Raw genomic sequence first — 143,725 nt, 5'->3', positions numbered from 1 at the left:
AACTTACTAATCGCTACTGATAAAGGTTGGCCAAATATAGTCAACCACACTCTCGGTAGTTGCCCCCTACACCCTGTTTTCTTCTCTGAGAGTGACCGGCCGAATTAAGTCTAAACTATGATGTGTATTGACAAATATCAGTAATATTTTATGCATCAATTTGAGTACTAACAAGGATTAGGTTCATACCCCATCACATCAAACAGACACAGTTCAATAAAAGCCCAAACAGATATATACGTGAATGACAATAATGCATAGACTCCCAAGTGAAATTATATTTGACCAAATCTTACATTATATCAGCAGTTCAACAAAACTCGTTGGTTTATACGCGTTTTATTAATAAAATATACCAATAGATAATTGAAATAAAAAAGTTGTTCTCATCTTTAATCCCTAATCATGAAGATATCTTTAATATGGCTTAGGCAAATTGAAGTGAATTTAATAGTTTGCATCTGGATTAATTGAATCTTATATTGTTAATAACATATTATTTGACTTTCCTCCAAATTAAAGGACATCAGGATGTTGGGGTTTTTATATTATACTTATTAAAGATCTGCTAGCCTATTACTCGTGTTAGGTTATGTACAGGAGCAGTTTAATTTAACCTTGTTTTGTGGGTCATTTGGAATGTTGTTGTTGGAGGCAACCTTGAAAAGGATAAGCAGTTGTGTCAGGTATTGTTTGACCTAAGCTGGTAATAGTAGATACATGTTCAATCTTGTTGCCCATTCTCAATTGTCCCTAATCTCACCATAACACAAGAAAGCATTGCGATACGATTTTCTTCTTTTTCATGATGAATTCATCAACTTGTATTTCAATTAGCTATTTGAGTTTTATTTTTCACGAGGTAACAAATCAAAAATGTGAACAAGCGATTATTTCATATAAGAAAATGAACGCAAGTGGGAAGAAGCGTATGGGGAAAAACTTGGTAGGGAAGAAGAGTAGGTCCAAACTATTTCATTTTACGGATGGTATGTAATATAATATGTTATAAACAAATTAGATAATATTATATTATTTTAAGAAAATCAAAATTTATTTTAAATTATATGATTTATACAATTTATTCAGTGTATAACTACGCATTTTAACAGTTAATTTACCATGTACTGTGTAGCTCCTTTGTCCATTGCTTTTGAAAGTCCTGTAATCCATTCGAACGAAATTGACTGTCAAAGTAACTGATAAGATAGCATTTTCTCTTCTGCTCTTAAAGGAAGCGACTGTGAAAATTAAAAGCTAGCACGGAAGGAAACAATAATCAAAGACATGCGTCAGCATAAGCTGACAAGGAATGACCCATGTTTCAATCAGTGTCCTAAAACTGTAATCTTCAAGAATAATGAAGGGGCTGTATTAACTGGGGGCCCCAAATGACTAAAATAATGTTTTGGGCAGTCATCCATGTCAACCCCACCAAATGGAAGACCAATGCTATTTTGTTTTTCTTTTTAAAAAAATGATGACATTTAATAAGTCAATAAAGACAATGATTATTAACCTGTGGTGGCTTTGGAATTTAGGAGTAGTTTGTGTGTGTGTGTGTGGGCAAAATGTACTATTTTAAAAATAAATTCCAACCCATAAATCAAAAGGGGTCAATGAAGACAAAGATGATCATGAAGGGAACATTCACCTAATCTGAAAACGAAGAATAATTTGTCACAATTGGACTATGATAATCAATAATATATAGTTTAATTTATAAAATTATTTTAAATTATGATATCTCAGCATTTTTAAAAAATATTTTCTTTATTGTTATTGTTCTCATGCGACAACTATTGATAGAAGGATTATAAGTAATGACTATCGGTATATGGTACAAAGTTATTATATGATCGGTTTAATTTGTTATATTTATTTGTTATTTGTTTGATGATGGGATGATCGAGTAGTTTAGATTTGTCAATTGTTATTTTATCTATTGATTGTGCATGCTGATAAATAATGGATGACGGAGTAGATGCTAGTTAGAGATGCGTCATATTTATAATTTTTATAAATTATAGTGTCGAAATAATATAACATAGAAAGTCTATGATATCATAAATATATGATGTTAGAAGTCAATACCGTGAGAAATCAATAATATCAAAATCATATTTTCAAATATACATAATAATGGAGACAACGTATATAACAAACATAAAATTCAATTTTTCAAAAATGGAACTTTTCCCATAGCTTTTAGTTAATATATATATGTACGTAATACAGATTTTAATCATTAAAGTCATGTAAAAACAATTATAAACAGGAGAGCATGGCTTAATTGTAATTTGCAACTTACTGATCCCACCGAAATCACGTTTAGCATAATTTGACGACTTATGAAATTATTTAACATTCACCGGTCCACGTTAAGCATATATGGTATACATAATGACAAACCTGAACCACTGAGATACTTTTGAATGAGGTAGGTAGGAGTCATAAGGCAGATATATATGAGCAAAGATAAATGATAATAAGAAACAAGATAAAGTTTATGAAGTATTATAGAGTTCAGTAATTTGTTAAAAGATGATGCTATTTTATGGTCTTCAATTAGTCTTCTAGTTATTTTAAGGGCTAAGCATGTACAAAAGTTGTAGAATAATGGAATTATCGTTATGGTTAAATGAAAGTAGTATTTTCATTAGAAGAACGAAAAGGGGCATCTCTTAATCTTAATTACTATACAATAATAGTATTTTCATTCGGTCGAGGTGTAGTGTTCAAGCTTAGGCTTCTTTTTAAGCTTATAAATAATGCAGTTATATACTTTTGTAGATAAGAAATTTAAAGAATGGGAATCTAAGGACCTGGCCATTATTAATGGGTAATTATCAAACACGTATGATATGTATATATGATTAATTATTTCTTCCGTGGAAACTTTTTAACTACACAAATAAAATCAATAAGATGAGAATATTTTTTTAACATGTATTATAAACTTAATTATAAAATAAAATATTCGTTTGTGAAATTAAATATATCTTAATGGCATAATAGTTTCTCTTTGAGCAAATTACAATGAATTTCGTGACCCATCAATCTAAGTATGGTGGTTTGGGCAAATAAAGCACATTGGAGATCCCTGAAAAACAATAGACGAATAATGGTAAAACCCAGAGCTGTTGAAGATAACTACCATTATTAATGGAATATCAACGTTGAACAAATTACGAGTGCTGAAAATAAAGAAGAAAGTCTCTTTCGTTGCATTTCTTGAGAAGATTAGATGTTATGGTTAATTAGCTTTTGATTCTTCACGTGTCGGCCGTTTTCGTCGTTTTCCTTTTCTTTTCCCCGTCAAGTCTTACATGAACAATATATTTTAATTAATTTATATGTTGATCTCATAAACTGTACGCAATCAATAAACTATTAAGGACACATTTGAGGAGTTACCGTATAACTAAAAATTAGATTTGTTTTGATAATGAAAGGTAACGTCATGAAAATGCTTAAAAGGTTTTGGTATTGACACAAATGTCGAACCACAAAAAAAATTCATGGTAAAGGAGATATATTCTATGCATTAATCGTATGATTTTTAATTTATTAAAAATACAATATAACATATATTTTTTCATATTTATATCAAAGATATATTTAAATATCAAAGTGTTACCGGTGGCAGATGCACTAAACCCCCATTAAGACCAAGTGCATCTCTATTATTTTGGAAAAGTGACTAAATTTAGCTTAATGTGTTAAGGAAAAAAGAAAAAAAATTATATTTTTTGTATACTCATTATTTTTAAGAAAATAAAATTAAAATTTTGGACCTCCATTCTTAAATTTCTGGATCAGTCACTGGTTATTACATCAAAATATGAGTGTAATTACATGTTTTTTTACATCTTAATTTCATATACAATATTTGGTCATACAAAATGTAATTATACACGTACATAAATTTAAATTATAAAATCAAATAGTATTTATGTAATTACATAAATTCCTATGTCTTTACGAAAAATTAAAGAGTGTAATTATACTCAATATAATAAGACTCGCAAATGATAATAGTCGATCATATTAAAGTTATATAACTACACATAGTTACATTCAAACCCAATCATCATGTAGATTTTTCAGACATTTTAAATTATACATTAAATTATCAATTTAACAAAACCTAACAATTACATGTTTTACGATGAATATAAACTTTCGTTGTTCCAGAAAAACCTCAATTTGTACAATAAGAATTGACTCACAAACACCTATACATTCAGACCCCACATTACGCAACAATAACTATTTAATTGGCCTAAATTACACTCTGTCATAGCAGTAACCTTCAAACGCACCATCTCCTTGAAACGATCCCAGAGTACATCCATCAACCTATGTTTTCCTTGAAAAATTCTGCAATTTCGTTCTTTCCAAGTCAAAGCAAGGAAGCAGTTTCAAGCCATGCAATAAACATAGGACAAAATTGACTTCCCCTTGGCATTACAGCTTGCCCAGCCGAGCTTCAGCCCCCGATTCATAACCACTCTCTTCATATTACATGCTAACAAAACTTTCCCTCAAACCTGCTTCGAATAAAAGCAGCTAAAAAATAAATGGTCACGAGATTCACATACATTATATTAATTTATTTACTTTTTTAGATACTATTAGTTTAAGGGAAATTGTTGAGTGACTTTAGTTGTTAAAGGGAGTGCTCTTTTTCTTTGATATTATAGATTCGATTAATTACGTCTATAAGATGTGTGTGCGTTATTAATAATTAAAAAAATATTATAAAAAAATATTATTTTATAATAATCTCTTATACTATTAAAAAAATATATTAGAGTGAGTGAAAAAAAATCTATTAGTTCGATTAATTTCACTATAATATTTGTAGGCGGTAGGTTTTTCTTTTTCCGACGGTCATATTTTAACAAAATATCAATGGTTCGATTAAACAAAGTCCAAAACACTTACGTGGTAGACAGATAAAACACATCATCATCATATATACCCACATTATTCAAAAGGAATAAAAATTATTTTAATACAAATAAAAGAAATCCATTACAATTTTTATTGGAAAAGTAGGAATAGAGAACAAAGTTAAATTTCTTTTTAAATTAATAAAAATTAAGGGAAAAAAAGAAGAAGAAGAAGAAGAAGAATTCGATTCAAAACACCTTCTCTCTCTCATTTGTCCAATCATCTGTCTCTTGAAATGTCAACCAAATTCTGGTAATTTGTTTAACTCTAAACCGTACTCTTTAACAGAGTTTTAATTTTTTCACATATAAATAACGATGACTCCCCAGGACTGAGAGCTCTCAGCCAAAGATAAGCGGGGGAAAAAACTTAGAATTTATTACTATGGCAGAAGAATTTCAAGCTGGAATTTGTGGAGAGACATGGTGGAATTCCTCGAAAACCATGTTTGCAGGGTGTTCTTATCCGTGTCCTACGGGGATTGCTGCTGACATGGGAAGCTTCGGATGGGGTGCTGATATGGCGGATATGAAGGCGAGGTGTTCCTATGAGGAGTCTGAAGATAGCTTAGCTTTCCAGGTGGGAGCTCAACAAGGTGATTCAGATAGTTGTGGCACCAGTATTTTACTTGATTCTACCTTACAAATGATGGGTTTCGGCTTTTCGTCATCGACAACCTCGGACTGGAACCAGTCTTTGATGTAAGTTTTCATGTTTTATAATTACTGATATAACTAGCATATAATCCACGATTAAATATGAGTTCTTGTGGTTGAAGTTCAAATACTAGGAGACCTTTGAGTCCAAAGCTTCAACCACAAGTTAGGAAAGAAGGATGACCTTTTAGTTTTACTCAGTAAAGGAAGTCAATATGACTTTATTAGATGAATATATATACTTTTGTCCTTGCCTGCAGTCGGAGTAATGAAAGAAGTGAAGGTTACAATTCAATTCTTCAGGAAGGTATGGATTCTTCTGAAACCCAAAAGGATCGGAGTCCAATGAGCTATGCAAGCCGCGGGGAAGATTCCTGCGTTACCGCTTTCAAGCCTATCAATCAAGATTTCTCGTTGGAGCAGCAGAGATTGAATTCAGTAACTAGCTCCGGTAACAGAAATGCCACCTGCCAGTTTCCGATGGATTATTGGTACACATCGACACTGTTACAAACTTTGTTTCAATCTGATCCTCAATCCCAACAACAATCACTTTTCAACAACAACCGGTCAATCAACTATATGTCGGCAGCAGCCACTTACGGGGCAAACAGCGCTACTGAATCATTACCTTCTTGGCCAAAACTAGCACCTTTATTAAGGTCATCATTGCCAAAACAGCTGCCCAAGAGTAACTTGCACTTCAACAACAACAACGAGTCCTTTTGGAACGCTTCCGCCACTGGTGTAAACGACGTCAAAGCCGGCTTTTTACCCTCCCGACTGCAATCCGAGTTTCTTTTACAAACATTTGAGGAAAAACCTTACTGTCCCGGCCTAACGAAAAAGGTAAATAAATAAGTATTTCTTTTAATCATGTTCATGCTTGGATCCAGGGCTAGGGTTTCTGGAACAATTTTGATTTATTTATTTCATGTTGTGGACTGGTTTCATAGACTAATACAGAAGAAGCTCGGAACTCGGCGTCAACGATGAAGAACGGATTAAGCAGTGAGACTCCATTATTGAAGAGGCCAAGGATTGAAACGCCATCGCCATTACCAGCTTTTAAGGTACTAAAATATAAATATTCGACCAAGTTTTTTTACAGGTGGAATCATAGTGATCAATTATTCAAAGAATTAGACATGAAAATTGATAGCAAATTTGATCAGGTTCGGAAAGAGAAGCTTGGGGACCGAATCACTGCGCTCCAGCAATTGGTTTCACCTTTCGGAAAGGTAAAATTTTGGATTTTTCTTATAACTCTACTTTTTACAATTTTCTTTTTCCTTTTGATAATATCGTTGAAAGCTTTGCCTTTATCTTTGCCTTTGGATTATTCTTTAGCTTACCCATTTTTTTTTTCATTTTTCCAGACCGATACTGCATCTGTTCTTCAAGAAGCTACGGAATACATCAAGTTCCTCCACGAACAAGTCAATGTATGTTCCTCTATCTTCTTTACATTTCTTGTAAGATCGCATCAGTAAACCCATTAATGATTAACCTACTTTTTAATATAACATGAAGAAGAGTGGATACCATTACCATCTAGAGTATTCTGAATATGAACTGAGAAAATAATATTTTTACGTAATTTCAGGTTCTAAGTACTCCATATACGAAACAAGCAGCAGCTTCCATAAAACAACAACAGGTATCTATAAAAATATACAAAAGAAAACTTTGATGATAAGGGATCATCATTTTCAGTGTGCCAATAATATCAAGCTTAATTACTATTTGAATAATGTACTTTTTCTTTCTTTCTTGCAGAGTACTGAAAGTCCGGAACGAGATCTAAGGAGCCTTGGGCTTTGTTTGGTGCCGATCTCCAGCACATTCCCGGTTGATAATGTTGATTTTTGGACGCCAACATTTGGTGGGACTTTCAGGTAGGGAATAGAAGACAATTAAATAAAAAGCTAAAAGGAGTTTGTACAACAACTATACTGCGGTAGATTAAGTACCAGACCCCAGTCCTGCCAATATCCATAAAGTGGAAAAAAGAAGAAAAGATAATGGGAAACTTAGAAGGCTGGCTGGCTACTGTATCAGATATCAGTCTTGATAAAAAGCTAAAGAAAACAAAGAAAAAAAGTGAGAAGAAAAGGAAGTGACTATTCATTATTCAAAGATGGACAAAGAGAGAACGGTGTGCTGAACTGCTGGCAAATGATTAGGAAGCAAACCCTTTGAAGGATTAAAAAAAGATTAGATAAGATAACCATTGTATAGTTTTTTGTGTGCAATAATCCAAGTATTAATTAAATATATAGTTGAAAGTAATGAAAGAACAGGTGGAAAATTCTGCGAAAATTTGTTGATGTTTAGGAACTGAATTTAGCAGATTGTGGGGCTTAAAGAGCCCTTTTGTTCCTTTTGAGTATGTGTATAGGGCAACCATCCCTTTTATCATCTTTCACTTATATAATGAGAGATAAATAATTAAAGAGGTTCCATAGAGTTGTATTTGAGTTTCTTCTTGTTGAAGACTGGGATTGAGTGGGCAACCATCCACACACACATATATATATATATATATATTTGCAGGTAGTGGAAGCCAGAGGGCGGCCCACTGTTCCTGATTTTAGGGTTTGCTTAATTATGATATAAAAAGATTAAAAAATAAAGAAGAAAAACACTCTTTTCAAATGATTCATTTGGGTTTGTTGGATCAAGATAAGCCAAAACTCCAGGTACCCTTCCATCTTTTGATTATCTAACTCGAAAGCAAAGGTTTTGGTTTTATTTATTCGGTTCTAATAATAGGCAAACACTATTCATTATGATCGTAGGATCCCATTTTAGCATTATATGTTTGCCAATGCTAATGCCAAGTAATTGACAGTTGCTAAAAGTTGTAATTAAGGGTCCTTTGATCACTGCAAAAACTTGCTCAACATGTAATTATGGATTTCTAATAATTATGTGGTAGCTCCATGTTCATTGGCATAACGTTTGGAATTTTCTGTAACATTATACTTGATGAATATTTAGCATATATCTTTATCAAGGATATAATATCCTTTGAGAATTTCAAAAGAAAATATTTCATTCATGTTTCTCTTAGATTCTTATTTGATTTAATGGTAAAGAGAAATTTCAAGATCTTTTTAATAATATCATTTCATTCATTGAAAAAAAATACAAATTGTTACGATACGACTCCAATTAACTCTAGCACCCTTAGCAGAAGTGTCCGAGACTTTATATTAAAAAAAACATCACTCAAGTAATTTTCTTCATAATCATTGACGGCAAGGAAGATCTCTACATCAAAAATTCTGGCTTGGTAATAGAAGCCTCAGTCCATCATAGAAAACTTGCTGGAAACCCCACAACCCTTGGAATCTGTAACAGGAAACTCTAATCAAGTGAGTAAACTGCTTTCTTTAAATCTATTTTAAGAGCACACCTAGATGACATATGCTTTCGGCCAAATCCACGAACAAGCTTCTGAAAGCATTACATTTTCAACAAGATCTCTGCCCTCTATGGATGCACATTGATAATTAGAAATGAAATAAGTCGGACACTTGTTCTTCCTATTTGCAATTGGCCTAATATATAATCTGAACTCTCAGTTGGTCTAGACATTAGGTTGAAATCTCCAGCCAAAATCCAGGGTGATGTCCCCAACTATAGATTGAACCTTCTTCAAGTTTCTCTATAACTCCCTTCTCAACAACCCACTATTACTGCCATATACTACAGAGTGGAAAAAATTTGACCCTCCAACACTGATATAACAAGTAATAATTACATAATACATATTGAAATTCGAAATCAAACTTGTTACGTATCATCTCGTAGAATAATTACATTGAAAAATTTAATTATATATCAATTGATTTCAATTTCATCTTTTAATTTTTTTCCCTTTGTGTTACAGAAAAGTACAAAGATGGAGACATAAAATGGAATACTAAAAAGGGAAAGCATCTGGGCATCATTGCTGATGTTAATAAAGTATATATGAGTTCCATCAATGTATGAGCTTCGATATGTCACTTTAGTAAAAGATGTTAATGAACTCAAGTAGTACTTTCTTCTCATCTTCCACTACAAGTCTTTTTTTTATTAGCTTGAAAACAGTCATTTCTTTTCAGTCCTTTGGATCCAATATAGCACGCCATTCTCGAATCAACACCCTATGGCTTATAATAGCCTTCCAAGGAAGTTCTCTCACACTATTGTTACAGATTCTCTCGAATTTTTTTGGGGTATTGATGGGAAAAATGATTTGTCGCCAACTTATTCTTTTCTTTGTTTTCTCATGCTATTTGACATGTCGGAAACGTTCCTTTTTCAAAGGAGATTTCATTTGTATTGTGTAAGAATTTTGACCCCAGATTGCATTATTATCATTATTCAAACATATCAAATAAGTTTGAACTAATTCTATCATAGGAGCATCTAGAACATGAGGCATTGCGAGAATCACTGTGTTGAAGGATCCACTGCCTTTGCTATGAGTTGTCATGGCTACGACCTGTCTCGATTCTGACCATGACAACTCAAAAATGTTTGTAACCCAGATGCTAAGATTATGAACATAATGTCAATTTAATTGCAAGCATTTAGAGTCGTAACTTTCTCGAATTAATAATACTACAAACAAAGATCTAAGATTTATTCAGTAACAGACCGGGGCCCTAGTGTGGAACCTTTAAAGAGCCGAAGCTTCTAGCGAGCATGAGGCATGGTTGCAACAAAATAAGCTGAAATGGTCTGAAGCCGAAGGCTTGGGTTCAAATTAAGCAGCCGTTTTTCACCAGCTTGTTACAAGAGAATTGAGAGGAGATGATAATTCAATATGTTGAAAAGGTATTCTCATTGGTTTGATGGTACAAAAATTAAAATGTCAGTGGATTGATTGCTAACGACCCTCCAATAAGGTAACAGTCATCTCATTCGAAATTAGATTCCCAATGGACGATGAATCCGTCTCGGAAAGACACCTCTCTGCATAGAACCCAGGTCTACCAGGTTGAGGCAATGTCATACTCTCGCTATCCAACATCAACACCACTGTTTGCATCACTGGCCTGTCTTCTGGCCTTTGTTGCACACAAAGGAGCCCCACCTGTACGCATCTTAGTGCTTCCTCTTCTGGAAAACCTTGTTCCATCAATTCATCCACTAATTCCAGGGCCTTCTCTTCATTCCACAACTTCCAGGCCTAAACATTCATTGTCGAGTTAGAGAAGTTTAAACAGAAAATTTAACAGATAACATTTGATTCCACTTCCACTGTGTATATACTTACATGCCCCAGAAGGTTGAGTTTGTGTGTGGAATGGAAAAACCCCCGGTTCTTCTTTCCACTCACCATCTCCAACAATATGACCCCAAAGCTGAACACATCAGATTTCAAAGAGAAGTGTCCGTCTATTGCATACTCTGGTGGCATATAACCACTGTGTTCATCACCAAAGCCAACAGTATCATTTTCAGCTCTAAAATTCAAATCTTAAAACACTTTGATACAGCTACACAACCTTGTACTTACTAGGTTCCAACTATCCTTTTCGTATTTGCTTCAGTTTGATCCCCGAGGAATGTTCTCGCCATTCCGAAGTCAGAAATTTTGGGATTCATATCGTTGTCCAACAGAACATTGCTGGCCTTTAGATCCCTATGGATAATTCTCAGCCTTGAGTCTCTATGAAGATAAAGAAGCCCACGAGATATCCCAACAATGATGTCATGTCTTCTTCTCCAGTCAAGTGAAGGCCGTCTTGTTTCATCTGCAGCCATTGTACATCATTTATGGTTTTGACAGTCTTAACCTTGAAATCGAAAGGGATCAATACCGGTCCAGCTTCTATTTGCAAAGGATACGTATCAGAAAAAATTAATAGAAAGTTGAGATCGATACCAAAGATAAAGGAGTCCAAGCTTCTATTCGGCATGTACTCATAGATTAACATTCTCTCTTCCCTTTCAATGCAACAACCTAGTAGCTTCACCAGATTTCTATGTTGAAGTTTGGAGATTAAAAGGACTTCATTTTTGAACTCTTGAAGGCCTTGTCCAGAATTCTCTGCAAGTCTCTTCACTGCCACTTCTTGTCCGGACTGCAGCTCACCCTATGAATTATTTCAAACATTATTTAGTAACATTAACGGGAAAAAAGGGAAGAAAGAACAATTTGAAAATTTATTTCTACCTTGTATACTGGTCCATATCCACCTTCTCCGATCTTGTTTGCAGCCGAAAAGTTGTTAGTAGCAGCTTGAACAGTTGCAAATTCAACTAAGGGAAGTTCAAGATCATCCTCACTTTCAACTTTGCTAATGGTCACTTGATTTTCTGGCTGATGAGCTGTTAATACGAACATTCATAAGTTAACAAAGATGAATTAAGAAAGTAAAACAGAGGTAATGCCAAGTTTCATGCAAAGCATACCTCTAATCATATTTTTCTTCCAATTCACAAACCAGCCAATGAAAACCAAGATGATCATTGCTGAAGCCACTGATATAGTTGTCGCAATTGTCACATTCTTCCTATTTTTGCTTGTATCAGCATGTCTTTCTACCAATAAAAATTGAAAGAAAAAAATAAAATTTCAGGAAGTATTTCTTTGAAAGAATGAAATTTTTATATGATAATTAAACCAAACAAGTAAAAGAACACCAATGTGGCAAGCAAGATATGCCCTGCGTCAGACAATGCAAAGCATCCTTTATTTGTTGAAATGGAATACTGTTAAGATTTAGATAAAGAAATCTCACCAAGTGCAGAGGATGCCATTTTTATATAAAGATCTTGTCCATATTGGGGAGCTTCTCTAATATCAATTAGGTCTTCATACCAGATTACGCAGCCATTCCCTGTGCCTTTAATGTCTAGTTTAGCATATGCAGTGCAAGAACAATTCTTCAGGCACTCTGCCTCGCAATCTTCGATTTTCATACTTACATTCACCCTAAACTGAGATGCATCTGGCAGTTTCAGCCCTGTAAATTTCAGAAACCCTTCTCCTTCATGGCATACACGTTGATCTTTTCGTACGCATCCGCCTGACCAGTCAAGGACATCCCAATCTTTGGACAATTTGGGCTCAAAGCCCTTCAAGCAGTCACAGTTGGGGGTCTTGTTAATGTTGCAAATACCGTAGCTACCACACAAGCCATAGTTATCACATCTATCTTGTTCAACTGTGAATATGAGGTACCAATCAGAGTGGCGAACATTCCAGGAAAGGTGCTGAACCGAGCCGGATTGACTCAACACAAACCTTGATGGGATATTGGCTGTTATGTTATATGAATAATAAACTTCATCGGCATTGGAGACGAATATTGGAGTGAAAACTGGGTTTACCTTCAAAACTGGGACACCACTAAATTGTGTTCCATACCATGGTCCACTTCGGAACTTCTTATCGGATCCCTTGCGAAGGACGAGTTGAGGAAGTCCACGATGATCTACGGAATAAGTATATTCTCCGGGAGAAGGATCGTCCGAACTTTTCCATGATGTCAGATGTATGTTCAGACTAGTTTTCTTGTTCCAACCAAGTTTCATGCCCGGTAGCAATGTGTCCGAAGGATAGTCGAAGCTTTGCCATATGTAGTTCCCCTCATTGTCATCCCCCGCATCTTTCACTACGAAATTCCCTGTATCTAACAGCACCGCAACGGGGTCTTTAGCCGCCAGGAATGAAATCGAAGACCAAATAATGTTCCTCGAATCATTGACTATGGACAGTGTTCCATCATCACCCAGTGTTAATAATCCAGAAGAATTTACAAGCGGAGATTCTCTGTTTGCGACCCAAACAACAGTCCGAACAGGAAGGTTCTTGTACCAGATTCCTAGATATCGATCATTAGAGTTCCCGACATTGAAGAAACCGAGTTCAAATTTGTGACCCGCTGAAACTATCGTCTGGTTGTCGTCAATGGAGCGTGCTGGAGTTATGGTATCAATGGCAGTCGAACTTTCCAAGAACAAAGATACTAGAGATAGAAAAAACAAGAGGTTCCCCTTCAATTTCCCCATATGTTTTGTTGATCTTCCATTCCTCTACATCAAATTAGGGTTCAATTATTTAACAGCTTTCACCCCTCGTGTTAAACAGTCAAGTTAGAGAATCTAGGCATGTAATTGACTAGTTGAACGCAGAAGGCTTGTTTTAGTGCGGAGTAGCTGGATAAGCAGCCCTACCACAATTCATAGTTAGAAAATTGTTTGTTAAATTTAGTCTTAAAAGTAGCAAAAAGAATTGACTGCGTTTGTGGAATCGAAGTCTTCTGTATGAATGCTCATTGGGATTTTGGTCTTTAGACGAATAAAAAAAATCAGATTTTTAATCAGAGATTTAAATTATAATTTATATTTGTGTTTTTAGTCGTATTACATTTATTGTTATTGTGGACATAACTGATGATATTGTGGTCCTGTAAGTATCATAGTTGTGAATTTTTAATAAAATATATTATCGTTGACATAATGACCTTAGATAATGTGATTTCAGACGATATCGTTATTTAAGTAATCGTTCATAATAAGAAGTGTTGAAATTTTTTTTTAAGGACAACTCCATAATAATAAGTATTAAAAAAATAGGTCCCTGATAACAAATATTAAATAAATTTTAAGAGTATGCTCATATTAGCAAATATTGAAAAAGAAATTGGACCTCTAATAAAATGTACTGAAAAATTGGAATCATAATAACAAATAAATATTAGAAAAGAAATTGAATCTTAAAAACATGTTCATAATAACAAATATTGAAAAAAATTGGCCCCTTGATAATAAGTATTGAAAAAATTGTGTCTTTAATAACAAATGTTAGAAAAAATATTGGGAAAAAATTAGCACTTATACAAATATTAAAAAAATTATAAGAGTAGGCCCTAATAATAAATATTAAAAAAAATTGAACCCATAATAATAAATATTAGAGGAAATTTGAACTCTTAATAATAATTATTAAAAATAATTGGACCATATTACTGTTATAATTTTTTTTTACAAATATAATACATTATAAAAATTATGGGTATGAGAGATGCCCCCTCCTGTCTAGATCCAGATACGACTATGAGTCCTCTGAGTTTGATACGTGTGTAACTTATAAGAGAGAACTCGAACTTAGATATTATTCCAAACTTATTTCAACTTTTTTTTCCTTTATTTGATGATGAATATGAGAGTCATCCATTGCGTAAAAATTTTGCTAAACTTTTTTGTGCAATTAATGTGTCATACTTTAAGACAAAAGTTTGAAAGATATGTTTTCGTCATTCGTGGATGATATGGGATCCAGAGCTGTTGGATCCATGATTACAACGACTGTATGAAAACTGACATCGTAAACCTTGTAGTACCAGAGATGATCCTCTCATCAAGCAAGTATATTAATAATTGGGTCTGGTTGTTGGATTATATAAATCTTTATCATTTGTTTGGTAGTGTGTCTTCATCCACTGTATGAGAAGATTGATCTTGTAACATCTAATAAAGAAAAGGTGTGGGGATTCATCTTCTTCGTACTTTGCTTTCCAGATGCCGTAAAATCATACGAAGGCTCGTTGAATTTTCGAAACTGCAGGGGCTCTTTAATGTCAGCTTCAACTTTATACAATGCAATTTCTTTTAAAAGTAAGGAGGAATCATAAGCTAAAGTGGAAACAGGAGGAGTTACTGTCTAGAAATTTCTTCACATTCTTTGATCGGTGCTTCTGTTCGAAAGACAGAACTTGAAGATAGTTGGAGTGGTTGAATATCAGGGCCTGCCTGCTCTTCAATTTGCTCCACAGCTATCAACAACTATAAAAAATTATTTTCTGATCCTTGGAAGATTCGTAAAAGACTTCAGATTAAGACTAATACGACCAATTTTAACTTTTAGACAGTACTGTGATGGGCCTACATGGGAAGAAAAATTCTTAGCCTGGTAACAAATCATTATCGATCAGAGTTATTGGTGAGCCAACATGAAATTTACCCTAATTAAAATAAATTCAAACTTCATAACGTTATTGGTCGGTTCTTACACTCATTGTCCTAAAGAGAGAAATGTCAATTCCATTGACATTGTTACTGACTTACTGTCATGTTTGTTGGCAACTGGTATAGCTACGCGCCAATAATGCAAAGGAATTTCTTTATATCTTACAAAATAAACACGGAGAGTAGCATAAATCAAAGTTGTTTCTCTGGGCTGATTGGTTTAAATCCTGATCCAATTCCATAGCCCAAAAGAAATGCCCAAGTACGCCTAATGATTAGGCTAATGCTATGACAGTTTTTAGAATCGGCCAAACCGCACTGCCCAAACTAATTCTGTCCCCTGTCAGAATCCAATACTACAAACCTTAATAAAAACGAATTTAATATTATTGATTAATTTTTAGAACGCAAGTGAATTCGCATCCAAAACGAGTCAATCAATCCCTTTCAGACAAATGCTTGCAAAACCAGTTCTAAAACCATCTCACGTGCAACTTCGAGGAAGGACAACCTCCTCGAACAACGTCATATGTTTTATCTTCACCTTTAATTTGTTCTCATTATAACACTCTTTCCTCGAACATTTCTTCCCTTTTCCCTCCTTAGCTTTATTCTCTTCCCATCACATATAAATACCCCCGGATCAACTCCACTTTCTTCACTACTTTCCATTTCGGAACGTACAAACTAAAAACCCTTAGCTTCTCTTTTGTACTTTTAAACGAAAACAACTAAGAAAAATGGAGTCAAAAAATGTAGTGTCGTTCGAAGATTTTTTTCCCAGCCATGGTTGAGAAACTGGGTGCTGAAGGTTTTATGAAGGAGCTGAGCAATGGGTTTCGGTTGCTGGCGGATGGGGACAAGGGAGTGATCACTTTCGACAGCTTGAAAAGGAACTCGGCATTTCTTGGGTTGAAGGAGATGAGCGATGAGGAGGCCATTTGCATGTTGAGGGAAGGTGATATGTGAAGATACTAATTTTTTATCCATATTATTATTATTAATATTATTATTATTATTATTATTATTACTATTATCATTATTATTATTATTATTATTATTATTATTATTATTATTATTATTATTACTATTATTATTAAATATATTAAATACATATAAATATTATTAAAAACAAACAAATAATAAAAAATATAATTACAGGCCCAATTACAATTGAACCGGCCCAGTTACAAACCAACCAGAGCCGGTCCAAATCCAACCAGAAACCCTAAATATTTGGGTTTCCAGTTAGGGTTTCCTGACCCTAATCTAGCCAGCTGCCATCTTCAATCTCAACCGTTGGATCTGGTTTGATCCAACGGTCCACCATTTGCCAGAGAAAACCCTAGGGTATCTATACCCTAGGGACACGTCCCAGCGCCGCCGCTGCTGCTTCCAGAAGCCCTCACCGCCTCCGCCGCTGCCACGTCCCGAATGATGCTTCCAGAGAATCAACGCCAGCCGTCCATGCAAGGCTACGGGGTGAGTCACCACTGGTAGTCCGGTGACTCACCGAGGCCCCCTCTTCGGACCGGTCTGAGACGAACACCGGTGGTGGCTATAAAAGCCACCACCCATCTGCAAGCAAAAAACACCAGAGAGGGACAGAGATATAGAACGAGACAGAGAGACAAAAAAAAAAGAATAGAGAGAGACAGAAAAAAAAAACAGAGAAAATACAAACTAATACCAACGATCTCAGCAGCAAGAAAACCAAGAAAAAAAAAAGAAAAAGGAAGAAGATACTTACCGAGGAAGCCTCGACCACGGATCTCGCCGGATACAACAAAAACCGAAGGTATATTTGTAGATCTGCTCCGATTGGGAGTCGTTTAACGGGAAAAAGTATCGGGACCGTCATTAGGACGGTCCGATCTACATTTAGATGTAAAAAAAATTTTTCCGGCCACCGTAGACGGTGGCCGGCGGCGGTGGTTGACGGCGGATGAACGCCGGCTAACGGCTGCCGGCCGGCTGAGATTCTCTCAGTCTAGAGAGAAGGCAGAGAGTTTTAAAACTCTCTCTGCTAGAGAGAGAAGAAAAAAAAAGAAATGAAATGGTTGGCCCTTCGGGCCAGCCGGTTTGGACCATTTATAGTCCTTCCCGAACGACGTCGTTTCGGGAAGGACTATGCGCGTAATTACAAAATAGTTAAATCCCGTCCGTAGTCCTCCCAACTTGTAAATTTTATATTTTAGTCACTAAATTAAATTTATAATATTTTTAATTCAGTCTTCGAATTTTAATTTCTTTTATTTTAGTCCTTCATATTAAAATAATATATTTAGGATAAATTACAGATTTAATCCCTTAATTTTAATAAATAATATTTTAATCCCTAGTTTATATGTTTAATTTATTTGATTCTAATATCCGAATTTTAGATAATTTTATTTTAGTCACCAAATAAATAAAATAAGGAACTAACATATTAAATCCCTATAATTTTGATTAATTATGAATTAGATTCTTAATTTTATTTTTATTATAATTTAGTCAGTTATTTTATATGTTTTCATTTACTTTATTGTTTTTAATATATTGTTTTAGTAGTATTTGTATTTTTATTTTATTATATTGTTAAATATTTTATATTCATAAATATATAATAAATAGTGATTTTTAAATATTTATTTTTAATATCGAAGAAAAGGACAGTCTTAATACAACTGGATGTTCTATTCTGATATTTTAAAATTAAAAAGTAAACAATATTATTAAATTAATATTTATCAATATCAAAGAAAGAGCTGTCTTAAGGCACCTAGAAGTTCTTTTCGGATATTTTTAAATAATAAATATTTTTTTATAATTTTGAAATAATAGAATTATAAATTAAATATATTTTTGAATTTTTAAAATTTTAATAATAGAGACAATTTATAATTAAAAAGTACCAATTTTGGGCGTTGTAGGGGTGCTAATCCTTCCCTAAACGTAACCGACCACGAATCCCTTTTTATTATTAAAAAGAATGAATTTTTGGTTATAAACGCAGATCAGTTATTTTTTTAATTGGTGTTTTATTAAACTCTTTTAAAAAATAATTTTTAGGTATTCGACCTACCTGACCCAAAAGGCCGATGGCGACTCCCAAATTATTTTCAAAATTATTTATTAACATTAATTTCCCCGCCAAAAAATTAATATTTCGTGCCCGGACGAAAACCGGTTACGACAGCTTGGCGACTCCACTGGGGACTGGTCAAACTTTTAAAAATCAATTATGAATTGTCTCTATAAATTAAAAATTAAAAATTCATATATTTAATTTTTAATTTTATTTTTTCAAAATTTTTATATTTACTTATTTTTCATAATATTTATCTGTTTTATTTTATTTGTAATTATTTTATTTCATTATTATTTTACTGTCAAAGGTTTGAGCATTTCTCCTCACACAACACTTGCATTGCATAACATAAGCTCTATAATTGAGTTGTCCTTTTAAGTGGGAGTGAAAGCGACGTCTTCGTGAGAATTTATTCTCCGTGTCAGACCTAGCAAGTAACTTCCGGGGTTCATATGCTCTATGTCTTCGTGAGAATTTATTCTCCGTGTCAGATATAGAGAAATGTATCCCCTCGAATTGAACTCGATCCACTTTAGTCTGTGATGGACTAGGGTTGAGGGTTAGCAGCCTAAGGGGGCACTAACATGGACAATTCGAGTACCTTTACTCCTAGATCTGAAACCCTGCATATAAAAAACCTTAGAAACTCTTCCAATCCGAAGTCATGCCGAAATTTTGTCCAAAATAGATGTACACACAGGAGAAATGAATTCTGTCTTTCCTGTTAATTTATTTATTGTTTAAATTACATGTTTATTTAAATTATTTAAATTTAGAAAAGCATGTTTAAATTAAATAAATGTTATTATTGAATTTTTTATGTAAACTAATTTTTTTTTGTGTGTTCTTTATTTTTCTGTTTGCATTGCATCATACAGGATAAAAGACATTGATCCTTGTGTTAATTGTCTCATTGGAAAGCCTTCATCTATGGATAAAAAGTGTTCAAATCAAATAATTCTGAACTCAGAAGTAAGACAGTGGGCTGAGGATTTACAAAGACAAGGAGGAGATAGTCTGCAGGATGATTATGTATCTGACTTGGCCAGTTATGCTCCAGTTTCATTAAAAAGAAATGATATGCAAGATTTGCGAAGCATTTGGGAAAGTTGGGATTCAAACAAAAAATTGCAGTTTTATCAGACTTACGGAGACATTCCATATCTGCTCTATGTAGAAGTTGATGATGAATTACTCAGAGCCCTAATTCAATTCTGGAATCCAGGGTACAATTGCTTCACTTTCAATAAGGAGGACTTGGTCCCTACTATTGAAGAATATACAACTTTGTTACATCTTGAAGGTGCTTTGGAGAATCGAATATATTCAAAGTCAATTAAAACTCAACCCTTTCGAGTTAAATTAGCAAAGATTGCTGGGGTACGAGAAGAATGGGTAGCATCCCGTACCAAACAAAAAGGCGAAAGCGAAGGCATTGCTTGGACCAACATCAGAGAGCTTATTCAGAGTCATCCAGACGCTAAAGTACGATTCGATCTATTTGCTCTGGGTATATATGGTATGGTTATCTTCCCAAAAGTATTGGGATATGTTGAAGCTGCAGTGGTAGACTTGTTTGAACAGCTACCGAAGAAGATTAATCCCGTTTCTGCAATCCTAGCAGAGACTTTCAGATCGTTAAATGCTTGCAGAAGGCTAGGAGGTGGACGATTCTCAGGGTGTACCCAATTGTTATATGTTTGGATCCGTAGTCATTTCTGGAGAACAGAAAAGGTTTCATACCGACGCTTTAATACGGATTATTCACCATTAAAAGAATTTCTAGAGCAGGAATGGCCGAAAGAAATTAAGAAAGATATGTGGATTAATGCCTTTCGAAATCTGCAAAGCAATGACGTTATTTGGCGATCCCCATGGCAAATACAAAGGGAATTCATTTACAGGTGTGGTAATTACAACTGGATAATGCTGCTCGGATTATGGGGAGGAATTGGATATGCACCACTGCTGGTCATAAGACAGTATGAAGGTCGTCAATTTGTACCTGTCACTGCTGGACTACAGTCATCTGAGTTCGCATTCCACAGCAAAAATTATAAAAGAAATATCATGGAAGCCGTTACAGCTTGGAAAACAACTTTTTGTATCCGAGCTAAAGCAGCAAAAGAAATGCTAACTCCTGATTATGAAGATTGGAGATCTGTCAGAAAAAACGAAAATATTCCTCTACCAGATCAAAATGAGGATATCTCTATGGAAGATCGCATTAAGGTGGTTCCATCAGAGATTGAAATCTTGAGAGCTGAGTTTGAAGCAGAAAGAGATGGCTGGTCGAAAGAGTTAGAGCAAATGAGACAAGATAAAGTTATGTTGGGGGTTGACATTGACTTTCATTCATCACAATGTACAATGTTGAGAAAAGATAAAGAAAAGGGTGAGGATGAGTACAGAGCCTTACAGAAAAATTACCAGGAGTTATATAAATCCCGAAAATCATCAGGACCCAGCCAATCGACGGTACAGATGACCAGAGAATTGAACATCGAGAAAAGATGAGTTGAAGATTTGAAAGGAAAGAATAGCTGTCTACTCAAAAGCCTGGAAAAAGGAAAGCAAAAAATGGAAGATTTCGAGGTCGACAGAAGAGAGCGAATTATAAACACAAGGCTGAACACCGTGAGATCATGAATGAAATGCAAAGAGAAAGAGATCGAGCCAAAGATTTAGAAGAGATGAAGAATGACATCTTTGATAAATTTGAAGGCGAGAAAAATAGCATGTTCAAGGGATTTGAATCTGAAATGAACCATTTCATTGCTGAACTTGAAGTCAGAGGCCAAAAGATAGAAGAATCCAATGTTGAAAAAGAAAAATGGGAGCTAGAAAGAAAAAATTTCAACACCAGACTTGAGGTAGAGCAGGAGTGGCTAGCAATTGGATGCAAAGATGCAGAAACAAAGATGTTCAAATCCAGAAACTTAATCAAAGAACGCAAGAAGCACGAACAAAACTTGAAGAGGATCTGGATCAGTCTAGAAACAAAAACTCAGAGTTTAATGCTTACATTTTGCAACTTGAGGAATCATTGTTTCAAGAAAAGGTTCGTCTAGGACCTAATGATCTCAAAGAAAGTAATGAGGAAAATGCTTCACTGCGAAGACGCATTAGAGATCTTGAAAAAATTCTGCACAATTGTCAAGTCAGAATCACTGAGTTAGAGCAAACTCTTGAAGGAACAACTGAACAATGGCAAAAGTCAACTGAGTTCTATGTCGAAAGAAGTGAAGAAAGAAGCAATATGGTGTTCGAGGCCATGGTACAAATGAGCGAGGTTGCCAGATATGTTGGGGAACTAGCTGTTGAAGCCGAAATAATTGAGCATCAAGTTGATCCAGTTTCTAAGTGCGGAAAGAAGGTGTCATGGTTAATGAAAGAAATTATAGAGCTTAATAGGAAGCTATGCCTTATCTGTAGTTATGAAATATTATAAAAAACTTTTGTATGCCGATGAAAGTTGTTCTATGACAGTTAACTTTTTGGGATCAATGTTTTTTACATACATGCATTTTGCATACATTCATCATTCATTTCATAATTTTCGCTATGAATTATTTTATTTATTAAGTTAAAATTCATCAATTAAAATTTGAAAAATAATATTAAAAGATTTTTCAATCGCAGTTACTCTGGCCAAAAGAGAATACTACATCACTACGGTACTAGACAAGCTACTAAGAGAATTATGGAGGATAAAATACAGCGTATTGAGGAACAGCATCATAAAGAACAAGAAGAAATGAGAATGAAGTTGGAAAAAATTGAAGCCAGCATTGCAAATTCACAAGACAGTATGATGAACAAAATAGAGGATATGTTTAAAAGGCAGGCTATCAGTGGAAAAATGCATGAAAATCTTGTATCTTTCGACCAAGAACTCATATATCCTCTAGGTTTTTCACCAGAACCAATTTATCACTCTGGTACTACCCCTATACAAATCAATACTCGTACATCTGCATTACAAAAAGCTAAACCACATGAGGATCAACAAGTAGATCCTGCATCTTCAAGCAAAAATCCGCTTATATCCGATGTGAAAATAGGGGATCTTAATACTGAGCATTTGATCCCAGATTTGAATGATCTGAATGAGAAACAAAAAGTAAATGAAGAACTGACCAGACAAATCAAGAACTTAGAAGAACGAATGAAATCAGTAGAAATAACTGAATCATTCTATGGGTTTGATGCTAGTGAGTTAAGTTTGGTTCCAGATCTAATCCTCCCCATCAAGTTCAAAGCTCCCGAATTTGATAAATATAACGGTACTACATGCCCTTCATCCCACATTACTATGTTTTGTCGAAGAATGGCAGGATATGTGAAGGACGAAAAATTGTTAATTCACTGCTTCCAGGATAGTTTGACAGGACCGGCTTTAAAATGGTATACTCAATTGACCAAAGCCAACATTAGATCTTGGAAAGATTTGGCTAAAGCATTTTTAGAGCAGTACCGCCATGTGACAGACATGGTCCCTGACAGATGGACTCTTCAAAACTTGGAGAAAAAGAATAATGAAACATTCAGACAGTATGCCCAGAGATGGCGTGACACTGCGGCCCAAGTTCAACCACCTTTGTCAGAAAAAGAGGCCACAGTGATGTTTGTCCATACATTGAAGGCTCCTTATTTAAACCATCTAATGGGGAATGTAACCAGAAATTTTGCGGATTTGGTCATTTCTGGAGAATTAATTGAAAATGTCTTGAAAAGTGGCAAGATTGAATCAAATGATGGGTCTAGTTCCAAAAGACCAACGTACCGGAAAAAGGAGAATGAAGTCAACAATGCAAATCCTTACAGCAAGGATTCATCGAAAAGTGTTACAATAACCCAGCCAAGGGTTAAGAAAGAGGAAACAAACACTAATCGAGCAGAGTCCAGAGGATCTCGAAAGGAAAATGAAAGGTTTCTTTTACACCTTTACCAGTACCATATGCAGAGATCTATGATTCGCTGTTAAAAGCAGATGTTATAAGGCCCTATCCTTTGGTTCCCATGCAACCACCATTCCCTCCTTGGTATGATACAAGGCACACTGTGTTTACCATGAAGGAATTACAGGACATTCTATTGAAAACTGTCTAGCATTCAAAGGGTGGTTCAAAATTTGATCAACACTGGGAAGTTGGAATTCAATACACCATCCGCATCAAGTCATCCATTGCCAAATCATGGAGATAAAACGTGAATGCAATTCAGGAAGAGAACAGAAAGAAAGCAAAGACTGACATTTCTGAATTAAATCTCCGTTTGTTTGGATATTCAACAACTTTCTTTAGCCGGTATAATTCCACAACAATTCAGGCCAAAGCAGAATGAAGGCAAGAATTATTGTGAATCATCATGAGAAAGGGCATAAATTCAACTATGTCCTGAGTTTCGAAATTTGGTGCAAAATTTGATGAACAACAGAGAAATAGAATTCTTTGAAGAAGAACCCGGGAAAAAAGAAGATGATGTTTGCTCATCAGAGGATTCTAAACCAAATCAAAGAATAAATGATCCTGTGATCATTAATGTGAAATCATCCACGGTGATTCCTGCACCAATAAGGCCAAAAGTTGTTATTACCACTCCTCTACCATTTCCATATAAAGATACCCGTAGGGTACCTTGGAATTATACTACTAATGTTTCAATGGTAGGAGGACCTGTTTCTTTAGAAAAAACAGAAGAGAAAATACAAAGCCTGAGTACTACATCGACGTCTGAAGCAGTGAGCGAGGTCGGTTTCTTTACAAGAAGTGGGAGATGTTACTCTCCCGAAACATCCAATGCTTCAGAACAAGTGAAAGCAAAAGGAAAAGCCATGGCAATACCTCAGAAGGTATTTGAGGATGAATCCCTTCCAGCATTCAATGAACCTGTGACAGAAAAGCAAGCTCAAGAATTTTGAAATTCTTGAAACATAGTGAGTATAGTGTGGTTGAACAACTACACAACAACAGGCGAGAATTTCTATTCTTGATCTATTGATGAATTCAGAAGCGCATAGAAATGCTTTGATGAAAATTCTCAATCAAACATTCATCCCCGAAGATATATCCCTCAATAAACTTGACAGAATTGTGGGACATATAGCCACTGACAATTACATAACATTCACAGACGATGAAATACCGGAAGGCGGAATGGGGTCAGTAAAAGCTTTGAACATCACGACACATTGTCATGGTCATGTGTTGCCAGGAGTATTGATTGACAATGGGTCTGCTCTCAACTTGATGCCTCTAGTTACACTTCAAGAATGCCTCTGGATCAATCACACATGAGAGTTATCAGAATGTGGTACGAGCATTTGATGGTACTCAAAAGAAGTGCTTGGGAAATGGAAATACCGTTGTTAATCGGCCCAGTCGTGTACAATATTGACTTTGTGGTGATGGACATCCACCCCACATATATTGTCTATTAGGAAGGCCATGGATTCATTCAGCAGGAGCCGTTCCTTCTTCATTACATCAGAAATTGAAATTTGTTGTTGATGGACAACTAATATGCGTCAGTGCTGAAGAAGAAATCATTGCGTCTGTAACAAGCGATGTTCCATATATCGACACCAATGATAAGGCTCTTGAATGCTCTTTTCGAGCTCTTGAATTTGTAAATGCAACCTTTATTGCGGAAGGAAGCAAAATTCCATATCCCAAATTGTCTGATTGCACCAAGATGACGGTACAACAAACTTTAGGCATCGGAGCTAAAGCTGGGAAAGGTTTAGGAAAGAATCTTCAAGGGATTTCAGTTCCTATCAGTATAAAGATGAAAAAGACCGTTTTGGGCTGGGATTTAAGCCTAATCCTCAGCAAAAGAACAAAGAGATGAAAAGAAGATGTGAAGACAGAAAGGCAAAATTGAAAGGGGGAGAAATCCTTTGGAAACACATGTCTTTCCCACAGTTGAATACCTATTCAGATCAGGGGGAACAATTAATGTGGAACAGCAGCTTGTTGAAGCCTTTAAAGAAGAAAAGTTGACGAAAGATCAAGACATAGTTGAAGAAGCTATGAATGGATTATTTATCAACATGATCATGAATGACAACAAGACTGGCAAATACTTGGATAGGATTCGCCCATGTCTTCCTGGAGAAACACTCACCAATTGGACCGCTGAAGATCTTCCTATAGTTTTTAATATTAATGAGAGTAATATTCAGAACTAATCTTTATGTTTAGCTCAAAAATATGAAAACTTTTTGTTATCTTGTAAAAGAAATTATGTTAAATATAAGAAATTTTCTTTAAAATTTTCAGATGGCAATCATTCTTTACATTTTCTTACATTTTTACATTTATTTATTTTCATAAATTTACTATATTCTTTCGGAAATGTTCCGACTTAAATTTGCAGGTGTCACCGTGTTAATAGCATGTTTATTCCTAGATTTAATCCAGTGATAAATTTAGAGCAGCCTATATGTCTGGAAGAAATCAATGGTTGTGAAGATAAACTGGAATGTGATATTCCTACTGAACTATTAAGATTGGTAGAAAAAGAAGACAAACAAATTCTACCCCACAAGGAAAGGGTTGAGACTGTGAATTTGGGAACAGATGAAGACAGAAAAGAGGTGAAAATTGGTACTACTCTGACAATCCAGATAAAGCAAGAATTGATAAATCTCCTTCAAGAGTTCAAAGATATTTGCCTGGTCCTATCAAGATATGCCTGGTTTGAGCACAGATATAGTGATACATAAGCTTCCAATCAATCCAGAATATAAACCAGTCCAACAAAAGCTCAGAAGAATGAGGCCAGAATGTTGTTGCAAATCAAAGAAGAAGTGATGAAACAAATCATGCAGGTTTCCTACAGGCATCTAAATACCCAGAATGGGTAGCCAACATTGTTCCCGTACCAAAGAAAAATGGAAAAGTTCGAATGTGTGTGGATTACAGAGATCTCAACAAAGCTAGTCCGAAAGATAGTTTTCCATTACCCCACATAGACACATTGGTGGACAATACTGCAGGCACGCATGGTTTTCATTTATGGATGGATTTTCAGGATATAATCAGATAAAATGAATCCTGAAGACATGGAAAAAACAACATTTATAACCATGTGGGGCACATTCTGTTATAAAGTGATGCCATTTGGATTGAAAAATGCAGGGGCAACATATCAAAGAGCCATGGTAACTTTGTTTCATGACATGATGCACAAAGAGATTGAAGTATATGTAGATGACATGATTGCCAAATCCAGAACGGAAGAAGAACATATTCAAAATTTGAGGAAACTTTTCCAGAGATTGAGGAAGTATCAATTAAAGCTTAACCCCACTAAATGCACTTTTGGGGTAACTTCTGGGAAACTTTTGGGATTTGTAGTCAGCAAAAAAGGAATTGAGATTGATCCAGATAAAGTAAAAGCAATTCAAGATCTTCCACCACCCAACACAAAAAAGAAGTTCGAGGCTTTTTTGGGGAGATTAAATTATATATCTCGGTTCATTTCTCAATTGACTGACAAATGTGATCCAGTGTTCAAATTACTTCGAAAGAACAATCCTGAAGTCTGGAATGAAGAATGTCAAGAAACTTTGGATATTATTAAGAAATACTTATCCAATGCCCCAATTTTAGTATCACCAATGCCTGATAGACCATTAATTCTCTACTTGACGGTTTCGAAATTCGATGGGATGTGTACTAGACAGCATGATGAATCAGGAAGGAAGAAAAAGCTATTTATTATCTGAGCAAGAATTTACTGATTGTGAAGTTCGATATCCACCAATACAAAAATTATGTTGTGCTTTGGTGTGGACTACTCGAAGACTCAGACAATATATGTTATACCATACTACTTGGTTGATATCAAAACTTGATCCTTTGAAATTCTTAATGGAATCACCAGCTTTGACAGGCAGAATGGCTAGATGGCAGATGTTATTATCTGAGTTTGATATTATCTATGTCAACCAAAAAGCGATAAAAGGAAGTGTCATAGCTGATTTTCTGGCCAGTCGTGTATCAAATGATTATCATCATTTGAACTTCAATTTTCCCGATGAAGATTTGTTGTGCATATCCATGAATGAAGAAGTCAGAACAAATGATGAATTTGCAACTTGGAAGCTTTATTTGATGGAGCATCTAATGCTTTGGGACGAGGAATCGGGGCAGTGTTGATTTCTCCAGAAAATGTTTATTATCCCTTTACAAGCAGACTGGAGTTCTTTTGTACCAATAATATGGCGGAATATGAAGCTTGTGTCATGGGGTTAAAAGCAGCTATAGAAAGAAAAATCAAATTTCTCAAGATATATGGAGATTCATCGTTAGTGGTGTATCAATTGCGAGGAGAATGGGAAACAAAGATCCCAAATTATTGAATACCGAAATTTTACACTCGAATTAGTGAAAGAATTTGAGAGAGTTACCTCAATTATCTCCCTCGAGAAGAAAATCAAATGGCAGATGCTTTGGCTGCATTAGCTGCTATGTTTCAGGCAAATAAGAAAGTTGATATGATGCCAATCAAAATGCAAGTATATGAAATTCCTGCACATTGTTATAGTATGGAAGAAGAGGTAGATGGTAAACCATGGTATCATGATATCCTGCAATATATCAAAAATCAAAGTTATCCACCAAATGCATCAGAAATTGATAAAAGAACCTTGAGAAGAATGGCTGCTGGATATTTTCTTGATGGAGAGATTATGTATAGAAGAAGCAGTGATCAAATGCTGTTGAGATGTTTAAATACCAGTGAAGCTCGAAATGTCATTGAAGAAGTACACAGTGGAATATGTGGAACACATGCAAATGGTCTTTCCATGGCCAGAAAAATAATGAGATATGGATATTATTGGGCTACCATGTACACAGATTGCATTGATTACGCAAGGAAATGTCATAAATGCCAGATATATGCAGACAAGATTCATGTACCCCCATCTCCTTTACATGTAATGACACCCTGGCCATTTTCTATGTGGGGAATAGATGTCATTGGAGCAATCACACCAAAGGCATCGAATGGACATTGTTTCATCCTTGTGGCAATTGATTATTTTACCAAATGGGTTGAAGCTGCTTCATACACTAATATTAAGAGGTCCACAGTCTGCAAATTCATAAAGAAAGAGATAGTTTGTCGGTATGGCCTACCAGAAAGGATCATTACAGATAATGCTCTGAACCTGAACAACAAAATGATGACCGAACTTTGTGCACAGTTCAAGATCAAACATGCAAACTCAGTGGCATATCGTCCAAAGATGAATGGGGCAGTTGAAGCAGCAAATAAGAACATCAAGAGAATCATTACAAAGACTACTGAAACTTACAAAGATTGGCACGAGAAGTTACCTTTTGCTCTATATGCATACCGAACTACTGTTCGACATCTACTGGGGCAACGCCTTTTTCTTTAATCTACGGGATGGAAGCATCTTACCAATTGAAGTTGAGATTCCATCACTCCGAATATTGAGAGAATAAAATTGGATGAATCTGAATGGATCCAAGCTAGATTTGATCAATTGAACCTTATTGAAGAGAAAAGATTGAAAGCTATTTGCCATGGACAGATGTATCAAAACGGATGATGAAGTCTCATGATAAGAAAGTACATCCAAGAGAATTCCAAGAGGGTGATCTAGTACTAAAAAAGATTTTGCCTATACATAAAGATTTCCGTGGGAAATGGATGCCTAATTGGGAAGGGCCATACGTTGTGAAAAAGGCCTTTTCCGGAGGAGCGTTGATCTTGGCAGAAATGGATGGAAAATTCTGAAAAATCCAATAAACTCGGATTCTGTCAAGAAATTATGCTTGAAGAGATAAAAAAGAGAATAAAAAACCAAAAAAAAAAAAAAGAAAAAAGAAAAAAGGGGGTCAAGGTGAAAACCCGCAAAGGGCATCTTGTAACCAAAGGAAGGATCTGAGTTGAAAACCTGAAAAGGCGGCTCAAATGCAGTTTGATATTAGGCATCTGGCAATTGAACCCTCTTAAGATTTTGACAGTTTGGGAGAAACTTCACATCTACAAGCATTTCAACAACGTTTGAGATCTTCCAGACAAAAGCTTACATCATTTCTCTAAATTGTATCAACTTGATTAATTTAGAAATACTCATGCTAATAATTTGTTGAGACATTTGAATTTTTATCATTCTTATGTTTGCCAGAACATTGAATACAATTCTATCTATTTCAAGTTCAATTTATTTGAGATTCAATTTATTTTTGAAATTCAATTTATTCTTTATATTGAATTAACATAATTTTGAAATAAATTAAAGATTTCTGAATATCACTTTATGTTAATACTTTTAAATACATGGAATACAAAGTAGGCAAATCATCACTAGCTTAAAGCCATGAACATCAAGATTGTTACAAGTGGTGCTACCGACAACAAGGACGAATCCGCCAAATCTACTCATCAATTGCTCCAACCGATCACCATTCAGTTCTTGCACACCTGTTTTCAAAGATATACTAAAACAGTAGAAGATGATCTTTGCAGTACTGATTCCAGCAAAAAGAAACAAGACATTGATATCACTAGGAAACATGTTTCTATACAGATCCTTGTATATGGTTTTTAGGGAAACCTAGAAGCATTTCCACCTCATCAGGTTCAAGTGGAGCAACTTTATTCCTTCCAACCCATACTAGATTCCATTTCAGCACTCATCAAGAACATACTTCTGAACGCTCGAAGTTGGCTCATTGTCATAAGCTTCAAAAGCCTTACAGATCCTTTCTATCAATTTGGCACTTCCTGTACATGTTTATAAACAATTCGACTTTGTTCTTGGATCCCATGAAAACCATCATTTCTTTGTCAATGGAAAAGCATCAGCACATGGAGGAAGCAGAATAAGAGAAAATCTATTCTTAATTGGCAGAATTATGAATATAGCCCTTTTCAGTGTAATAGCATGGAAATACTTCGAATCTACAAATTCTGGCTCTACATCAAATAAGTGTTGTGATATCTCAGAACCAATCATTGAATTTGGAAGATGAATTTGCTCAATAGCATCTTCTGGAAGTGTTCTTTGAGTTATCTGATCTGATTTGGCAGAACCAATCATTGAATTTGGAAGATGAATTTGCTAATAGCATCTTCTGGAAGTGTTCTTTGAGTTATCTGATCTGGTTAGACAGAATAGCATCTTCTGGAAGTGTTCTTTGAGTTATCTGATCTGGTTAGACAGAATAGCATCTTCTGGAAGTGTTCTTTGAATTATCTTATCTGGTTAGACAGAATAGCATCTTCTGGAAGTGTTCTTTGAGTTATCTGATCTGGTTAGACAGAATAGCATCTCTGGAAGTGTTCTTTGAGTTATCTGATCTGGTTTGGCAGAACCAATCATTGAATTTGGAAGATGAATTTGCTAATAGCATCTTCTGGAAGTGTTCTTTGAGTTATCTGATTTGTTTTGGTAAGAACTACAGAACCAATCATTAGAATTAAAAGATGAACTGCATGATCTTCTTCATTAAGAAGTTTCTTTTCAAGCTTCTTTGCTTATTCCTTTCCCAAAAATCATATCACAAGTTTCGCCTTTGCTTGTAACTGGGATCATCACATAATGGCTTCCCATCTTTTACCGGAAGAAAGCTATTTGAAGTTTCAGCTTCTGAGAATCCATTTTTGTCAAGTATACAGTGTATCTCTTCATCAGAATCAGAAGTCAAGATTTCTCGGTATTAGAAGAACTATCAATATCGGTGAAATCATCTTGAAAGGTCACTTCATATCAGATGAATTGTTATCAGAATCAACATGTTGCCTGAATGCGAGCTTTTCAAGAGCCTATACGATTGAGTTTTATTCTCAGAGATTTTGTGACATTATCTACATCTACATTTTTCAAAGATGATAGATTCTTTGTTTGAAGAAGAAAGATCTATTGGGTTTTTACAATGAAAAAATACCAATTCACCAATCTGAAATCAAATAACTTAACATTCATGCATCATATTTTAGGTGTTTACAAAAATAGGTGCATTTTCATTCATTTTTATTCTTGTTGAAATTTTAACAGGAATTTCAAAGATTTTAGCAAAGATTCAAATCTATCATTTGAAAGATTAACATTGCCAGAGAAGGTTCATAATGAGAAGAACTCATCTGAAGAAGGAAGAAGAAGTTCATAATGAGAAGAATTTATTCAACCTTTTACCTGAATTCATCACTTGATGGATCATCTTTTCCAGAGAAAGTTCATAATGAAAGAACTCATCTGAAGAAGGAAGAAGAAGTTCATAATGAGAAGAATTTATTCAACCTTTTACCTGAATTCATCACTTGATGGATCTTTTCCAGAGAAGTTCATAATGAGAAGAACTCATCTGAAGAAGGAAGAAGAAGTTCATAATGAGAAGAATTTATCAACCTTTTACCTGAATTCATCACTTGATGGATCATCTTTTCCAGAGAAAGTTCATAATGAGAAGAACTCATCTGAAGAAGGAAGAAGAAGTTCATAATGAGAAGAATTTATTCAACCTTTTACCTGAATTCATCACTTGATGGAACATTTTTTCCAGAAAAAGTTCATAATGAGAAGAACTCATCTGAAGAAGGAAGAAGAAGTTCATAATGAGAAGAATTTGTTCAACCTTTTACCTGAATCCATCAATTGATGGATTATCTTTCCGGAGAAGTTCATAATGAGAAGAACTCATCTGAAGAAGAAGAAGAAGTTCATAATAAGAAGAACTTGTTCAACTTTTGGCATAATTCTATCACAGAAGGAGATAGATTAACATCAGCCTTTCTAGAGAAAGTTCATAATGAGAAGAACTCATCAAGAGCTTATTCAACCTTTTGAATGACTCTATCACAGATAGAAGGTTATCATTATCCCCAGCAGAAAGTTCATAATAAGAAGAACTTATTTGGAGAGAGAGAAATTTATTCAATATCTCCATTATGATCAAAATAAAATCAAATGGATAAAAAATTTTATTATCTTTTCATCTTTGCCCTATTCTTGTTAACACAAGAATGAGCAAAGAGGTGCAGCTGAAGATACTAATTTTTTATCCATATTATTATTATTAATATTATTATTATTATTATTACTATTATCATTATTATTATTATTATTATTATTATTATTATATTATTAAATATATTAATACATATAAATATTATTAAAAACAAACAAATAATAAAATATAATTACAGGCCCAATTACAATTGAACCGGCCCAGTTACAAACCAACCAGAGCCGGTCCAAATCCAACCAGAAACCCTAAATTTGGGTTTCCAGTTAGGGTTTCCTGACCCTAATCTAGCCAGCTGCCATCTTCAATCTCAACCGTTGGATCTGGTTGATCCAACGGTCCACCATTTGCCAGAGAAAACCCTAGGGTATCTATACCCTAGGACACGTCCCAGCGCCGCCGCTGCTGCTTCCAGAAGCCCTCACCGCCTCCGCCGCTGCCACGTCCCGAATGATGCTTCCAGAGAATCAACGCCAGCCGTCCATGCAAGGCTACGGGGAGTCACCACTGGTAGTCCGGTGACTCACCGAGGCCCCCTCTTCGGACCGGTCTGAGACGAACACCGTGGTGGCTATAAAAGCCACCACCCATCTGCAAGCAAAAAACACCAGAGAGGGACAGAGATATAGAACGAGACAGAGAGACAAAAAAAAAAGAATAGAGAGAGACAGAAAAAAAAACAGAGAAATAAAACTAATACCAACGATCTCAGCAAGAAAACCAGAAAAAAAAAAGAAAAAGGAAGAAATACTTACCGAGGAAGCCTCGACCACGGATCTCGCCGGATACAACAAAAACCGAAGGTATATTGTAGATCTGCTCCGATTGGGAGTCGTTTAACGGGAAAAAGTATCGGGACCGTCATTAGGACGTCCGATCTACATTTAGATGTAAAAAAAATTTTTTCCGGCCACCGAAGACGGTGGCCGCGGCGGTGGTTGACGGCGGATGAACGCCGGCTAACGGCTGCCGGCCGGCTGAGCTTCTCTCAGTCTAGAGAGAAGGCAGAGAGTTTAAAACTCTCTGCTAGAGAGAGAAAAAAAAAAAGAAATGAAATGGTTGGCCCTTCGGGCCAGCCGGTTTGGACCATTTATAGTCCTTCCCGAACGACGTCGTTTCGGGAAGGACTATGCGCGTAATTACAAAATAGTTAAATCCCGTCCGTAGTCCTCCACTTGTAAATTTATATTTTAGTCACTAAATTAAATTTATAATATTTTTAATTCAGTCTTCGAATTTAATTTCTTTTATTTTAGTCCTTCATATTAAAATAATATATTTAGGATAAATTACAGATTTAATCCCTTAATTTTAATAAATAATATTTAATCCCTAGTTTATATTTTTAATTTATTGATTCTAATATCCGAATTTTAGATAATTTTATTTTAGTCACCAAATAAATAAATAAGGAACTAACATATTAAATCCCTATAATTTTGATTATTATGAATTGATTCTTAATTTATTTTTATTATAATTTAGTCAGTTATTTTATATGTTTTCATTTACTTTATTGTTTTTAAATATTGTTTTAGTAGTATTTGTATTTTTATTTATTATATTGTTAAATATTTTTATATTCAAAATATATAATAAATAGTAATTTTTAAATATTTATTTTTAATACGAAGAAAAGGACAGTCTTATACAACGGATGTTCTATTCTGATATTTTAAAATTAAAAGTAAACAATATTATTTAAATTAATATTATCAATATCAAAGAAAAGAGCTGTCTTAAGGCACCTAGAAGTTCTTTTCGGATATTTTTAAATAAATAAATATTTTTTTATTTTGAAATAATAGAATTATAAATTAAATATATTTTTGAATTTTTAAAATTTTAATAATAGAGACAATTTATAATTAAAAAGTACCAATTTTGGGCGTTGTAGGGGTGCTAATCCTTCCCTAAACGTAACCGACCACGAATCCCTTTTTATTAAAAGAATGAATTTTGGTTATAAACGCAGATCAGTTTATTTTTTTAATTGGTGTTTTATTAAAACTCTTTTAAAAAATAATTTTAGGTATTCGACCTACTGACCCAAAAGGCAAATGGCGACTCCCAAATTATTTTCAAAATTATTTATTAACATTAATTTCCCCACCAAAAAATTAATATTTCGTGCCCGGACGAAAACCGGTTACGACAATATGGATGGGGATGGAGCTTTGAATGAGATGGAGTTTTGTACCCTCTTGCTTAGGCTCGTCCTGAGTTGATGAACGACTCTAAAAAATTATTGGTAGAAGCCATTGTCAATTTCTAGACCCTTTGTCCAACTTATCGGACTTTTGTAATTTGTACCGCTTGGAAAAAGATATATATATATATATATATATAATTTCACATTAATTATGTGTAAGATAACTTTCATTACACCTCTGCAACTTTGATAACGTTTCCGCAGAGATGTTGCAAGCTTGCTAATTATGAAATGAACTTCATTTCCATCAGTTGAATAAATCAATGGAACTGTGCCGCCACACCTGCTTCTAGCAACATCTTATAGCTAGCAACCGAGAATTGAATCAATGGTGCTATTACATCATCTTAGAAAAGCTAGGATATGATTACTTTGGGCTTTACCCAGCTAAGGACTCCAATCTATAAACATAATGTACCAAACATTTTGGATCTTAATTTAGGGTTGTCCAAACATTTAAGTATTCTTTTATCCAATTGAATAATGCTCACTCGAAGATTCCAATGCTTTGGCCCAAAAATATATTAAGTTGAGAGAGTTATTTAGTGTTTACTTAAGGGAGTTTTGTATATTTATATATGCTTTTATATAATTAATATTTTAGCAATCAAATCATTAATATTTTATTTTTTGGTCTTATAGTTTGATCGGCTTATTTACCGAAGTGATTAAATATATTCGTATTTATCTTTTGTTCGATTTTGTTTAGTTAACTTTTTTAATCTTTTACTTGTATGATTTTTGTGTGATTTTAAGCGATTAATTATTTTTGTATTAATGATTATAGGAAAATATATTTATTATGTGATTAATTACGATTGTGATTGTAAACATTCATTGTAATTTGTACAATTTCTATTTTTAATAAAACTAATTACTTCTAGAAAAAATATTTTACATGTTGAAATTTAAATAAATTAAAAATATTTAAATATTTATTTTATGTAAAAAAAAAGTATAATCGTTAAATCTTACTTGTATGATTTTTGTGTGATTTTAAGCGATATTATTTTTGTATTAATGATTATAGGAAAATATATTTATTATGTGATTAATTACGATTGTGATTGTAAACATTCATTGAATTTGTACAATTTCTATTTTAATAAAACTAATTACTTCTAGAAAAATATTTTACATGTTGAAATTTAAATAAATTAAAAATATTTAAATATTTATTTTATGTAAAAAAAAGTATAATCGTTAAATCAACATGGTAAGGATATTTTATTGATTCAAAATTTTATATAAACAATAAATTCAACAATTTTAATAATTTCAACAGATAGTTTTTAAAATATTAATAATATAAAAAAATATGTAAGGTTCACTTAATTTTACTCTCGATGATGTATCTCTCTCTCTCTCTCTATATATATTATAATAAGGCCTTCAAAATAATTATGGAAATAATTCAATGTGTCGTGCTTAGAAGTTCGACACGTGGGTAGTATCAAATTAAAAGATATGCCGGAATGCTATGTGCACATGCCATCTGTGGGGGAGGATCCCTATAGACAAATACCTGCCCTGTGGTTAGCATCAAGTGGCAAAACAGAGTGCCTAGTATTTATAGAAAGCCAAACAATCTCCAACGTTGTTTTCTGGTTTATGCTTTGCCATTAACAGTTGTCTTTAGTTAAATATCTTAATATTATGTATTCTATTCTTTAATATTTTCATTTGTTAATCTTAAATAATTATAAGACAGTGTTTATTTAATTTTTTAATATATTGATAATATATACATATGTTTTATAATCAATTAACATTTAAGATAAGAGAAGAGGTGAAATGTTTAATTAGATAAGGAATAAGGACTTGGCCTATCTGTCGAGGCCTAAGTTGGACCAATAGTAGATAATGTAGGCAAATAATAGGTGATACACGAAGACTACCTCTCCACAAAATGCAAACAAATTACTACACATTGAAATTTATCCACACTTGAATTCAGGCATGTGGCTAATAGGCCAATGCTTATCTTTCACCACCAATTAATGCCTGATACTAGCATAGTCTTTATTTAAAGCACTAGGGCTGGAGTAAGCAGAAACAAAAGCAAGGCACATTGAAATTCAAGCTTGAAGGCAATTCTCTCAAAACATGAAAATAAAAAGTAAAAAGTGTGAGCTTTGCAATAATCTGGCAAGAATGTATTGTGAATCAGACGAGGCCATTTTGGGACTGTGACTCCAGAGTACACGGTGCCAATTTTCTGGTTGCTAAGCATTTAAGAACTCTTCTTTGCCACCTCTGTCAATCTCCTACGCCCTAATAGAAGTGCCTCCATTGTTTCTGCTTGCAGCCATTGCATTAATAGAAGTGCTTCTAGAGAAGAGATAAATAACACCGACTACGACGATGATACTAGTGGTGATGAAGAAAATCAAGTGGTTTCATGGCCACGCATGCCTGACACTGTCGAACCCGCTTCTCGAGTAAGCATTCTTTTTAAAGGTGCTACGTCTTTCTCTCTTTTTAATTTCCTGAATGAAATTCTGGTTTGAAGCAGGATCACTCAGGCTGTTCATTTTCTGATCATCTTTGTCAAATGAATCAACGTCCTCGAATGCCAGAAAATAACAGTTGGAGGATTAGAAGACGGTATGGTTGCCGACTACCGGAATCCGTTGGAAGAGGTCGAAGATACTGCTGCTACATATCTGCAAATGAAAGCCTTTCTAAGATGCTTATGCCATTCTCAATCGCTAATTATTCTGGTTTAATAAGAGGTAATTATCTGTAATTAAAGATCATCCAGCGTTGAGTCTGGATCAGGGTGTATTAATAATTAAAGCAGAAATGTATGTGTTTTTAATTTTGTTTATTTTATTTCTCCTGTTGAATATGATTAGCTAATTAGTTTTAACTTGAGGCTGAAGCCTCATTTCGGAAAAGTATAACTACAATTCAATCAAGTAGTAATTAGTTTTACCCAGGAACCAGGCAAGATGAACTTGCAATGATCAAATTTCCCATTTTAAGAAGATAGCACCACATCCCCAACCATTATCCTACGAAATATAACAATAATCTGCAGAAATATATCAAGTCAAGCTAACGACATATAGAAACATTTACAGCTAAGAGAAATAATAACATATTTGATAGGTTGAAACGACTTATCTCAAGCATTGGGAAAGTAGTAGTGGGCTGGGGCAGCCAAGACAAAAACATTCTTACCTCTTTGTAGGTCTGTGTTTATAAACGCCACAAAATCATTTACAAATTGGTGAAATAGAAGCAGAGCACGCTTTATGCACGTGGGGTGGTTGATCAGTATGAAACCGTGTTTATCGGGAACCATAGAAGCTTATCCGATGCCCTCATCACCATCCCATTAGAAAACCCACCACCATCATATTCAATTCATATAAAATACGTGTACCTAATAATTATAAAGCAACAGCTTTGCCTTTGAGGACTTGATTAGGCTGTTGTGGATAATATACAGCTAAGCATCTCCCTGGCTGTTGCCTTGCCAAATGTCCTTGCTCTGGGTAATTCAGATTCCTATTCATATGCATCTGCCATTATATTATTGAAAAGTAAAACAAATGAAGGGTCAAACAGGCAGTGTCCTAATCCAAGTCTGTCTCTGGTTTGGGTTATCCCAACTTTTGACTCCCGACTCTAACCACATTGTAACCGCCACTCTAAAAACGCCGCCTCTTATTTTATTTCCAAATTCAACAATGTTTCAAATATGTTCTCATACAATTTACCAGCATTCATTATTTAATTCTGCCACATTTAATTTCTTATTTTCTTTTTTAAACATAATAATATTATATAGAGATGTAATTATTACTTTTATAACTTTAGTTTTTTAGACATCGTTTATCAACCAAGTATAATTATATTATAATTATAAAATTTTAAAATAATGATAATGATAAAATTAAAGTGTATAATTATATTAATTCTCACATTCCTATAAATTGAATAATATAATTAATATGTAAATAATCTCTAGAGTAGGTGGTTAAAAGTTTTCAATTGACACTTCTTCTCTCCCTTTTTTTTGCCCTCCCGATTTCAAGACTTCTTCTTGGTTAATCAAAACTGACATACGTCGTAAATCTGATTTGGTAAGTTCAATACATATTAACAATAAAATTTTAATTATAAATTTTAAATATTTAATTCTATTTCTTTATATTTTTCAAAATTATAATAAATAAACAAGCACAACCAAACACCTTAATTATAATTCTAAATCTAGAAATCCTAAACATGAAAAATCTAAATTTTAAATTCTACTCCAAACATTAAATACCCTAAACTTTATTTTTACTATTGTTATTGGTTTATTTTATTTATTAATTAACACAAAAATAGAATAATTGAAAACAATAAAATTATACAAACAAGTAACAAATCCTAGCTCTACGTGTTAAAGTTTAATTTTAAAATCGGACCGGACATTGAATCGGTAAAGGTAATGATTTACTGGTTTAATCGGATTTAACTGCGGTTGAATCGGATTTTATATAAAACATATTTTTTTAATTTTACGTAATATTCAAAGTAATATTTATATATATGTAACACTTTTTTTTTAAGTTTACAATATTAAAATGTATAAAAATATCACAAGTCATAACATATATAAATTAAAAACCATAAAATCAAGTGAAACAACATGATTCAAATCAACTACAACATAAATTTAAGGTAAAACATATTAATATAAATAAATATAATTATAATCAAAAAAATAAAATTGGGGCTTAAAAAAATCATAACAAATGATGTTATTTTGTTTAATTTAAAAAAAAACAATCTTACATTGTTAAGAAACATAGAAGAGCATCTCAAAAGTTTAAAGAGTAAAAATATGAGAACAAAACAATCTCATATGGCTAAGAAACATAGAAGAGCATCCCAACTTACTTCTATAAATAATAGAGGTAATTCGACATTCAAAATCATAGAGTCTTTTGGTGAGTACAAAGCGAACTATTCTTTCGCTTCAATTGAGTTCAAATTTTAGGCTTCAATCGAGCTTCTAAAATTTTTTTTGAGTTCGAGCCTTTTCGAGTTCAAGTTTTAATATTATATTTCGAGTTTGAGTTGAACTTGATAATTTTTATCTCGTGAGTTTTTGAGTCGAGTTGAGCTTACTTTTAAAGTTTTCGAGTTCGAGTCGAGCTCAGCAATACTCGAATTTAACTTGGCTCGTTGAATAAATGACGTCGTTTGGTTTAAATTTTTTTTAAAAGAAAAAAAGTGAACCAACGGTTCAAACCGATTTTGCCGATTTTCAGCCGATTCACCTCAATTTTACCGATTTTCAGCCGGTTCATTGTCAGACCAATTTTGTGAGATAACCAGACAGACCACCAATTCACAGTTCAACCGATTGAATCGGCCTGTCCGATCCGATTTTGATAATCATGTTAAAAATGTAGAAAAAGTAAACTATAAAGAAAATTGGATGGTTAATTTTGGTAGGAACGTAGTGAAGTTAGATAAGAATCGTTTTTGTACAGGAAAAAGATAGATAAGAATAGTTAATAGAGGCAACTATTACCAGATCAGAATCTTAATCCCCAGAATCCTGACCCTACGTGGCATTGTCTTCCTCGTCAATTACTCGCCTTCTTTTGGGTCCCACGCTCCATTAATCATATCCGCCAACCCAAACTATATAATTTTATTAACAAAAACAAAACGATACACTATTTAAAAAGCCACGCCTTTTTTGCTCTTCTCAGGATGAGAAGAAGAATCAGAGAAAGAAAAAAGAGGGTTTGAGGCTTAAAGGTGTTCATTTTCGTGGGTTGGTGTTTTTTAATGGCGCAAGTTGAGAAGCAAGAGAAGCTTGTAGTAAATGGAGGCAAAAAGGGAGGAGAAGAAGAAGAAGAAGAGAAGCTGTTGGAAGGAATGGCGGTTTTGGATTTCGACGTGCTATGTTCGACGGTGGCTTTGCAAACCCAGGGCAAATGGAGCAAACTCGAAACTGCCGAGGAACCTTTAGAACATGGAAGCAGCGAATTCGGTGGCGTTTTCAGGATGTGGGAAGGTGAAGTTGTTCTTGATTTCTTGGATGACCGCCGTCTCGCTCTCGAATCTGCCTGGTTAGTTCTCTTTCTCTCTATCCGGATTTTGAGAAAGAGGCTGTTTGTTTCCTCTACAAAAATCATAGATAGGAGTACTAAAATTGTTTGCACTATTTATTCTGTCTTTAATCCCCGAATATTTTGGGTGCTATCGAAATACGTCAAACAAAAGTAATTTTACTTTTTTTTTAGAAGTTGGTGTAAAGAATGAAACTAATTGAAGAAGAACCTGCTCCTTTTGCTGGCCATTTTAAAAAAAATTTATGAATGTTTTCAGCTCTGGTTTTCTTCTGTAAAGTAGTTTTCGCCCCAAAAGAAAAACTATTTAATCATTTTGAATAGTTTAAAAATGATTATATTTATGTTTTTTATCTCTTGTTTTTTATATCATGAAACTGAGACGAGTGTTTATATTTATGTTTGTGTAATCGTTTGTTTTGGTATCGCAGTTGTCCCTGTTACAGATTTGGGAAGAACATGCGGCGGGCTGGTTTCGGGTTTTGTTTTCTTCAGGTAAAAATTTTATATTTCTACAATCTTATAACTCAAAACTCCATTCCTGGAAATGGTCAATTCCCAGATATGAGCAAGTTTGGGGATTATATGTATCCTAGTTCCTGCCCTTTAGAGTTTATTGCTATTGATGCTGTATTTCAACATTTTCTGAAAGTTCTTAATTTGCTTTTGAAGGGAACTATTTATTTCATCCTCACAGCTACTGCTATTCTCAACTTTGTTGCCTTTATCTTCACCAAGCGGAATTGCTTTCTGTATTTGGGTGTTGCATTCATCATGTCTGTTGGAGCATATCTGGGTTTCTTCCGTACACAGATAAAAAGAAAATTCAATATTAGGGTGAGAACTTTTTATTTCTGGACATGCTTGATTTTTTTCCAACTCCAGGGTCTAATAATAAGTGATCACATGCTACTTCTTTCTGCATGGTAATTATAGTATTTCGTAATTGAATTTGTTGACCTGACCGAGGACGATATTGTTCTTGTGGACTAACATCAAAGTTTGAAGGTGTCAAAAGAACCAACTAGATCCAGGGAAGACTGTAATACACTAACACACACTGAGTTCCAAAATTTAAACCTTTTTTTTAGATGAATAATACAAAAGCTAAACCTTGAAACTCCTAGGGCCACAAGATGCCTTTTTCTGCAGAACCAAAGGAATGCACAATCAATTTTCTGTATTCCTGTAATTATGGCATTTTTGTTGCATTAAACTTCCATTCTTTTGCTTTATAAGAATTATAAAGCTTGATAATTGTGCATGTTTCTATTATACCTCAGCTCATGTAGTCAATTTTAAGTAATGGTGTTTTATGGATACTTTCTGAATAAGACCAGGTATTTTGAATTTCAACTACATGGTCACCGTGCTTTTCCTGATATTTCGTCTATGTTTATGTTGGTTGTAGACTTCTGATAGTTATTTACACTAATATTTTACCAGCACCTTGCACTCCTGATTCGATTGGAAATTATGTTTTTGTTTTTTGCAGGGCAGTGATAGCTTCTTGGATGATTGTGTCTACCATCTTATCTGCCCTTGCTGTACACTATCCCAGGTTCTTTTCCTTGCCTCGCTGTTTTTCAAATATTGATTATTTTATTTACTCTATAATCCAAAACTGCAGCAAGAGTCATTCAACCAGTGACAAAATCAAATGCGTCTCAAATAGTAATTCTTAAAAAACATTCCTTTTTTAACATGGAGCAGGAGTCTAGAACATTGGAGATGAACAATGTCCTAGATGGTACATGGCACGGCCGTGGTGATATATGCATAGAAAGATATGCTGAAGGCCGCAAACCGCGCTTGGAGCTACACCCTCCTCCTCCTATGTCAATTAAGACAGCTGAGCCACAAAATAGTTTAAATCGCAATGGTAATGCTTGAACGCGAGAAGCTTTACTCGGAAGATATGCATCAATATTGGCTACAACAGTGAATTACCGACATCCCAGACAATTTATTCTTTGATGGAGGGATGTTGCACAAGCAGAATAGAGAGCAAAGTTTTTTTCGGCTTGGTTATTTGAATTCTGCAAGAATGACGATCCGTTTTATTCGAGAAGCATACCGGTGTTTCCATGTGCATAAAGAGGAAACTAGCTGTAGTAGTCTGGGGGAGTTTTTAGGACATCCAATCCAACTTTTAGTTTTCTCATATAGACTTTGAGGCAATGTTGTCCAGTCATCTTTATCTAGATTGATTAGATAACACCTTGTTCATCGTAACTGTTCTTGATGCTTCCCTGAAATGTATATTATCTTTGTTTTAGAGAATACCTAGAAATATATTTGATATTTAAGCACATTTTAAAAGCTGCAAAAAAATTAAATAAAAAAGATGTTGATGCTATCAAAATAATATGAAAAAGCATGTAATGAAAGTATCTACCATAACATATGATATTATTATATAACTAGCGATGTTGTGTAGACGTTAAGGACATTACTGATAAAAAAATATTAGGTATCAAATTGAGAAAATATGTAAATATTAGGGGGCAAAAGTGTATTAGTTCTAGCTTTAATATTTGAAGTCTTTTCCTATCCCAATCCAAAGCGTTGTTTATACCATAAATGCAATTTGGGCTTTTATACTTCTACCATCTAAAATGGCCCGGTGGTCCTTAAGATGTGTGTGTGTGTGTGTGTTTTTTCAGTCTACAGAAACAAAATTCCTTTTTTTTTCCCCTCCAAAAGATGGTCCCCAAAGCTTGATTCAGTCAGGACCATCAATCAAGCTTTGCCCCAATGATCCAAATCTACCAATTAATAGCAAAACTTGCAGTGCTGCAAGTAATTCATTTCATACAAAAACATTTTCCCCAATTGACAAACAAGACCAGACAACAAAACCTCGATATGTTTAAGCTGATTGGTTCTTGTGTTTTAAAACAAAACAAAATTTTGCAACCACCTCTTAAGTCTTGCCGCGTCTCTCGAGCATCTCAATCCTCAACAACCCACGAAGATAAGACAGTTATTATCTTCCCCTCACCTGCACCCTGGTTGCTTTCAAGCACATTAAATTGTGTAGTTTCTCGACAAAGATACCATAATCTTTTAAGACAGCAACGTGCCTTGAACGTTGTTTGCCTTAGCTTCTTCCCCGCCAATCTTCATTTTTCTTTGGCCTTTTTTTTAACCAATTCATTGTCGTGTTCTACAGTTTGACATGAGAGATGAAACCTCCATTTCTGCTTTTTCAAGAAAAAAACCCATTTTTTTACCATTAAAATATCTTATTGAAGGAAGCATTGCTCTATTCCCTATCTGCTACAAAACAACACAACATTAACACACAAACAATTTGTACTATTTTAACATTTTAATGCCTTGTTTTGGTCCTTCATGTTCCTTCTCCAACTGTTGGCATGTCACCCGGTTAAATTTAATAAGGTAAATAAATAAACAAATAATAAACCATCAAACAAAATGGATTAGATCGTCTACGTTCTCTCGCCTCCAATTATTTTATTTTATTTTTTCAAAATTTTTACCATTCAAAGAAAAGGGCAAGAAAATGAGGGGCTTTAATAGTGATAGTGTGCCATTCATGGCCCTCTTTTCCTAGCTGAAACTCTTATTCACATGGTTGAATCTGGGAAATGTTCATCATATTACTTTCTCTGCAAAAACCATTCAATTTGCGACGCTTGATTTCTCGGTTTTCGGGGGTTACGGTGGCTGCCGCGGTGCTGTTGATAGTACTCTCGCTTTCTGATTTGTTGCAGTGGCAGTCCAAAACACTTATTGGGGTTCTTGTGCTTGAGCTTGTCACCACATCTACCATCGATTCGCTCACTTCGTTATTCACCATTTCTTGCATTGCATCAAAGCATTTCAGCACCATCTCCTGCAATTGAATGCATTCATTAATTTATACAAACATGAAATGAAACAAATTTTATTCTTTAAGACAAACTATAATTTGTCGTACTAGCATGCTTACTTTATTCACGTATTCACAAGATAAAATTGAGGTTTCGAAAGATGGAAACTGCAACGGAAATAGCTCATGACATGCCAGAAGAAGAGCTGACGCTGCAGTTATTGATGGCTTGAACTCTAACAGACTGATTTCTGTAACGAAAGAAACAGAGTTTTCCTCACGTTTAAATTGTTTTATCGTGACAAAAGACATTAGCAGAAATGATTTCTATGTTCTGGTTAATTACCATTACGAGCTTGGAAGATTATATTAGTTGCTCTGTCTTTTAATGCTTGTGACAAAGGTGGATCTTTCAGTTCGAACAAAGATACATAGAAAGTAATAAAGGAGAAGGGTGTTATTGATCTCATTCGCCAATTCAAGGCATCCAGAACCAGAAGCTCCATTCGTTGGATAGCTGGGGGATCAAATATAAATCTTTCTTCCCTCTGTTTCACCTGTTTATTAGTATTCTTGCATGGGACTAAACAATTTAATGAGATGAATATTGAATGTCGTTTTTTCCCCCTTTTACCTGGAAATCAGAGAAGGAGAAATGTATTTCCTTCATCTTCACAGCCAGAGAAATGCAAGCTATCACAAGGAGCCTCACAACCCATAGATTACCTTGCTGCAAAGTTCGACATGAATTGCATTTATGTTAGCATAAGTTGTTACATTAATACATCAAGAAATGAGAACTCTGCATCTTATTTAAAGGATTTTTTTCTGTATTTTTCGATCGATTCTTCACTAATCTAACTAAAGTTTGGTTGAAAATCCATAAACTATAAAAATAGGAAGAGATATACCGGGATTCCTTGCCAAGAGATGAAGCGATCCATGTAGTTGATAGCCAGGTATTGCGTGTAGGGGTCAAGGTTACAGGAATACTGCGCCTGACAAACTAAAACAAGTTTACAACAAAATGCAAGAAGATAAAAGACAAGAACAGTAAACAACATTACAAGGAGAACGGTATGGGGTACCTGCAAAATGAGAGAAATGGCTTCCTGCCGGAAAGAAACATGGGAGTCACTGGTCTTTAAACAATGCAAGTAGTTGTGAGAAGGCATGTGATCAGATTCCGACGAGAAGAGAGCTGGAACTGTATCAGATTGATGTTCTTCCAAGCTCTTCAATGGGTCCTCAAGATCAAAGTTTTCCATATCAAATTCTCTCCTAATCACTTTGTTTCTTCTTCCTTTGGCCTCTCCTGTTTAGATGTATGTTGTGTTTAAAGAATTGTAGAATGAGAGAAGAATGACGAAGGAATAAATGGTGAGAGACTAAATCTGCAAGAGAGTGAGTAATAGTATTAATGATGGAAAAGAGAAGCTTCGCTTTCTGTGCAGAAAAAAGAAGAAGAGGCGAGTAACTGTGGAGTGCTCAACATTAGTTCTCAGTCTCAGCAGGCGGCAGCTGCCCTATTTAATTTAGATGTGCCTTGGTCCCAGCCCTTTGCCTTTCCTCTCTTTCTCCTTGGAAAAGAAATACCATGGTTGTGCCTACTTTTTGTTGTTTTAGCAACCACTGTAAATATTTTTCTACTTTTATTTACACATTTAATCCAAATTAACAAATCTGAAATGAGTAAGTTCTAGATTTTAAAGGTAAGGGATTATACTTTTCAAAAGCTAATAATGTTTTGGAGAAATTGGTAAATGTGCCCTTCTTCTTTCTGCATATCACAACATAATATATATTATATTCAATACTTCTATTTTCTTTTACAACCCCCATATTTGCTACCTAATTTATAATGTAAGCCAGTTGAGCATTAAAGGTTGTCACTGCCACACTTCCTTTTACAGAGAACAAATATATTAATTAAGCCACATTCCTTGACTCAAAATGTGCAATAGGTGGAATATAGATAGAGATTAAGATTAAATCAATCATTATACTACTATCATGTGTTTAATCTAACTATGCTCCCTTTAATCATGAGATAAAGGTTTCATAATTATCTACGACAAAAGAGTGTGTTTTATGATAAATTATTTATTTTGAGATTATTAATTATTATTATTATTGATAATAAAAAATTGATTTTAAAATTAGAGTGCATGTATCATTTCTCTTGGAATCGAAAATTTTAGATCTAAGATTCACACATGACATATATATTACTTGTAGACCTATAATGCATAGTGGAACTGTAGAGACTGTGCTTTAGCCTTTAGATATTTGACGCGTGTTTTTCTTTTTTTTTTTTCTAGTTTAGTTTACTTTAAGGGTGCGTTTGGTTCTAGAATGTAGCATTACCTCCGGAAATATGATTACTGGAATGTAACATTACCTAACACATTACTAAGAATGTTGCATTGTTGTGTTTGATTCATTTAGCAGGAATATAAGATTACAATGTTTGGTTAAAGGAATAAAAGATTATTAGAATGTATATTTTACCAAATTATCCTTATTATATATGTATTTTTTTAACAAGTTGAATTCTAAATATTCAAATGAAAATATTGGAATGTAAGATTAGTGAAAATATATAATTTTACTATAATTAATATATATATATATTTTAAAAAAATTTAAATTCATAAAATTTATATAATTTTTTTTACAAAATTCAAAAGATAAATAGGTTTAATGAAAGGGTTTAATTTTATTTTAATCCTTTAACTTCATATAAAATTCTAATTATGGACTTTTCTGTAAATCTAAAATAGTTTAAGGATAAATTTACAATTTAACATTTGTAGATTTTTTTTATTCAACGACATAAGAATGATATTTTTAAAAAAAAAATTATGTTAAGGGTATTTTAGTCCAAAACGTATGGAATGTAATAATACCTAAAGGATTGGGGGGAATTACATTCCCGGTAATAAGTCCCCAAAATATCACTGTTGGTAGTAACTTATTACCGGGGGTTGAGAATCATTGCAATCCAAACGGAAGAATCACATTTTGGAAAATATATTCCCCAGTAATCTCACATACCCCATCCAAACGCACCCTAGGTGATGTTGACGTGAGGTGGCATATGTAGAGAGACCAAATATTAAAGAATTCTTTGTATTTTCCTATATAAAGTATTATAGATTTATCAGTATAAATTTAAATGAAATCTCCAGCCTGTGTAGTAATTTTTATATAAAAATTTAAGATTTTTATTTTTATTTTTATATGTTTAAAATACTACAGATTTCTTATTGTAACTTTCATTGAAATTTTCATATTTTTATTTTATTTATTTATTTAATATTGTAATGACATATGATAAAATTTTAACGTTTTAATCAATATCATGTTTTTTTATATATAATAATCAATATCATGTTTTGTATAGTAATTTAATACTGGGATCATATTCATATAAAAACTTGTGAGTTTTTATTCTGTTTTAGTTCATAATTTTTTCTAATTCAATTTACCTAAAGAAATAATTTATGGTTCTTCTTTGTCATGATAAATTCAGATGGTATTTTAATTTTTGTATTGTATTATTTAATTTTTTTTATAAATTAATTATTTAATATATGTTATTATTTTATTTATCTCATATTTATATAATTATCATAATAATACAAATTCAATTGCAAAATCTATTTGCTTAGAATATAAAATAATAATTGTCGTCAATAATTAAAAATAATTTTTATAAGGTATTTATTCGAATAAATGAAATTTTTGATATATTAAAACTATGTCATCTTTTGCTTTTGCTAAGTAATTTGATTATTTTGTGATTTAGTCCTAATTTTCTTGTTTCTTCAAATCTTCCTTTATTTTAAATATAATTTTTATAAAATATGAACCACATGCTATTCAATCATTGTAGGACACATGTGTAACTTTAATTTATCTTTAGACAATAAATTTTCTCAATTTTTTATTTTATTCAAATTGGTTCTTCAATCGCATACTCATTGTAATTTTTATTTCACAACAATTCCTTAACTCCTTTACACTCTCACAAACACTTTATGGTCAAAAACCCTTCTTTTAAAAAAATAAAATTATAAATATATTTAATAATTTTAGAAGATGTTTGATTTGTTAAATAACATGATAAATCTTACTTTCTTTTACAAACATTATAAGTATTACTTGCACATGTGAAAATAATATGAAGAAATATATATATGTATGTTACATATGATTGGAGATATTCGTTTAAAATTAAAGAAATGAATACTATAATATTATAAATAATTATAATTAAATTTAAATAAAATCTTGAATAAATATACTTAATTTGACTTGACTAAAAAATTAAATAAAATTTAAATGATAATAATAAATGACCTAGCAAGTTATTATTTAAAACGTCATGTTATTTTCACTTATTTAAACTTAACACATGGTCATTGCATGTTTTTTTTCATTATCTGCTCTTTCTTTTTTGTGCATGAGACTATAGTACTATATACCAAAATATGAGAAATAATTCTCTTCCGGCACTATGTACTATCTATTATTGACATGAATGTTAAATATTAGTTTTATGCTAAAAATGCTCGGTATTATTTTACGACTAAAATTAATGTTCAATTAATTAAGCATCAATTCGATTATTATTATTATTATATTTAAAAAATAAATTTAAATACTTTTACATATAATTAAAAATATGATATTTTTTTTAATTTCATACGAAATATGCTAATAAAAATAAGGATAGATTTCTTTTGTTGTAAAAAAATCACCGCTCATATTTGACTAACCCTTCCTACTTTATGGCAAAATAATAAGGTGGGGACGTTTCTTCACATGTGTAACAGCAAAGTCAGGCGCTAAGGGCTTAGGCCACCACTCCAACCATTGAAAAACGAAGACTGGTTCAACTATACTCATAATGTTCCATGGTCAATTCAATAAAAACAGGTTAAACCAGCTGGAGTGAAATAAAAAAAAAACAAGAAAAATTCCCCCATATATGTCATTCATATGTTTTCCATAGGTACAGTGGCCCTATATATGATTCTTATGTCGATGGAATCCCCGCATCAACATCTCGGTAAAATGTTGAGAATCCTGTGATACTACCCCACCAATGCAACCATTACTCTCGGAATATTCTTCGTAAAAAATAGTTTTTAGCGTCGATATTTCAAGGCTGAATTCGATATACATATCAGCCCAATCCTGAAATATTCGCATTCCAAATATACACACCACAAACACAGGTATCAAGAGTTAAAGTGGGTTCAGGCCCTCCCTGGCCCCTGCTATTAAATTCATTTGTAGATAAGCCAATGCCATGGCCAGCCAATTCGATCGTTTGAAGAGATTAAGCGAATGAGACATTGCTAGTACATGCATCACGGGAACCGCATCCTTCTCCCTCGAGCCAATATTGTTTTTGAAACATGTTTGTTTAGCAGTCTTGAATTTTTCATAACATACAAATTGGAATTTTAAATAACATTTCGTTTTCGTTGCAGGGTGACAGCTTTGAGTTCCATGTCTTTATGTGTATGGGTGCCAACAATGTTGCTCGTATTTTTCCTTCACGTTTTTTTGTGTTCGACACAAAACACTGTTTCATGCCCTAGCTTTTGTTATCATCGATTGTTTCGATCCAGGTAGATTTTCACAGAAGCAATTAAATAAAAACTCTAATATGTGAAGAAATCCAAGATTACAATTACAATGAATAAATCCTTTTGATGATTATTAACACGAAGGAACAATTCTAAACAAGTCCTCCTACCTTTCCTTTTTCTCCATTTTCATTTTTGCATTAGCGCTGCGGTCTTCTTCCGGCAACTACTGATGATGGTCGGTTGACTTGACCCTTAGCTTTTGTTGTTAAAGTATCCGAGTCCCTTTATTATTAGATTGTGGTTGAGATTTTGATACATATATAATATATGATGGCTAGAGATCCACGTGCATTTTGATAAACAATAAGATGGGGAAGAAAAGGCCAGCATCGAACCATCATCTTTCACTTTGTCCCTTTTCATGTATCCAAATATAATTGTTTCTTTTTCCCTAATACTATGAAAGCAAAAGAAACCATCATATAACCCAAACGTTCAGTCTTGACAAAGAAAGAAGAATAGGCAATTATGGACTTTTTTTTAATGTGGTTAATCCACCTCTAATTCTCTCTCAGCCCCCCCCCCACCACAAAAAAAAGGAAAAATAAAGTAACAAATCCCATTGTCGGTAAAAGTCATTTTGTCACCTATACTTTCCCAAATGTACATATTGGTCAGTCTTCCTACATGCTTACATATGATAATACTTTCCTAATAATTTTCTAGTAATTATTTAAAGAATAGAAGTTGTAAAATATACGGTATGCTTCTGATTGTTATACTAGGATGTTTCTACTTTTACATTCCGATATCAACGTAGAACCAAACCTGAGTGGCCTGCAACGCCGTTTATCGAGGCAGAGCAGAGCCTTCAGCCTTTGCTAACCTTTCCCAGTCATCAAACAATGATTGCACTATATAGTCAAGCTATTTGAACCATCACTTTAACTCACAATGAATGCTGACATATGAACTTAGTCATCATTACATCAGGATTTCATTATATGGCCGTAAGCCTAACAAACAATCATTGGAGTTTCCATTAATGCAAGAACACAATATCTATTCTTAAAATCCTAACATTTTCGTACTTTCTATCCACGTTAGGTAACAAATTATTCAAAGTAACACTTGTTTTGCTATTAGAGATCGTCATGCCTGCACAGTCACATGCTACTGAGAGACTTAAAAAAATGGACATAGAAGCAGAAAGAGATGGATTAATCAGGACAAATAAATTACAGCAATAAGGAGGGAAAGGTAGAGGAGAGACCAAAAATTACAAGGACAGATGAAGCCAAAGTGCTTCAATTTGTCCTTATAGAATGAACTTTTGGTTTGCATTCCCTCTCTTTTAATTTTGTTCTTTCTTTACTTTGTTAGTGAGTGTCTTCTTCTTTTTAACCCAATCGATTCTCTGAATACTGTCATTGATTCAAGAGAAAGCCATAAAAAAAGTCATTCATTGGGAGACCGCAGACCATTAAACTTTTGCCTTTTTCTCTTTTATTTTTCGTATTCTACGGTATTACTTTTCCAAATACTAATTTTAAAAATCAATAAGTATTGTTAATAATTAAGCGCTCTTTGAATGTTGTGAGATTTTTTTCAATGCGAGTTAAATTATTAATTAATCATCATTAATGGGAATCTATATATTAATCATTTGCAGGGGCCATTGTGGGTGGGCTTTGAATTGAAGAGAGATAAACAGTGCATGTGAAGAAACGAGTGCATGCACGCACGCCTTTCACCCCATGCAGACAGCAGCATCGTATCGTCCAAAGGCCTAAGGCAGCGATGATATCAGACTAGTGGGGCTCAAATATAAATGTATATATCCGAATATAAAGACAAAATCATTATATACACATACGTTTGTTTACATTTACTATTATTTAATGATTTATGTATTGTCATGGATTCATGATCCATCATCATCAACCATGAGTGGAGATGAGAGGAATTTATGTCTCCAATGGCCTTTCCAATTAGTTTATTAAACCATTTGAAACTTCTTTTCGATTTGATTCATTACAGAATTCAATTTTATGGGCCCCTCCATTGCATCTTAAATAAAAAATAATGTAATTTTAGGATTTAATTATTTTCATATAATTATTGATTAGATAGGTGTACCCTCTGGAACTGAAACTAGGTGTTGGTCCAAGCACAATTAATGCAGTAATTAAAACCCCAAAAACAAAGAAGGATTGTCGCAGTAGTCGACATCAGATTCAAGTCCGACCCCGCATGAAACTTTCGGATGAGGACCAACGACTAATTCAATTCGATTGCAATCTTATTCAGTTAACATTTCTTTGCCAACCCTTTGGATCAGACAGTCTACATATATGTGAAGTTTGAACCATGGCCGTAGTTTACAATAGTTTTGTGCTGTATGAGAGTGGCAGATGACTGGACGAGGCTTGTATTGGACCACCCTAAGCATGGACCGGTCCTCGCATCCTCGGTTTTAATCCAATACTTGATGCTGCATCTTACACGTACGACAGCCTATGGCCTGATCTTGAAGGAATGAATGACTCAAAACTACTGCCAAGCCTTTATTAAGCTTGAGACCCTAATGGCAATGCCAGGCAACTATCAGCTAAGCTTGAAGGTCTTTCTGATCTAAAATAAATTTATTATACAAATAGTTTTCATGAATTTTTGGAGCTTATTAGTTTGATGATACCTTTTCCTACAGCCCAACATTCCAGCCCACTTTGAAATGTATATCCGTCGGACAATACTTATGTGTGGGTACATGGAGTCACAGACCTTGACTTTGTTTAAAAAATTAAAACCCAACTTACAATTTTAATTTATTCATATTTAAATTTTTTTAATGATCACATCTCCCTTGCATAAATATTTGAACAAATCAAATAATAATATCAAATATGTTTTTTTTTTTCATTTTCCGAAGTTCAATATCTAGCGAAGGAGGAATGACATTATCACTCTTCTAACATCTATCAATTCATTAAAAGCAGCTTAGTAAATAGGCACAAAAACTACCATGCCATTATTGCCATATGACCAATACTCTTACTGTCCTGATTGGGAAATCCGACCCGGTGTCATATCCGATCCACTTCTAGCCAATTCTTCCCCACCATGGGAAGCCATTCCTGGGTAAACTGGAACCGGACCAGAATTTCTAACTCCATAATATACTGGTTGAGTCGCACCATCAGGAGCCACTCTTAACGCCGGGTCATAACGATCCACAGATGTAACTGGCCTGTATACTTGACCCACACCAGGAGCCGGCTGATGGTACCCAACTGGTATTTGACCCGCGAAAACTGGATACTGCTGGACGTATTGTGCATGGATTTGAACCGGTTGAAATGGAGGAATTCCGGGCTGAGCAGCGCCCGGAACATAAAAAGCGGGTATTTGTTGTACGGGAGGAGCAGAATAATGAGAATCCGGAATATAATGCCACATAGGACTGCCTGAATATGCGACTGGCTGCGAAACGGGTTGCTCCATAAAACTCTCCGTTTGACTATGTTTTGACTCCAAAACCTGTTCGGTGTTATCCGGTTTAGTCTTAACGGGTCGCAGATCGGGCATAGAAGGTAGTACAGTAGGAGCTCCTGACGTCGAACGAAAGGAAGTGGAAACGGAAACACCGGGGGCAAGAGAACCCGTGTACGGAACTGAGACGTCCTCATGCAAAAGCTGTTCTGTGCTAACCGATCGTATTCATCCATCATGTTCTCCAGTCTTCGTCGGTACTCACTGAAATCAACGCGTCAAGATCCTCATTCGGGAGCTGATACTCACTGAAATCAACGCGTCAAGATCCTCATTCGGGAGCTGATACTTAACACTCAAGTTGCCAATTCTTAATCAGTAAACAAAAAAATCAAAATGAAATTATAAATAAGATATTTGGAAATGAAAATGATTAAAAAAAGAGAACGTTCTCTATTTATTTGGTTGCCTGAGAGTTTGGAGAGCTTGGTGAGTAACGCTGATAAAGGAGTGGAGCGATGGACAGCGACGATGCGCGTATCACCGCCGACATAACAGAGTTGATTATCGTGCGGACGAGGGAGAATTTTGCCGCCGAAGCTGCACATGAACCGTACACGTGTATTGGCATCTTGAGGACAAAGGTGTTCCGAGCGTGGAGAGGACGCGACGGAGTCGGTGGTGGAGTCTAGCTCAGAGAGGTGGTATGATGACATGTTTGTTGTGCTGGAAGTTACCTGTTGCTGATAGAAAACGTTAAAGCAAATAAAAATATTTTTTCTTTTCTTTTTTGAATTCATATTGTTTCTTGCTTTATCTATTAAAAGAATGTCTGCATCCGACTGTGACAAATGAGATATGACGGACGATTCTGAACCGTCGACTGTTTTTGAGCTTACACGGTCCAACGAGAATCGACCCGCATGCTGTGCATTAAAGAAAAGCCTTCAAGTTGGTTAATGATTTAAATATTTTATAAAATTAGTAACTTAATATCGTTGACACTCAATTTTTTTTTAAAAATAAAAATAATATAACTACAATTATTTCTTATTACGCCATTATTGTACATGATATGCTGTTTTAATGAAATTTAAAATTGATATAATCAAATTATAGTATATATTTTACGATAAGGTTTCTTAGGCAAAATCCATTTTGTAACGTGCAACGTTTGCGTGATTGCCTTGCTCTGAAGGGCACCAGATTGTGGAATATATTGTTGTTCCTTTCAGGTCGGCGGTGGTGGGCCGTGGGATTGGAAGGGAACCGGCAGAATAAAACTAAATGAGGAGAATACTTAAATATTTTTAAAGATTATTATTTCAAAATTCAAATAATTTATTTTTAAGATTAATACATAATTAGCATTTAATTACTTTTAAATGCTCGAATAAATTTTTTATAAAAAAAAACTGTGCAGAGTACAGAGTACTCCACGATCCATATTATATTGGTATATGGACAGGATAGAATAAACGGAAAGCGATAATTGTAGAATGACTCGTTAAGACTCTACAGGTTGCTGATCCCCTATTGATTTCATAGCTGGTAGTGATGTGACTATTTATTAATTGAAAAACATCGTATAATTGTAATGATTTGTTGCGTGTTTATCCACTTAATTCATTTGTTTTTTTCTTTTTCTTATAAAAACGCATTAAAAATTTGTAATAAAACTTTCAGTTCATGCACGTGTGATATTTTTATAAAAATATAGATAATTCTACAAGATGTCTCTAAACTATGAACTCTATTCTAAATTAGTCCTTAAACTTTACAATTTTATATGTCAATCTTCAAATTATCAATATCACTCCATTTTGATCCTTCTATTAAAGTGTTGTTAACTCTACTTGATAAAAAATATTATTTATGTTTGAAGGTCCTGGGAATTAAACCCACAATGAAAAAAATCTTGAGACCTTTAAAAACAAATTATTTTTAGAAGATCACGAGTTCAATTCTCATGACATTGACAAACATATTATTTTTTATAACATCACATGTTCAATTTCCAATGCTTTAAAAATAAATAGAGTTAATGACACATGAACGAAAGAATTAAAATGAAATTATATTGATAGTTTGAGGATTAATATAGAATATTTTAAAGCTTAAAGATTAATTTATAATGATGTTATAATGTAGGGATTGATATATAATATTTTAAAGTTTATATACTAATTTATAATTGAGATCATAATTTAGGGACTTCTAACGTAATTAACTCTGAAACTGTCAAAAAAGTTTTAATAAAATAAAATTACCATGAACCACATATAAAAGGAATGCCTAACTTTGACATTTCATCTGCAATTCCCTTTCCTGCCCCGGTTATGTTGCTTTAGTAAAAACCAACGATGATGAAACAAAGATTCTCAGACAGTAAGGCGACGGAAGTTAAATTCCGGTCGGTTCAGCTCGGAGTAGATAGGAATGAGGGCTCAAAAAAAGACTTTACAAACAGTTATTCAGAACCTATTATAACTATCTAATCATCGATGATCAAACCTTGAATTTCGCAGATATGGAAGGAAAGCAAAAAATTTGTAGAAACAGCTAATTAAATTGAAATATAGAAAGAAATGAAGTTACCTGTTCTGTTGTAAATTAAAGACCGAGGACTGCTGCTTTGGACAACTTGAGGAAGCAACTGCAGATCTTGAGCTAGAAAAAGAGGAAAGATGTTGGGGAAAGTATAAATGGAGAGGGATGTCACTGTCTGATTGTAAGCAACAAAAACAATCAGCTAATGCCACTTCAGCTTTCTTCTAAACATTTTCTTGTCTGTTTGATCAATCACATGTTTGGGTATTTTTCTCACGTGTGATTTTAATGTTTTTAATCGCTTATAACTTTTTATCAAACTCCAAAGCGGCACGTGTCGGTCATAATAGATTCTATTTCCCTTTTTCTTTTTTAAATCTCATATCTAGAGTTCTAGACTCATTCGCGCTGATCCAAAATTCCAACTATCCTATTTCCCTATTCTAAAAAGTTTAATATAAAGATAAAGGTTCAAATCATGTCATTTTTTCTTAAAATGATGTTTTAATTTTTTTTGAGCATGTCTAATATTATTATTTTATGTGTTTTTGATTATAACGGTCGTTAAAAAACTTACTAAAAATTTATTAAATAATGTGTGTCTAGTTTAGATAATATTAAGAAAAAAACCTTAAAAACAAAAAAGCTTAAAATATTTTTTTATTAAAAAACCCTAAATTTTTTGAAACTATTAAGAAAAAAAACCAAAAACTTTGAAGAACTTAATTTGAATACCTATACGACCCAACCACCTGATGAACTTTTGTTGCCATTGTCGTCGGTCGAACCTTCGACTGATCGAACCTCCATCGACGACCCAACCACCTACGACCTAATCACCCAACGAACCCCTAATTGACAAATCAAACCCAAAAACCCCCCAATTAAGACGACCCGATGACTCCAACAACAACAACCACGAAACAAGTGGCGACGATTGGCAAGGGAGATGGTAAGGGGGGCGACCGTGGTTAACAAGAGAGGAGGTAAGTTTAGGGTTAAGAATTTTAGAGATTTTTAGGGATTTGGTTTTTTTTTTTAATTTTAGAAAAAATATTTTTTAAATATAATAATATTTTCAGTTTTTTTATTTTTTAAAAATTCAAAATTATCAAAATGTGAAACGTTTCACTTAACGGTGGACTTAAACGTCCATTACGGGCTAGAAACCTATAGTGGTAACGTTTGTAATGTTAGACACTTGAATTGACCGAAAAAAATTAGGCCTTTGAAAAAAATGTATAGTTTAAGCATTTTTGTTTGTATATTAAGCCTTCTAAAAATAATAAAAATTAGAATATACCCCTTGCTATTATTTAGAAAATCATAATAGACTTTTATACATAACAGTTACTTTATTTTTTATGAAAAATATTTAATAGATATAATGAATGAAGTTTTAAATAAATTACTATATAGTTAAAATTAAATTATTATAATGAATATAAACAGAATGTGAATAAGACATGACATGTAAATAATATGAATATGTCAACAAAATATTTAATATTATAAATATATCATAAACATACAATTAGATAATACGATTGCAAATACAACATAAATATTTTAGAGTGAAAAAGGGATAGAAGAAAATAATAAATGTAAATAACACGAGTTACCAAATTATCCCAAAAATGAATTTAAAGGTATTAACTAATGGTCTAATAATCAATTATTTAAAATTACAAATTAATTAATCTCATTATAATGAAAAAAAATTAAAAGAGTATAAAATATAAATAACATGAATTATTTATTCAAATTACTCTGATTAGGAATTTAAATATATTTATTTATTTAATAAATTAAGCAAAGTGATTGTTTTTTCCTACTATGCAAATAATAGGTTTCCAATTTTACCCTAAATCATTATTATTACATTACTTAAGTATCAATAATTCAAATAAAGATATTAATAACCAATTTATTTAACAGGATAAGACATTAGATGTTTCGAATAATTACAAGAGATTTTTCGGAACCACAAGGCTGAATTCTTAGTCTCTCTATTTTTTCTTTATAAATTTTTATTATTTTGAATTAATAATTTGTCTCTCTCAATATTTGATCAGAGTTTTGTCTCTGGACAAACTAAATTTAACTTTGATGGATATTGTAAAGGTAGAGTAAAAGGTAGCGTTGGAGGTGTCTTTCGGAACCACAAGGCTGAAATCTTACTTGATATGTTGAATACATAGGGAGAACCACAAGCAGTATCACGGAACTATCTATGTTACGAAAAGGCCTGGAGTTAGTATTGGAAAACAGTCGGACCGATGTATGGCTCGAAGGCGATGACAAGATGTTGATCTGTATCATTGTCTGTTGGAGGCAGGTTAAATGTGCCGACGTACAAAGATATATTAGCCACATAAACTTGATCATACCGAAGCTTAGCAATTGCGTCTGTGACTAATTTCTATATGGAAGGCTATAGAGCTGCTTCAGATTGGACATCAGCTAGAGAAACTTCGAATTTGGTGGCATGTTCCTCTGCGTATTGTGTATGAGGACACTGAGGGTAAGATCATTCTTCGTTGACGATAGACCGATTCCAATTATAATATATTAAGGTGTACCTTTTGAGATTTGAGTTTTAACATACCAATCAAGTGGTCCCTACCCGGGCCTGGAGTTATAATAAAGAAAATCATTTCTAAACAAAAGATTGAATTCGATAGTTGGGATGTGAGGTTTAAAGGTAGTACAAAATTGATGGTTCCAGTGCAAGAAATCAGTACAACAGCCTCAAGTATCTCAAATACATGGTGATTTTCCCGATAAATCACTTTTTTTTTTTCATCTTTAATTTCCTGTCGCCACGTGGGTAAGGAGAGTCTTCTGAAGCGTATCTTATATTGTGTTGGACCCACGTGGTTAAAGCGCGGCTCAACGCATCTTACGTCACGTAAGGTTATAACACGGTATAAAGATTGTGCTTTAGCTTTAATTTTGACACGCGTCAGAAAGGCACGCCCATGCTATAACATTTTAACGTTTTAGTTTAATTTAAATTATTAGTAATAATTTATTTATTTATTTAATGCATAATTATTAGTTTAAAAATTAATGTTTGTAATTATTTAATTTTAGGAGAGAGACCGTATATTAGATCATTTTATTAGGAACCTTAAGTTAGTGATACCTAGCCATGTCTTGTCGTATTTAGTAGAGGCTGGATTCGGTCACATAGGTAGATATGAGGGTCACTGTAAGATAGAACCAGACTTTATTGTTGCCTTGGTGGAGTGGTGGAGGCCGGAGACCCACACATTCCATATTCCGTGCAGAAAGTGCACGATTACACTTGAAGATGTTTCTATGCACCTGGGGCTTCCGGTGGATGGAGATGTGATATCGGGGATGGCACACGGTTCCTGGACTGCTTTGTGCCGGGATTATCTAAGACGTGTCCCAGAAAGTTTTAACGGTGGTCGGATATCGTTAAATTGGTTAGATGTCAATTTTCGGGAGTTGAGCGAGGATGCCTCTGATGATGAAGTTAAAATGTATGCACGGGCATGCATACTGCAGCTGATAGGAGGGTTGCTGATGCTGGACAAATTGCGCAAACAAGTTCACTGTATGTGGTTGCGACATCTTGGCGACTTTCGTCTGGCCGGATCACTCAGTTGGGGCACGGCAGTTTTGGCTTTCCTATACAGGGAGATGTGTCGAGCGACTGACTACAGGAAAAATGCTATCGGCGGATATCTCCTTCTGCTGCAGTCTTGGGCATAGTATCGATTGCCCTTTTTATGTCCCGTTGTCAAGATCTCATTCGTATTTCCGCTACTATTAAGGTAATTATAAAACTGATTTCGTATATTAATTATTTTATACAGTGTATAATAATATTTTTCCTTGAATAGGTGGTCTACTGATAGGAAAAATCATCAGGAGCTACCTGATGATTTAGAAAAAAAAATTAGGGTGCTAATCGATCAGAAGGCTGGCACACATGTATGCATTTTAATGTTTAAAAATCGATTTTAGATTGTTATTTTGATAAAAAATTATATATATTCGTTTTAGTTTGAATGAGTGTCATATTCTAATGATGATGTGAGGATGGTGATCCCACCTGAGTTGAGGGGCCCATAAGATGTTTGGATGGCGATGGTCCCTTTGATCTGTTATGCGGTCATCGAGTGACACTCCTCTGATCGCGTGCTCCGGCAATTTGGTTGTTTTCAACCAATTCCGGAAGCACCTCGCAAGATGAACAAGTTACATAACACAAATAGACGCGACAAGTCAGATACAAATTGACTGGTGAAGCATCATGTGTGGGTCGTGTTGTGGGAGGATCGACATCGGCGCCTTCCCCGTAGAGAGCCCATTTTTTATGACCTCTTGACGATTATTATTAGTGGTTCAACAGTAACGAGAAACCGTTTATGCTTTTCGAGGATGTACGAGGGCGAACCTTTCAACGACGTCGACAGAGACGTTCACCGTCACAACACCATCATCCTTCGACTCGTGGACAGAGAGCAGTTGCTTCTGGTTCATCCTTAGCTGCACCAGTAGAACCTTCACAGTAGCCACCGTCTACAGTGACCTACACCCCGCAGCCATATCTGATGCCGCCACCGATTTTCCATTACCAGATGTCACCGCCGTCACCATCTTCTGGTTTCCCTCATTAGATGTCGCTGCCGCCACCGTCTCATGGTTTTATGATCCCACCGCCGCCGTCACAGAGTTATGTGACCCCTCTTGGAGGATATTATGAGTATGTGTTTGCAGATCTGACTTGGGGTTCATATGCTGGTTATTTGGCGGATGCAACCTCATCACCCATGGCCGCCGTGCAAACACCTCATGTACAGTTTTCACACAGCGTGATGTCTAGGATTTATGAGTTTTCGCAGTTATCTATGAGCGATGGTATAGTCGGTCATACACCTCCAGGGTCCTTATTCTATGGAGGTGCTACATCGTCATCAACTCCTCATCAACAAAATGTATTTGCTCACGACGACGACGACGACGATGATGATGGTGGTGATGATGATGAGAGTGAGGACTCACAACCAGTTATACGAAGAAATCTTCATCGATACCAATAGCCACCGTCATGCGGAACACACTCACAACCAGTTGGATTTTTTTAAAATTTATTTTGCTTATTTTGTTGGATTTTTTCTTAATTTGTTTTGATAATTTTGTTTATTACCATTTAATATCAGTTATTATAATTTGATTATTATTATTTACCAATTAATACTTATTTTAAGTTTGTTGTATTTAGAATTATATTCAAATACCAAATTATTATTAGTTTGATAAAATTTAATAATTGTGTTCGATAACTTGCTTAAGTTTGTCACTTATTACCTCTTTTATTATAATCACATATAACGCCAACGTCCAATTAAAGTACATGCAAATTATAACGTACAATTATAACGTCAGCTGTTATCGAATGCCATTAACTTTAAGTAAATGCAAATTAAAGTACAATAATTATTATTTGATAAACAAGTACATCAGTTCCTCATCAATTGTTACTTGATGAAAACAGAAGTGGTATTGTTCTCCTAGTGTGTCCTGAGTTTCTACAATGCCCATATTTTTTGTTGTGTCTACTTGTTTCTCGAATATCTATATCACAATGAATTCGAGTGGATTTTGGACGACCACACTCCCTCAATAAACTCATATTTGGTACAATCGGAAGTCAACTTAGAACCTCACCAGGGTCTTTGGCATTACCTATGGGGGGAACTCAAATTATTATACCTTGAAAACTTCTAATAGTAGGTATAAGAGATCTATAAAACGGTTATATTCTTGACGGGTATGTGAGCAAGCTGCTATCACATGAGAGCATGGATACTTCAGAGCTTGAAAAAACCCGTAGTCGTACGTTCTGTCCCGTAGATTTACTCTTAACGACATAGCTTCAATCCCTTGAAGAGGTCGCGACAACTCTGTGACACGAAACAATGCATGTGTTCTAGAGAAGCTTGTTACAGACATTCCATTTGATGCAACAAATTTTTTTGTAGCTCTGCAAAATCTAGGGTGATAGACATGACCGCCTTGCATCCAAGTTTCAGCTTGTCTTCCGAGCTTCACAAAAAGTACCCTCAAACGAAAATATGTAGTTTTAACCAAAGCCGCTACAGGTAATTGACGTGCACCATTTAAGGTCGAATTGATTGCCTCAGCCAAGTTGGTCGTCATGTGTCCATATCGATATCCACCATCATATGTGATTGTCCACATTTCTTTATCGATGAGGCTGATGTAATCGTATCCTTCCTCGTTCCTCGCCCGCAAATCTTGAAGCATTGATTCAAATGTTTGAGGAAGTAGTTCGTAACCTGATCAAAAAATGTAGAACTTACTAACTTTGTTTCTTTGCAAAATGAAAATGATCGAAAGAAAACAAACTACATCAGTTTCACTTACCCATGCGCACAAGTAATTGACGTTCATCATTCTTCTTGTACCTTCCGTGGTAGTTCGCAACAATGTGTCGGATACAATACCTATGTTGGACAAAGGGTGGTTGCTACATTGGACCCAAAGACTCCATTGCTTCTTTGATCCTAACTCCGTGATCTGAAATGACACAAATTTTTTCCCTCGTGATACCATGTGCAATTAAGTTTCAGAGGAAAAAAGCCCAAGAATCTGTATCTTTTCTTTCAACAAGAGCAAAACAATTGGAAGAATGTTGCGATTGTCATCTTGGACAACTGCCAATAATAAAACTTGCTTTTATTTTCCATACAAGAAAGTCCCGTCGATCTGGACTACAGGTGTAACACCCCCAACCCGAATACAAGTCTGAGGTGTCACATTGACTTTTTAAACTTTGACTCTTGACAAAATTCAAAGAAAATTTAAAACTTTCATTAAAATAAAATAGGTTTATTTACATAAATCGACCAAAATAACCAAAATCGATCAGAGCATATTCAACTCAATCAATTAGTACATGCCAACTATATTCAAAATAACCAAACACATTTAAATTATCTATTTTCTGATATGAAATTTTGGTAAGGGAGATGCTAACTTGTCTTTCTCTTCTTCGCTTCTTTTCTCGCTTCTGTAACCTACATGTGAAACCATCACACGCTAAGTCTATGACTTAGTGAGGCATTAAACTTATAAAGGAAATTCTAAATGCTTAAAAATGTATGAACATATCGTCTTATCATGCCACATCAAAACAATATAACATTATATATAACATACTATGCACATATACATATTATGCATTATTTTAAATTTCTAATCTTATTCCACTATCAATATTCTTATCATTTATATCTTATAATTATATCCTCTTATATCTATTCTTTTACTCAACATATTATTCAATGAACCAAGCAATACAAACATCATCATATAAATCATATCAGATTATCTAATAAGAAATACATGCATACATATAAATCATCGTTAGTCACTTATCATTTAATCACATAGCACATATACTTAACCTGCTTAATCATATACTATACCTATACCTCCTCATGTCCTTGCTATAAAATTTATCATATCATAATATATATTTGTTATTATCTCTTGATTAGCCCATGTACATATGTGAGAACTATTGATATGTGAGTCTCTAGAGGTTATGCATTAATGTTGTCACCACAACTCGTATAAATGCACTGAAGTGCCACGTAGAATTGCACCGAAGTGCCGCGTAGAATTGCACCGAAGTGACATATAAAATGTCCTTAAGGACCACGTAGAAAATTCCTTAAGAATTATATACATATGCTAAGGACCAAATATGTGTCTCAAAAGACCTCATACATGTTCCAAAGAATACATATATGTCCCGAAGGACCGCGTAGACCCTCGACTCTTGGCATGCCAACTATACCTCTAGCTCTCAAGACACATAACATAGGCATTAATATTTATGTTTGTCACATATTCACGCATTTGTATCAAATCGACATATAATCTCATAGCTTCTTGTCACGTAGATCGTGTGATATTCTCGTATAGTCTCATATCTCATTATCATATATATCATATCACATATATTTGTATTCACATAGACAAATAGTCATATAGATCCCTTTCACCTAGCTTATATCATACATTCATGTAATCACACATCTCTTGTCACATGTCTTATTATTACATTTTTATAAGATCACACGTAGTCAAGTAGTTCATTTCCATATAAATCACACATACACGTAGATCACTTGCACATAGAACATCTTCATAATACTCACATATCACATAGCTTATATTTGTTCTTATATCTTCTCATAACATATTCTCTTATAACTTTCTGTCATATCATTCTCACCATTTAATTTCACCTAATTCATAATCATGTGGCTTATCTTATATACCTATATTCACATACCTTATAATTACCTAATGTACTCCATTTCACACATAGTCACATAATTACGTAATTTACTTACACATAGATCATTACTATACCTAAATCATATAACACACAATTCTTCCTCATAAAGTTATACTATATATATTCATATAATCTCATATTATCCTACAAGTATATACTTATCTTATGGTTTGGTATCATCATTTATACTCAATTCTCTTCACTAATATATTATTCTCATATTACTCTATAGTATAATCTTATTTAACTCATCACATTTCTCATGTAGTCATATAAATCTATTATATTGATTTTTATAATTGATCACGAATACTATGTAACATGTATGGTCACCTATCACATAACCTATTTCACATTCCCATGTAATCATATAGATCATTTATATTAATTCCTATAACTTATCGCAATACATGTATTTACACAAATCCTTTAATACATAATGTAATATATATCACATATACCCAAATCAAACACATGTATATGATCATAAATTCATGCATTCTAATATAGGAAATAGACTCATCGCAAGTCTTATTTCCATTAAACATCATAAGCTAACTTGTATACACTCACCTTGGCCTCACTAAGTTCCAATCCCCTTTTATGATTTCCTTTCTTCCGATCGAATCTTAACTTGATGGTCATACCGGAACTTGTTCGTGCTCAATATCTACATGTTTATACATTGATACATATCAATATCTACTTGATGTATTCTAATCTATCATTTTCTAGACCAAAAGAAATACCTAATTCTATTTTCCTTTGAAGTGCATCGGTACATTCTACAATGTATTGATGCATCCCTTAACATGTGTATCGATGTATCCCTTAACATGTGCATCGATGCACTACCCCATGCATCGATACATAATTTGAATTCAATGTTTCCATTTTTAAGGGGTGTATCGATGCACCCCCTTGTGCATCGATGCACCCACTGCATTCGATGTTCATTATTTGAGAGTGCATCGGTACACAATGATTGTGCATCGATGCACACAACCCAGAAATTCCAATTATAGCATGAAATTCACTTTCTTTTTGGCTCAACTCTTTATATTTCATTCCTTTTTATATTCTTAACTCACATACACATATTCAAACTCATTTATATTCATTCATCACCTCTTTAACATCAAAATCCTATTCTCCATATATAATTCAAGAATTACACTAAATTTTCAACATGTTCCAAATCTATTTCTAACACCTCATATCTCTTAATTCAATCATTGACAAGTCAAATTCAACTTCAAAATATACTAACTCCCTCTATTCCAATAATTCACTTAAAAACTCTTCATATTTAATCATTCATAACTCATCCATTTTGAAGTTTCAACATGCTTTAATCTCTAAATAATCTTTCTTATCACCCCAAAAATCAAAACTAAGCTTAAAACTCAGGAATTAACCAGTTGAAATTAAACTTACCTTTGCTATGGAGTTTACGGGAAGAGAAGAAGAAGAAGAAGGTTGAACCAAAGTCTCCAGACTTTTCTATTTTCTTTTCTCTCTTTTCCACGTGCCATCTCCTATATAAAGGAGGAATAAAAATCTTTATTATGAAATTACTATTATACCCTTAAAAAATTCCACAATTACCATTTAATATAACACTAAAATTTTCCATTTAAGTCCTTAAACTTTTAACTTGTTTCAAAATTGAGCATAAAGTTTCCAAAAATTACTTTTTAGTCACTAACTCTTATTTGAGATGTTACAAATCTCCCCTCCTTTTAAGAAAATTCATCCTCGAATTTTCACTGCATACCTTTATAATATCATGCCTTCTAATATTTTCAAGTTGCTTCCCTTTCTTAATCTTTCCTGTTACCGCTAGCAAACTTACCATTTCCTCATACTCAGTTCTTCATATACGTCCACATCTTTATAAGTCCATATAATATCATTCCTTATATAGACAGTAACCCCAATCCTTATTCCTCAATATTATGGATCAATTGATCTTTTTCATCATTCTCTATGTGCTTTGTACATAAATCAAGCTTTTGCTCATTTCTAAATCCTTGTCTATATTACTATACACAAAATCTTTTCATATAACCCTCAGGTATTTGTTCAAAGAATAATAATTCTTTCTCGTTCTTCTAATAATTGATAATTGTATCATTTCAATATCAAACTTATAACTTATATCTCAATATACCTCTTGTCATACTTGATCTTTTAAACTCCATCTTTGACTTTTCCTATCCCTTTATTATTTCATTCTTTCAAAATCAAAACCTTGTTATGCACATATTATATATTTTCTTATCATTTATACTCATCTCTAATTATCAATCTTCATGGCATCTTCATAACTTTGATGATCCGCTTTACTTATACAAAACCTCATTCTTTACCATCTCTTGTACCTGTATTTCCTTTATCAAAGCTCTCTTTTTAAACATACAAATACTTATTTCCTTGCCTACATCGTATCTATATGATCAAAACCATATCCAAATCCATATCATACTCGATTAACTTAAATTTATTTTTTCTTCAAATCTTATAACTTTATTATCCATACTATTATAATTAATCAGAATTTTTTTTCCAATTTAGGGCATAAGCCCCAATCAGACTACTCATATTCATCTTCTCAGTTGAAATCCAACCAGTGTAATTTACTCACTTATTCAACCCACACACCTATTCATATACATTACTATTCTATTGTCTCTTCCATTACCTTACATTTTTGTGATCAAAATACATAATCATGTCTCAATTCACACCATACTTAGTTAATTTACCATAACGTCATCTTTTGATCCTTTAACTTTAATACACTTACCATCACATAATTATGTTAGTCAGCACCAATTATTTCAATCTAAAGCATAAACCTTCATCGAACCATTCATATACATTCCTTTCAGTCGGAATTATCTCAGCAATAGTTTACTTACCTTATCAAATCCACATTTACACTCCTACACCATGAAATTTCCGTTGTTCCAACTCAACATTCTAACTTCCTTTATCTTATAAACTGATCACTGATGTACCTATTCTTAAACTCTTCTTATCAATCCTTAGCTTTACTCAAACATACGAATCCTCACCTTCTTCACCATGTCACATTATTATGATCAAAATATACAATTGTATCCCGATCCACCTCATCTTTGGTTGTCTTATCCTGACAACATCTCAAAATATTAACTTTCTATACCTTTTCCATCATATAATCTGGTTAGCCAACGCTAACTCTTTCCATCTAAAATGTAATAACCTTATTCCATCCACATTCTTGCTTATACACGGTACTATTCCTTTATTTCAAACTCATCAACTCTGGCTTTATATACCTTATACGCTTGTCACTAATGCACTTATTCTCGAACTCTCCACAAATTCTAACCACATCCTTATATCCTTTAACTTCCTTATGGTGACACTTATTCACTATATTCTATCTTATCCTTGAAATAATAAGAATACTTCATATCACTTTTCCAATTTAAACCTGTGAAAACCTTCTATCACTATTTTAATATGATTTTAACTTTCTGAAATCAGTCTTTGATCTTATGAGGCATTTCCTGAGGTGTCCGCTTTTCATCCTGCCTTGCCAGGGAAGGTGAATTGCTACCACCATCGGGTTCACCTCTCGCTTTCTTTGAAATTCTCATAATCACATTTCTAATATATTAAACTAATCTTATTTTATTAGCAAGACAACATACTCCTTACACTATCAGATCAGAAAATTTTCACTCTGTGTTGGCATGTACACATTTTATGACACTTTGGACTTCGGTTTTTACCGAGAATCGACTAAACCTTAGCTTTGATACCATTAAATGTAACACCCCCAACCTTTACCTAACCCGAATACAAGTCTGAGGTGTCACATTGACTTTTCAAACTTTGACTCTTGACAAAATTCAAAGAAAATTTAAAACTTTCATTAAAATAAAAGAGGTTTATTTACATAAATCGACCAAAATAACCAAAATCGATCAAAGCATATTCAACTCAATCAATTAGTACATGCCAACTATATTCAAAATAACCAAACACATTTAAATTATCTATTTTCTGATATGAAATTTTGGTAAGGGAGATGCTAACCTGTCTTGCTCTTCTTCGCTTATATTCTCGCTTCTGTAACCTACGTGTGAAATCATCACACGCTAAGTCTATGACTTAGTGAGGCATTAAACTTATAAAGGAAATTCTAAATTCTTAAACATGTACGAACATATTGTCTTATCATGCCATATCAAAACAATATAACATTATATATAGCATACTATACACATATATATATTATGCATTATTTTAAATCTCTAATCTTATTCCACTATCAATATTCTTATCATTTATATCTTATAATTATATCCTCTTATATCTATTATTTTACTCAACATATTATTCATTTAACCAAGCAATACAAACATCATCATATAAATCATATCAGATTATCTAATAAGAAATACATGCATACATATAAATCATCGTTAATCACTTATCATTTAATCACATAGCACATATACTTAACCTGCTTAATTATATACTATACATATACCTCCTCATGTCCTTGCTATAAAATTTATCATATCACAATATATATTTGTTATTATCTCTTGATTAGCCCATGTACATATGTGAGAACTATTGATATGTGAGTCTCTAGAGGTTGTGCACTAATGTTGTCACCACAGCTCGTATAAATGCACCGAATTGCCACATAGAATTGCACCGAAGTGCCATATAAAATGTCCCTAAGGACCACATAAAAAATTCTTTAAGAATCATATACATATGCTAAGGACCAAATATGTGTCTCAAAAGACCTCATACATATTCCAAATAATATATATATATCCCGAAGGACCGCGTAGACCCTCGAATCTTGGCATGCCAACTATACCTCTAGCTCTCAAGACACATAACATGGACATTAATATTTATGCTTGTCACATATTCACATATTCGTATCAAATCGACATATAATCTCATAGCTTCTTGTCACATAGATCGTGTGATATTCTCGTATAGTATCATATCTCATTATCATATATATCATATCACATATATTTGCATTCACATAGACAAATAGTCATATAGATCGCTTTCACCTAGCTTATATCATACCTTCATGTAATCACACATCTCTTGTCACATGTCTTATTATTACATTTTTATAAGATCACACGTAGTCAAGTAGTTTATTTCCATATAAATCACACATACACGTAGATCACTTGCACGTAGAACATCTTCATAATACTCACATATCACATAGCTTATATTTGTTCTTATATCTTCTCATAACATATTCTCTTATTACTTTCTGTCATATCATTCTCACCATTTAATTTCACCTAATTCATAATCATGTGGCTTATCTTATATACATATATTCACATACCTTATAATTACCTAATGTACTCCATTTCACACATAGTCACATAATTACGTAATTTACTTACACATAGATCATTACCATACCTAAATCATATAACACCCAATTCTTCCTCATAAAGTTATACTATATATATTCATATAATCTCATATTATCCTACAAGTAAATACTTATCTTATGGTTTGGTATCATCATTTATACTCAATTGCCTTCACTAATATATTATTCTCATATTACTCTATAGTCTAATCTTATTTAACTCATCACCTTTCTCATGTAGTCATATAAATCTATTATATTGATTCTTATAATTGATCACAAATACTATGTAACATGTATGGTCACCTATCACATAACCTATTTCACATTCCCATGTAATCATATAGATCATTTATATTAATTCCTATAACTTATCACAATACATGTATTCACATAAATCCTTTAATACATAATGTAATATATATCACATATACCCAAATCAAACATATCCATATGATCATAAATTCATGCATTCTAATGTAGGAAATAGACTTGTCGCAAGTCTTATTTCTATTAAACATCATTAGCTAACTTGTATACACTTACCTAGGCCTCACTAAGTTTCAATCCCCTTTTATGATTTCTTTTCTTCCAATCGAATCTTAACTTGATGGTCATCCCGTAACTTGTTTGTGCTCGATATCTACATGTTTATACATTGATACATATCAATATCTACTTGATGTATTCTAATCTATCATTTCCTAGACCAAAAGAAAGACCTAATTCTATTTTCCCTTGAAGTGCATCGGTACATTCTATAGTGTATCGATGCATCCCTTAACATGTGCATCGATGCACTACTCCATGCATCGATACACAATTAGCATTCGATGTTTCCATTTTTAAGGGGTGTATCGATGCACAAGGGGATCGCGAAGAGAAGAAGAAGAAGAAGGTTGAACCAAAGTCTCCAGATTTTTCTATTTTCTTTTTTCCATTTTCCACGTGTCATTTCCTATATAAAGGAGGAATAAAAATCTTTATTATGAAATTATTATTATACCCTTAAAAATTTCTATAATTACCATTTAATATAACACTAAAATTTTCCATTTAAGTCCTTGAACTTTTAAATTGTTTCAAAATTGAGCACAAAGTTTCCAAAAAATTACTTTTTAGTCACTAACTCTGATTTGGGATGTTACAACAGGCTTACAGTATTTGACAGCATTAATGCACTATGGGTAAGTCCAAAAAACCCGGTAGAATTGACATCGATCGCAAAGAACTCAATCATTATGGTATGCATAGGATGTTTCAAAGTCCACAATTGTCTCATGATTCAACCTCTGCACCAGTCTAAACCAACTTGGAAGTTCGTTGTAAGATGCATCTCATTCACCATGAAGTTTGAGAATGTCATTTTGTTTTACCAACCAAGTTTTTTTATAGGAGACAGTGTACACATACTACGATTGTATAGTTGAAATCAACACATCAACAGCTATATGGGAGCTTGCTTTTACCATGGGCTTGATGGCTTGGCAGATCACTTTAAAGTCCAAGTTGGGATGATCTTGGTTGATCCCTCCAGTACAACATGTGTGAGGACCATTTTATACTGTTAGTTCACATCTATTGTTTTTCCTCTTCTTCTTCGATACACGAATCATCTAATTGCATTTGTTTTCGTGTCGGACACAGTGGCATACATATTTTTCTATCGTGGTGCGGTCGACTCTGGATTGAACAGAATTACGGATATTGTAATTTTTTATAACCATCATCGCTTCTTCCTTGCTTGAAAACTTCATGCCTAAAGATAACTCACCATTATTTATTGATGAGTAATATCCATAGTCACCGAGATGAGGCATATCCGTAAATTTTGGCCCGTACATTACACCATAATCAGCTTCATACATGTGTGATGGAGGGTCAGTTTGTGCCATATTTGAGGGAACTTCATCTACATCATCATCATCATCGGAGTTGAATTGTGGTGATTATGGGTGAATGAATAGTCCAGTCTCAGTGCCATCCGCACCAGGCTCACGAAGCGGTTCTTCTGGTGGAGATGATGATTCCTCTATGCTCTCCACATTTAGGTCGAAGAACCTACTACTCGCACGCCTTCCCCTTGAACTAGAAGGCATATCGACATTGAGATCGAAAAAGCTCACAGTCGAATGCCTCCCCTGGAGCTTAAAGCCGTCGCGTTAAATGGAAACTGCAAAGATTGTTGCGTCGATGGCATCTCCATATTAAGGTCAAAGAAATTTGCAGATGAATGTCTTCCCCTTGAACTGGATGCGATATTGCCATACAGATTGTTCATTGACCCACTTCGGTACATATCGTAAGGAGTTACTGATGAATGTCTCCCCATTGAAGTTGATGTGATGACACCATGATGCGAATTTCCCATTGTGGCATTAAAATCATTACACATTATTGTAGTCGGGCCGTAAACTTGATCAACTTGTTCAGCCAGCCCATAGTGGGAGCTTAATGACTGATCCCGACTAGCACGCACTTGAACAAACTTTGCATACATCTCAATAACGGTGTCTGAATAATTACTTTGAGAATCAACCATCATTTCAACATCATCATTGTTCGATAGTTCAAACGCTGTATAAGTTAATGGCAACAATGATATTAGAAATCTGTACTAGGGGTGTAAACGAGCCGAGCCGAGTCGAGCTCGAGTATTGATGAGCTCGACTCGAACTCGAAAAATTTAAATATAAACTTGACTCGACTCGAAAACTCGCGAGCCTAAAATTTTTAAGCTCGACTCGAACTCGAAAAAGGCTCGAACTAGAAAAATTCAAAAGCTCGATTAAAGCTCTAGACTCGAACTCGATTGAAGCTCGATTTTGAGCTCGATTCAAACTCGAAGCCTAAGAGGGGGTTTGGAAGACGCGCTTCGATTAGAACCAAATAAGCTGCATCATTGCCCTCAACGCAAATCTACCTTAAACATGTGTATCCCCGCCTTTTATAATATCCCCCAACGCAAAGCTTCCCTAAACCTACCGATGTTGGATACTGAGATCAATACATACCTTCCTCTTCCTTTTGTTCATTCACCACGTTCCCTTGGCTGTAAATGAAACCTCCATGCAAGGCAATTCTCGAACGAAACAAGCGGCTCTACATTGGCATGATCAAGCACCAAACTCTCCTCTTCATCCTCCCCAAATTTAATTCTTTCAGACCCCTCTCCAAATCACCCTTATGAGCAGATGATGGAAAGTAAAAACGCAAGCTAAAACAGGGAAAACGAAAAATTGAACACTCACAGAAACAACTTGCCAGGCGGGAAGAAAACCCGATCCCGGGTAAATAGAAAACCTGATCCTGGGTAAATAGAAAACCCTAAATTAGGTAGAGAAAACCCGATCCTGGGTAACCATAATAATTGAGAATTATTTTTTAACAAAAAAAACTCGAATTAAAGAACACTGTATGCTCTCGTACTACATAATACTACAAATTTAAAAAACCTGACCTTAATTACTGACGTGTTCGTATTTTATAATCCATCGTTATTTTATTTAATAATTAATTAATTCAAATTAAATATTATAAAATTTTATTAAAATAATATATAGAATTTATATTGTTAATTTTTAAATCTTATTTGTTGTATAAAAATCTTGATGTCTCGTCTTATTAAATCAACATCGATAATGTATTATAATTTTTTAAATTAATTGTTAGTATCTAATTTATTAGTTGTAAAAATTTATAATTAGACGATTCTATTTTATTTATAATATTAAAATCCAAACTGTTTGTTAATGATATTTTATCTTTTATTATATAATAGAGGAATGAATAGATTGACAGTATAATCACATTTGTATTTTATAAATTTATAGTTTGGTATGTTATATTTTAATTTTTGTATTTCAATCACATTTGTTTAAATTTTCTTATTTGTTTTAAATGTTTAGGTGTCATTTATGTTATTTTCCATATTATTTTAGCTTAAACCGAATATGATCAATTGCATATAAGACCTTTTAGTTTACGCGCATTTTGTATTTAAGTTATTGGTTTAATTCCAATTTTTTAAGTTTAATTTTACATTTACGTGAATTTAATCATCCTTCTAAAGTTAGTATATTTAGCTTAAATTAATCCTCACATTTAGGTTTCTCTTAATTTAGTCCCTGTTTAGGATTATTTTCTTTAATTAGTTGTGTATATTTATTTTGCATGTTGATATGTTTATGTATAAGTATGCGAATGATTTATTTAGGAGTCACATAACATCATTTTGCATAATTTGTATGTTACCTTCATGTGCATAACTTAACACCTATCACATAATCAGATTAAGGGTTTAGGTTTAAGGGTTTGGGTTTGGGTTTAGGGTTTATATTTTAAGATGTTTAAGGGTTAGGATTTAGGGTTTATATTTTAGGTTTTAGGTTTTTTAATATATTTTTAATAATGTAATTTTAAAAAATTTAAAATTATAATATAACATTTTTTTGAGCTACTCACGAGCTTTTCGAGTCGAATATCGAGTAGCTCGTTTCGGCTCGTTAAGAATTCGAGTCGAGCTCGAGCTCGAGTCCATTCGATCCGATTATTTATCGAGCCTTGATCGAGTCGATCTCGAGTAGCTCGCGATTTGTCTCGTCTCATTTACAGCCTAATATGTACTGCAACGACGACATTCTTCTACTACTTCCAACATGAACCTTCCTCGAAATCTTCGTTATCAACTCCTCAAGAGTTATGTTTCTCTTGAATGATATTTTAACACGCTCATTTGAAACGAAAACAACGCCCGTTTCATCTTCTCGAATTTCTCTATCATAATAAACAATAGCTGAAAGTCGCACCATTCTTAAAGTTTAAAAGTGCGACAATATTATATCTACAAAAAAAATTGAAACAAACCTAATTAAATAAATAATATATGAACGAAAATATAACACAATAATTTTTTTACACATAAACGTAAATAATTTAAATAATATAATTTTATATTATTACATGCACCGCAAAAATATTTCAACGTATGCTCCCGCTTTCCAATTTCACAAACACATAAATTAATTGAAAACAATTAGTATAATATTTTTTTCAAATAATCATATATAATTATAAAAAAATAATAACATAATTACCTTATAACGAAAGATCGAACGAACTTCTGAATCAAGTATAAGATGATTGTCGGGTGTTATTTACTGGTTGAAAGGATTGTTATATTAATTTCTCGGTTGAGTGAGAATTGTGAGAGGGTTTACGGGGAGATGACTATTTATAGTCGAGAGATGATGCTTTAAAGTCGAGAAGACCGGGTAAATTTTGCAAGGCGCGGTCCCTGCACCGCGCCTTACATTATGCATGTATGATAATTGAGCATGTGATAATTGAAAACCGCAACCCCTGCACGCGCTATAACCCTACGCGGCGTAAGGCGCGCCCTAGGGGCCGCGCTTTAGCCACTTGTGTCAACTCAGCATAAGGCGCGCTGCAGGGGGTGCACTTACCCCACGTGGCGACAGATCAGTCTAAAGCGTGCTGCAGGGGCACACATTTCTGTAAAGGATGTTAGATCGAAAAATAAAGTGTGAACGATATCTGACTGAAAATTAAAGATGAAAAAGATGATTTATCGAGCAAATCGCCCAAATACATTCCCCTTCCATTGGTATCGATATTAAAATATGCTGCTAACATGTAAATTAAGGGGAAATGTTGTTTCCAGTTTGACAAGTAATGGCAGTACAAATCAAATTTAAAGTTGCATGTACTGCAACTCGTTTATGACCTTGTTCTGCAACTCGTTTATGACCTTGTTCTGCAACATATACACACTGACAAACACATCGCATGCCTGAAGATGCTTGGATCTTTTAAATTGAACTGAATCAAGCCTATGGAGATCCCCAGAAGGAATAACATCATTGAGTGCAGCGTTGATGAATTCTGTTACTTTCTGAGATGAATTCGTCAGCGTTGCATTCAATCATGTTTTTTTAGTTCCGGAACAAATGCATATCAAAACTCAAAGATTCAAGAGAATTATAAATGCTCCAGGCTTTGTCTCTCCTTGTTAATTAGCTTCCGCCCCCCCAAAAAAAATTTGGAAAATTGAAACCTTTGGAGGAACTCTTCATTATTTTATAGAATCCAGAGACCATCAGCTCTTATCTTTTATAGGTTTTCCAGGTCTAAAAATAGATGCCAAGTGTAAACTGTACAACTAGTCTGATGATTTGATGACTACCCCAATACCATTAATTGGTGTTGAAATCAGGCAGCATGCAAGATTGGAACCAGATATAAAGGGCCCCTCGACTGCTACAGAGTCTTATCTCTTTGGTCTCTCGAAACCTGGATAAGTTTCCCATATTTTATCATTGTCCCTGTCCCTTTGTTGAGGTGACAGATCGGTTTTCCAGTTCAAAGCCATGAAAATTATACTGTACTAGCAACGGTGTCCGACTTGTAATAATTTACGGATTATCTAAAGCATATACATTCAATTATGTTTACATTACTGCTGATATGATATGATTGCATCACATTCAAACTATTCCAGCATGGATACAGAGCCTGATCAATAATGGAACTTGACATTTAAGTTGAATACTTGATCAATCGGTTACTTTGGCATTGCCCAAATCCCATCTCATCACGAAATGTATATTGTCAATACAAGCAATAACACAAAATTCACTTTTTTAAGATTCTCACTTCAATCAAATTCAAACAAAATGACTGAAATTTCGTACATACGTATAAACACACATACAGACAGACAACAAACACCATCTATTATGTAACTTCTAAAAGAATGTATCACCAGATGTACCCAATAGACTGTAAGCTATGAGCTTAACGTTTCTTCACAGCTGATTCCTTCTGTGAGTTGAAATACACTGCAGCAACGGGAAGCCCCAGCCTGTTTTGAGAAGCAAAGCGGCGAGTGCTGAAGTTGGCACGAACATCCGCCACTTCAATTCTTCCTTCCATGGCTCCTTCCTGCTTAAAGAGTGCCAAAATATAGCGATGAATCCCTGTAGGAGGTTGTGGTCCCATGTAAGCCACCAACTCTCTTCCTGTATTACATGAACATTAAGATGTTGTTTTAAATGAATTTGAATCTCTATGCCCTGATAAGGATTGAGGTGTAAGAAGCAGATCAACGGCAAAGCTATACCTTTGGTAGCATCATGTCCCTCAGGAATATCTACAACAAGCCTGCAACATAAACATTAATTTTTACCAAATTTTACCATGTAAGAACTAAACTCTCCCACTCTTACAGATGCAGTAGCAGAGATAAGCATAAAATGGCTTATAATTACCAATGAAGCCACTCTCTCAATCGAGGTTCGCTTGGACTTGGAGCATCAGGATCAACCATAACCTACAAATTATCACCAAAACAAAGTACTCGGTTTAAGTCACTGCAAAATTATGTGTAAGAAATTTGAAAAAGAAGTTTGAAAGAATTGCATACGAGAGTGTATAAATTGGAAGAAAGTGGATGACCAAGAATTTGGACACGAGGTTTATCAGCAGCAACAGATGGCTTGATGTCACATCCCTTGGTTACTTGCTTGCTGCCGTACTGGACAGTGAACTCCGATGCCGGAGTGAACATGTCGAGCACATCTCCGATCACTCCGCCTACAACCAGTGTCCCAACGGACCGCGCCATAGTGTACTAGACTAGATATTTGTGTTTTGTCTGATTGAATTAGTCAAATTTATACAGTTATGGAATATCCCCTTTCGGTTTGCAAAGTCCAAGTTCCTTTTGGGGTAACAGTAAGTAACGAAGTGAAATTGGACAATTGGGATTTTCCGATGACTGACACGTTGAGGGACAACTTTGGTGAACTTTGCACGTTGCCTTGTCCACGATTGAAAGTGCCAGGCAGACACGTGTTGGTATTTTCGGCATGAGTGGGTCATCTGCCGGCAACCGAATTCATCAGATTGACTGAAGTATCCTCTAATGTATTTCTTAATTACAACACTTGTTTTCTTGTGGTTGCTGTTGTTTATGCCAAGTCTCAAGGGTCAGGTAGACATTCCATTATTATCAGACCTAAAAGCTTTAGGTTGAAAACCATTAACAAAGAATTGGGTTCAAGTGTGCAAAAACTACAATCGAATCACTAAAGGAAAAGTGGGGAATTCATGTTGGCCGACATTATTGTTTAGTATGCGAAGGCTGCATAAAAGCAAGTAAGATCAACATCATCAACCATATATTTTAATGGCAAAACACAGTATTAGGTGGCATAATCAGATGCATTAATGGCCTTAGTCAAATGGATAATGGAGAAGTTTGTATGGATCATTTATAATATCCATCATTGGACGCTTCCGGTAACCATATATATATATATATATTGGATAATTGCAATATTATTACCCAAAGAAAACAGGAACACCTGCTACAAAAGGAGCACCAAGCAGACAAACCCTGCTGTACATCAAACTAAACAACAAACAAATCCAAAATCCAAATGCTTTCCACAATCAAATAACCTGGAAAGAGAGAAATCCCTATACAAAGTATACCCTCTATACAACCACTCAATTTATACTCCATGCCAACCCCAATCTACTATTAACTCCTCCCTTACTGACCGAGACTCCCATCAGTCTCAATCGAACCTCCTCCCTTAGTTCCCCAATTAACCTTTCAGCATTCTTCCTAATCCCACCAAATACTAAGTATTCCGTTCCTTCTATATATGACAAATATAAGCACTCCATGCAACCTTCAGCAGAATGGAAAGAAAAGAACTACCATTGAGTTTGGTGACTGCCCAGTGAACCTCCTGCCTCCAAGTTCCCACTCTCCTCAGCAACTGAAAAAGACTCGGAATGCCCCCCAAACAATCAATTAATTTGATTAAACTAAAATAAGAAGGAAAGCCTAAACAATTGCACTTTGACTTCTTGAATATTATTTTGTTCAGTTATATTGATTCTGAATATAAGATTAGTTGGGTTAATTTTTTATATACAAAAATTAAGTTCGATCAAATATTAACCCCTGATTTTAAGAAATATAAGCTCTCTAATGCACTCATAGTTCGCCTTCTTGGAAAGGCCATTGGTTATATGGCATTGGTAAATCGGATTCAGAGCCTATGGAATCCTGCTGGAAAGCCGTTAGTTGTGGATCTAGAGAATGATTATTTTCTGGTACGTTTCAAGAATGAGGAAGACTATTCACGTGTGCTTATGGGTGGTCCGTGGATGATCTACGGAAGTTATTTGATAGTGCAACCATGGGGTAGACTGTTCTCTACCTTAGAAGACCATCCATCTCAGATTATTGCATGGGTAAGGTTACCGGGACTCCATTATCGTTACTATACTAGGAGCTTGTTTCGTATTCTTACCGGAGTCATTGGTAAGGTGGTAAGAGTTGATTATAATACGTCTGACGGAAAGCGTGGAAAATTTGCGCGGATAGCAGTGATTATTGATCTAACTAAGCCTCTTGTAGCTGGAATTAAACTTGATGGGCATCTCCAAAGAACTGAATATGAAGGATTACCGACTATATGCCTCAATAGTGGAAAATATGGGCATCCTAAGGAAGTTTGCGGTGAGATTGGGGCTGGTATCACAACTTAAGTTGTGCAATTGAATGGTGAAAAGCCGGTGTTGTCGAGGATAATCCGTTTGGTCCATGGATGCAAGCTACCCGTCGTGGAAGGAAGATGAACCTGAATAGGAAAGATGAGACAACTTCTAAAGAAAACTCTGGAATTGAGGGAGTTAGCAGTAAATCCAGATTTGATGTTCTCTCTAATGATGCTAATTTGGAAAATGAAGTCAAGTCTTCAATTCACCCCAATAATCAAGGGATTTTGGGTGCAAAACTATAGGAAATCACAAACTTTGAACTCTAAAGCAAAAAATGGAAAGACTATTAAGCCTGGGAAAGAAAATAATGACGTGTTATTAAGGCATGAATTGGTGGAGGTGGGTCAAGATGATGCGGAGTCCAGCGGCCAGAAGTCTAACTCTATTAGAGTGGGAAATCAAGTAAAAATAAATCCATGGAGACCATGCAAGTGATGGCCACCACAATTAAGGGAGGTAACCATACTGCTGTTCGATTTCCTGCGGAGGGTGCAAAAATTCAACGATCAATATCAGTTCCGAAGACAGCAAAGTTAAAAGGGATTAGTATTGATAACCACTCGGTTGGCTCAAAGAATGTAGTGGCCATGAAAGATAAATCAGAAAAAGATTTTAAGTCGAAGAAACAAAGTGAAGAGAAGAAAAATAATCATCCGATATTAAGAGAGTGGATTGAAGCAATGGCTAGTGAGTTGGATAAACCACCTTTAATTAAAGAGAAGAGTGCTTTTAAGGAACTTGATGGTGGCAAAGGCACTGCAGATTGTGTCGAGTGGATTGAGAATAATGTGTTTGAGGCCACGAACATGGCCGTTGATCAGGCTTAACCCTCTCTTGCCTTAATTTTTAATGGTTAAAGTTTTATTCTGGAATGTGCAGGGTGTTTTAGGCCTTGCTTTCAACCGTTATTTCTCGCTTGTTCTAAATCCCAAAGACCAGACATTGTTGCACTTTTGGAAACTCGTGTTAGTGGAATTAAAGCAGACAAGTTTATCAGGGAAATGGGTTTATCTAGTTCTTATCGAGTGGAAGCGAATGGATTTTCTGGAGGAGTTTGGATTCTTTGGAATGACAATGTGAACATTGATGTGGTGGCTGTTTCGTCACAATTTGTCCATGTCTTGTGTGGACATGGATTGAATAATAATAGATGTGCAATTACTTTTGTCTATTCAAGTCTAGATGCTATGAAAATAAAACAAGTGTGGGACAAACTTCATAATTTTGACCCGGGAAATAACATACCATGGGTCTTGGGAGGCGACTTCAATACTATTTGTGACCGTAATGAGAGGGTAGGAGGCTCCAATCGAAGATCAGGGGAAAGCCCAAATTTTTGTAATTTTTTGTTTGATACTGGTCCCCATGATTTAGGTTTCGAAGGACCAGCTTTCACTTGGGCGAGAGAATCTTTAATGCAGACTTGACCGATGTGTGGGCAATAATGCTTGGTTAGCTAAAATGCCAAATTCCAGGGTGATACATCTTGAAAAAATTGGTTCAGACCATCGACCAATTTTGTTAATCTCCAATGATGATCATGTTCCATTAGGTGAGAGGCCCTTTCGCTTTATTGCCGCAAGACAATCTCATCCCACTTTTAAAGATCTCCTAAAGAAGGTGTGGCGTAGAAAGTTGGGGGGTAACGATAATTTAAAACGGTTCACTATTGAAGCTAAAAACTGGAACAAGGAAGCATTTGGTCACATTGGTTGCAGGAAAGCTCTCCTTTTGGAACAAATTAGGGGTATGGAAAATGCGTTGGAGGGTTCACTACTGCAAAAATGGCTTGTTGCGGCGTTTTTTTTACTTATAACGGCGTTTTTAAGCGCCGTTAAAAACACCTACGGCGTAAAGATAAACGCCGCTAAAAATAGCGCCGCTAAAGTTTGCGGCGTTTTTCAACAAAAAAACGCCACAATAGGTGACAACATATAGCGGCACTGCAAAAGGTATTGATATTTAGCGGCGTTTTGCAGAAAAACGCCGCAATAGGTGTTGATATTTAACGGCATTTGGCAGACAAACGTCGCAATAGGCGTTGATGTTTAGCGGCGTTTTCTTCACAAACGCCGTAGTAGATGTTTATTTTTACCGGCGTTTTTCCTACAAATGCCGCAGAAGATGTTGATATTTAGCGGCGTTTTCCTACAAACGCCGCATAATATGTCTTGAGATTTAGCGGCATTTTCGTCGAAAACGCCGCAATGTCTTGAGATTTCGCGACGTTTTTATCACAAACGCCGCTAAATGTATGGTATATTGCATCATTTTTTGTTACAAACGCCGCTAAATAACACAGAATTTAACAATTCTAAAAATTATGCTTAATACCCCAAATCTGTTTTTTCAACCTGTTCCATTATCCAACAAACAAAACAGCAATAACATCAAATCCAATATAATAAATAAAAGTTTTCATTAACGTAATATAAGTTAAGTTAAACACGGTTCAGTAACATTAACATAATGCTCATAACATAAATGAGGCTACGATGGTGGATTCTGAGGTTGCGTTGTTTGTATCATCAGCATCATATCATTGAGTCGTTTTTCAAATTCTTTACATCTCTGCTGATATATTACTTCTCTCTGTTCTGCCGCTACCTCTATCTGTGCTGCCATTGCTTCTCTCTCTGCTTCCGCTGCTTCTCTAGCTGCTTCCGTTGCTGCTCTCTCTGCTTCCCTTGCTTCATTTTCCACTTTCAAGTTAGCCATTTGTTGATCCATCTCAGCCAACTTTTCTTTTAAACGACCAACTTCTAATTGGGAAGATCGAGACTGTGATGACATGTACTGTGATGAACTGGATCCAAAATATTTGGTGGGAGTAACGAATGATCCTTGACAGTGCACCCGACCATATCTTTCAGGACCCAAAACGTCATTAATAGCTTGGTTTTCAATGTCATCATCATTAACAATACCTTGACTCGAAGCAGTAGCATGATACTCTGCCCTTTTCTCCCTCAATTTTTCCTAATAATAAAGTGAATAATTAATTAAAATAAAAAATATCATGGTACAAATATAAATAAAGTCAGGTAAATTTAAAACATCTACCCAATAAACGTACCATAATTTCTGCAGCGTCAGCAGTCATAGGAGTGCCATCATTCTTCGTATGTGTCATGTCGAAGAGTTAGATTCGACCAACTTTAGAACCGGATGTATTTTCCTACAATGTACCATAATGTAATTACTATGAGTTAGTATGTACATGGAATACAAAAAAACTATTTCAATAATCTATAATACCTCCTCATGAGCTATACAAGCAAAGCTCTTCGATCCAGCCGTGTGCGTAAACTTTTGTTGTTGCCTGCTAGCAACACCAACATGCTCTCGGTCCTACAATGTAAAACAACCACTTATAATGATGATTTAAATTTTGTTATAAGTATTTATGAAAAATACATCATACTTGTCCTTTTTGAGAACTCCAAAATCTGACTGCATCTTCCCATTGGTACCTGAGCATTCCTCGTGGGACTGTTTGCAACTTCTCTTCATGGCTGAGATCATTCTTGAAGTATTTCTTCTTTAAGGAGATCTTGTGGTCCCTCCATCTCTTCCCTAACGCTTGCTTCACATAATCGTCAGAGACCTCTAAAACAAATATCTCCTATACAGCAAATAAGTGTGCACCGTAAGTTTAAATTAGTATTGAATTTATATAGAGTATCTATTATAATGACATTATTACCTTAACAAAATCCAACGCTTGATTTTTGTTACTATTAGGCATTTTGCGCCATGACTCATAATTGATCGGTAACAGATTCACATTACATCCAACTATGCCTAAGTAACCTGCTAGAAGACGTGATTCTGGGCCAATAGGTTGACCGGCATCGTTTCTTGAAACTTTGATACGATGCCCAGGAGAAAGTTGGTATAATTCCTTTAAAGTTGTCGTCCTCGAGTCTTGCGCGTTTCAGCATTTTCAACTATATAAGAAATTATTAAATGTCAGTTTTGAAAATGAACAAAGTAGTAAATAAAGTTTCGAAGATTACCTTGAATTTCTACTTCTTCAACAGTTTCAGGAACTTCGAAAGACTCAGGTGCATTTGTTTCCTCGTTATTTCTTTCTTCATGGTCTTCAGAAGCTCGAACAACCTGCAAATCAGATATTTTTCTCCTCGGCATTATATCTGTAATAAACAAACATGAGTAATAAACAAACATGAGTAATAAAAAACGATTTAATTAATGAATACATTGAAAGACAACATGTTAAGGGTTATAACATTATAAATAAATAAATGAAGATATAAAATCGTACAACAGTCTTATGTAATGTCAGTTGTCATAAATATCTTCATCAACGTCCTCCCGAACCCATTGAAATTGTGTTGTATTACTGATAGTTTCATCTAAGTTTTGTGGTAGTAGAGGTAAACACTCTGATCTTGTTTCAATGTCATCTCTACTTCCAGCCCCGATGTCTATCAAGTCTCTGGGAGTATTTCGAAGCACAACATACCAACCGTCATCCATTGGATCGTGACAATAAATACTTGTTTCACTTGAGAGGAAAATACATATGGTTCATCCATCAAACGTTGACCCGTGTGAATTAATCGAGAGAAATTCACCATTGAAAACCCGAATTTATCTCTTTTTATACATCTGTTTACATCAACCCAGTCACACCAAAACAACACAACCTTTCGTTTTCCATAATAATCTAACTCAATAATGTCCGTAAGATTTCCATAATAATCGACCTCTCCATCCTACGAATTATTGTCCCTTACAGTAGCATAACTTGTAGTTGATGAGGTAACTACGGCTCCACAATTTTGTGTCCTCCTTAATTTTTCATGAGATTTCGTGTGAAACCTGAACCCATTAATGAGGAAGGCATTATATCTTTTAACTATTCTATTCGGACCTTGAGAAAGCCATTTAACTTCTTCACTAACTTCTCTCATACTCCAAACCTATTACACATGAATGGTGAATTAATTTGCATTGATGTCGATATAAAAAACAAGACATATATTATTTATAAGTGTTTCATAAGATTTAGTTGCTTACCGTCTGGCCTAACCATTCATGAAAAGTTTCTGTGAATAACTTATGTAGCTCTCGCTGATTTAATCTTCGGGAGCGTGCTCGAGATCTCAATACTTCTTTAAACTCACTATAAAGAATATTATGTCGTTAAAAATTGATAAATATAAAAGATAAAGAGATTTCATTAGGATTGGGTCCGAAAGACTTACGTGCGAAAGTGATCTATTGAATCGTGATGGAAAAGAACATATTGGTGTGCTTGTACCCAAGACGTGTCATCTAAATGTGCAATTTCAACTTTCCCTAATGGTTGACCATAACTTCCAAACAAATAATGTTGAGTTAAGTCATCAGTACCTAACTCATCATTTCGATTTGGTCTATTCCATCTTGTTTCAACATGTTCCAAATATCTAGAGCAAAATGTCATACATTCCTCTGCCAAATACCCTTCAGTAATTGATCCTTCCGGATAACGCTTATTACGGCAATAAGACTTCAACTTGCCCAAGAACCTATACAGAAAACAACATACTACGTAAATACATTTTATTCAAATGTATAATTAGTAGTAATTTGAAACGTGTAATTCAATTAACACCTCTCTATAGGGTACATCCATCGATAGAAAACGGGACCACCAACTCTTGCTTCGTGAGGAAGATGAATTAACAGATGCACCATAATTGTGAAGAATGAAGGCGGAAATATCTTCTCCAAGTTGCATAAAGTCAAGGCAACTCGATCTTGTAGTTTATCAAGTTCTTCAACCATTAGAACTTTCCCACATATGGCTTTCATTATATTATAAAGTTCAATGATACAAGACGTCACCTTACTCGACATGCAACCGCGAACAGCTACTGGTAGTAAATCTTGCATTAATATGTGATAATCATGAGACTTTAAACCATAAAGTCTTCGATCTTTAACACTAAAACATCGAGAAATGTTTGATGCATACCCATCTGGGACCTTTATATCCTTCAACATCGTGCAAAACACTTCTTTTTCTTTCTTCGAAAGAGAAAAAACAGAAGGCGGCAAGATATTTCTTCCATTCGGACGTAATTGCGGATGAAGATCATGTCGAATTCCCATGTCCACTAAGTCAAGTCGACTCTTAAGATTATCTTTAGATTTTCTGCCATCATTCAGAATGGTCCCGATAATATTCTCACAAACATTCTTCTCAATATGCATTACATCAAGATTATGTCTCAAAATCTGCTTTTTCCAATAAGGCAACTCGAAGAATATACTCCTCTTTTTCCACAAGTCTACCTCATTTGGATCATCCTCTTCATCAGACTCATCATCAGTTTGTTCGTCAACTTCAAGCTATTCATTGACCTATTTTGCCTTTTTCTTTGATCGTGTACTAGTTGGTTGATTCATCTTTCCATAAGTAAAATTGATATTTTCAACATTCTGAATATTTCAGAGCCGGTTGTTTGGTCAGGAGCATTTCGAAACTCTTCATCACCATCAAACATATTCTTTTGACATCTAAATCTATGATTATCACTTCGTAACTTGGAGTTAGAACTGAAGGATGAGGTCGATTTAGTTCTCCAATAGGAAAAAAAGCTTATGGTACCAGAAATCTCGATCAGAATGGATTGAGAATGGAGATTGAAACACTTATTTTTTTCACCGTGCTACTATGGTTAGGAGAAGGAAAAATCATATTCATAGACTTAAGCTTGAAGATGGGTATTGGTGCGAGGATAAGGTCATACTTCGTGAAAAGGTGGTAGCGTTCTTTGCAGGATTATTTACTAGTCAAATGGGTACTTTGGAGCAGAATCACTAGGGATATTTTCATAAATTCAATGAGATAGAACTAAGAAAACTCACTTATAACATAACTGTGGAGGAGGTGCGACAAGCAATTTTCAGTATGAGTCCGCTCAAAGCACCAAGAGTAGATGTATTACCTGCAGCATTTTACCAAAAGAACTAGGATGTGGTGGGATCATGCGTGACTATTTTTGTTCAAAAAATATTTGTAGGTGAGCATTTTGCAGAAGGGATTAATAGCACATTCATGGTTCTTCTACCGAAAGTGGAGGTGCTTGAAAGTGTGTATCAACTATGGCCTATCAGCTTATGTAAGGTGTTGTACAGAACTGTGTCTAAGATTATTGTGAAACGTCTTAAACCTTTTCTTCCTAAGTGGGTAAAGTTGAATCAGTCTAGCTTTGCTCCAGGGAGAAGCATTATTGATAATATTATCATTGCACAAGAGATTATCCCTTCAATACGAAAGAAGTTCGGTAAGCATGGTTGGATGGCGATAAAAAGTCGATTTGGAAAAAGCTTATGATAGACTTGAGTTGTGCTTCATCGAGGATACACTAATTGAGAAGGGCTCCTGTCACCCCTAATTTTTAATGAAATGATATATTTAAATTAATACTTTAATTCTAGGGGCTAAATCGAATTTTTTTAAAGTATTGGGGGTCAATTTGCAAACTATCAATGCTTTAGGACCTTAAGCCCAAAATTTCCCATTCAATTGTGGCTACCAATGTTAAAAATCTAGGAATTACAAAAATAAAGATGAGAGCATTATTGATAATATTATCATTACACAAGAGATTATCCATTCAATGCGAAAGAAGTTTGGTAAGCATGGTTGGATGGCCATAAAAGTCGATATGAAAAAAGCTTATGATAGACTTGAGTGGTGCTTCATCGAGGATACACTAATTGAGAATGGCTCCTGTTACACCCCTAATTTTTAATGAAATGATATATTTAATTTAATTATTTAATTCTAGGGGTTAAATCAATTTTTTTTTTGAAGTATTGGGGGCCAATTTGCAAACTATCAATGCTTCAGGGCTTTAATACCGAAATTTCCCATTTAATTGTAGCCACAAATGTTAACATTCTAATAAAGATGGCTAAAGAGGTTTGAACCAGTGACCTTGAGGTTATGGTCACTCATACCTTAGCAATCTAAGCTATGGCACTATTGATGAATAAAATAAGAAAAATATCTTATGTAATGACCTGGATCGGTTTATAATACCAAAGCCATTCCCCCATTTCAGAAATAAAAAACCTAATCCCCAAAATTTCCCTAACCATAAACCATCGGCCCCTTCACTGAACCACCACTGCTCGGCCTTCATTGAGTGTGTCGTCCCCATCAATCGGCTCGCCAACGTCCTCCGACCAAAACCCGAGCCTCTTTACATTGAACACGCGCCGTTTGCCGTAAAATTCATCGTAAAGATTCATCAAAAAACCAAACCTATGTTGTTGAAATTCGTCGATTGTCGCCAATCTAGCCTATCTCACTACTACTCTCATTGGCTTCCCTGACGTCGTGCGATTGAAACCCAAAAGTTTTGGTCATCCGTTGTCGTGCCATCGCCGTTCGCCGTGGTAAGACTTTCGGCCACCTTAATTTCATTTTTCCATAGAGATATTGGTTTGATTTTGAGTTAAATTGGGTTAGAAATGTTAAGTTACAGCTTGTGGAGTGATCGAGCCACCTCAACGGCCCCCATCATCGCCTTACGTGCCGCCACACGCCGTCGGTGCGCATGGGGCTTCTCGACCGACCCGAAAAGTTATAGATCCGGTCTAGTCATATCAAACCGATCCAAACAGACTCGAATAGAGTCAACTCGACTGAGTCAACCCGTTGATTTTGATCGAACATAACCGTTGATTGTTGACATGATCATTGACTTTGACTAGACTTGACTTTTACCTTGATTAGCGTTGACTTTGACCAAAAAATCAAATTTTTTTAAAGTCATATTTTATGTTTTTGACGTCATGAGTATGAATACGAAGCCCGTTTTGCTAAATTTGAACCCACAATCCTCCAAAATGGCCATTAAATCCGAACATGCATACGTATTTTATTTAATTAAATAGACAAGGATTAATTCATGTGTTATTATTTGAAGGTACTCATGACTTTCTAGATCTTTCGACAACTCAACCCAGCTCCTCTCGATTCATTCGACCCTATGAGCCAGTGATTACCCGTATGATTCGTAAACCCTAAGAATATTCAAATTAAAATATTTTTCGATAATAACTTTGTTGCATTATGAATTAGGTTCGAGCACTGCTGTAGAGTGTGGCAAGGGAGATGCTCAATAGACTTGTCGATTGATCCTTTTTTTGCTATATGATTGATTTATCTGTTTTGAAATGTGATTTATCGAAGTTACTTATTTATTGAATCTTTTAATTGCTTGATATTATGATTTACTGGTTTACTATTTATGAACTATGGATGTTTGATATGTTATTTGTTACTTATTTTCACTAGAATATATGATTATACCGATTTATGGATCATGGAATTTACTGCTTACTATGTGAACTGTTTTATTGAGATATTGTTTGGGTAGGATACTGGAGTATGGAGGTTCAACTCTGATCAAATTGATAAATCTTTACGGACCGAGGGTGACCCTTGGGTAGGCTCCAAGGCCCTAAAAACTTTCTTGGGTAGATTCTTAGGCCCCAAGATGCTCCCTTAAGTTAGCCCCTATATCCAATGGGTATAGGATAAATCCTTATGGATGTAATATGGGGACTGCATTACAGTGTACGGGAGGAGGGTATTTATGAATTTTAAAATATAAACCTCGTTGTTACTTTAAGAAACGTTACTGAATTATTTTCTAAATACTTTTCTATGACGTTTTATTTGCACTATTGGAACACCCTTAACTCCTTAGCTCACTCCCAACATTTATCCCTTTCAGATACTTTTGGAACACCCTGACTTGACACTTGGAGGATCGACACATCACCTACAGTACAATTTTTTTTTAATGTTTCTATCTTCGAGACTGCTTTACTCGGTGACACGTGCCTGAATTATTTTGAATTACATGTTTTATGACGCATTTTATTATACTACTAACGCTTGTGATATTTGTGATACTAGATATTTTGTTTACTTATGTTATTTGATATTTTGCGATACTCTTCATATTTTACGCTTATATTACTGATTTGGGTAATACCATGAATTTAAAGTACTAAAGGATATTTTGAAAATTCAATGTAATCCGCTAGATCTAGTCGTAACATATAGGCTGGGTCTAAGAGGCTTACGTATGTTCCGTTTCAACACATGTTTTATGGAATGGCGAGATAACTGAGTCCTTTAAACCATCGAGGGGTTTACGTCAAGGTTATCCTCTTTCGTTGTTTTTATTTGTACTTTGTATGGAGAGACTTTCGCACTTGATTTGCAAAATGGTTGGAGAAAGTAAGTGGAAACAAATTAGATTGAGCCACCATGGACCGGGTTTGTCCCATTTATTCTTTGCACATGACTTGGTATTACTCGCTGAGGCCTCAATAGAACAAATGAATATCATTAGATCTGTCCTTGGTAAGTTTTGCGCTTGTTCAGGTCACTATGTCAATCCCACTAAAACTCACTTATTTTTTTCTAAAAATGTGGATACAAATACACGGTCAGCTATAATTTGCGGGATTTGGGTTTTGTGATGTTGATGATTTGGGGAGATATTTAGGAGTTCCGCTGTTACATCGAAGGGTTACGAAAGACACATATCGTTACCTTGTTGACAGAGTTCGATCTCGGTTAAGTGGGTGGGCTGCAAAATCGTTGTCCTTGGCAGAAAGGATAACTTTGGCCAAGACGGTTCTTCAAGAGTAATGTGTAGGAAGAGGCTCGAATGGGGATTAGGTGGAATATCCGCAATGGTAACAAAACAGATATTTGGTATGACACTTGGGTTGATATAGGTCCTCTATGGGTTCATTGCCTTCATAAGGGGCAACCGATTCCCTCACCAGTTAGCAGTTGGGTCACGGATGACGGGTGTTGGGATAAAGGAAGGCTCCAGGTTGTATTACCAGTAGATGTTATAAGGCGATTTGAGGCAATGTTACCACCACGAAAGGAGTTAGGTGAAGATATTCCAGGATGGAGATGGGAAGAGAAACAACATTTTTCTACCAAATCGGCATATTATGCAATATCGAGGAATGATGGGTCTTCCAAAGACACTTTCTGGAAAAAAATTGGAGAATGAAGGTTCCTCAAAGAATTCGGGTATTTCTATGGTTAGTGAGACACAATCGGCTAATGACAAACAAGGAACGGTGTTGCAGGCATATATCTTCGGAGGTGCAATGTCCAATTTGCAAAGAGAACGAAGAAGATATAAACCATGTACTTCGGGGATGCGTACGCACGAAACAGGTTTGGAAGCAAATAATTAAGCCTACTAAATTGCAAGAATTTTATTCTATGAATGTTGATGAAGGGCTAAAAGTAAACATTGCTAGACCAGATTACTTTGATTGTGAGGTGCTTGAATGGGATTTATTGTTTGCAATTATCTGCTGGTCATTGTGGAATGGAAGGAACAGGTGGATTTTTTATGAAGATTATGTGGAAATTTTTCCATTATTGGATAGTTGCTTGAAGATTTATCAAGAGGTGAGAAAGGTGGCTGCAAATTGTGATATTGTTGTAAAACCAGCAGTACACAACGAGTCAAATATGTGCAAACGAAAGAAACCTCTTTTGGGTTGGGTCAGGGTGAATGTTGACGGTGCAGATAGGGAGAGAGATGGAGCTGCTGCTTGTGGTGGGATTATTCGAAATGATCAGGGTGAATGGATCTTTGGGTTCTCGAGAAGTTTGGGAGTGTGTTCTCCATTCTGGGCTGAACTTTGGGCACTACATGATGGATTGAAGCATGTGTGGAGCTTGGGTTTTCGAAAGATCGAAGTTGAAACGGATAGCTTGGAGATTTGTAATCTTTTTAACCTGGAACATAGGTGATGCAAGGAAAGGCCACTGTAGATGCTGTTCGTGTTCTATTGCAAGGAGCGTGGGAGATGAAACTGCATCATGTTCGAAGGGAGAACAATCAAATTGCTGATGCTATGGCGACGATGAGTCGGGGTCAACCTGTGAAAGAAATTCTATTCGATGAAGCTTCAATTTTTATTGTTAATTTGATTGCACAAGATGTATTAGAAAGATAGAATCTTACTACTAGTCTGTATGATAAAAAAAACTAATAATAATCATAAGTAATTAAAGGGTTCGTCTTATGTATAATTTTTCATCTCTTTTAATCCACGTTGGTATTTAAAATGTGAAGTCACTTATTAATAACAGTAACCATCGTGCTTCTTATTATTGATGTACATGGATTATTTTGTTCGTTTACGGACTGCAGTATAGGGAGTGCTTTCACACTTTTCCGGGGTTCATGCAGTGATCCATATTCAGTTTGCTATCCAAAATCAGCAAGCATACGGTCTTCACTCATCCATGACACTTGCATTTATGTAGCTTCTATTTGGGCTGTTTCAGATTTGAGACATGCTTTATTGATTATGATTTGTCCATTAGCATATGTAACCCGGTTCAAATATTTATAAATCACTAAAAAGAACGTATATTTACTTTTTTTAATAGAAAAGAAATAATAATACGGAGAGCTAGGCAGCAGCAATCTCCACTAAACAATTCGGCCCCTTCCCATGTAGAGGTATTTCTACCGCAGCAGATGGCCTTTGGAAAATACGAGGGCGGAACGGCAAGTTCCATGCTAATTTAGTCATATCATTCGTAATTTTATTATTTTTGCAAAGCATATAACTGAACGTCAATCTCCATTCCAACCTAAATAACTTTAAGCGTTGACTCGTTTATAACATCAAACATCCAATTTTACAATTATGTCACTTTGCCGTTAATGATCTAACGGGAAGATGATATGACAGTCGTGACGTTGCTGATGTGGTTGCCTCACCAAAATGACATCGTCTTGGCATTATTGTGTTTGATGCTAAAAAAACCCAAATCTAAGTAGTTTTGTTTGAGAAAATTTTGTAAAATATTATATTTAAGGGGATTTAAAATCGATACCTCTTGAAACAAAGGCTAAAGCTTAACCACTATGCCAACTTAAGTTTTTGATATAATTTTATACATAACATGAGTCACGTATTTCATATATTATTTTCTAAAAAACATCGTAAATTTATTAAAATTCCAAAAAAAGTCCTAAATTATAGAAAATTCCAAAAAAAATCCTAAATTCATGAAAATCCCAAAAAAAACTTAAATTTAAATCACAATCCCTAAATTCACCCACCATCATCGTTGATAGCACGCCGTTGTTGTCGCACTAAAGCCTCATTTTCTCGATGTGCACATAATTCATCATTTGCTCGTCGATCGATCATCATTCATGGTTCTGTTAAATTATTTCACATTCAACATTTGACGATCGATCAACACATAGTTCATCGATTTCCAGCAACAGCGAAGTGGGGTAATTGGTGGTAAGAGTCCGACGATGGAAGTGGTGAGCGGTGACCGTTGATTTGACAATGACAATGGGTGAAATTAGGGATTTGATTCTTAGGGCTTTGGGTTTTGGGGAAATTTAAGAATATCAAAAACTTTAAAGTTTTTATGAAATTTTATTATTTTTATTATAAATCATATATATTATAAAATAATATAAATATCAAAATAATATAAATAAATTATTTAATTCAAACTGTTTGTTTAACGTATATATTAGTTTTGTTAGAATTATAATAAGTTCTTAAGTTAACTTGGTGGTTAGCACCTTTTCATCAGGTCCAATAGATATGTGGTTCAAATACCATGAAAAATATCTTTCCATTAATAAAAAACGTTGTTTTGGGCTTTATGAGCATTAAAATAGTTGTGCAAAAACGACGTTTCGGTGAGGTAATCACGTCACGGCGTACGACTGTCATAGTTGTACTTAAGAGTAAACGTTAATGCAAAAATTGATAAAAGTACAAATTTTATTATATAAACGCTTAAAGTTTGATGGTATATAATGTTAATGTTATAATATTTAATATCAGTTTAATGAATGATATCATCAATAATTTAATGTATCGTTATATATAAAATTTAAATTCAACAACCATGCCTAAAAATTATTACAAATATTTCAATTAAACGTAATAACATCTATTATCACTACAATATTTGTTACTGCATCGAATATCGCTGTAAAACCTAGTTACCAAAATGCAAATTTTTTATTTTATTTTTAGTGATAGTATTGTTGACGGTTTTATATACAAATGGGAAGCATTTTCCAATAGATATTGAACAACTGTCTTCCTAAGTAATAGAAACCTAACTAGCTAGCTTAGCTGGTGAAATACTAATCAATAATAATCATTTCATGACGTGGTGAAATATCAAATCATTCTCCATAATCGTAATATTCCATGCAGCAGCTAGACCCGTCTACCGATACACAATTAATGAATAATGATTAAGATTTAAGAAGCCCCAATCGCCGAGTGTACCTCGGCTGACATTAGAAGCCACTACAAACGTCTTCTTGGCGTCACAAATATGAAATAATGTTGTCCTTCAATTTTAAAAACATACGTATAATTTATTAAAACTTTAGTAAAGAATGAAAATATAAAATTTTAAAGGTATAAAAATTATCAACTGAAAATATAAAAAAATAAAATATATATTAATTTAAAAAAAACAATTGTCTTCGTCTATCTCCTTTTGATCCATCCATGTTTGACTCGATATTAGTGATTTGAGTTAAATTAATTAGCATATGTCCTAATCATCCCGCCGAAAGTTTAACTTGGTTCAACTCTTAGACACTTTCCATTTGTCCCCATAAAAAAAAGGTTATAGAATTTGACGTTTAAGCTAACCAATTACGATTCCTATGGTTCCATTTATATGCCAAAACTTGCGAAACTTAATGTCCATCTTCATCCAATACACTGAACAACCATAAATATTAGTCCACCATTTATTCAAAGTTGCACACAATCAGACAGTTTTCATTTATCAGTGCACAAATGACCATTCAACAGCATGGGAAGCGACTTGTCAACAATTAATAGCCATAGAGGCCAAGGCTATTCACACATAGGAAGCCACTTCATTTATTTTTATTTAAAAAATCAACATTCAAACAAACAACGTATACATGTATGCTTCTCTAATTGAAGCAGGCAAAACCATTTCTTTTTAAAATATCATTATCTTTATCGGTTTTATATTCTAAAATAACATCCTAATAAAGTGAAACGTTAGTCAAAAGTCCCATCTTTTTTTATATTAAAAAAAGTCCACAAATAGATAATAATTTCAACCATCTCACATTTGCTTTCTAACCCATTTTGCACATTTTCTTAAGCTGGCTGTCATCTAAAAAGCAACAAAGAGAAAAACATGACGAGCAAGTAATAAAAAACACAACGGCGAATTAGGACAGAAACCCTCTTTAGATCAGGATGGAGCAAACGGGGACGGATGCAGTTATCCATAAAAATTTAAAATTATCATATATTTTAGATTTATTTTATATATTTTTTAATTAAAAATTTATTTTTATTTTCCTGAAATTTTATAATTTATTCCGTTCTAAAAATTTAGAAATTCACCTCCTAAATAAAGTTTTGCATCCTTCCTGTTTTAGAGGGAGTAGTCAGTCAGTGGTTCGAAATGTTTGAAAGAAGAAAATTTCATTGGGCGGTCGAGAAAATGGAAATGCGAGAATGAAGGGTGTCCTTTTCTCCGGCGCTGGTCGGCTCAGTCCCATAGATAAATACAACACTATTTCAATATTGACCCATAAAAACAATAAAAAAATGTTTTGCGTATAAATGACGTACAGCTTACATTTACAAGGGGAGTGGAAACGTTAGGGCAAAAAGGAATTAAGTTTCTGTACGTACCAGTAGAAGAAGATAGGGAATTGGCCTGCTTATAAAAGAAGCGTGGCCATGCACGAGTTTTAAGAGAGAGAGATTAAAAATACACTTTTTCCCTTTTCAAATTCAAGACTTCAATTTCGTTCTTAATTAGCCGGGAGACGTATAAAGGGAGAACCCTTGACGATGTGCGCCGCGTACGTACAGCGATCCTGACAAAACACGATCATGTTCCTTGGACGACATGCCATTAGAAGAAAACATATCTTTTTCACTACATTTACTAACAAATATTACGAGCTACTAACACTTGTTATTTCTGACCCGCAACTTATAATCAAACGAGACTAATAAGTTTTAATCATTAATTACCCAGAAATGTTATTGGTTAAGTTATTGCATAAAACCCTAGACCCCACAGGGAACAACCAAAAGTAGTAGTAATTATTACATGATTATTGATAAGAGATAATCAGCGAGTTCCAGTGTTACCTGTCAATGACACGGGATCTCTCCAAAACTCTGGATACGAAGCTCTGTTACTCTGGTTAAGAGATTTAAATAATTTAAATGTTACTATATTTTTTTTTCATCTGTGATTTCTAAGCTAAAAGTTGATGAATGATTGAGTCCACGTGTCCACCCAAATGCTGTCGTGATTAAGCTCAAGGTTTGACAACTGAAGCATGGTATCATGGGCGTGAAGAGAGATGATAAAGGGACAAAACACCAAAACAGCACAAGAGCCACGCCATGTTTTTCAATGAAAGCAATCTCAATGGTGGTCCCATCCTCCACCCGCGGTTAAGGTAGCCGCTAGAAGATAGACAACTGCCCCTTTCCCTTTTTGTTTACTATTTTCAGGTCAAACCTCGGGCATTATCTTAATCCCCATGCATATTTTACTTTATGTCAATAATCACTCCTCGAAAAAGACAGTTGCCCTTACAGGTGGCATGGACACGTCTCCGATTTGCGACGAGTCCGTTGCCGTAAATCCTGCTGGAATTTGACCTCTTGTCCGGATATTTGAACCCAATATCTTTTCCGCTTATGATTGTTATCCTTTTGCTTTTGATCGTATTAATGATTAATACCATATCTTTGGGTTAATATATTTTTATGCTGCTTGAAAAGCTTTCCAGTTATAGGCAATCCAGTTATAGGCAAAGATTGCCTATATTAGGGAATGTCAAAATGTTAGATGTTTTAATTTATTCTGTGCCTTAACACTATGAACAAACCCTATGATTTGATTAATAATTAAGCTGTCCTTTATTTAAAATATATTTCGAGAGGTAGACATTTGTCCATGGTTGATTTGAACAAATATATATTTTTCACACCAATGATTTGTTTATACGTATAACTTAGATTTAATACTAATATATTAAATTTTGATAGTTTAAATCTTAAAAAAATTAATTCTAAATATAATCTTAATCCTACTTAGATGAGAAGGGAAGAGTGATTCTAAAGGAAGTAATCATAATGGGTCTAGAACTCATAACCTAAAAAAATTTGAGGAAATAAAGATGAGCAACTTAACACATGTTATTACATAATTTATTTATTAGTGTATGTGTTTATGTATCAATAGTTTTATTATTTTTTGTGATTAAGTGAGATTAATTATTTTATTTAAAATTTTGAATCTTATAACTTCTTTAATTACATATTAATTTATATAAACATATATATATACTATTAATATATTAAAATTTAATGATATATATAAAGATATATGCTACAAAAATAAGATATTGTGTGGAATAGAAAGAAATAAAAAAATGTAGTGGAACGTGAAGTATCAATAATGGAAACTTCCCATTATATTAAAGGATGTAAATAAGAAAATCTTGAAAGAGGTAGCATAGGATCTTGCTCCCTCATACAGTAAGCTTAATAAAAATGTAACAAAATTAATTATTACAATAAAATTTTACAAGTATTTACAACTCTACTAAATCAGGAGGAAAAAACCCAGAAAAGGACTTAGATGGAAACTCCATTTTTTGAGTTTTGATTAATTTTGAACCTACATGAAATCATTAACATCCAAAAAATCTGGGATTTCAAAGTTCAAAAGGTTGCTGCAGTAGCTGTCTCTTTCGTCTTCAGTGCCGCAACCGTTGTTGTATGTAGAATTCGAGTTCAGTGGAGTTGGACTTGATGAAGGCGTCGATAATACCGACGCGAAGCCGAAACTGGGGTTGGTGTTGTTTGATTGGAAATTCGAGGTCTCTGATAATGAATGATCCATGATGGTTTGATGATGTCTATTAGAGCCGTAATAGTCATAGTTGAGCGGTTCCGGCACGTAATCTTCCGTCAAATTTGAAGGCAACGCATTGCCTTGCCAGTCATTTAAGTCTGAGAAATTTGATGGGAATTGGACCATATTCACGAGTTGTGCTTCATTTGAAAATGGATTAATACTGCTAGGACTAGTATTCAACGAGGTGCAAACTGGAAGTTCTTGGACTTGCGTTGGTAGATCTTGTTTCGATTGCACTAATGGTTGGTATTGGTTTTGGAGTTGGGAACTGCAGAGCTGGCTGTGATCAACATTGTTAAGAAGGAACTTCTGGTTCTGGTTTTGCGGTGACACGAAAGAAGTGGCAAGCTTTAGAAGCTCAGGGTTAAGCAAGGAATTGACTCCGAGTAGCCTTGAAATGTTCATTTGGGACTGGTGGTAAAGAGACGAGCTAAGAATCGAGGAGAGGTCAAGGAGATCCAGTCGAGGACTATGAGTAAAAGGATCGATCCCCATGCGTAGAAGCCTCTTTCTAATGTGAGTGTTCCAATAGTTTTTTATTTCATTGTCTGTTCTTCCGGGCAACCGAGCAGCAATGGCAGACCATCTATAAATATTCAAGACAAAACATTGTTAAGAAAACAAAGTAAGGTAGTATAATAAAATAACAAAGGGAAATGAAAAAATAAAACTTACTTATTGCCCAATACACCATGTAGCTGAATTATTGTCTCTTCTTCTTCGAAAGAAAATTTGCCTCTCTTGATATCAGGCCTCAAGTAATTTGTCCATCGGAGACGACAACTCTTTCCGCATCTTTGAAGACCTGTTGTATATTAACCATTCAAAATACAGAAACCAATTAGCATAGAGTCCATCACATTTAAAAAAAAAAAAACCAAAACAGTAGTTAATACTTACCGGCATTTTTTGGCAGGGTCCTCCAATTCCCATACCCATGTTTTTGAATATAATCAATCAACTTCTGATCCTCCTCTTGTGTCCATGGCCCTTTCTTTAGCCCATTTTTATCACAGCAAGGTGATCTTCCCATGGTGATTGTTGCAGTTTCCCAACTAAAAGCTTTGCCTTTTGGTTATAATATTACAGTAATACGGACCTTTTCGTTTAGACCCCTAAGCGAGAGAGAATCGAGAGAAAATGCAGCAAAGAGATGTTGGGGTCAGTGTGGGGAACGTACTTGTTTAAATAGCAATTAGTGAAGGGGTAAAATTACACGAAGCTAACTGTCCACTGTTTATCACTGTGGTGACGTGTCCTCCTTTTGATGTGCAAAAAAAGAAAAGAAAGAACTTAATTTTACCGGCGAAGATAGTTTTAGAGAACTATATATTTCATGTGTGTTAATATATTGAAATGTTGCATCGACGTAAGTAATGTTAGCTTTTGGCATTTGCATGGCTGCAATTTTACGAAGATTGGGTTTGACTTCTTTGAGTTGTGCGACTAAGTCAAAAGACTGTTTTCCCCACGGGAGCTGCTTTGCTGGACCAATTCTGTTCCCACCAATAAAGGGTAATAACGTCATTTCCCCTTTTGAATAATATATTTGTACGGTCATATATTGTCATTAATATTTTGAAGGAAATGGAAATGCTTTATCTTATTATTATTATTATTAAATAATAAATGCGTGGGCAGCATTTAATTGGAGGGATGGCAATAATAGAGTTGGGTGTTTGCCGAAATATATGAACATTTATCACGCTTAGAGACCATTGAAAAAAGAGTTATCATCCAATCAATTATAAGGCAGTAAACCAAATTTTGGAATGATTGCCCGTCATTAGCGTTGGATCCATGTTTATTATAATACATAGTTAACCATTTTTAACAAATGTAATTGTAAATTATAATAATGATCGTATTTAAACTAATGGATTAAAAATAAATTTTTGTATAGACTTAAATTTAAAACATGTTTGATACGTATAACTGGAATTAGGGATGACAAAAAAATTCGAACCCGACGGGGAAAATCGAATTAAACGGGGACGGAGAAAAACCGTTTATGCTAAACGAGGACGGGGACGGGAAAAACCGTTTATGCTAAACGGGGACGGGGACTGGTTTAGTAATCCCCGCTCCGATTACCCGGCCAGATAAATATTAAAAATAATTATTATTATTATATATATAATATTAATAAATTTAATTTAAATTAATATATATATATATAATATTTAGATATTTAATTTAAATATATATACCTGACCCGATACCCGTTTAAATAATCGTTTATGCTAAACGGGGATACCCGTTTCCTCGCAATTTTCCTCGATTACCCGATGGGGATCCCCGTTTAAATCCCTGCGATTTTTTAAGCGGAGACGGGTATAGATTTTTTAAACATGAATGAGGACGGGGGACCAATATCCGACCCGAATCCGGCCCGTTGCTATCCCTAACTGAAATAGGAACCCAAAAGTTTGTTCTTGTTTTTGCACTTCTTACTTTTGTATTTATCCAAAAACAATAAATGCTAATTTCTAGCTGTAATTAGTCAACATATATGTCAAACAAATGAAGCAAAATAAAAGAGAAGAAGTCTGATTTTTTTTTTTTTTTTGCGTTTTACAATAATCATAGTCCACCATCGGTTTGACTTTTTTTTAACAAATGCGAATAATGTTTTCATGAATCTTATCGATCTTTTTTTGGTATAACGTAGTTCGTCAGAAGCCAACTACAATCATACTTGGGAAAATATAGTTGATCGGCACTAGGCCGGAGGATAGCGAAAGCTATGGAGCCTTGCCATTTACATTTTCCAAAGCAAAGCTGAGCGCAATTGTCAAGTAATTTATAAGAAATTAGATATAAGCCTTAAACACGTTAGCTTGGTCTTGTGGTCCTCAAATCATCATCTTGGGAATAACTTGTAAACTTTAATTAAACAATGCCAAAAGTAATGCAATATTATTAACCCAAAAGTTGAGACTTGAATCCTTTTAGACTGAACCTAAAATTGCAATTAAAAATATAACTTAGGACCAACGATCAGTATCTAGTGGGATGAGACACTAGATTTCTTAAGTAAAGTTAGAGGTTTGAACCCCGACATTTGCGAATATAACACACCAAGTTGGGAGGGGTCGTCTTGCTTCTGCAGTACTTGATTTGAATTAGTCATTCAATAGATCGGATACCAATGATTAATTAATATATATATATCTCTCTGAGTGGTCTAAATTCTCAGCCACATTTGAAATATGGGGCGATTTCGTGTCATATACCCATCAAAACGTCAAAAACTCAAATTCGTTGACTTGATGAAGCAATAATTATTGACGTTAAACTAAACTATGGAGGGGGTTTAATGATGGGATGTAGCATTTCTAGAAACCATACAATCATGCAACTGCAATTGAGTTACGGATCATATATAGATCCTGAATTAATAATTAAACGCACTGATGCTGTGTAAGAGTTAAGACACTGCAAATGAACTATAAGTGGAATATCGTTTAATATGGGTGAGACACCATTTTCGTGTTTCTGCGACTGCCTTTTAGGCTTTTGACCAACCAAACAGTGTAGTTGGCTCAACTACACCACCGGTTAACGAGGATAAAGGGACAATTGATCACATTTTTATTAAAAACTGGAAAATTAAGGATCTGCCATAAAATAATAAATGTACATAATTGCATACTTGGTAGCATCTAGGAAGGAAGACGTCAAAAGCGGGGACCAAACAGGGATAAGCTGCTGGTTTATCAGCCGATAAAAAAAGGTTAACCATTAATTAATTATTTTTATCATTTTCATATTGGATACGTGTGAATCAAATACGTGTTTCTTGAAAGTTGAAACTATAGTATCCATTGCCGATCCAATCCAGGCAGTCGTTTGCTTGGAAATTTTAAGATTTTCGTTAATTATTTTAATTTTATGATGTTTTGTTTTGTACATAAGTGTGAAGTCACGTGAGCACACTATTTACTTGTGCTTTGCCTTTTAAACCATAAATAGACATATAATTATTAGGTTAATTACGTTTGTACGTGGTCCAACCGTATTCTATTCATTAACTAACATTCTTATTATTATTCATTTATTAATCCAATCCCACCTTCTTCAATTACCTTTTCTTAATGGCATTATATCGAAACTATCATATCATAGTCCGTACGATCAATAATTATAAAAAAAGTGGCCTTCTTCGGTTCTTGTTTAAACATCCAAGGTAACTGATTATTTTTAAAAAAAAATCAAGGTCACTAAATTGTTTATATAACATGGGTGAATTATATTTAGAGATGGATTGAGCCAACAATAGGAGAGTTCAAAATTATTTATTGATTCATGACAAGTGTTATAGTTGTCAAATAAATGTTCCTTAATCTCACATAAAATAAATAAAAAAACATAGTAAAGAAAAAAAAGGATTGATCCTCAAGGCTAAGGAACTTCCAATATAGGGTGTTTTTTATCCTCCTTTTGGTAAGAAGATAAAAGAAAATATGGGTTTTAAATATGAGAAATAAATTGTAAATAAAAAAAATAGATCGAAAAAAAGTTGAGAAAAATAACAAAAATAAATTTTTGAAAATATGGGTTTTAAATATGAGAAATAAATTGTAAATAAATTTTTGAAAAAAGTTGAGAAAAATAACAAAAATAAATTTATTGATTCATGACAAGTGTTTTTTTATTATGCTTTTGGTAAGAAGATAAAATAAAATATGGGTCTTAATTTCCCTTAGCGGACCACCACTAAGTGTGTTCATAAGAAGTCGAATTTATTACCAGCCGTCTCTTTCTCTCAATTATAAATTAGAACAACATTCAAACCAACGAGCTCTTTTTTAAATGAAAGTGTTGAGATTTTTAAAGGAAAGACCGACCAATCCAAATTTATAGAAAATTAAGAAAAATATATGAAGATATTAAGTGTTTTTCAACTCTCACCAAATGAATTGAGTCATCGCTAAGCACGATTGAAATCACACTTAGCATTTTAGAAAACAAAGTAAAAACTTAAAATAAAAGTTGAAAGAAAAATATAAAACCTGATAAAACTTAAGAAAAACTATGAGCTAGTACATCTTGAACAATACCCTAAAGGATATTTATAGTCTTCTAAAACCCTAAAGATGAAACAAATAAATTCTAAAGATAATAATATTCAAAATAAAATAATCCCCAAAGTATTTTGAATTTCAAAAAAAATTCAAGATAATCGTGCGAAAATCTTCCATAAATTGCTGACTAGATTGACTTCTAGAAGGCCCTGCTGACTAGACAATCCGACTCTTCCACGTCGACGAAGTGTCATGCTCCACATGATGCCCATTATTCCATCCATGATTCTAGAAAATAAAAATAAAACTACAGAACTTGTCCCTTTTAAAGTTGTTTTTAGAAATTAAAGTATTGCACAAAAATAAATCAAAACAACCTAAATCAGTAATATCAAATAATCAAAAAAAGAATAATTATCAACAAAATAATAAAAAATAAATCACTCATCAATTCATTAACCCAAATAAAAATAATTTGATAGTTTTTATAAAAATTAAATTATCGTATCTAGTATTCAACCCCTATTTTCATGGATCACAGATCGTGTCACGGGCCACAATTTCTGACCCTTCGGGCAAATAGATTTTCGATTATCCTTTTTATTTTTATTTTATATTACATTTTTAATTCTCAATTCTCATATTAATTCACTCTAATATTCTAAATTTACAACTTCTTAAATTATATCACACTAACATTACAAAATTTTAATTTCTTAAATTATATTCTAAAATGTTAATTTTAACCTTAAAACATTTTAAAATTAATTATATTTCTTAAAATTTTAAAATTTCTCTTCAAATTATTTAATTTTATTTTCAAAATTTTATGTGTACTATGTATTATGAGTTTTTAAGCTTTATGTAATTTTTTTTAAAGAAATATAATTTTTTTAAAAATAATTTGAACGGGTATGCAAAAAAAATTCACATAAAAACAAAATAAAAGAAAATTACATAGAAAAATTCACATAAAATAAATAATATTGAGATGTCAATCATATATGCTGTCGTGTCAGATTATTATCATATGTACTATATAAATAATTATTGATGAAAATGATGACTTTTGTTTCTGTTGCGGGCTGCTCGATTGCTTCAACAAACATTGGAGGTATGCGGTCAAAAGTTATCTTCCGTCTTTGTTTATTTTCAAACATATTAATTTTGATAAAAAAATTAATTTACTAACAATAACAATTACTGTTGATATTAGCACAAATACCATGTTAATAAAATTATTTTTACATCACATCATCTATTAATTTAATAAATTAATTTTCTCTAATAAAATAACATGTGTCCTTACTTTACTAATCAAATAGTTTGTTAAATGATTTCAACGTTTCAAGTTGAATACTAACAACAACAACAAAACTATATTCTCATATGCAATTGGATAAGGGAGAGGTAGGTTAGTAGATTGCCCCCAACGCCAAGTTAAGAACAACTTTCGTAGTAGACCTCCGGCAATTAGAAAATTAAAAATAAATATAAAACACAATGCATGTATAAATAAATAAATAAATACATAGTTGAATAGTTGATACATAATTACTCAAAATAATATTTGAATTAAAATATATAAAAATATATTAATTTTAACATAAATTATAAAATATATAAGAATATATGTATAACTCAGCTAAAACATAAATTAAAATATATTAATTTTATAAAAAAATATTTATATTTATAAAATAAATTATACAAAATTTTTCTTAAAATAAACAAATATATCTCGGTGTTAATTATCGCATATACATCGTGTTAACAAGTGTAAACATTAAAAAGAAATTTTCTAAAGAGAAAAAACTATATGGAAACTTAATTTCAAAGGCACACACAGTGATTTCAATTACAAGCAATGTTGATTACATAGATAGCTCTAATGAATTGTCAATGCATCCCATATTCTCAAGAAAACATCAAAAGATAGAAACAAGAGAAAAAGACCTTATTTGTCAAATAAGCTTTTTTGAGGGGCCAAGTTTGTCAAATATGCTTGGCTAGAAGAGACTTCCTTTAAAAAAAAGTCCAAAGGCGAATGAATAAGTTCTTTTTTTTTTTCAATTTATCCTTTCAATATGGAACTAAATTTTCATTTTTTTAAAAGCAGGTTTTGCTGTAACCTAAATGGCATTCAATGAATCGAACAATGGAATATGGATACCGATTCAGTATGGCTCGATGTCAGACTTCTGTTGAAATGGAAGATATCATCTGCAGTATCTGATTATGGATGGTCCCATTTGTCACCACAATCCCACCCGCAGGGTATATGCTCCTCCGTTCAATTTGATCTGCGGCAAGATATCGAGTTCATTTCCTTTCCAGTCTGTCACCTGAATCAACGGTGTCAATTTGATGTACTATTTTAGATGCAAGAAACATGGAACTGGACATAAACTGAACTAACTTAAAATGATGTGTGTTGGGCAAAATTCCATCTATCAGAAGCAGTGACTTTCATTCTTAATTAACAGCAAGATTTTATGAAATATTTATTTCACATGCTAGATTAACTATGTCTATATGCGATATGGAAGTGTTTCCGTTTTTTCCTCTTCCCGTTATTGGCTCCATGCAGAAAAGGCAACGAGAAAACTATGAGAAAGTGACTTCCATAATGATCACCACCACAAGATGTCTCATCTGTGACATTCTTTTGTTTGGAATGAGATCTAACACTTACCTTTACTCCAGCTTCATGCACGCATATCATACCAACAGCATGGTCCCAAACCTATATTGTCACGAAGAAGATAAGTTAAATTTCGCAACTTGATTTATGTGTTCAATTAACCATAACTAAGATTATACCCTGATAACTTCTTCAGATCTTGCTCGAAGAATGAAAACAGATGCCTAACCTGAAGCCACCATTAATTACTTGTGTAACCCCTAGACCCGGCCTGGACGTTATGCCCAAATCTAGGCGGTTACATATCGTATTCAGAAATTCTTTTCATATTAAAAAACGTTAAAATCCATATAACAGTATAATATGAAATTAGTCATAAGAAAGGTTTATACGAACATATATATATATATCAGAAAGCCGTATAAAACATATATAGAACAAAATACCAGTAATACTGATATATCAAGACGGTAGCAGAAACACGTGTCACCAAAGTATACAAAAAAACATATAGAGATATACAGTGGTACAAAAATAAGAGTAGTCAATCCTCCTTATGCCGAGTCTGCTAGCCTACAGTATGCTACTATCTGAAAAAGTAAAAAAATTACAGATGAACTAAAAAGCTCGGTGTGTTCCTTACGGTGTATAAAAACATACTAATAAAATACTTCAGTAAAAATCAGTTTATCAAACATATTTTAAAAATATTACCACTACCCCCATCCGATCACCAAAATGTGTAGGTTCCCCAGACCCATACACCTACATGTACACTCGGTAAAGACCTTATACATATAATATAAGGACTTACCCTATGCACAAAAAAGAGAAGCCTACGGTAAGGTCTTACAAGTCATAGACTAGGACTGATATACTTCCTCCAATAATACCCCAATAACAATAATAAACATGTATGTATTCTAGTGAAAACAATAGTTTAATCTAATAAAACATGAAAATATTTCATACTCAGAAATCAGATACAAAAATACAGTAACCATAGATCATTTCAGAAATATACGATAAATTAGATATTAGATAACTGATATTCAGAAAATCAGGAATCGTCTTGTAAAAATATTCGGTATCATCAGAAAACTAAAACAGTTCAGATAAATAGTTTAAAACAATAATATAACACCATGAGGAAACACACTTGTACCGGTCTGAGTAGTCTGGTAAGGAAGCCTACTACTGAGTCTGCTGATCACGATCAGCGACAGCGCTAGATCCTACAAATCGGAAAATCAATATCGGAATCCTAATATGAATAATAAAACCTTTATTTAAACAATTTACAAAAACCTACGAGTAACTCTATGAGAATGAGGATTTAGCGGATCTAACGTACGACAAGCACCGGACCTAATCGACCCTCGATCGGGAGAAACACGAGCACCTTCATAAAAATATTTTTTCGAATCAATTTAATAACCAAATCTCAAAAATAAGCAAAAATGCTAAAAATACTAAGCATTTTCGGATTAACGAGCTCAATTCAGAGCTTTCGGGTAAAATTTTGGCAAAACAGAGCACAAAATCGGACTCAGGACGTTGAAAAATGTCAAGATGGAGGTTTTTGAAAAAAAAGTCAACGATGGTCAACGTCTGACCAGTTCAGTTTGGGTAAAATACAGTAAGACTTTCATGTATTTAAGGTTCAGGTTCGAATTTGAGTTTGAGGTTTCAATCTAGTTAATTTTAAGTTTTTTTTTTCATTTCGAGCCTTTTCGAGCTGCTCACGAGCTTCGATTCAGGATTTCAAGTTCGAGTCGAGCTTAAAAATTTTAAGCTCACGAGTTTTCGAGTCGAGTCGAGCTCTATTTCAGAGTTTTCGAATCAAGTCGAGTTCAGCAATACTCGAGCTCGACTCGACTCGTTTACACCCCTATGAGCGATGTTGATGTCGGAGCAACAGTCGGAAGTCAAACGACGATCAAAGTTTCTTAGCTAACAAAGAATGTTTGAAGAGAGAGAGAGAGAGAGAATGAGTTTCCAAAAATGGAAACGGTTGAATTTTGGGTTTTAAACCCCAAATAAAAAGTAAAATGGGTAAATTACACTATAAGTTCTCAGGCTTTGGTTACTTTTTGATTTGGGTATAAATTTAATTGAAACTTCGTTTTAGTCCCCGAATTTAATTAAAATTTCAATTTAGTTATCGGAAAAATTTTAAAAAAAAATTTAGGCCTAATTTGGGGTGTGACAACTTGCATAAATTGCAAACAATGAGGACACGCATATCATGTACGTGCAATAAATAGTTTCAAAATAGAAAGCCTACTCACCAAGAAAACAAATAAATAGCAGGAAAAAGAATACCTTTGTTTAGATAACAGGTGAAATCTGAATGGAAAATCATACAAGTAGGAAAACATCAAGCTAGGCATGGAAAAACACCAAACCTTCCACAAAATGCGGACAAAAGACGCGTTTCCTTATCCCCTATGTCATCATCATCAATTCTTGCTTTGTACAAAACTGATAATGGCAGTGACTCCCACGTTTGACTCTCTGGAATACAGAACCAGGCATCGGATACCAAACAACAACCATCAACAAAGCATCTGGTCCAATCAGATGAAACTTTGGTTGAGCAATCAAGCATACTCTTTAACCTCTTTGTCCAAGTTACACAGCCAACATGGGCAACCATAATGATACCCAATCCAGGAGAACTATTTTTATAACCTTGGGCATTAATGGTAGACTTGTAAGAAGTATCTACAACCTAGTTAGGGCAGCCCATCACACCTAACACAATCTCTCCTTCAACTACTAGAGATAAACCTACGTGAAAAATTCAAAATATGCCCTCAGCCAAGAAAGTGACAAAGAAAGACCGTGCTTATGCAAATAGCATAACATGGCTTAAAGTGGAAAAAATTACTAACCAAAGAACTTCTCAAATGTCGATTTCATTGCAAAACTAAACCAGAACCGAAAATGTTTCATTTGATTGTAATGCATCATCAATGTACAACGGAATGGTGTTTCTGAATAAGACTTGTTAAATAAGTCAAGCTGAATGTGGCACTTTATTTTTCTGCGCTAGACCTACTAAATTCACAAGACAATTCATGGCACTAAGACAAGATTTCGAATTAGAAAAAAAGAGGTGACTTGAAGCAGAATGCAAGTGATCCAATTATCTGCATCAAGTTTTTGGACTTAACCATGTCAATAAAGCACATCCCAATCATATCACCTGGAAAATATTTTTTACTTTTCCATCAGCAGAAATCAAAACTGCAGTTTGCAGGTAAGCCTATGTAGATTGTACCCAATATGTGGCTGATTTTGTTCCCATAGCAAAAGCATTCTTTCCCCCTCTGTCAATTGCTTCCAGCACATCATCATGTGACAATGATTCCTCATCAATGCTTGTTTTATCAGATACTGCACTTACTACAGGATCCACCAGATAGTTTGAACGTATAAAACTAGAGTCCTCCTCTGCCACCAATGGAATAAAAGGGAATAATTTACTTAATTCTATCACCGAAAGCAAAGAAGAAACACAAGTTTAGTTTCAACCGTTTAAATTTACTTGTTAATCAACCAATAAGCACCACTTGATTTGCCATGTTACACATCTTTTGCCACAGCACTACAGCAGTACGTCATATATATATGCATATATTTGAAAGCATAAATCATATATTTTCATTGGAAAATTGGACTGAACTATAAAGTCTACTAACAAGTCACAAGGTGAATTCAACTATGGCAAAAGCTTATTACTGTACGGCAGATTCTATTTTAAAATTAAAGCCTTTCGTTTTCAAATCCTAGTAATTAAGCAAAATATGCAACAAACAGAACAATTATCATACTACATGAGGCATTAATGAAAATACCTAAACTAACAAGAGCTTGGACTCCAAAATCTGCCACTGCGACCGGAGTTTGGTCTTTCTTTTCGAAAATCTGCCCTTCAACAGAGAACATAGACCTTTGCACCTATAATCCAAAAATAAATAATTAAAAAACGAATCTTTTTAAAATCAGTAAATTATAAAAGTAAGAAAATACATCTCAAAATTAATGCAACCAAGAAAATGGCTAAAGAACAGGTGGTTAGATTCAAGTTTTTGAGTCAATTTACGTCGACGCAAAGACGACAAGCACTCTCAACGACCTTCACCGCTGCTTCAAGTTCTCTGTGGTACTTGGCTTTCTAATTTGGAAAAGGAAGATTCGACCTGTTTTTTTTAAACCCAAATAAAATAAAAATACTAGCAGATGATAAAAGAAACGAAATTGAAAGTAAAAATATTATAAAACCTTAATAGTGTGGATTTAGGTGAGAGTGGACCTTACTATGAAGAGTCTACTGCGGCGAGGTGCAGGGGAAGAGTAGCGAGGGAAGCATTGGACGACGGATGAGCCAGGATAAGAGCGCAGAAGATAAAGATCCATGGCGGGAATCATGAGGGTTGTTGAAGTGAAAAATTAACAACGGAGAAAAACTGGTAGAATTGGAAGGAATATGCCTTCAGAATGGCCCCTCTTCCGTTGCCGTTGGGGAGCTGTGCACAATGATCTCCACACGTGTGGAATACACCTGGGCTGACAGTTAGGTGAAAATGGGCTTTTAAATAGTCCAATGAAATTGGAGTCAGTCTCGCTTGGGCTTCCCGTAATCTATAAGCTTTGGATAATTTCTTCGGTAAACTACACATTTAGTAACTAAATTATTACTTTTATTCCGTTTTGAGACATAAACTTTAAGCTTTTTAAACCATACCTAACATTTTGTTTAAGTTTCATTTTGATACCTTACCTTTAAAAACTAAACGGTGATGTTGAGGTGTTTGTTCAAAGATAACTCTCAACCATTTGGTATTGAACGTTCACACTTTTGATATTCCTGATACTCGAACCTGAGACTTTAAAGAATAATGATAATTCTTTTATCATCGAGTTCACTTGGTTCATGCAAAATAAATCATCTTTAAATTACTTTTTCGGGTTACTATTATTTTATAAATTTTAATTTCTGTTATATTTTATTTTTCAAAATTAATTAAAAACAACAACCTTGCAATCAATGATGTCCCAAATTGTTTTATCACCAAAATATCATGGCTTCAGAGGGACAAGTAGCCAAAAAAATGAAATTCCATCTTATCCAAAACCCAAATTGTCTAATGGTAAGGAAACAAAATTGCCCTATGCTCACCACATTGTAATAAATATATGTACAATCATGTGATTCTCCATTTTGGCCTGTGGAACACCGTGATCAAATTTACAATAACAACCCCATCCCTTTAAATTTCTTCCAAAGGATTTTGATTCTTGCCTTCCTAGGTTAATGCATTCATGCCCATCGCCATTTCCTACGTTGCTTTCGGTTTACATTTGTCACGGAAAGCTTAAGCAAGTCTCATTACCAAATCGTGATAAAGCATGTGAAACTTGATTCTCCACTAGGAATAAATAAAGTTGTGGATGTCTACTCTCAACTGTTTTCTCCTTTTGCTGTACAATAACTAAGTTTTCATGACAAATTCTGGCCATTTGCCATTAGTCCTTAATCCACTAATTTCAGTGAATGCCAATACCATTAGCAAAGTTAATTGTCTTTATGCAACGAGAATCATACCAATGGCAAATTGTCTTCTTTATTAATTTTTTTTTAAAAATAATGTCTGATTAGAATAAGATTTATTCGTCTTATCTTAAAATTTATTCAAATGTCATGATTATATTATAACCTAAAAGAAAAACAGCAGATAACCCCTTGACCAAAATAGGACTAGGAAATTTTGTCTAAATCACTAATTAAATTCCATAATGTTGGAGTTGGATAAGCAGCATGGTGCTTATCTAAACATGCATGAACCTGCACGTTCTTTATGTTTTGAGTACGAAAATAAGGGAAGAATCTGCCAGGTGAGTTCCAGGAGTTGGATACATGCACAGATATTTATCTTGTATATCTCAACATTCGTCAAAAGGAGAAAATTGCATTCGCGCCAAATCATTTGTGCTGTAAAATTGTTAGCGTTAAACAGTAGACGGATCCTGTTTTTAAGAAATTGAAATTTCATTTATAGATATTTGATCCAAGAACTTTGTGAACCAATAGTGTATACACTATACACTAGTGTCAAGTGCTAAATTTCAAAACAAAGAAATACTATTTAAAGAAGGTAAATAATCAATCCATGGTTTGGTTGAGCCGAGTTACACATTCTTGGGACCAAGGCCTCCCTTGCTCATCTCCATGCCTCCATTGGGGTGGTCGTGATCTTCGACGAATCGAGACCAATACCAGTGAGATTTCCAGACTTGGTTCATCTCTTCTATTGGAATACCCTTTGTCTCCGGCAAGAAGTAGTACACAAAGATGGACATCAACACCACAAAGAAGGCAAAGAAAAGGAACAGCCCGAATTTCAGGTGGCAAAGCATGATTAAGAACACTTGAGCCACCGCGAATGTGAAGAGCATGTTGACCGACACATTGACACTCTGCGCAGCCGATCGGATTTCCAATGGAAAAATTTCACTAGGCACCAACCATCCCAAGGGTCCCCAAGACCACGCGAATCCGGCTACGTAAACGCAGATGAAAAGCACCACAACAATGGCATACCACTTAGGCAACTCACCAGGATTCCCACTAGTACCGAACTTAGCACCGATGGAAGCTGCCACAACAGCCTGAAAATGCATCAAAAAATTAGTACCGACACAATGTAGTTCATAATGGTTTAAATTTCAAGTGAAAAATCTCAAGTACCTGACAGATCAACATTTGAACTCCACCCTCAAGGAAAAGGAACCTCCTTCCCCACTTATCGACACCATAGATCGAAACTAATGTTGCAACAACGTTAACAATACCAGTGATCACTGCAGACATGAGGGAAGCATCGTCTCCGAAACCGATTGTATTGAATAACACGGGAGCATAAAACATAATGACATTAATGCCTGTTAGTTGTTGGAAGAAAGGAATCAAGACGGCCATGGTTAAATGAGGCCTGTATTTCCTCTGCAACAAGTTAGTCCAAGGATGATCCACAAGCTTCGATGCATCACTAGCAGCTACGAGGTCCTTAAACTCCTCCTCAACATCATCGATACCTCGAATTTTCTTGAGTTTGGTCTTGGCTTCCTCGGTTTGGCCACGTTCGATCATGGAGTTTGGTGTGTCCGGGAGGACGAGGGATCCAATTGTGATGATAAGGGCAGGGACCATTGCACCACCCAAGCTAAGGCGCCAGCCCCAGCCACCTTTGATCTTAGCGAAGAAATAATTCAACACATTGGCAACAAGGATACCAACTGTAATTGATAATTGAAAGCCAATGTTTAATGCTCCTCTATATTTGTAGGGTGCCATTTCTGAGAGGTAAAGTGGCACAGACTGTAAAAGTTACGAAAAGAAAGAATTAGTCCAAATTAAATTTATAAACCTGCCATTAGTTTAGAAAATTAAAAGTTTGGCATCGGAGTAATGCACAAATTGACATTCTTTGGGACCACATGGCTCTGTCAAGTTGTCAATGTTTAATTTCGCATGTTGGAGTAAGAAAAAGAAATCGCCTCCTTTCAACCTATGGAAGTCACGCTTGTAGAAAAAAGAACCATAGTAAAAGCATGATTTAATTTATTTTTCTTCTTATAATATGGAATTGATACGATAATAAGACATGGTTCGATTTTCAACGATTTGTAAACTTTTGTGGAAAAATGGTGCAGGAAGATGTCAGACAAGGAAAATAGCCACGTTTGACCGAGAGAGAAAAGAAAAATAAAACATAAAAAATAAGCAACAATAGAACATTAAATATTTATTTAAGACTCATTTATTGCTGACTCTCAGATCTTGAGAGACGAAACTTGAAGATTGGTTTAGTTTCAGGGTAGAAAAAAATATCAAAATATTAAATATGTAATAGAACCCCAGTATTGGTGTTTTTATGCAGTAAAGAGAAATAGAAATGCGCTTGTCTGGATCTGAAACAAGCTTTTCGAAGACATTGTCTGATCCTTTAATACACAGAACAATATCAAAGAAAACAAAGAACAGATCTGAAGAAAAAGGTTCATGTTTCAAAGAAGAGGAACACTAAGAGATCGACAAGTCACAAAAAAAAACTCTGCAAATATCCAAATAAAAAATGAACCCCAAGGCACACAAGGGAATAAAACATGAACTTTTGTCACTCTTCTCAAACAGCACATGTCGTTAGTATCTTCGAACAACTTGCAATGAAAACAAAAAAAACAAAAAACCTCAAACTTAGAGGAAGTAGTAAGAACCCAAAAATTAAGCATACGAAACTCTGATCGAAACAGGGAAGAAAACAATCCAAACGTGAAGTGAGATCTAGAGCTTTTTGACATCGTAGATAAAGGTTTATCACCTGATTAGCAAATCCGACACCGAAACCTAGCAACAATCTACCAACAATCAACATCCAAACAGCTTTGGCAAAGCCATTGATAAGAGCTCCGACAAAGAAGAGTAAACCACCGAAAAGCATGGACAATTTCCTTCCGAGTTTACGAGTGACGGTGGAGGCTACCACGGAAGCCAACAGAGCGGCCAAATACAGCGATGATGTGAACATCGTCAGGGTTTGGCTATCGTATTGACAATACTGATTCGTCGACTTATCAGCTTCCTTCTTCTCCCACACTTTTGGGAAGAACTTTTGCAGGAATGGCGCCATAGTCGTCACCCCACCTGTCAAATACCCCACAAAAGAGATTTAAAAAAAATACATTAATATCTACGTGAAACAAACGAAGAAAATATAGGTTTTTTTATCTTTAAAATATTACCAGAAATCCCAATATCATAACCGAAAATCAGACCCCCCATGGAAGCAACAATACATGTTACAGTGACGAATGGGGTAAGGTTTCCCGGGTACTCCTTCCCATTACCGGGGCCAATTCCTCCTGCAGCCGGCATTATCGGTCTTTTTTAATTCAATTGTAAAGAAAGAAAAGTGAACTCAAAACCAGGAAATGGGAGGGAAATATTAAGAATGAAAGAGGCGATTAGTAGACAGAAGGAATCCAAGGGATTTTAGAACTAAAGTTGTAAACCAACCGAAAGAAGATAGAGGTCTAAGAACAGCACGGGAGATCGTTATATAGAGAGAAAAACACAATATTTACACAGTTGGCGCTGGGCTGTCCATAAAATAATTATCTTAATTTTCAGTTAAAAATTATTAGATAATGTTTCATATTTGCAATGATTTTTATCTAAATGTAAGAGATTAAGGGTTGATTTGGTTCGCATAAAATATTATGAGTGAAATAATCTTTTTTATAATTGTATTATTACGTTTGGTTAGTAGAAAAAAATCATTATCAGATAATAATTTATTATCAATAGTAATATTTTTTAATTAAAATGGTGAATATCATTACCTCCAAATTCTTATATAGTGAACAATTCTCACCACTTTGAACAAAATACCCTTGAAATAATAAATTATTTTCATATGAATTATTCTTAATTTTTATTTTTGTGACTTATTTAAAATTATAAACTTAATAATAATAACATACAAAGAGTTTAATTTAGTAAAATATTAATAAATTTGATAGTTAAAATTATTTTATATTTTTAATAATTAGTATATTAAATGTATTTTTCTTTAAACTTAGATAGTGAATAAATTAAATATTTTTATAAATATTCATTCAAATATTTGTAATTTAATATTAAAGTTTAACTTGTTAAAAATATATAAATCACAATGATAATTTTATAAAATATACATCCAATTAATCGTATATTCCTTTAACCAAACATTATAATTTTACATTCCTTCTAAACAAACCAAACAAGGTAATACAACATTCCCAGAGTAATGTTACATTTCAATAATCTTATTGCCAAATGTAATCTTATATTCCATTAACCAAATGTGCCATAAGGGTTTAAAAAAAATTTATTAATTAAAATAGGGTGATTAAAAGTGATAGTATTTGTTCTAAAGACTCTCAACCATTTGGCAATGAACGCTCAAATATTATGCAGTCGTTGATGCTTGAACTCAAAATCTTTAGGGATAATATGCATTCCTAACCACTGAAGTAACTTTGTTCCTGCATATTTTTACTATAATATGATTTATGTAGATATCAATTAAGATTATAATAGTATATATTAAATAAGATTTTCATTCACTTTACTATTAAGACTTAAATATCTATTAGTAAAAAAATTGTATATGATATTCACACTTTATGTCTATAAACATAGAAGTTAAAGAAATATTATACATAACTTATATTAAAAAAATAATATATAATTTTCTTTTGGTTTTTTTTCCCTTTTTATTGTTTTGTTTTTTATTTTTATAATAATTTTTATTATTTTAACTAAAATGTTTTTTATAAAATTGAAACTAAACTTTTTAAACCTAATAAAATGACATTGATTTAATCTATTTATTTCAACAAATTTTGCATAACAAATTTTGAGTCATAATTTAAATTTATAAATTTATAAAAAAAAAACATTTTATTTCTCATGTTTTTATCATCGGAAATAGACCGGTTAACATATTTTTGTTATAAAAAAGAGTGTTTTGTTTCATTTTCCAGATAATTTTATTTATTTTTTAAATAAAATAAAATATTTAAGAAGTGAAACGTAACATAAATGGATTTCCTTTGCTTTTGACGAGGTGTTTTCTTTTGATGTATTTCTGACACGTGTCTAAAATATTAGTAATGCTTTTTATTTGTTTTCGCGGTAAAGATATTGAAAGGATTAAATTGATGTATTTTACATGTGATTTTATGTGAAAATTTATTTTGCTGTAAACAAGATTATTATATCTAACACGTCAAATAACAATTATTATTGTTGCCATATGGAAGTTTGGATAATATTGGATTTACAAGTCACGTCGGCTAAAAGTCATAAACCGGAGGAAACGTGAGTTTAAAGATCTTTACAGCAAAGCTATTTATATTCCATGTGAATACCTCAAATATACGGGCAAATCCTTCTTTTTTTGAAGCTACGGGTAATACGATGATATAGATGTTATTTATTGCATTTTTATATTATTAATTTTTTTATTTAATATAAATATAATCATAACAATTACTTTTAGAACATTGTCGGGAAAATTTTATTTTTATCCTATATATGATTGTTGTGATTAAGGGTATTACTAAACCAGTTGATTAATGTAAATACAAAATAGATCCAGAATTAAATCAATGGCACGTTTCATTATCAATTCAGTTAATATAGATGAATAGATTTTATTTTTTGATCTTGATATTAAATGAATATTAAATATGGTAAATATAGTAATAACTTCATAAAACCATGGGGATAAGATGAGAAACAAAATACAAACCCCGATAATAGAAAAACTTCCTGAACTGGTCTGCTTTTTTAATATTATTATTACAGCAGTGGCATATACAAGTAATATAACAAAACATCCCTCCTTTGAAGTTTTGCTTTGATTTTTGGATTACAAAATTCAAAGTTTGGATGGTTGATTAGAGTGGTCCAAAAATGTTGACATCAAAGTCTATTACATTAACATTATGGTACAATGTAAGATGTGTTGTATTTGCTCCGGGTTCACCTAATTTCGATTCTAGGCCACGATGACTCCACAGTCAAAGCCATGGAAGCCATCTTGGTTGAAGTCGTTTTAGTAGTGAAATTGGTATAAAAGTTTATGAAAGATAACACAATTTCAAAAGAGTTTCCAAGTTTTTACCTTCAAAAACATGTTTTGAGAGGGGTTTTTTAAAATTAATCACTGGTATCTAATTTATTGACCGGCTAATCCAGATCGGGTACAGCAGAGACGAGGGAGACCCTCCCGACTCAATTTGCTCCATTAGCAAACACTAGGATTCGAATGTCTGACCCTGCTTAAGGAACCTAGTGTCTCATCCCACTAGACCAATTAATGGTTGATAGAGGTATTTTAACATCACTAAAATTGTACTTCACTTTATCAAAAAGTAAGCATATGCTCAACTACTTATCCATCCTTTATTCTCTTTAGCACTCAATGAAAAAGAGAAAGGAAAAAAAATCGAACAAACAAGATAAAAAGGAAAAAGAATAAAACAACAAAGTGGGACTATAACGGGTATGATTGAGTTTTGTCATAATTCACAGATAATTTAAAATTTAGTTAGATTTTTCCTTAATTTTTTGTATTATTTATAATAATCTCAACATTCATTTTACTAACATAAACTTTATTAAGAAAATATAATATTATTAGATATATTTTACATTTAAGTAATTTATTTTTAAAATTATACGATACAACTCAAATTGACACAATAATCAGATATAAAATGTTTTGTCAAAGACTCGAAGTTTTAATATTATTTTGTTATTTAATTATTAGATCAATCATATGATTACACGTGTCACACTCAAATTTTACATAAGTGACAAAATGAATACATAATATAAATTTAGTTTAGTGGTTATTTTGTTAGATTTTGAATTCGTATAATTAAATGAGAAAAAAAGTATTTACGATTGGATGACCCCAGTGTGTAGATTTTCCAATAGTTTACTTACCTTTTATAAAGGTGAAGAATAGAAGTATCAGTTTGGAAACATCCTAGAAGCACCGGTTATGGAAGAAAGGGGGGGGGGGCAATAAAAGATAAACATTATTCCAAATTTATTTTTTAATTATAGTTATATAATTATATTTATTATTTAATATATTTTACCTTAAATATTATGTTATAGTTAATTAATTTGAATCATTTTGTTTCACTTGATTTTATGATTTTTAACTTATTTATGTTATAATTTGCTTTGAATATGACTTGTGATATAAAAAATTATTTTTATTAAATATTTTTGATATTTTTATTTAATTTTTTAAATAATTATGACGTCATCCGGTTCTTCCGACCGATCGGACCGATCGGACCGATTCGACCGGTTGAACCAGTGAACCGCTAGCATGACCGGTTCGTTAACCGGTCCGGTTCTGAAAACCATGGTATTCTCTTATTAAATTCACTGTTAAGAATCCGGAATGAAGTCATGAACTAATTGTGCGATTGGTTCACAGAATGTAAGATTACCGGTGGTAATAAAAGATTACCAGAGAATAGGATTGCTGAGAATGTTGTATTTTGTGTTTAGTTGGTTTAGCAAGAATGTAAGATTTCCGTGTTTGGTTAAAAGAATAAAATATTATTAGAATGTATATTTGACCAAATTGTCCCTATTATATATTTGTTTTTTTAACAAGTTGAAAAATATTTATATATTTTCTTTAAACAAATTAAATTCATAAAATTTATATAATTTTTTTTACAAAATTGAAATTATAAAAAGATTTAATGAAAGGGTAAAATTTTATTTTAACCCTTGAACTTCATATAAAATTTTAATTATAGACATTTTTTTGTAAATCTAAAATAGTTTAAGGATAAATTTGTAATTTAACCTTCATAGAATTTTTATTATTCAATGAAAGAATAAGGATATTTTTGAAAGAAAAAAAAATTAAGGGCATTTTAGTCCAAAACGCCGGTAATCCAACAATACCTAAGGAAAGGGAGGTAATGACATTTTCGGCGTTTTGGACTAAAATGCCCTTAAATTTTTTTTCTTTAAAAAATATCTTTATTCTTTCATTGAATAATAAAAATTATACGAAGGTTAAATTATAAATTTATCCTTAAACTACTTTAGATTTACAAAAAAAGTCTATAATTAAAATTTTATATGAAGTTCAGGAGTTAAAATAAAATTTTACCCTTTCATTAAATATTTTTATATTTTCAATTTTGTAAAAAAAATTATATAAATTTTATGAATTTAATTTTTTTAAAGAAAATATATAAATATTTTCTAACTTGTAAAAAAAATAAATATATAATAAAGAATATTTGGTCAAATATACATTTCAATAATCTTTTATTCCTTTAACCAAACACGGTAATCTTACATTCCCGCTAAACCAACCAAACACAAAATACAACATTCTCAGTAATCCTATTCCCTGATAATACATTATTCCCACTGATAATCATACAATCCGTGAACCAAACGCACCGTTAGATTAGCCGCATAAAAAAGAAGGTTATTTTAATAACAGAAATTGAAAAGGCAAAGCATAATAAGCAAATAAATAATCTGTAGTTTTAGTGAAGTCTTAAACGCATTCAATTCCAAAGGGCCTAAATAGGCAATGGGCGGTTGATGCAATATCTTTGGGATTTTGAGATAGAGATGGAGTACAGTGCGGTCGTCAAAATCTTCTTCTTTATCCATTTCTTATAGTCGAGTAGTTTAATTTATTATTAAAGTGAAGTAAACTACATTAATAGTCACTGAATTTTTGAATTCTGCCATTTTTATTATCAAACTTTTAAAACATTCATTGCAATCACCAAAATTTTAATTCGCTTTTATTACGGTCATGGTTGTTAAGAAATATTGTTGTGACACGTTAAAGTCTTATTCTTCCTAAAAACACTAATCTTCCAAACTAACAATTGATCCCAATGTCAAATTTTTGATAAATGAAGCGGTTATCAATTAATCTCAATAGTGGGAAGACTTCATCGATTGATTTTCTAAATGAACAAGTGCCAATGCCAAAGTTAATTTGATAGTTAATAATGATGAATCATAAAGCATTAAATTTTAGGGTCTATTTATTTCATTGAAAATAGATTTTGGAAAACAAATTTTGAAATATGAATTACATTTCTGAAAAATATTTTTTGCTTTTTGGATGTTGTAATATATGTTTGGTTAATTTTTTTGAAAACAATTTTCAGAACCTGTTTTTGGTTAATAAAAATACATATTTCATTAATTTTCTTGATTTATATTAAATTAATTTTATTATTGTAAAATTATATTTTACAATTTTTCAAATATAAAGTACAATATTTCTTTTAACCAATTAACGTATGTTCATTAATAACAATAATTTTTTTCATAAATAATACACATATTCGATAATTTTCTTCATTTATTTTAATTTTGTAATTTTTTCCCTTGTAGAGACAATTCAAATATAAGGGTTGGGTCATAACATGAGAATTTAGATTGGTGAACTATTAAATTTTAAGCATACAACAAGTGAAACACTAAAGAACAGTCGACTCTAAATGATCCTATGTTGTTCTACTCTAATTTTTCCAGCTAATTTCCAGCATATAATTATGATCCAAACACTTTGAAACATTATTAATCACATTGCCTCATGTCATGCCTAAGTATTAATTAAAATATTAGGTATGATTTTGAAAAGAAAATAAAGTTAAGATACTAAAATAAAACAAAAATAATAGTTTAGGTACTAAACGTAAAATTTATCCTTTTAATATTTACTTAACAAAAAATAATTTAGTTAGTAGTCTATTTCAATGTATCACAATTATTATGTATTTCGATACAGGACATTCACCGTAAAATTTTTGAAATCTTAAATGCTTAAAAGAAATTATATTCGCGGCTACTTCTTTTTCTTCTTCGTTACAGCATTTCCATTGGGGGAATTGTTTTCAAAAAGTAAAAATTTGGTACACACCGATATAATTAACCAACCACCTCAATCATCATCTCTTTCTATATTACCTTCAGATAAGAATAACAATACTATTACTAATTATTTGGCCACCGACGGGATATACAAGGAGATCTTCAAATTCAGAGCATAAATTTAATACTTCTCCGGCAATATTGCTAAAAGGGGTCGACGGAAGCCAGCGCGGCCAACTGGGAAGTCCAAGTCTTACCACTCTTCAATTTGGATTTGATTTTGGTTATTTTTGTTGAGTCCTGTTTTGCTTCTACTGAGGCTTATCTACAACAATGATTCGTCATTTGAACATAACAAGATTTCCAACTTCTTTCATGGTAAATAGAAATGAAACCAAGTGATATATGAAGACGAAAGGAATATCATATAAATAATATAGCGATTATTTGTCTCTAGGTTCACATGATCTTTCACATATCAATTTGCTCTATTAAAGATATAATAGTATAATTTCAACGCTTTGCGGTGTTCTTAGTTTTTCTTGCTTCAAATTCTATGAATTGACGTTGATTCTTCTTCAAATCTAACCAATATCAATAACCATGTTGGCCTATTTGATCATCGCTTTTAGTACCTGTCTAGATTGAGGCTATTTGAAATTGGGATTTGTTTTCTCATTTAAAAAAACAGATATTAATTAAACAACACCCACAATTTTTTTTAATTGATCACTGGTATCCGATCTATTAACCAAATAATCCAGATCAAGTACTGCAGAGGCGAGGGCGACCCTCGCAACACAGTTTGCTCCATTCACAAACGCCAAGATTCGAACTCCTAACCTTACTTAAAGAATTCCTAGTTTCTTATCTCACTAGACCAACTTGTTGCCACAATTTGACTTCCTATTGAAAGAAAAATTTAGTATTGTATTACTACACGGTAACGTTCAAATTATGTGAACTGCAAATACACAATTCATCTTAAATCCTAAATAATAATAATTTCAGTACATAGTACTTACAACCTGGGGGGAGTCAAGTGAGAAGCACTTGAACAATAGCCAACGGAAGCTTGCAATTTGCAGACCCTACGATGATAATAGTGCAGGACTTGACCCTAAAAAACGGACCATTCGGAAGAAAACAATACTCGACAAGGAAATAAACATCATAACCCTCCGTCACAATACATAAATCTTGGAATTTATGAAGTGGACCAACACTCCAAACCTAATAGAAACAGCGTAGGTAGACCCTGGTCAAGGATTAAAAACGGAATAGAATCTTCATTTTGACTCTACGTTTACATTGACGGTCAATATTGTCGGTGAAGTTAAGTTTTGCTCCCTAAACGATCAAGTAGTTGCTTTCCTTTTTATCTGTAATTCCTTGTCTACCCAATCAACAAGTTGTAAAGATTCTATCTAGTTGTTAGCAAGTGACTTATGAAGGATCAATTATTTTTTATCAGACACAGATTGCGGATTCAAAACAACTCAGCTTTCGCCGTTCTGAAACTTTTTGATTCCACATGGAGAAGACAAATGAATGAAGAAAGGAGATAGAGAGAGTTAACAATATGATCATTAAGCAAAATTTTAGTTGATGAAAATGACAGGCATGAGTCAACAAGTATATGACGCAACTACGGGCCCTGCCCCCAACTATCGACCCAGTGAGGGAAAGTTTTTGAATTTTGAATCCAATGCCAGAATTTGAACAGAAGAGTCCGATTGTTTTATTGGTTCTTCGAAAGAGAACTAAAACTGATTGTGGTCCTTCACCAACATTTCTTTATAATTTTTTTTGCAGTCACCTTAAGTATTTTATTCACCAAAATTACCAAGTGGTCCCTTCTTTTTCCCCTTTTCTTTTAGTCCTATTTTCTTGATTGGTCCCTATTTTTTCCTTTTCTTCTATTTTAGTCATTTGCTTCTACCTTTCACTGCCTAATCGACATACAAAGATGTAGCCCCCTTATTGATATCAGTAATGCATATATTCACATCTACAGCCTACTTCATATCTAAAGACCAGTAGGTAATGCCGATAGTTAAAACAGCTCAATCATCTTGAAAGCAACATATGATCGGCAGCCACTTTTAAGCTCTAGATTTCAACAAAGATTAATCAGCTTTATAATCATGGAAACTGGTGACGGAATAGAAGAAAAAAAAATGTCACCACCATAGTTTTGTAAGTTGGGGGCCAACGAGAGAAAATTTGGTGACAACACGGTAATGAGAGCAACATACATCATAGTGCGCAACTCATATGGTGGTGCATAGCAATCATGACATACACTTTCACAGTTGTTGTTTGGACCGCAAATTAAAAACCAAGTTCTAAGTATGATATTTCGCTAAGAATAACTCAATACTTGCTAAGAACAAGCAAGTAAGATTTTCTAGATTGGGCTCATCTGAGAAATGTGTTATTGGGTAGGATCCAATACTTTCGGGCCAACCGTTTTAACTTGTGTTTTGATGTTTTGTTTCTATGAACGGTTCTTGAAACTCGATCCCCCAAAATGGACCAATTAGGCTTCTCAAACTTCTGCATTGGATGCAATGGCAAGTGAAGTCGGGTCTTGTCCAGTGCTAAAAACTGCGTTGGCTAGTAAAATGAGAAAGACAAGGGTGGGGAAATTTTGCAAGTAATAATTAAAAGCAGCAAGCAACTTGTGATGCACCGCACCAGAAAAGAAAGTCTGATGCCCTTCTTTTCGTTCACCTAAATGCTAATAAATACTTATCTGCTCCAGAACCGCGTGATATTTACTGTTCTACAGCTACATGTAATTAATCAACCTTTGTTTTCTCTTGGCTCTTGACTTGCCAACGAATCTGGTTTCCTTCAAAATGAAATCAGTCAAATGTCAAGACGAGCAATGTCTTTTGGCATTGGATTCTGGTGGACATGATTGCTCATTGATTCAGTTTCTCAAAGCAAATGAAACCATCTTTCAGAACCATAAAAAGAAACAATTCATCTGGCAACAGCAGTGTAAGTGGGTTCATATGCGTCTCAAACTTGTAGTTTTGGTTCATGGTCCACACTCCACTGGCCTAGCCAGCCAAGTCGGCTAATTCATTACCATTAATTTTGTGTACTCTACAAAAGGTTACGTCCCCAACATTATGCATCAAAACCTTTTTCAGTCCAGCTGATAATCGACCTAAGCAAATTGAGTCAAACCAACTGTTTCTCAATTATCATGCATTATGTCAGAGCATTAAATTCTTTTTTTATGAACTAAAAGAAAATAACTATTATAAGAGAAAGACAATGCTGGAAAAAAGACAAGCAAATGGAGAACTTTCATCTATCACTATCCCGTGTCCCATAATGGTAGCTGACAAAAGCTTGATTGCCATTGTTCACATGCCATTTCTGTGTTTTCATCCCTTTCCCATGTGCAAGCATGGCATATGCTTCCAAAACACTCCATGTTATTTATAAATATTAACCATTATTTACGACAGCATATATTAACTAATGTAACTGAAATTGCATCGTTAATTTTATATTTGAACTGAGAATCCCAAACAATAATGCCACGGTATCTTTTAAAGAATTGTACAACCAAGTTAATGAGACTTGCAAAGCACTTATGCAGATATACAGTAAGCAAAACAAAAAAGAATTACATATAAGAATGCCAGAATATACTTAGAATATTACGAATTCTGTTGGCAGATAACTTCCTGACAAGTCTTTTGGCATCAGTAACTTCAGCTTCAGCAAGTTTTTCTATGTTCTTTAGATATCCCGAACTGGCAATTTTTCTTCTTCCACTATTGCAACTTGTCAATGACATTAGTATAGAGAGTAAGAGCTTTCTGTTACTTGATATGCCTGCCTCTTGATCAAGCAATTGAAGGAGATAACCTATGTTCCGATCGTCTTAAACAAATCGTTTTCGATTTTTCGGAACTGAGACCAAGTTAGAGAGTGCCTTGGTTGCCATTTCTCTCACGTCATATGACTTTGCATCGAGCAATTTGACAAGCTCAGGCATGAAACCAGCATTCCCCATTGCCTTTTTAGCCTCTTCTGATGTTTCACAAAGCCTAGACGTTACCTTTAGTGCCGATTCTTGAACCAAAACCTCACCATTGCGTAGGAAGAAGAATAATTGATCCATAAACCCATAATTCATCAACATATTTATGCAATTCTGTGAAGAGAAACATAGCTTCTCAATTACCCTCAATGCTACTTCTCTTGTCTTCGAAGATGTCGATGATCTCGGATCCAAAACGCATACCAATGCACGAATTCCTCCTTCTCTAACCACCATTTGACGAACCGACTCATCCCCAAAAGCTATATTTTGAAGGAACTCAATTGAATTTATCTGCACGATTTCTTCTCTCGAACTCGCAAGCTTGATAAAAGTCGCAATGGCACCTTTTTCAACAATGAACCTCTTAATCTCTTCAACACCCACAAGATTCCTCAGCAACCCACAAGAAAGGTCAAGTAATTCCCCTCTAAGCTCACCGCTTGAACATATCTTCAAAAGGGCAGTCACCCCACCATGAGCTGAAACCGACCATGCATTGTCTAAATTTGCAGTCAATCTCTGAAGACACCTAGCAGCTCCTTCTTTACCCAAATCACTGCCATTTTCCAGAACTCGAACCAAAGGCCCGATAACCCCAGAACCAACCAAAACCCCCTTACACATATCAAACCCAGATATTAAGGACACGATCTTCGAAGCCTCCTCTTGAATCTCCATCTCTGGTGAATCGAGAAAGATTACTATCACATTCACAAGGTCACAAACTTCCACTACAAGTTTAACATACCGCTCATCTTCATCCACAACTTGGTATAAATTAACCAAGGCTTGCCTTTTCATTTCTATATCGCCTATCTTCATTCTTGTCAACAGATCTCCAATGTAAAACCTCATGTCATCTTTGCAAGCTCCAAGACCAGGCCTTGAAACCACAATCTCAAAACCCTGACTCAGAATCCCGGCAGTGTAAATCCTGGAAAGATTCTTTAAATGGCTGTCGAATTTTGCAATCATCACATCTAGGTCACTTTGCATCAAGAGCTTTCCGCTGTAGGAAAGATCCACACAGCTTCTTGCCAGATTATGACACTCATTTACAGTGGCCAAAACGGAGGGAACCAAGCCAGAAAAGACTGATGTATGTTGGTTTGAATCACAGTTTTCGACTGCCATTAAGCCGGAGCTTAACTCTTCTAGCTTCTTCCGAATACGTTGCCATTTAACAGTGAAAACTTTGATAGAATGAGAAAGAGAAATCGAAGAAGATATAACCTCAATGGCCTGCCTGAGACTGGATTTCGTTGTCGTGAAAGATTCTGTTGAGTTCTGGTTTTGCTCTTCTTCCCCCATTTTGCCGCCTTCTTTAACAAAAATTTTGAAGCAAGCTTACTTCATTTTCTTTTTCAAAAAGGATTTCCCTTTGAAGAAAGCAATCTGAGAAGAAGAGGTGATCTTATCAGAAGACTAGAGAGAGACAGGGAGGAGGCAGTGACACCATATCTGTAGTTATCTTTATGTTTACAACTGAAGACAAAATTTGGGACTTTATTTTATTGTACATTTACAGGGCTGACATTTTGGAACATTACATAACAGGGACAAGTCAGTAAGACGAAGTACATTCCGGTCACAGTGACCATGGTTAAAACGACGGCTGAAGGTCAGACTGCTGGAAGTTTGAATCGAATTCAAAGAACTGAGGAGTGACAACAGATGGAAGATGCATGGTTAAAGGGACAGGTGTGTGTGTGTGTGAGATGAAGGACAAGGAGCTTGAAAGCTTTTATTTGTTCTGGTTTACTTTGGCTGGGTTATTTTTTATCTGTTTGAGAATAAACATCTAGCAAATTATAGGAGCAGGCATGATCACAATGGACAGTAACTACTAGGTAGAAAGAGGGAATTTATTCTCCAAGCAGAGCCATCTCTCTTGGGAATATAAAAAATCTACCTGGAAATGACATTAGCTGGTAACTGAAATCACGTTCCAGAGCAGCAAATAATCAGATGGTGCGGTAATTAGTACTCAATTTCACCTTTTAAGGTAACTTGATCTAAAAAAAAATTCTTTGCCTTCTCTCTTGCTGTGGGCTGAAGGTGCTTATTATTTGATCAAGCATAATAAAGACCAGTACAGTGTGTGGAGTGGAGCCTGCAAAGCAAAATTGGTTCGATTTCAACTTTCAAGTAGCTGAGGCATATGGACTGTGACCAGTCAATTAACATCAAAACATCTGCTTAAACCCAGAAATCATGGCAACTAAACCATTCCAACTCTCACCAATTTATCGCTTTCTCAATCCTGGTAAGCAGAACATGAGTTGCTGACTAGAATCTTTAATGTCTTTCTTCCGCTTGTCCCAATGCGATCCAATAATTAACATGCTTTCCGAAATAGCAGATCTTCCATTAGCCACTATTGATATCTTGACCAATATATTAAAATTGACGTAATGTTGATGGAATTGGCAATAGAGTTTTTGTAACTTCCAGGGCAAGAAAACGATAAGATAATCAAGGGGATTCATGCATGGGACCTGTAAATAGGGACGACTCTATAAATGGATTGTAAAAAATTTTGGTATAATAATATTTTAGATCTTATTTAGTTTAAATATGAATCAAATAATTTTTTTATCCCTTATAATTTTTGCATTTAAATACTTAATAATTTTTTATTTATTTTTATATAAAACAATTTAACTCTCTATCTCCCTCCCTGTCTGCAAAGATAGATCCCTATAGAAAATATGTGTATCATGGTTGCTTTAATTGTGAAAGATATAGCTCACCAGAAAGTCGCTTAAATTAAGCTTCGTCTTTGTTTTATTGGATTGAAGCTGAAGATTGTTTGCGATGAGAGGCAAGAAAAAAACAAAAGCCGAAAGGGTTTCGTTTCACCAAACCTAGAATTCAAGTAATAATGCGATCAGGTTGAAGTGTTAATCGAAGTATCATTTTATATTTTTAACCTTTTTAAATAACTCAAAACTTCAAATAAGTTTCCTTTTGGATTAGTTATATAATTTACTTATATTTTTTTTAAATTGAATAACTTATTTATAATCTTATTATTAATTGAAAATTTCATTGTAATTTTATTAATAAGTGTATGACTTTAGATATAATTTAACTAAAAATATTAAATAATGTTTCCTATGATCATCTTTTAATATTTATTATAATTTTAATGATTGAGTAATTTGCTTATATTAATTAATTAATTATTTTGTTTATACTTTTTTTTAAAAAATTAAATAAATTATTTGAAATTTTACTAATAATGGAATGATATCAAACTTTACCTTAAACAATAAGATCATTCGTGACTTCGATGGTAAAGAAATTGATATTTCTTAAAGTTACGAGTTCTACCGACAAAATCCAAACCTTAGTTCAACCCAAAAAACTCCTTTACAGCAAAATCGCCGGCGAAAATGTTGAGGCTGGTGTCGAAAAGGATGCTGGAGGCAGTGTCACGGGATGTCCCATCGCGTCCCTTTCAGATTCTGCCACGTCTGTATCACGAGAATGTCATCGATCACTACAACAATCCTCGTAACGTGGGCTCCTTCGATAAGAACGATCCCAACGTTGGTACAGGCTTGGTCGGGGCTCCGGCTTGTGGCGATGTTATGAAGCTGCAAATCAAAATCGACGAGCAGTCGGGGAAAATAGTCGATGCATGCTTTAAAACCTTCGGTTGTGGGTCGGCTATTGCGTCTTCTTCTGTCGGTACGCCACTTTTTTCTTTCTTTTAATGCTTGTGCCTATTGAGATGAAGAACGGATAGGTTTTCCTTTTGAAACTTAAAATTTGTTTCCCATCCAAAACAAAAGAAAGAGTCCATTTATAAAAAGCAAATACTTAAGTAAAATCGTCTGTTCATATAGAAAATGCACGATTTTACTTTAATATGGAATAAATACGTTAAATTATTCTTGATTTGTTTTATGAAGGTGATTTTAGAAAGCAGAAAAAGCAATTATCAAAAATCAACTGAACAAATATGTATTTGTTTTGCCTGCAACACTGAGACTTCTAATCTGTTTTATTAATGTTATTCCATATGTTGTACTTATGAGTTACTTTGAATGGCCTTCAAATTTATGAAGATGTGTGGTAACTTGGGGCTTTTTCCTATTGCAGCTACTGAATGGGTGAAAGGGAAAAGTATGGACGAAGTACTTACCATTAAAAACACGTTAGTATTCTTTCCTTACCAGGAACTTCAATTCTAATTTATCCCTCTTCACTATCTGATCTTCGAAACTTTTTTAGTGGAATTTGTTGATTACTAATTAATTTGTTCACACATTCTGTGTTTTTCCTTATTTAATTTAAACATTGTACTCAAAATATACAATGCTATGGATGGATCGTCTTCTTTTACCCATTCTTTAAACTTCCTTTCTTACAATTTTTTGGCCGCTCTGGGAAGGCATTAATTACTTGCAGCTATAGTATGATTTTATTTTTATTATTATTATTATTTTGCTTGTTAACTGTCTGTAATTCTATTGGTATTCTTTATTCTCTCTGTGTATACACAATGATACTAAGGCTAAGCGGTGGCAATCAATTTTAGAAGTTAGATAGTTTACGCATAAAGGTTAAAGACTTGTCTAACATTTTTCTATTGAGCTTGTCTTATTGATCTTCGTATTATGATTTTAACTGTCAACAGGATCAATAAAATACATACAGTTAGTTATAAGAAGAAATATTTGATGTTATTGTGATTCTTTTTTACCACAACATCCAAATTTTATTTGAAGGTGGTTACATAGAGTATACTTAAAATGAATTAGGTTGAAGGATTACATATGTTAGAATAAATGAGACAAGGAAATATAAGATTGATGTCAATGGATGCTGTTAATCTTTTTAGTGGCCGGGCATGCAGGGAGATAAGTCTTTCTTCATCTTTATGGTACCAATGGGTCAATTCATTTGTTTATTTTTTAATAGCTTTTTTCCCAATCAAATACACTCATGCTGGACTGCATATTTCTCGCTATGTTCTACGTAAAACTGCAGGGAGATTGCAAAACATTTGTCACTTCCACCAGTTAAGCTGCACTGCAGCATGCTTGCAGAAGATGCAATCAAGGCAGCTGTAAAAGATGCAGAAGCTAAACGTGCCAAAATGAATGGTAGTTCGAAGGCTTCACCTATGGAGAAGGCTGCTGATGTAAAGTAAGATAAATAGAGACAAAAAGGACCCAGGGAAAAAAGGACACTACTGGTCCAAAAGGGATGTTTGGTCAATGGTAAAATTATATAACTGCAGAATAATCTATATTCGATCATTTATAGCAATATTAGCTCACTGTTGAAGTTCTTGTACGCTTTGCTCGCACCTCCTTTGATGTTATATGTTTTACCATTATTTCTCTTTGTGCGTGTGGAGTTGGTTGTCATTATGTAGTGCCGGGAACATGGTTTTTTGCATCTTATAGTTGGATCCAGGTTGAAGGTTACATTATGATGTCGGGAATGGAAAATTGTGTAATAGTAATATCACTTTCAATCAATGAACATTCTTATGCTGCATGCCTGCATGAATTATGTTTACAAGTCACCATCTTCTATTTCATGTAAAAATCAGATTGTGTACAACAAGAATATGGTAAAGTTATCATTAAAAAGGAAGCCTTTTTGTTGGCTTTTAGACTTGTATTAGCTATGGAGATATTAATTAGATTCCTTTAACAATGCCAAAATCCATTAAAAATTATGCAAAAAGAATCTATTGGTAACGGTGATTATCACTTTCTAAATGCAACTGATTTGTTCAACATATAACAATTAACATGCAATTTGTTTATCTTTAGCTAATAACCTGATTTAGATTTTAAAATCAATTTAGTTCTGATTACTAAAATAAAGGCTGACTTAATTCATTGACATCAACTGGCTTTCCTTAAATTTTTAAAATTTTCAATGGATTTCCCACACTGCAAGAGAGGATGAAGATGTGGAAATGCGTTTTCCATTCTCAAGTCAGTTCCTATATTTATGGTCTCATAAAGCACAAGCACATAGATTTATCATTCACTGCAAAGTGCGTTTTCTATGTTATTAAATCTCAAAGGAATACACCTAAGGAATCTGCATCCTTGATTCAGCTTCAAGATTCCACCATCTGTTACAAAATCTACTTGAGAACTAAAACCCACCAAGCAAAAAAACAGAAACAAAGTTGATCTTAGATTATAATTGATCTTTCCGAGAAGATGGTATTAGATCATAATTGAGTTTTAGGGCTTCAAGATCCTACCATAATCTAGTAAAGAAAACAAAACAAGAATCACTTTAATAGTAGAGAAGTTTGTGCACGAGGAAATATCTAAATTTATGATATTATTGGAAACATGTCCTTTCCAATCTCAACTTTATCACATCAGAAGGGTTAAAGGTAGCCCTCCAAAACAAATAAAACCCGAATCTGGATTCTCTCTCCCTTTCTTTCTCTCATGTACATAAAGATACAAACAACCTATATCTTCAACGAAACATTTGAAGAAATTGCTTGTCAAGAATCTTACACATGGACAAAGACCCGACGACCAGATCCACTAATCAACCCCTTTTTAATCTACAACAACTACTGCTGGCTGCTTCCACAAGCTATATCTACAATCTCTTCCGTGTCAAGCAGATAGTGCCATTATCAGCAAGTTTCTTCCTGTTGATGGACGTATGAGACTTCCGTTGCCTTGGTGCATTTGGAGCTTCAATGTCGTCCGATTCACTTGATTCCTCGAAATCTATGGATGTTCGAAAAGCTTTCACCTTTCTTGGTGTGCTATAAGCAAAATGAGACTGCTTTGCAATGACAGTCTGAGGAAGAAAAAAGGGGAACAATCAGAGTCAAAATCGGACTAAATAGTGTTAATCAACAAATGAAACAATTTACAATCCAAATTAAACTGCTTTCCGATACTCACAGCTTCTCTGATTGATTTAGAAACATAAAAAAGTTGCTTCAAATCTTCATGGTCGACACCGCAAATAATCCTAATCTGCAAAAGGAAAGACAAATATTTCTCATCAATAAGAAGTCGGAATCCAAAATTAGAAACTAATGACAAAAAAGCGAAGCTTTTTTTGGGGGGGGGGGGCGCGGCGGTGGTGTAGTACTTACAACTTACAAGAACATCTTGAGGAAGTGATTCGAGAGCAGATTTTTCATGGCAATAATCAGCTGACAGCTTCGTCACAATCCTCTCGCTGCATTGCCTTTTCAGGAATGGAACTTTGGTTGCAGGCGTGATTTCCTCCATCTCATTTGAAATCCCAACCCTTTTCCTCCCTAATCCAAGCGTACATCTAACGAATCCTAACCGTGACTCTTCTTCCTCAATTACTCCGCGTTTCAAGTTCAGTGAATACGAACGGTATACTCTGCCCAAACCCATTTGTCCAGAAAAAGTCTAAAATCTATCAAATTCAAACCCACTGAAACAGAGACTTCCAAGGCTAGATTTTTGTTTTAGCTTGTCTCTGCTGCCAAGTCGCTCTTAAAATGTAAACTTCCGATGAAAGGGCATTTTATATTTTAAAATGAGAGAATATTTAGGCGATTTTAGCTTTTTTTTCAAATCCAGAAACTACTCGATAATTACAATTCTTTTTAAAATGATAAATTTGTTTCTTTCTTAATTTTTTCGCCCTCTCGTGCGTGTCGGGAGATGGAATGAAATATAATATTGCTGCCTTTGGCGGTTAATCTAAGAACTAGCCGTTGGGAAGAGACACGTGTTAACAAATCAGCTAAGGGTTGAGGCAAACTGAGTGCTGCAATAGGTGAGGTGGAGAGATATGGTTGGTCCAAACATGCTATGTCTCTCTTTGACACTTTTGCTGTTCGTTCGCCTGTGAGTGGAGATACGGACATTGAGTGGGTCCCGGTGCCGATTATACACGTGTGAGGTGGATATGAGTTTGGTAAGATTGAGTGCACGGCAACAGCAGCCATTCTTATGTTTGACCTTTGATATTATAATTGGGGGGGGCTGACGGCTTTTATATATTTTTTCTAACGTGGTAAGACTGCATTCATTCGACGGTCAACACACGTCAATACTCAATTTTTCAAATAATAATTTCATTTTAAAAACATGTTAATTAAGGTTGGTTGTGGTGATTCAAATCATCTTTATTTTAAATAATATTCAATATTATATAAACAATAGTTTATATAAATTATATATAAATTATCAATCGTGTCTATACATATATAGTTTATATAAATTATATATCAACTATTGTTTATAGACTGTATGTAGGGATGGCAGTATGACCCGAACCCGAAGGAAAAATTCGAAACCCGATCAAGTTTGGGTCGGGTCAGTTTGAATGATATCGGGTCGGGTATCGGAAATTTTTTTCGGGTCGGGTTCGGGGCAAGGTATCCCCGCCCTGCCCCGATTATATATATATATATATAATATTTTATATTTTTTATATTAATTATATATAAAATATTTTCTAGTTTGGGTATAATATTTCGGGTCGGGTTCGGGGCAAGGTATCCCCGCCCCGCCCCGATTATATATATATATAAATAATATTTTATATTTTTTATATTAATTATATATAAAATATTTTCTGGTTTGGATATAATATTTCAAGTCGGGTTCGAGGACGGGGCAAAAAAAATCCCCGACGGGACGCCCCGATAAAAAACCCGTCGAGGATTGGGTCGGGGTCTGACGGGGATTCATTTCGGGTTCAGAAACGGGGCGAACAAAACCCGCCCCGAACCCGACCCGTTGCCATTCCTGACTATATGTTATATATATAGTTTATATAAATTATATATAAACTATTCTTTATAAACTATAGGTTACGTATATATAGTATATAAACTATATAGTTTATATAAACTATATATAGTTTATACATACATATGTTATATTAATATAAATTATATTTTATAAACTATATACTTTATATAGTTTTTTTTATATAGTTTATATAAACTATATAGATTACATATATAGTTTATACATATGTAGCTTATATATATAGTTTATATCTATATAGTTGATTTATTTAATCTATATACATAGTTTATACATATGTAGTTTATATAAATTATATAGTTTATATATATAGTTCATACATATATAGTTTATATTTACATGTATAGTTTATATATATATATAGTTTATTGGTTTATAATAACTACATAGATTACATATATAATATATACATATATAGTTTATATATATAGTTCATACATATATAGTTTATATTTACATGTATAGTTTATATATATATATAGTTTATGCATAGTATTTCTATAAACTATATACTTTATTACTTTATATAGTATATATATATATATATAATCTATAGATTACATATATTAGTTATACATATATATACTATATTAATATAAATTATAATTTATAAACTATATACTTTATATAGTTCATACATATATAGTTTATATATATATATAAATACTATATTAATATAAACTATAGTTTATAAACTATATACTTTTTATAATTTATACATATATAGTTTATATACATAGTTTATATATATAGTTCATATAAACATAGTTTATATATATAAATTATAATAATTATATAGTTTATAATATAAATATAGTTTATATATAAACTTATATTATATTAATATAAATTATATACTTTAATATTTTATATAGTTTATATATTGTTTACACATAATTCATTAATAAATTTTATAGTTTATATATATAAACTATAAAATTTTTAATGTAAACTATTTATATAGTAATATATATGTACTTAATATACTATATATATAAATTATATACATAAATCTTATATATTATATATTTTTATATATAAAGTACATAGTTTATTAATAAACTACATATAAACTATATATATATTATATTTGTTTTTATATACTTTATATATATATATATATATATTATATTATAAGTGTTTTATTTTTTTCAATTTTTTAAATGAATGCAATTTACTCTATTTTTCATTATTTCTTTACATTTTGCATTTATTTTGATTTCACCCTTTTGTGTTTTTTTAATTTATTTCAATTTTAAGTCTTTCACTTTTATATGTATTCAATTTAGTCCTTAAATTTATATTTGCATCTTAATTTGGCCCATTGTTATTTGTTATTTATATTTTTGCAATTGGCCCATAATTTTTTAAATAGGTATAATTTAGTCCTTTTTTTATATTAATTTAAACCTCACATTTTAAGTTTATTTCGATTTGGTCCCTTACCTATGTGTGTTGTTTACTTTATTTAAAATTTTATTTGTAATTTTACATTTCTTCAATTTTATCCTTAAATTTATATTTTTTACAAAATTGATCCTTGTTTTTTTTTGTAATTTACTCGAAATCATATACAATTACAACTTGCAATTCAACAATCACGAAAGATGACAAAATAATTAATCCAAAAATAAAAAACGACCCGACCTGAACTCAATCCGTATACGGTAAACATCCGACCTGAATTTTATCTGTCAATGATGTGACCCGATCTGAACGAAATCCGACTGAAGTCCACCTGAACCTGAATTAACATTAGGGGTGTGCAAATCCGGGTACCCGGTAATCGGGTACCCGATACCCAGTTTTTAATTTTTTATTTTCAAATTATTAATTTAAAAAAATATATACACAAATTTAAATGTTCAAAACTTCGAATTACATACTCTAATATCCGAACATAAAATTTAAAAGTTCAAAATACAAAATATAATAATCCATAATATAATAATTCATTATATTTTATATAATTATATATAAAAAAATAAAAAAAATTAAAAACTAACCGGGTACTCGGGTACCCGGAAAAACTAGATTTTGTGACCCGGGCCCGACCCGGGAAATGTCGGGCCGGGTAATTTTTTTTAAAGAATTACCCGGTTTTTTTAGATCCGGGTCGGCGGGTCGGGTAATTTTGCACACCCCTAATTAACATAGTCTTTATTTGCTTCGGACTTGAACTGTTTTGACATGAACTGAAATCGATCCGAACTGAAACTAACCCGATCTGAACCCGATCTGGATCTGATGTCAAATCAATATGAAAATGACCCGAACTGATTTGACATGTACCCGACCTAATCCGAGTCAAACCATCAAATTGTTTGACTTGACTTGTACCCGATTTTACCCGACCTTCCAGGATCAGACTGAATCCTGACCGATTACCTAATTTTTAAGCATTACCCATATATCGTCCAAGGACACTCGGTAAGTGCTTTAGTGTAGTCCTGCTGTTTTTCAAACTTTACAAGGAAATAATCATTTTCCAGGTCGACGATATTGAATTTTCCTGATGGTTGCCATAGCACTGTTATCCTGTTCAGAAGAGCCCTAAAACCAATTTTTCCCCAGTAAGCGAACAATAATGGTTTGTCTCATGCTTTGATCAATTTGTTCGTGAACTCTGTTAGAGAACCTGAATCTTGGGAAAGATCCAGTGTTATCAATATTAACGTCGCCTTCTTGAAGAATTATATCATCTTCTATTTGAGTTTCCATGATATCTTTGTCTTTTTCCCTTGATTTTGCAACCATATCTGCATAAGAGAGTTTCTTTCCAGTAACTTCGTTAACCTCATCACCATTCTTGTTGCCAAGCGTATTGCCTGCTTCTTGCGTGTAGGAGTCCACTCCTAGAACTTCGTTTTCCACTATCATTTCCTCCTCTCCGTTTACAGCCTCCACTTCTCTATTCTTCACCTTCTTAGTGTCTCTGTGTTCCTCTTTGACTCGTGGGAGAGATAGGTCTCTCAAGAGAGGGGGCGAGATCAAGCTCTCCCCCTTGCGCCATACGGGATCAGAAAAGCTAAGGATCTTGATTCTTGGAGCAAAAATATCAGTGTGAGCTATATAATTTGAATAAAGTTTACTCTTTAATTACTGTAAAAGTTAAGAAGAATTTTGTAGTTTGATTTAAATTTATTGATGAAATTATTTTGGTTTAAACAAATATTGGACCATCTCAATTCCATAGCCTTCAAGCTTCCTACAATATACACATTCAATGTATATAAGATACGAGTATTGATTTAAAAGCCAAAATTCTACAAATAAGAATAAGAAGAGGATCTTATTTTCTAGCTGAAACCAGAAAATTTAACAACTATATGTTAATATGACACCTATTACTATAAAGCAAAGAATAATTTAGCTTCAATGCTCCAGCATTATCTCACCTTAGATTCTGATTCCATTTCTATAATTTCTGCGTTTTAGAGTGAGAAAAACTAAAACTTGCGTCGTTTTAGAAGGTTTATTTGAATTGTTCCATGAGACTGACTTGATATTTACGGTAAATGAGAGTAAATAGATGCTAAATAAGAAAATATCATTAATTTGAGGTTCAATAGATTTTAAGAGCGACTGATATATGGTAATATCATATAAGGTATGATTAGCAACCCAACCTGCAAATTTATGATTCTTCTCTGCCTTTAAAATCATATTAGACCCTTTTCTAGATTTTCAAAATTACGAAAAAGGTAAACTAATGAAAGTTCTTTTGTCAATGGCAAACTCTTGAATTCAAACACTACATTTCATCACAAAAGTGTTATAAATAGTGACATTTAACATTGCTACGGCCATAAGTTTTGGGGTGACAGAAATTTTGCTTAATCGACTTTATCATTGTCATGAATATGTCAAAAAAAGTACTATTATTACGAAAATGACACTGAAGAAAGAAATTCTTACATGTTCTTCTAGTTACAAAATGGGATTTATATTCAATGTTCACATGGACTGTCTATATGACCTACATTCAAGATTGTTCTCCAGCAGTAACATCGTACGAGAAACTCCACACAGAAGCACAATTCTCGTCACCTACATGCAAATACGGGTCGGAATCATTGACAGATATTGTTTGCATTTATGAACAAGACCAGCTTATATAATCATTGCCGCAATGCACAAGTATTAGTGAAATGAAACAAGTAACTTTGCATTTATGAACAAGACCAGCTTATATAATCATTGCCGCAATGCACAAGTATTAGTGAAATGAAACAAGTAACAATAAAAACCATAATACGAAGTTAGTAAGAGAGTGGATTGGGAAGGACTAGTTATCGATGTAACTGAAGTACCTCTCAACTGCAAATCCTCATCGTCATCATCCTCGAGATTTTGAAATCTTCGGTGGCCTGATGAAGAGACAGCCATTGGCAGGAAAGGATGGAAAGAGAAACCATTGACGGTATCTGTAGATTATATAAAAATTAGCGAGGAACAGAACATTGTCAAGATAAGCAAAAATGAATTCTGAAAGATAAATAGAATGTCAAACCAGCTGCAGCCTGAAATCCTGATACCCATTGCCCGGTTTGTAAATCATAAATATGAACAAGACCATCCTGGAAATAATTTTCAGAAAAATCAGCACAATATAAATCATGCATTAACATTAGATCAAAAGTGATGGATAGAAAACAAAATTTTACCTGGCCACCTGTACTAAGATGCTGACCTGCGCAATCAATATCAAAAGCTATTCGTTGGTTGGTAGATTCAGATGATCTGTAAAACCTACAAACAAGGTGCAAATAAGACAGACTTAAATTTTGTCACTAGCAGTGGGCATGATAAAATTTAAACTTGCGGTCACGAAAATTACAAACCACATAAGAAAATCGATATATCCACTTCTTATTGTAGTTTTTTGAAGCCACAAACAAGCTTGCTGGCATTAAAATACAATGTGTTCAAATTACTTTGTTTCTGAGATACTTAGGGGGTGCTCCAAAGAATATATTTACTTTTCTTTTTCAAAAGAAAAAATTAAAATATATATATATATATTCAGCACCATCCATAAAATCATATTACTTACTTGTAGATAACTTCAACAGCTTTCCTTATGTCCCAACACATGATATAAGGATCCTAAAGGATAAATTTTGACAACAGAAACGGTCAATGTCATGCAGATATGCAAAGGAAGAGAGTAAATTTCCTCAAAAGGAAAAATCAGAATGGAATAAAAAACACAGACAGAGGTGATGCCATGTACTCACCAATAGACATATTATAACAAATTATAGTACTAATTTGGGGAAAATTTGTGAAATCAGTCAAGGAAAGGATTCTGCTTACAAGTTTGGTCGTTTAGACATAGATTGATTTGAAATACAACCACCATTCTGTGGATTTGATCAAAACGTGAAAATTACTTGATTAATCCACAAGTTAGCATTACTAAGTTATTGTTATATAAAAGTCAACAAAAACAAAAAGCATTTTAGATCCTTGAACTACGTTCATAACAAAGGGATAAACTCTAGTTGGCATAAACATTTCTGGCATCTGGTGAGTCAATATTGTCGTGGCATACAACAATGATTGCATCGTCAGGAAACAGAAAAGAGCAAGCAGAATCTGTCTTTTGTTAAGTTGGTTATATGTGGAATGAGGAATATGAAGAGAACGTTACCTTCCGGGCTCCAGTATATAGATAATTCCCATCTTTTGAAAATTGCACCTGAAATAAAGGTGAAAAAGAAAAAGAAAACTCTTCGCCTTGCCTTGTTAATAAAATAAATAAAACCACGTGAATGAGAATAAATGCTCACTTACATGAGTTACACCACCTCCTTGGCCATGTAAAACATATAAGAGCTCCATATTATCTTCCCTATATATTGCAGTAGTCTGGCTGTAAGATCCCGTTGCTAGCATTCCAGTGTGAGTAGGACAAAAAGCAATTGCTGATATAATACCTGTAATCGAATAGTAAGATCATCACAAACATGCTTTAGCTTCAGTAGGATCATTAACTAGCTCAGTATGAAAATTACCTGTTTGACCTTCTTTGTTTCCTTGTAGTGTTGAATATTGTGCAAAATCTCGACCAGGGCGGTGTACATCGAACACTCTAACAGACTTGTTGTACCCAGCAAATAACCTACAAGAATAAAGAAGAAATAAAGCAATGTCAGTAGAAGCCAGTGAAAGAGACTATGTTACAATTGAAGTTTTTTGAAAGTATAACCGGAGCATTCCCCAAAGGTAATATAGGTTTCAAATTTTATATACATGAGACAATACAGGTTTCAAATTGATATTTTTCGAAAATCTCAAGAAAAAATTTTCAAGCTCAAAACATAAAAACTCGATTCAACAAAAAGGACATGCAGCAAATTATGATGCTTACTTAGTCCCTGCAGGATTAAATGAAACTGAAATTGCAGCAGTGATTTCATCCACGGCATCATAAGCTCGGTATGTACAACGCAACTGTATGACACCAAATTTGGTAAATGCAAATAGTTAACAAACCCTATCTGCTTATTGCGCATTCAGTCTAATCATCAAGTTCTATTAAAGTCCATAATGAAAGATCATTTATCCCATTCTAAAAGCAAAATGTGACCAAAATGAATGATTACCAGGCCAGAAGTAGCATCCCAAAGATGAATTGGATGGTCACGAGTACTGGTAGCAAACACACAGGTAACAGGGTCTACACCAAACAACATTGCAGACAAATGACTAAATTTTAACCACAAATCAAAGTAAAACCTAACAGCATTATTGACGAAAATGTAAAGGAAAAAGAAACACCTGAAGATGACATGTACGGATACCAACAGAAATCGTAAACAGATTCCCCTTCACTCACAACAAGTTGCGCAGCATAGGAATCTATACGTAAATAAGCAAACCACAAACTAAATCTCAAAAGAGTCCCTCAGGTTTCTCCTTCAAAACATGTTGAAAGTTGTAACTAGTATATAAGAAATTACCTTCTTCAGAGACTGAAGAATAAGCAGCAGTTTGGTCATTGCTTCCATAATCCGGCCTAATAACAATTTTTAAAGCACGGAATAATGAAAATCCACAAGAAATAAACCATAAAAAATTGGGCAACACATACACACACAGAGTAATAGAAAATATTACAAGGAGAAAAGGCGAAGAGTATTATCCTCGGAACTGGCGAGAAAACAAGAGCCGTCAGGAGACCTGCAAAGACCAAACCCGTAAAACTCAAAATTAAAAGAAGAAAAATTACAAGGAGGGGTTAAAGGGGCAATGAAAATACCATTTGACGCCTTTGAGAAAATTGTTAGGGTTGGGACCTGTTCTGAACTGCTTATGAAAGTGGTAAGTTCTGTAGGGAGGAATATCGAATCTAATCTTAGGCCACTGATAGTCTTGTAACTTCGGAGATTCAGAGTTTTCCGTTGATTCGATTTGGGAGTTTGGTTGCTGATTCTCTTCTTCTAGCTCCTCTTCTCCCATTTTTGTCGCCAAAATATCAAGCTTTGAGAAAGAGGAGCTCTGAACCGAGTGTGTGGCGTTGTCTCTGTGTCTTTTCTCTTCTTTTGCACCTCCTACGTTTTTCTAAATATATTTTTTCCGAATAAACCTCTGAACTTTAGTGTTATTGCATTTTCGCTACGACATTTTCCCTTTTTTATCATTTTATTGACAAATTGAAATTTGTTTGGACTTGTCAGGGTAAAAATATCATAAAAGTTCCTGTACTATACATAAGATTGCAATTTGATCTCTCTATTTATTTTGACATAGGAAGGAGTTTCAAGTTCTATTGATCGATTAAAAATTTTCTTTCACTGCATAGGTTTAATATTGATTTCTCTATATACTAATTAAAAGAGTTAGAGAAGAAATACGTCAAGGGAGATACTAAAGTGGTTCTTACTTCTTAACCACTTGATACAGAGATTATCGATATCCTCTAAAAATTGGGATTTGAAATGTGATTGTAAGGCCATATACCTAATTGTTAATTTTCGGTTAATTTTCGGTTAATTATCAAGCGATGAACTCAAACCCAGAAGAGAAGGGAGAAATGGGTGTCTCAGCCTTGTTAAGAACCCAATTTAATGGTGAGCTCAACGGTGTCCGCCATTCTTAGACTTTTAGACAACTTTGAGAGCAGGCAAGGAACGATAGGTGGGAACAGTGGCTATGTTATAGACGAGGAAGACTGTGCCCATTGCTCAGTTACGAAGCATTTCGATGGCTCAGGTTATCAAAATCTAAGTTGAGAGTAAATGGTAGTGAAATTTTTGAAGATGATGGACGCTCCATTTTCAGAGAGAAAGAAGTGGGGTTGAATAAAGGGACTGAAAAAGAAAGATTAGGACAATCAAACTGAAATCCAAACCAATATAGATTCAAAGTAATCTGGACAACAATTCATACCAAGAGGTGAGCTGAGAACTAACACAAGCATAAATAACATTTTAAAATTAAAGATTTATATGGGTGTAAATAAAATGACATACATATATAAGCTCAAATAGGTAAAAAGGTCAAATGAAATCCAAACAATATAGATTCAAAGTAATCTGGACAACAATTCATACCAAGAGGTGAGCTGAGAACTAACACAAGCATAAATAACATTTTAAAATTAAAGAATCCAACAATATAGATTCAAAGTAATCTGGACAACAATTCATACCAAGAGGTGAGCTGAGAACTAACACAAGCATAAATAACATTTTAAAATTAAAGATTTATATGGGTGTAAATAAAATGACATACATATATAAGCTCAAATAGGTAAAAAGGTTAATTTAATTTTTAAGATTATTACTTGAGTAAAATATTTAGATTTTCCATTTATATGAAGACGTGAATTATGTAGAAGAAAGTGAAATATATAAAAGTACAAGTGAGGAAATGACATTTTCATATGACAATAACAGATAACAAATGGCCAATGTGCTCGTAAGGATTGACCTGTGTCATGAAAGAAGGCAAAACTAATTTCACAAATTAGTTTCTTTCCAAATGAAACCTGAAAAATAGGTAGGTCATGCATGGTTGCGTTCACTGTGCAAAGAACTATTTAGATATGGATCATCCTTGTGCTTTGAGTACAATGGCAGATCAAGGGCTCTCTCTGCGATTCTTCTGTCCTCGTGAATCTTTGCTATCAGGCTTTCAAGGGATGGGAAATTAACCTGTTAGTATGCAAAAATCGTTAGCAAAAAGCACAGTTGTACAACCGGGGAAGAAAAAAGGTAAAAAAAAAACTGCGAAAGCATCCTAACTAATTTGAATGATTACCTCAGGCCGAATATAACCAACTATGACAAGACGCAATTCCTCTCCATAGAAATCCTCATTAAATTCATGAAGCAACCATGGCTCCTGCAGCACGAATTATGTTTCGTAAATAAAGAGTTGCAAACCATTATAAATCATTGATAAGACTTGTATCCGTTATCAACCAAGTTATACTATTGCACTCACTATAGTCTTTTCAGTATTGTTGAAATATGGGTTCCAACCAATACTCATGACCATTTTATAAACCCCTCTTGTGGATAATCCAGCCCAACCAAAATATACCCCTGAAGGATGCTCTGAAAGGAGACTCGAATGACCTTCGGTTGACAAATTGGCTGGAAATAAGAAACGAGAGAAAACAGGATATCAAGCAAAACAGAAGAAATAAGTAATGAAATATTAATAAACTTCCAACACTCTCGATGTTACATCAAAGCAAAATAGCTAAAAAATCCTTACCTAATAAATATTCAAAGGCGAAGATAGTTTCAAAATAAATACTAGCTTAACAAACAAGAACAGTGTATTACACACC

The 143,725-nt window shown here is 33.8% G+C and overlaps 14 protein-coding genes, 2 long non-coding RNA genes and 1 pseudogene across 21 annotated transcripts in view; 5 read left to right on the top strand and 12 right to left on the bottom strand.

Moving 5' to 3' along the window:
• Positions 1-5,142: 5,142 nt before the first annotated feature.
• LOC120189959 (transcription factor bHLH112-like) lies at positions 5,143-7,907 on the top strand. Of its 2 annotated transcripts, XM_039193095.1 has the most exons (8): positions 5,143-5,660; positions 5,876-6,260; positions 6,294-6,464; positions 6,572-6,688; positions 6,791-6,856; positions 6,995-7,060; positions 7,222-7,275; positions 7,395-7,907. In XM_039193095.1, the coding sequence occupies exons 1-8, from the start codon at positions 5,344-5,346 to the stop codon at positions 7,515-7,517; spliced, it is 1,299 nt and encodes a 432-aa protein (XP_039049026.1). In that variant the 5' UTR covers positions 5,143-5,343; the 3' UTR covers positions 7,518-7,907. The 2 variants fall into 2 exon arrangements, with proteins under 2 accessions (XP_039049026.1, XP_039049025.1); XM_039193094.1 differs by having other exon boundaries at positions 5,876-6,464.
• Positions 7,908-10,227: 2,320 nt separating this feature from the next.
• Positions 10,228-13,795, bottom strand: LOC120189957 (G-type lectin S-receptor-like serine/threonine-protein kinase At4g27290). 2 transcript variants are annotated; one of them, XM_039193092.1, is made up of 7 exons: positions 12,362-13,791; positions 12,033-12,161; positions 11,794-11,948; positions 11,503-11,713; positions 11,134-11,371; positions 10,891-11,041; positions 10,228-10,803 (listed from the first exon to the last, which is right to left on the bottom strand). In XM_039193092.1, exons 1-7 carry the CDS (start codon positions 13,632-13,634, stop codon positions 10,501-10,503), a joined length of 2,460 nt encoding a protein of 819 aa, XP_039049023.1. In that variant the 5' UTR covers positions 13,635-13,791; the 3' UTR covers positions 10,228-10,500. The 2 variants fall into 2 exon arrangements, with proteins under 2 accessions (XP_039049023.1, XP_039049024.1); XM_039193093.1 differs by lacking the exon at positions 10,228-10,803 and having other exon boundaries at positions 10,910-11,041; positions 11,123-11,371; positions 12,362-13,795.
• Positions 13,796-22,107: 8,312 nt separating this feature from the next.
• On the bottom strand, positions 22,108-41,164 carry LOC120189964. Its single transcript, XR_005522585.1, has 3 exons — positions 41,034-41,164; positions 35,188-35,189; positions 22,108-22,121 (listed from the first exon to the last, which is right to left on the bottom strand). It is a non-coding gene; the product is annotated as an uncharacterized LOC120189964 (long non-coding RNA).
• Positions 36,962-37,725, top strand: LOC120189966. Its single transcript, XR_005522586.1, has 2 exons — positions 36,962-37,331; positions 37,406-37,725. It is a non-coding gene; the product is annotated as an uncharacterized LOC120189966 (long non-coding RNA).
• On the top strand, positions 40,599-43,255 carry LOC120189962 (cell number regulator 5-like). Its single transcript, XM_039193098.1, has 5 exons — positions 40,599-40,976; positions 41,408-41,471; positions 41,649-41,813; positions 42,472-42,537; positions 42,690-43,255. The coding sequence occupies exons 1-5, from the start codon at positions 40,693-40,695 to the stop codon at positions 42,867-42,869; spliced, it is 759 nt and encodes a 252-aa protein (XP_039049029.1). The 5' UTR covers positions 40,599-40,692; the 3' UTR covers positions 42,870-43,255.
• Positions 43,256-44,464: 1,209 nt separating this feature from the next.
• LOC120189960 (putative cyclin-D6-1) lies at positions 44,465-46,295 on the bottom strand. 2 transcript variants are annotated; one of them, XM_039193097.1, is made up of 6 exons: positions 45,903-46,295; positions 45,726-45,812; positions 45,449-45,544; positions 45,161-45,362; positions 44,935-45,065; positions 44,465-44,838 (listed from the first exon to the last, which is right to left on the bottom strand). In XM_039193097.1, the coding sequence occupies exons 1-6, from the start codon at positions 46,080-46,082 to the stop codon at positions 44,566-44,568; spliced, it is 969 nt and encodes a 322-aa protein (XP_039049028.1). In that variant the 5' UTR covers positions 46,083-46,295; the 3' UTR covers positions 44,465-44,565. The 2 variants fall into 2 exon arrangements, with proteins under 2 accessions (XP_039049028.1, XP_039049027.1); XM_039193096.1 differs by having other exon boundaries at positions 45,726-46,295.
• Positions 46,296-53,315: 7,020 nt separating this feature from the next.
• LOC120190551 lies at positions 53,316-54,672 on the bottom strand. The gene is made up of 3 exons (XM_039193615.1): positions 54,378-54,672; positions 54,222-54,279; positions 53,316-54,116 (listed from the first exon to the last, which is right to left on the bottom strand). The coding sequence occupies exons 1-3, from the start codon at positions 54,626-54,628 to the stop codon at positions 53,475-53,477; spliced, it is 951 nt and encodes a 316-aa protein (XP_039049546.1). The 5' UTR covers positions 54,629-54,672; the 3' UTR covers positions 53,316-53,474.
• Positions 54,673-76,980: 22,308 nt separating this feature from the next.
• On the bottom strand, positions 76,981-77,954 carry LOC120189963 (protein MOTHER of FT and TFL1-like). Its single transcript, XM_039193099.1, has 4 exons — positions 77,706-77,954; positions 77,551-77,612; positions 77,403-77,443; positions 76,981-77,301 (listed from the first exon to the last, which is right to left on the bottom strand). Exons 1-4 carry the CDS (start codon positions 77,904-77,906, stop codon positions 77,078-77,080), a joined length of 528 nt encoding a protein of 175 aa, XP_039049030.1. The 5' UTR covers positions 77,907-77,954; the 3' UTR covers positions 76,981-77,077.
• Positions 77,955-79,327: 1,373 nt separating this feature from the next.
• Positions 79,328-80,103, top strand: LOC120190550. Its single transcript, XM_039193614.1, has 2 exons — positions 79,328-79,820; positions 79,874-80,103. The coding sequence occupies exons 1-2, from the start codon at positions 79,328-79,330 to the stop codon at positions 80,101-80,103; spliced, it is 723 nt and encodes a 240-aa protein (XP_039049545.1).
• A 17,514-nt stretch (positions 80,104-97,617) lies between these two features.
• Positions 97,618-99,081, bottom strand: LOC120190782 (transcription factor MYB102-like). Its single transcript, XM_039193838.1, has 3 exons — positions 98,793-99,081; positions 98,568-98,697; positions 97,618-98,478 (listed from the first exon to the last, which is right to left on the bottom strand). Exons 1-3 carry the CDS (start codon positions 98,923-98,925, stop codon positions 97,653-97,655), a joined length of 1,089 nt encoding a protein of 362 aa, XP_039049769.1. The 5' UTR covers positions 98,926-99,081; the 3' UTR covers positions 97,618-97,652.
• A 5,930-nt stretch (positions 99,082-105,011) lies between these two features.
• LOC120190783 lies at positions 105,012-110,149 on the bottom strand (annotated as a pseudogene).
• Positions 110,150-111,712: 1,563 nt separating this feature from the next.
• LOC120190781 (sugar carrier protein C-like) lies at positions 111,713-114,671 on the bottom strand. The gene is made up of 4 exons (XM_039193837.1): positions 114,375-114,671; positions 113,954-114,276; positions 112,321-112,950; positions 111,713-112,241 (listed from the first exon to the last, which is right to left on the bottom strand). The coding sequence occupies exons 1-4, from the start codon at positions 114,505-114,507 to the stop codon at positions 111,762-111,764; spliced, it is 1,566 nt and encodes a 521-aa protein (XP_039049768.1). The 5' UTR covers positions 114,508-114,671; the 3' UTR covers positions 111,713-111,761.
• A 10,000-nt stretch (positions 114,672-124,671) lies between these two features.
• On the bottom strand, positions 124,672-126,763 carry LOC120190510 (vacuolar protein 8-like). Its single transcript, XM_039193586.1, is given in 1 exon segment — positions 124,672-126,763. A coding segment is annotated over 1 exon segment (1,734 nt). The 5' UTR covers positions 126,455-126,763; the 3' UTR covers positions 124,672-124,720.
• Positions 126,764-128,510: 1,747 nt separating this feature from the next.
• LOC120190515 (iron-sulfur cluster assembly protein 1-like) lies at positions 128,511-130,357 on the top strand. The gene is made up of 3 exons (XM_039193593.1): positions 128,511-128,839; positions 129,254-129,308; positions 130,145-130,357. Exons 1-3 carry the CDS (start codon positions 128,542-128,544, stop codon positions 130,305-130,307), a joined length of 516 nt encoding a protein of 171 aa, XP_039049524.1. The 5' UTR covers positions 128,511-128,541; the 3' UTR covers positions 130,308-130,357.
• Positions 130,358-131,444: 1,087 nt separating this feature from the next.
• LOC120190514 (F-box protein SKIP27-like) lies at positions 131,445-132,552 on the bottom strand. The gene is made up of 3 exons (XM_039193592.1): positions 132,262-132,552; positions 132,058-132,132; positions 131,445-131,950 (listed from the first exon to the last, which is right to left on the bottom strand). The coding sequence occupies exons 1-3, from the start codon at positions 132,526-132,528 to the stop codon at positions 131,744-131,746; spliced, it is 549 nt and encodes a 182-aa protein (XP_039049523.1). The 5' UTR covers positions 132,529-132,552; the 3' UTR covers positions 131,445-131,743.
• Positions 132,553-137,760: 5,208 nt separating this feature from the next.
• LOC120190512 (telomerase Cajal body protein 1-like) lies at positions 137,761-141,484 on the bottom strand. Its single transcript, XM_039193588.1, has 14 exons — positions 141,185-141,484; positions 141,043-141,105; positions 140,886-140,941; positions 140,704-140,784; positions 140,529-140,602; positions 140,294-140,376; positions 139,938-140,044; positions 139,717-139,859; positions 139,574-139,621; positions 138,974-139,026; positions 138,585-138,669; positions 138,431-138,497; positions 138,231-138,344; positions 137,761-137,967 (listed from the first exon to the last, which is right to left on the bottom strand). Exons 1-14 carry the CDS (start codon positions 141,382-141,384, stop codon positions 137,903-137,905), a joined length of 1,239 nt encoding a protein of 412 aa, XP_039049519.1. The 5' UTR covers positions 141,385-141,484; the 3' UTR covers positions 137,761-137,902.
• Positions 141,485-142,790: 1,306 nt separating this feature from the next.
• The window catches only part of LOC120190513 (bifunctional riboflavin kinase/FMN phosphatase), a 3,184-nt gene continuing 2,249 nt past the window's right edge, over positions 142,791-143,725 (bottom strand). For all 3 annotated transcript variants that reach the window (XM_039193589.1, XM_039193591.1, XM_039193590.1), the window contains exons 8-11: position 143,725; positions 143,374-143,525; positions 143,188-143,271; positions 142,791-143,081 (exon numbers count right to left, since the gene is read on the bottom strand). The exon at position 143,725 is cut by the window's right edge and continues 95 nt beyond it. In XM_039193589.1, the coding sequence (XP_039049520.1) occupies positions 142,932-143,081; positions 143,188-143,271; positions 143,374-143,525; position 143,725 (387 nt within the window). In that variant the 3' untranslated portion in view covers positions 142,791-142,931. The remainder of the gene's footprint in view (positions 143,082-143,187; positions 143,272-143,373; positions 143,526-143,724) is intronic.

The sequence above is a fragment of the Hibiscus syriacus genome, unplaced genomic scaffold (assembly GCF_006381635.1).
Source record: "Hibiscus syriacus cultivar Baekdansim isolate YM2019G1 unplaced genomic scaffold, ASM638163v2 tig00116962_pilon, whole genome shotgun sequence".
In the NCBI taxonomy this organism is placed as follows: domain Eukaryota; kingdom Viridiplantae; phylum Streptophyta; class Magnoliopsida; order Malvales; family Malvaceae; genus Hibiscus; species Hibiscus syriacus.
Note: the sequence above shows the minus strand (reverse complement) of the source record. Positions and strands in the feature narration are given on the sequence as shown.

What these genes read in the sequence shown, in the direction of transcription:
- LOC120189960 (XM_039193096.1), bottom strand. Translation starts at nt 46,082, where the DNA reads ATGGAAAACTTTGATCTTGAGGACCCATTGAAGAGCTTGGAAGAACAT. An exon ending in TCTCTTGGCAAGGAATCCCG is followed by an intron (nt 45,545 to 45,725) that starts GTATATCTCTTC and finishes CGAACTTTGCAG; the next exon opens with CAAGGTAATCTATGGGTTGT. An exon ending in CTTGTGAATACGTGAATAAA is followed by an intron (nt 44,839 to 44,934) that starts GTAAGCATGCTA and finishes ATTCAATTGCAG; the next exon opens with GAGATGGTGCTGAAATGCTT.
- LOC120190514 (XM_039193592.1), bottom strand. Translation starts at nt 132,528, where the DNA reads ATGGGTTTGGGCAGAGTATACCGTTCGTATTCACTGAACTTGAAACGC. An exon ending in CACTTCCTCAAGATGTTCTT is followed by an intron (nt 132,133 to 132,261) that starts GTAAGTTGTAAG and finishes TTCCTTTTGCAG; the next exon opens with ATTAGGATTATTTGCGGTGT. An exon ending in CTAAATCAATCAGAGAAGCT is followed by an intron (nt 131,951 to 132,057) that starts GTGAGTATCGGA and finishes TTTCTTCCTCAG; the next exon opens with ACTGTCATTGCAAAGCAGTC.
- LOC120190782 (XM_039193838.1), bottom strand. Translation starts at nt 98,925, where the DNA reads ATGGGAAGATCACCTTGCTGTGATAAAAATGGGCTAAAGAAAGGGCCA. An exon ending in GACCCTGCCAAAAAATGCCG is followed by an intron (nt 98,698 to 98,792) that starts GTAAGTATTAAC and finishes AATATACAACAG; the next exon opens with GTCTTCAAAGATGCGGAAAG. An exon ending in CATGGTGTATTGGGCAATAA is followed by an intron (nt 98,479 to 98,567) that starts GTAAGTTTTATT and finishes GAATATTTATAG; the next exon opens with ATGGTCTGCCATTGCTGCTC.
- LOC120189957 (XM_039193092.1), bottom strand. Translation starts at nt 13,634, where the DNA reads ATGGGGAAATTGAAGGGGAACCTCTTGTTTTTTCTATCTCTAGTATCT. An exon ending in AATGGCATCCTCTGCACTTG is followed by an intron (nt 12,162 to 12,361) that starts GTGAGATTTCTT and finishes TTTTATTGGTAG; the next exon opens with AAAGACATGCTGATACAAGC. An exon ending in GATATGGACCAGTATACAAG is followed by an intron (nt 11,714 to 11,793) that starts GTAGAAATAAAT and finishes AATAATTCATAG; the next exon opens with GGTGAGCTGCAGTCCGGACA.
- LOC120189963 (XM_039193099.1), bottom strand. Translation starts at nt 77,906, where the DNA reads ATGGCGCGGTCCGTTGGGACACTGGTTGTAGGCGGAGTGATCGGAGAT. An exon ending in CTTCCAATTTATACACTCTC is followed by an intron (nt 77,613 to 77,705) that starts GTATGCAATTCT and finishes GATAATTTGTAG; the next exon opens with GTTATGGTTGATCCTGATGC. An exon ending in TTGAGAGAGTGGCTTCATTG is followed by an intron (nt 77,444 to 77,550) that starts GTAATTATAAGC and finishes TTTATGTTGCAG; the next exon opens with GCTTGTTGTAGATATTCCTG.
- LOC120190550 (XM_039193614.1), top strand. Translation starts at nt 79,328, where the DNA reads ATGGCATTGGTAAATCGGATTCAGAGCCTATGGAATCCTGCTGGAAAG. An exon ending in GCATCCTAAGGAAGTTTGCG is followed by an intron (nt 79,821 to 79,873) that starts GTGAGATTGGGG and finishes AATGGTGAAAAG; the next exon opens with CCGGTGTTGTCGAGGATAAT.
- LOC120190515 (XM_039193593.1), top strand. Translation starts at nt 128,542, where the DNA reads ATGTTGAGGCTGGTGTCGAAAAGGATGCTGGAGGCAGTGTCACGGGAT. An exon ending in TATTGCGTCTTCTTCTGTCG is followed by an intron (nt 128,840 to 129,253) that starts GTACGCCACTTT and finishes TTCCTATTGCAG; the next exon opens with CTACTGAATGGGTGAAAGGG. An exon ending in GTACTTACCATTAAAAACAC is followed by an intron (nt 129,309 to 130,144) that starts GTTAGTATTCTT and finishes GTAAAACTGCAG; the next exon opens with GGAGATTGCAAAACATTTGT.
- LOC120189959 (XM_039193094.1), top strand. Translation starts at nt 5,344, where the DNA reads ATGGCAGAAGAATTTCAAGCTGGAATTTGTGGAGAGACATGGTGGAAT. An exon ending in GTCCCGGCCTAACGAAAAAG is followed by an intron (nt 6,465 to 6,571) that starts GTAAATAAATAA and finishes CTGGTTTCATAG; the next exon opens with ACTAATACAGAAGAAGCTCG. An exon ending in TCCTCCACGAACAAGTCAAT is followed by an intron (nt 7,061 to 7,221) that starts GTATGTTCCTCT and finishes ACGTAATTTCAG; the next exon opens with GTTCTAAGTACTCCATATAC.
- LOC120190512 (XM_039193588.1), bottom strand. Translation starts at nt 141,384, where the DNA reads ATGGGAGAAGAGGAGCTAGAAGAAGAGAATCAGCAACCAAACTCCCAA. An exon ending in TCCGTACATGTCATCTTCAG is followed by an intron (nt 140,603 to 140,703) that starts GTGTTTCTTTTT and finishes TGTTTGGTGTAG; the next exon opens with ACCCTGTTACCTGTGTGTTT. An exon ending in TATATACTGGAGCCCGGAAG is followed by an intron (nt 139,027 to 139,573) that starts GTAACGTTCTCT and finishes TTTATCCTTTAG; the next exon opens with GATCCTTATATCATGTGTTG.
- LOC120190781 (XM_039193837.1), bottom strand. Translation starts at nt 114,507, where the DNA reads ATGCCGGCTGCAGGAGGAATTGGCCCCGGTAATGGGAAGGAGTACCCG. An exon ending in TTATGATATTGGGATTTCTG is followed by an intron (nt 114,277 to 114,374) that starts GTAATATTTTAA and finishes GGTATTTGACAG; the next exon opens with GTGGGGTGACGACTATGGCG. An exon ending in TTCAAATGTTGATCTGTCAG is followed by an intron (nt 112,242 to 112,320) that starts GTACTTGAGATT and finishes ATGCATTTTCAG; the next exon opens with GCTGTTGTGGCAGCTTCCAT.
- LOC120189962 (XM_039193098.1), top strand. Translation starts at nt 40,693, where the DNA reads ATGGCGCAAGTTGAGAAGCAAGAGAAGCTTGTAGTAAATGGAGGCAAA. An exon ending in CTCGCTCTCGAATCTGCCTG is followed by an intron (nt 40,977 to 41,407) that starts GTTAGTTCTCTT and finishes TTGGTATCGCAG; the next exon opens with TTGTCCCTGTTACAGATTTG. An exon ending in AAAGAAAATTCAATATTAGG is followed by an intron (nt 41,814 to 42,471) that starts GTGAGAACTTTT and finishes TGTTTTTTGCAG; the next exon opens with GGCAGTGATAGCTTCTTGGA.
- LOC120190551 (XM_039193615.1), bottom strand. Translation starts at nt 54,628, where the DNA reads ATGTCATCATACCACCTCTCTGAGCTAGACTCCACCACCGACTCCGTC. An exon ending in CTCTCCAAACTCTCAGGCAA is followed by an intron (nt 54,280 to 54,377) that starts CCAAATAAATAG and finishes CTGATTAAGAAT; the next exon opens with TGGCAACTTGAGTGTTAAGT. An exon ending in ATCTTGACGCGTTGATTTCA is followed by an intron (nt 54,117 to 54,221) that starts GTGAGTATCAGC and finishes AGCACAGAACAG; the next exon opens with CTTTTGCATGAGGACGTCTC.